The following is a 140,326-nucleotide window of genomic DNA, read 5'->3' as shown; positions in this document are numbered from 1 at the left end:
AAGTATGTGTGCCATGCATGTAGTACCCATAGATGCCATGGGAGAGGTCATCAGATCCCCTGGGACTGGAGTAACTGGTGGTTGTGAGCCACCATGTGGGAACCAAATCTATGTCCTTTGGAAGAGCATTAAGTACTCCTGACTGCTGAGCCAGCTCTCCAGGCCCCAGGTGGAATTTTGAAGAGCTGTCCTGAGACAGGTGGCTCAGGCCTGTGATCTGAGCACTTGGGAGGCAGAGAGAAGAGCTAGTTAGAGGCCCCTGGGCTGCACAGCAAGACCCTGTCACAAAAGTAGGTGAGCAGAGGGAGAGGTAAACGGGGCCTGAGGACTCAGCACATCTCCTCAGCCATCACGTAGCAGATGGACGACCTCACAGAGGAACTGTTTTCCTTAGGTTTCTGTTGCCGAGTTAAAGGCTGCAAGCAAATGCAGGAAGGCCTGGCTCCAGCTTACACTCAGGTCATACTCTGTCACCAAGGGGAGTCAGAGCAGGAACACAAGGCAGGAAGCTGCAGGCAGGAACGGAAGCAGAGGCCACACAGGAAAGCTGCTCATTGGCTTACTCCCCACGGCTCTCTCAGCCTGCTTCCTTATAGAAGGAGGACCACCTGCTCAGGCTCCCATCACCCACAGGGGGCTGCGAGTTCCCACATCAACCACCGGGACTCTGGAGGCAGACGCAGGCCCAGTCTACAGATGGAGTTCCAGGACAACCAGAAGATCCTGTCTCGAAAAAAGAAAGAAACAAAAAGGAGTGTGAGAGAGAGAACACCATGGGCCAATTTGATGGAGGCATTTTGCCAAATGAGGTTCCTTCTCAAATAACTCTGGCTTGTCTCACGTTGATTTTGATTTTAGATAGACAGACAGACAGACGACCAGTATAGTAGCTTAGACTAGATCTGTCTTAGGTCTTAGATGTCTCTAGACACCACATTTTGCCTGGCTCCCTCTTGGGTCTCTGCAGCAACCCTTCCAGCAAGATACGGTCCTCAACCTTGGATACAGTCCTCAGACCTTGAATCCTTGAACCTCAATCCCAGCACTTGGAAAGTGGATAGGTGGACCTCAAAAAAAAAAAAAAATCCAATGTGAACCTCCACCCTCTGGACCAGGGACGTAGCAAGCTTCCATTTTATGTGGATGTCCCATCTGTGGGGCCAAAAGGCATGAGTCATACATAGTAGGATAGGGCTTGAGGCCACGAGACCCTGTGAAACTCCTAGTGGTGTACACCCAGCATGAAGAGGCTGAGGCAGGAGGGTCACCTCCAGTTCAGGGTCTATTTGGTCTATATAGTGAGTCCTAGGTCAGCCCTAGCTCTGTGTATCTAGACTGTCTCAAAATAGAATAATAGGCTAGAATAAACCACCCTAGATGTTTTCAGGAAGGGCCCCAGGGACACTGGCACTTGAGCCTCCCCTGTGCCCTCCTCCACTGGTCCAAGCCAAAGCACATAGAGTTGAGAAGAGATTCCCCCCCGGTGTCCCATTAGGCCACACAGAGGCCTGTTCACCATACGGAGGGTCTGGCACAAGCCAAGTGGGTTTGGAATAGGGGTGGCAAGGCACAGGCCTTAGGGCAGAGGGAAACTGGCTAAGATCTGCAAGAATAGGGGGTCAGGAAATGGAGGTGGTGGTGGGGAGGTAGAAGGAAAGAAAGAAGGAAAGACAGAAAAATTGGGGTCTGTGGCTACAGGCCAGTAATCTCAGCTACTCCAGAGGCTGAGACAGAGTCTCACATTCAAGGCCAGCCTGAGCAATTTAGTGAGATCCTATCTCAGAATAAACCGGGGAAGGAAGCTGAGGATAAGGTCTAGTAGAAGAGCGTGTGCCCAGCATGAGGACCTAGGTTCAAACTCCTGAACAGCAGGACAGGCGGTAACCCACACCTTTAATCCCAGCACTTGGAAGGCAGAGGCAAGTGGATCTGTGAGAGTTCAGGGCCAGCCTGGTCTACAGCCCGAGGTCTAGGACAGCCAAGGGTATACAGAAAAAACTGTCTTGGAAAAAAAAACGAATGAACGAACGAATGAACGAAAGAAAGAAAGAAAGAAAGGAAGGAAGGAAGGAAGGAAGGAAAGAAAGAAAGGGGAAAGGAAGAAAGAAAAATAATAAATAAATAAATAAATAAATAAATAAATAAATAAATAAATAAATAAATAAATAGTGGAAGAAAGACAGAAAAGGCTGTCGAATGTGATGGCTCATACCTGCAATCCCAGCACTACCCAGGCTGAAGCAGGAGGACCACCATGAGTTCAATGCCATCCCGAGCTACAGAGTGAAAACCTGTCTCAAAAATAAAAATTACAAACTACAAACTACAAAATAAAAGAGGGGGAGAGAGAGACGGGACGACAGAGACGGAGAGAGAAGAAGACTAAGAAAAGAACTCTTCTCTGTCACAGGCTCAGGGCTGTGTTGGAGCCAGACCACAGGGTTCTCATTTTCTGCAGATTTTTCCGCCAGAGGCAGGAAACGCTGTCCCCCGGGAACCTCCGAAATAGCTGAGTTCCAGTGCAGGGAGGCTGGGGGCGGAGGCCGCGGCCAGGAGGGATTTACACCCCGCTCTGCAGCGCCTGGAGCTGGAGAGGGCTGCGGCTGGCGCCAGTCGGCCTGGGTGTGAGCCCCTCCGCCGCCGCCGCCGCCGCCGCCGCTGCCTGCCTCTGCGCCCCTCACTCAACAGGGATAGGTTACAGCAGGGCCATGTCTACAGCAGGGGCATGTCGGCATGGAGGCGGTCTCAACTCATCGCCAGGCTTCTCCAGCTCCTCCTCGCCCAGGCAGTGTGAACACTATAAACCCTATATCTGAGCAAGGGGAAGCTCACATCTAGGCTCGCCCCTTCCTGGGGTTGCTGACCCTAGTTAAAAAAAAAAAAAAAAGTAGTCCTCACAGGGCCAGCTAAAAGTCTTGCACTCTGTTATTGGCAGAGAGGATAGAGTTCTCTGATTGGTTAGTCTAGTCCCTCCTAAGTCTGGGGGATGGGGGCAACCCAAAACCTTTGGACTGAGACCAGAAAAGGGAAAAATGGGGGATGGGGGTGGTAGAAATCAGTATTAGATACCCACAAGGGACCACAGGGACAGAACCAGAGTGGGCAACTTGGCATTTATTGAGCACCTAGCATGCTCCAGTTTAAGCCTCCCCAGAAGGTCCTTCCCAAGAAGTTAGGCTCAGAGGACTAGGTTGACTAGGCCAAGGACACCAGAGCCACCGTATCCCTGCACCCTGGTACCTATGCATTGTCTCTGCACCCTGACCCCTGCACCCTGGCCTCTGTGCAGCCTGCACCCGGCCCCCTTCTGACCTTAGCCTTTAGACAACAAAAAACAGAGATGGACTGAGGAGGCTTGTTTGAACGTTGGCCTCCAGTTCCTTACCACTGACCAAGCCCCTAACACTGCGGGAGGATAGGGACTCCACTGAGGGGCTTGTGCAGGTCTCACGGCAGGGAAAGAGGAGCCAGAGGCTGGCTCTGGAGGGGTCTGGACTCACCAGGGGAGACAGGGAAAAACCAGACTCAGGCCCCAGACCACAACACCTTGAGGAGTCCAGGCCACCACAGCTGCCCTAGCTGTGCCAACCTCATCGGCCGTGACATCATCTGGGTGAGCCAGGCCTCTCTGGTCTCCAGATCTCCTTTCTTGGCTTTCAAGAACCCTGATGTGAGTGAGATAGACATTTCTGCCCCCAGATGCCAACTTCGCCACCACCCAGAAATAGGGATGCCCAAGATTATCAGTCTACTTTCCAGAGGAGAAACTGAGGCACAGAAAGAGGTGGCATGGCAGGTTTCCCAGGCTGGAGATGTTGCCCTTACTGCTAACAAATAAATAGTAAGGCGAGGATGGGTAAAACTCGGGGTTGCTCATGCTGGGAGCAGGGCTCTAGCACTGAGCCACACCCCAGCCCTAGAGCATAGCCTAGGTCCTTGACCCAGGGCCCTACAGACAACCAAGGTCAACTGACTATTATCACTGCCCTTGTGGCTGGTACTATCTGCCCTGTGTGGACCAAAGTCAATTCTAAACAGCCGTCCTGTTTAGTACACTACTGGGGAAACCGAGGGACAGGGTAAGTCTGTGTGGTACACAATCTTGAGGCCAGTTATAGTTTCTCAGGACAAAATCATCTCATCCGGCCTGCACTCCCCAACCCCGACCACCCATGCCCCAGCACCCCTGCATGCGCATGCGCGGGTTGGGGTGCGCGATGCATGCAGGAACAGTGAGTCCCCTGTGAGGCTGAAGCTGTCTCATGTCAGCTCCACGGCTCCGGCTCCACGCTGGCTGCAGGACATTTGCTATAGTGTCAGCTCCAGGCCCCACCCCGACGGGGGGCCGCAGGCAGGGGGGTTTCCTGGTGTTGGGAGGGAGGAGTGCACCCCACCCCCACCCCCAGCCCCATATGGCCAACATCCTGGCCCATCTGCTTTCTATTGCCCAGCACCCGCCAAGGGGCTGCCGCAGCCCGCCTGCAGGGGTGTGAAGTTTATGTGGCCGGGTTTGGAGCCGGCGGTGACAGGGCCACACACACACATGCAGACATACACTGGACATCCCCTACCTTGCTATATGTGGACACATCAATCTACCCTCACGTGCCCTGAAGTGCCCAAATACTCTCCAGATACCAGAGGCTACCTCCAACCCAACAGACTCCCCCTAGACACACCAGCTCACACACTCACACATGCACACACACTCAGCCTAGTTCAGTCCCAGAATACACCTCTGCACCTACTGACACGAGAGTGTGCCCCCTCACTCACACCTGCCACACACACCTCTCTGCACCAACATAGGCAGGCTCAGTCAAGCCAGCTCAGTTCAACACAGTGACTCACAGCACAGGCCCAACTCAAAGGAACCCAAATTCCTGAGCCTACAGGGCCCCCTTCTCCCACCATTGTTTTTACTTCTGTATCTTTTGATCTTTTGATCACCCCAAACCTGAAGTGCTAGGGGAACCCAGAGCCCCACACCTTCATGACACATGTTACACCCCCTTTGGCCTCCCCAATCCTTCCCAGCCTCTGGAGCCTCTCCTCCTTCAGGAGAGACATGAAGGATGCTGGACTGGCCCCAGGGAGTGTGTGCAGGGCCAGGTTCTAACTCAGGCCCAATGGTGTCTGCACCAGGCACTTTCTAACTATCCTCAAGAAGTCCCCATTGACACCCCCACCCCAACACACACACACACACACACACACACACACACACACACACACACACACCACACCACCCTAGCTCGAAGTCTCTTTTCTCTTTCTTTCCTTTTTTTTCTTTTAAAGACAGAGTTTCAAACAGTAATCCAGGCTGGCCCAGAACTATGTAGACCTGGTTGGTTTTAACCTCATGGCAATCCTCCTATCATAGCTTCCCTAGTGCTGGGATTATAGGTATTAGCCACCAAGTCCAGATGAAAGGTACAGCCCGGAATCCCCTCTGCTCTTAGCAGATATGGAGAGAAACTTCAGTCGGAGGCACACTGTGGCGGGTCACTCCAGACCCCTCTTCTGTATCTCTGCATGTCTAAGGAGTGTCCTCCCAACGCCATGGGAGCTGCTCAAGGGACAGTGTGTAGTGTCTCAGTGAACCAAGGAGCAAACTTGGCCTAGATCTCAGCTCAGAGCCCTGTCCCCAAGAAGAGAATTCCAGGGCCTGGCCCAGGAGGCTCTGCCACAAACGCCATCTAAGCTGGGAATCTCTGGGTTAGCCCAGACAGTCCAGCCAGCTGCCTCGCCAGAAGAGAGCTGGAGCCTCCTTTACAACGTGTGAGAATTCTCACTGGCGGCAGGCAGGGCGGCTCTGGCCTCCAGGCCCCCACCCTGCCAGGGTGCTGGTCCTGCAGCTGAAAATGAGCCTTCCTTTGCTGGCAGAGCCTAGCCCTCAATCCCTGTCCCTCCCTTTACCTGGCTCTCTGCCTGCCTGTAGCTCAGGAAACCTGCCCCTTACTAACCAGAAAGAAAAAAAGAAAAAGAAAGAAAAAGTTTTGGCGTCCACCTCTGCTTTTGTCCATTCACCAATTTCTTTTTTGCATTTATGAACACCTACTGTGTGCTGGGGTGGGTACAGAGGCTGTGAGTAAGTACAAAGCCCTGCTTTCTTGACCCCCAGGGCAGGGAGAGGAGGCAGGCAGGAAGCTAGGGTATACCAAAAGGGGGTATAATATGACCAGGTGAGATGGCACATGCCTGTACCCCCAGCCACTGGGAGGTAGAGTCAGGACAGCAAGCAGGGTGCCAGTCAAGACCAGTGAGTTCAAGGTCAGCCTATGCTACACATTGATACCTTGTTCCAAAACAGTCTGTTTGGGGCCATACGCCAGCATTTGGAAGATGGAGACAGGAGCATCAGGAGTTCAAGGCTAGCCTGGACTACATGAGACTCTGTCCCCAATACACTAGGGTGTCAAGATAGCTCAGAGGGTATACTGCTTACTGAGTAAGCCTTAGTAAAGTGAGTAACCCTTAGTTCATTCCCCACTGTCCCTTCAAAGGTAGAAAACATCACATACCTCCCCAACGTCATACAGACACAATAAAAATAAGTAAAATGGGACTGGGGAAATGGCTTAATGTAGAAATGGCTGGTTGTGCCATTCCAAGGTCTGAGTTCAAATCCCAGATCCCACAAAATGCTACTCAATCTCACACACACACACAGACACAGACACAGACACAGACACAGACACAGACACACACACACACGTGTCTCCCACTACTCCCACTGCAGATGGGAAAAGGAGGGAAGGGGTTGGGGATTTAGCTCAGTGGTAGAGCGCTTGCCTAGGAAGCACAAGGCCCTGGGTTCGGTCCCCAGCTCCGAAAAAAAAAAAAAAAAAAAAAAAAAAAAGGAGGGAAGAGTCCCCAGAAGCTAACGGCATCCGAAGTCCATGAGCAATGAGGATGCCCTGTCCCAGAGGAGGGGGAAAGACAAGGACCAAAGCCTAATGCTGTTCTCTTATACACCTGCCCATACACAGGTACGTACATCACACACCCATACACACACAGAATCAAACAGAGCTGGAGAGATTGCTCAGCAGTTAACAGTGCCTGCTGTTCTCCTTAGGACGAGAGTTCGATCCCAGCACCCACATCAGAAGGCTCACAACCACCGGAACTTCAGCTGGGGGGGGGGGACTCAAAGTACAAACCCAAAATCTAAAAAACAGGGCAGACAAGATGGCTCAGCAGGGAAGAGCACTGGCCACCAAGCCCTGAGTTCTGAGTTCAAGTCCCCAGAGCCTGTTTGGTGGAAGGAAGGACTGGATGCCAAGAAGTTCTGACCTCCACACAAAGGCCACAGCCCTAGCCAATCCCCCACCGTTAACTAATTGACTTTTCAATTAATTGAAATCTTAAGCATATCATGTAATGAAGACTGTGACAAAGGGAATGGCTAGGGCGGCAGGGAAATGCACAAGTGTTTTGAGAAGATCCCTCAAGGCTGTGGAGGAAGGGATGGAGGAATTCAAGCTAGCCTGTGGAGCCAGCAGGGTACCCGGTCCCAGGCAGAAAGAAAGATCCACTCAAAGAAAAGAAAAGACTGACTGCCCTCTCCCCTACTCCTGTGCTCCACCTTGCTGGGACTTTTTTTTTTTTTTTTTTTTTTTTTTTTTTTTTTTTTTGTTCTTTTTTTCGGAGCTGGGGACCGAACCCAGGGCCTTGTGCTTCCTAGGCAAGCGCTCTACCACTGAGCTTAATCCCCAACCCCTTGCTGGGACTTTTTAAATTTGATTTTATTTGTTGGACAGGGTCTTACACTGTAGCCCAGGTTAACCCAGAACATTCTGTGTGGTTCTGACTGACCTCTCTGAGCATGGGAACTCTCCTACCTCACTCTGTACCTTCTTCCTATGACTCTGAGACAGGGCTTTGTTGGGGCAGGGGAATTGCCTTGTATCACTCCTGGAGGTCGTCACCTGCCTTCCCTTTCTCCTCTTTGCTCTCACCACTGCTGCTAACGGTACAGGAAGGCACACGTGCCAACTTGGGAAGAGTGTTGGGTAGGGGACCCTAAGGGGGTTTAGGTGATGAGGATTCTGTCCCATGAATGGATTCCTGTCACTGTCGGTGGGGGGGGGGAGGCTTCACCTCCTCTTTGTTCTTCCACAGTGGTGACCCAGCACAAGGACCTCATGTGGAGGCCACCAGCACCATGAACTGAGCAAGTGTCTTTGATTTATACAGAACGCTGCCTCAGGCATTCCTTCCCAGCCGCGCAAACAGATGAAGAGGCAGGGGACTAACTGGTCTAAGCACAGCCCCCCAACCCCCACCCTGTCCCCACACACACACCCTGCAGAGGGGCCCCAGTGTTCAGAGCTGGTAAGCCCTTCTTTCTCTTAGCTTGGCCTGGCCCAGCGCGCGACGGTAGGGAGCTCAGAGAAGCCCCAGGTACCGAGGCACTGAACTCCATCCAGACCTTAGTCCTCCTACACTGGGCAGGCGGTGGCCTCCTTCACCCACCACCCTGATTTCAAGTTTGGCTTAGCTTCCTAAGGCTGCGGGCGTCACCCTGAAATCTAGCGGTACACGTAAGTAGGAGGTGGAGACTGGAGGATCGGAATTTCAAGGTTATTCTCCGCTACACAGCCAGTTAGAGGCCAGCCCGGGCTGTCTCCAATAGCCAAAAAGGGAGGAAAGAAATCTGGATCCGCTGCTGTGACACTCCGAGAGCCTGCCGAGCTTGGGCTGGCCACCCTGTCGACTGCAGCCCTCTCCTCTCCCGCCTCCACCTGCCGGGCGACACCCCCCGCCTCCCGCCTGCGAATTTTCCACGCAGGGTTAGGCTGGCGGCGCGCTGTCTGCGGCCCATAAAGGCGGCCGTGTGCTGCATTCGTCTCGCTGCGCCGCGGGCGGCCGGGGCTGGAGGGGGCCGCGCTCTGGGACCCCACCGCTGCCTCCCCTCCCCTTCCCTCCCCTGGCCTAGGCAAGCCTGTGTTTGAAAGAAGTGGCCCCAAAGTAGGTAGTGATGGCCGTTGCCAGCTCTAGAGATGTGGAGACTGGAGTCTCAAAGGGACTAGACCTGCCTTGGATACATTGCAAGTTTGAGGCCAGCCTGGGCTTACTGAAGACATTGTCTCAAAACAGAGAAAAAGAAGAGGAAGGGAGGGAGGGGAGAGAGAGAGAAGCAGACACAGAAGATGGCTCAGGTCAGGGTGCCTGCCCCCAAATCTGATGACGCACATGCTGGAAGGAGAAAACTGATTCCAGAAAATTATCCTCTGACCTCCACATTGGTATCCTGACCTACGCATGCCTGTGAACATTCACACATACACATAGATAGTTAAACGAACGAATGAATGTAAAAGAAAGCAGAGGTCCAAGGTCACCCAGGAGGGAATTTGGCAATCCTGTTTGATCGTTTGATCTTAGCTCAGCTTCACCCTCAGGTACCATCAAAGACGGATATCACAGGAACAGAGCACCCAGCCTCCTGTGGTGACACCTTCCACAGGAGAGCCAGACACCAACAAATCTACACCTAAGCACAGTGGCAGATGGTAGCCAGTGCTGTGGGAGGAGGTGGGGTGTGAGTGCTGGGAGGGGGCCACGGGGCCGGGGAGACACGGAAAAGCTCCAGGATGCTCAGGGGGCAACTGTGGGAAGGTTGGAAGTCGGAGGGCATCAAAAGGAAGAGTGTCCTGGAAAGTAAAAACCGCCTGACAAAGCCCTGTGGCAGAAACCTTATCATTAACCACAGGTGTCATCCCCCTAGGCTCCTTCTCTTGGGCTAATGCTGGCATCTGCAGGACAAGCTGCCCAGAGGAGGGAAGAAGCCTAGTCAAGGTCCCATGCCAGGCAGGGAGCTGCTGGGGCCTGAACCATCGACCATCGACCATCGTCTCTGGTTCTCTCTCCCTCTCCCTCTCCCTCTCCCTCTCCCTCTCCCTCTTCTCCTCCTTCTCCCTCTTCCTTTCTTTCTCCCTCTCTCCCTCTCTCTTTTTTTTTTTTTCAGGCAGTGTCTCGTGTACCTCAGGATGACCTCCAACTCACCTTGAACTTCTGGTCCTCCAGCCTCCACCTCGCACAAGCTCAGACTGCAGACACTTGCTACCACACGGAGTTTGTACCGTGTCACATACACGTGACCAGTCTCCCTACCAACTGAATCATCCCCAGGCACGAGAAAGGGTGTTACTCTGTGGTCCAGGCTACCTGAGATCCTGTCTCAAACCAAGCTAACAAAGCCCTCAAAATTCACTAAGGTCAACTCAAAAGCGAGCATACGGTTTGAATATCATCTGTTTTCAGTAATTAAGATAGGTGGATTGTATTGTAATTTAGTCATAGAAAGACGTTGAACACTATCAAGTGTAGGAAATGCAAGTTAAGAGCATGAGATAGGAGCTGGAGAGGTGGCTCAGTGGTTAGGAGCGCTGGCTGCTCTCCCAGAGGTCCTGATTTGATTCACAGAACCCACATGGTGGCTCAAAAGCACCTGTAACTGCAGTCCCAGAGGACTCTGTTGGTTTCTGTGGGCACTGTACACACACATGGTACAGACATACATTCAGGTAGGACATCCAAACACATAAAAAATTAAAAAATAATATTTCTCAAAAATAAGAATTGAAGTTGGGTGTGGTAGTGTACAACTTTAGTCCCAGGACTCAGGAGGCAGGGCAGGTGGCTTTATCTGTGAGTTTAAGGCCAGCCCAGACTACAGAGTGAGTTCTAGGACAACCAGGGCTACACAGAGAAACCCTGTCTGAGAGAGACAGAGACAGAGAGAGACACTGAGAGACAGAGAGAAATGGGAGAGACAGAGACAAAGACAGACAGAGAGAGATAGAGAGAAACAGAGACAGAGAGACAGAGGGTCAGAGAGAGAGACAGAAACAAAGAGACAGAGACAGAGAGACACACACACAGAGACAGAAAGAGACACAGAGAGACAGAGACAGATAGAGAAACAGAAAGACAGAGGGTCAGAGAGAGACAGAGACACAGAGAGACAGAGAGACACATACAGAGAGAGAGAGAGAGAGAGAGAGAGAGAGAGAGAGAGAGAGAGCTATAATGAAACCTGGCTGTGCACAGTGAGACTCACCGGTAATCCTAGCATTTAGGACTGGGAGGCAGGAGGATCAGGAATTCAGGTGTAGTCTTAAACCACAAAAAGAATTCAAAGCCTGCTTGATCTCAAAAGAAAACAAAAAAAGGGGGCCTGAGGAATGGCTCAGTGGGGTCAAACTGATGACCTGAGTTTGGATCCCAGATCTTATGGTGGATGTCGAGAACCAGTTCTCAACGTTCTCCTGAGTCCGCACACATGAGTGCCCACACACAAACGTACACACCAATGAAAGCAGCATACTAGAGAGTTGAAAACTCAGAAAAAGGTGAAAGAAAGAGAAAGGAATGTGGTGATGCTTCTTCTCCCCTCCCGGGCGGCCTAAGTCCACGCCACCCTCAGCTACCCGGCCCACAGGTGCCTCTGTCAGCTTCCACTTCCTTTCTGTGGCTCAGTGGCCTCTGCCTGGTTCCCACGTGAAGCCTAAGGCACTGTGTCACCCCTTCAAGTAAAATCCCCTGGTGGCTTCCTGCGGCTTAGAAAAAAAAATGGCAGTGCTAGATCTGGACCATGAGTCTCTTCAGGGCTGCAGGTCCAGCCCTGCCCATTCGCACTCACTGCCTGACATTTCTTTTGTATTCTCTTTAGTTTTGTTTGTTTGTTGAGGCAGAGCCCTGGCTGGCTGGAAGTCCGTGTCGACCAGGTAACTAACTCACAGAGATCCACCTGCCTCTGCCTGTTGAGTGCTGGGAATGAAAGTGTGTGCTACCACACCTGGCTTTATTATTTTTATTTGTTTCAAACTTTATTATGGGTATGTATGTGGGCACAAGTGGCTCGGCGTCCTATGGAGGTCAAAGGACAACTCGCAGGAGAGCAGTTCCCTTCCACCGTGTGGGTCCCTGGAATCAGACTCAGGTCATCAGGCTTGGTGGCAGGCACTTTATATTCTGAGCCATCTCACCAGCCTTTTTATTTTATATTTGAGACCGTAGCCCACACTGGCCTTGAACTCTATATAGCAATTGCAAGCCTTAACCTCCAGATGTTCCTGCCTCTGCCTTCCCAGCACTGGGATTCCAGGCACACAGCCATGCCTGCCTTGTGAGGCGGCTGGGGATGGGAGCCAGGACTTCATGCTGCTAAGCAAGCGCCCTCCTGGCCGAGCCACACCCCCAGCACCCTCCTGCTGTCTCTGGCCACCCTGGGCCTTTGTGCTCAAGGTCTTCTTCAAGTCCCCCTGCTTGCTTGGTGTCTTTCCTGTGTTTCCAGGGGTGCTTGGGTGCTACAAGACTCCCCATGATGTCACGACAGCCACCATAGGTTCCAGAACCAGGCTGGCTTGTGGCACCTAGCTCAGTGACATCATTTGTGTCGGACCAGCTGGGAGTCCAGGTGGTTCACATCTGACTCCTTACACCCTCTACCAACCAGTGCCCAGTTCTGAGCAGAGCCCCAGATGGGACCCAAGTGCTGCCTCTCTCCCACCTTCCCAGGCATAGAGTCGGTCCTCCACCCCCACCCCCAAAGCTGCCAGGCCGTGGTGGAGATCCCAGATCAGATTCTGCCTGGATGATGATGGCCACAGTCTTGCAGCTTTCTTTCTCGAAGAGAAAGAGAAGCTCACTGACCAGATTTCACACACGACACAGGACGGTCAATCCTGCCTCCCTCAGTTCTTGAGGAAAGGGCTACACAGCCACAAACTCATCCCCCCAGTGGAACAAAGAGGTTGAGATGGGGCTCTGAGGTAGAGAGTTTGTGTAGCCTGCAGGAGCCCCAGGTTCGGTCCTCACACTGCAAATAATAAACGAATGTTAGAATGAAAACTAGCCAGGCATGGTGGGACACACAATTAGGCTGAGGCAGGAGGATGGCAAGTTCCAGGCTAGGCTGGGCTCCATGAGAACTGTCTCAAAATCATAAAAGCAAACTCAGTGGTAGAGCGCTTGCCTAGCAAGCACAAGGCCCTGGGTTCGGTCCCCAGCTCCGAAAAAAAAAATAAATAAAAAATAAAAGCAAACTGGATGGTGGTGGTGGCAGTGATGCTTGCCTTTCATTCCAGCACACAAGAGGCAGAGGCAGGTGGATCTGGCTGCCCTGGAGCTCGCTATGTAGACCAGGCTGGCCTCCAACTCACAGAGATCTGCCTCTGCCTCCTGAGCCCTGGGATTAAAGGTATGTGCCAACATCTCCAGCCAACCGGAGGGTACCACTCTGTCTTAAAGATAAAAAGATGCTGGAAAGATGGTTCGCAGGACGGCTCCTGCAACCCAGCCTGACAGCCTGAGTTAGGTCCTCCGGAACCCATGTAGTGGGAGGGGAAACCAGTTCCCATAAGCTGTCCTCTGACCTCTCCACATGAGCACACACACATGTACGCACAAATTAAGAGAAATGAGATATAACTAGAGATTTGCTAGTGTGGGGTACGGTGAATCACACCTGTAATAATGCCCACATATGGGAGGCAAAGGCTGAGAGATCAAGGGTTCAAGGCTGCCATCAACTACACAAAGTCTGAGACTAACCTGAGCTATGTGAGAGCTCTCCTGTTTCATTTATTTTTTTTTTAAATCAGTTAAAAAATAAACCGTAAAAAAGGTCAGGGCAGTGGTGGTACATGCCTTTAAGCCTTTGGGAGGCAGAAGCAGGCAGATCTCTGAGTTCAAGGCCAAACTACAGTAAGGCCCAGGACATCCAGGGCTATCCTGAGAAACACTGTCTCAAAATATCAAAAGAAGAAGGAAAAAAAAAAAAAGGGTGAAAAGGGACAGCCTCGACTGTCACTCGGTAACATGACATTCTCCTAGCGTTATCCTGAGGACCCTGCTTTCAGTCCTTAGTACGATGAATAATAAACAGTAAGTAGTAATACGTCAGTAGAGACCGAGATGACTCCAAGACAGTTAAGTGTCCCCTTCCAGTCCACACAAACACACACAGGAATGTCCCAGCAGGGTTTTCCCCAAGAGCTGAGGAGAGAACAACCCTAATGAGTGGATGGTATATATGCATATCCGGAAATATTATTCAGCCTTTAAAAAAAAACAAAAAACAAAACCAAACACGAGCCTCGGCAGCAAACGAAGGCACCTGGCTGAACCTTGAAAGCAACAGTGGTGACACAGGCCAGACGCAAAGCAGAGCGTGCGATGTGTGTGACCTACTTTATGACTCCATGCCTAAGAAATGTCCTGAACAGGCAAAGCCACAGACACAGAGCCGATGCGGCTCAGCAGAGGCGGGGGCAGGAGAGGGGGAGGGACCGTCCCTGGGTCTGGGATTTTGTTTTCTGGTGCTGTATTGTTCTGGGGTGGAGAGTCAGCCTGGTGACACAACCTGGGGGACACGGAAGAGCCTGCCTCGTCGTGCCCTAGAAAGTCATTAAAAACTCCGGCTTGTCACCACTTCCCCACCAGCTGCGTCCTTGGACAAGTCCTTTGTCCCTTCAGACCTTAGTCTCTGACTTCTCAAAGGGGCTGTCACCGCCCGCCCGGCCTGCCTCAGTCCCAGCAAAGAGTGACTCACCGGCCAGGGCTGCCCTGCTCTTTGCGTGCCTGTGGGAGGGGATCCCAGTCTCAAAGCTGCAGAGACTCAGAGACTAAGGACCACAGTCCAAGAAACCTTATCTCAAAAGTCAGACTGGGATGGGAGAGGGTCCAGTCAGTACGGCGCTTGCCTCAAAATGATAACCGGAGTTGCTTCCCCCAAATCTGCTCATATTAAAAAAAAAGCCGGGTTGGGGATTTAGCTCAGTGGTAGAGCGCTTGCCTAGGAAGTGCAAGGCCCTGGGTTCGGTCCCCAGCTCTGAAAAAAGAGAACCAAAAAAAAAAAAAAAAAAAAGCCAGATGCGGTGTGACACCTGTAATCCCAGCCCTGGGAAGGCTCTCCGGTCAGCTAGTTTAGCTGAATCAGGGGGCTCCAGGTTCACTGACGGACCCCGCCTCAAAAAGTACAGTGGGTAGCAACTGAGAGAGACACCTCTGGCCTCCGGGTGCATGTGCACCCGCAGGCACACAGACACACATCACACAGACCGAACAAATGCACACACAGAATGGACCACCTCCCTCTCTGTCGCCTCCACTTAGCTTCAGGATCACCATGGCAACGGTCGGTCCCACCTTCCTTTCCCTCTTTTCTTCCTGCCAGAATGGGTTCACCCGGCACTGAATTACTAGGGAACTGGGGGGAGGTCAGTTGAGTGCTTGCCCTAGGTCACAGCTTTTCTTCCTCTGTTCTTGTTCATATACAATATATTCTAAATTAAATAACATTATTTATATGTTATATTTTACGTCATCTGTCATGCTAATATATTGTATATTATATATAATTTATATATTAAATTATTTAAATTAACTATTATTTTATTATTATTATTACTCTACACCCAGCAAGGCACAGTGGTGCATGTCTATAATCCCAGCACCCAGGAGGCAGCGGTAGACAAATCTATGTGCATTGGAGGCCAGCCTGGTCTATAGAGTGAGTTCCAGGACAGTCAGGGCTACACATATAAACCCTGTCTTGAAACACCAAAACACAAAACAAAAACAAACAAACAAAATCCCCAAATTTTTGTTTTTACATCCCGGGAGTTGAACTCAGGCTTGGAGACAAAGCGGCCTCACCACTGAAGCTTCTCGCAGGCCCTCGTGCACAGCAGTATCTTATCTTCGAGTTTGCCCCATCTAAGTTCTGAGAGGCTGTAAACAGAGGATCTGGATGAGGGCACCCAAGCCCTTCTGCCGAGCATCCAGGCTTAGGCCAGCCCTCCGCTCAGCTCTGAAGCTGCAGGATGCAGTGGGAGCGAGGCTCATGGGCCTTTCATCGTGATACTGGCCCCAGACTGGGCTCATCCCCAGTCACATGTAGAGGGAGGCTGCTGAAGGCAGGGTCACAGAGGGAATGGTAACACTACTGAAACCTTCAGGGCAGGGTTGAGGGCCTCAGGAAAGCCCCCTGCCCAGCCTGGGCTATTTCCTGGGGTGACGGTGGGTTTCCTTGGGGGATCCCCTCCCGAGCAGTCCCCGAAGTAACATGGGTTTCATTTCTCCTTGTGACTGCCGTTTCTGTCCACGCTGATGCTTTTCATTGGGCCAGAGGTGGGTTGTGGAGCCCTGGGGGTCTCCATGCCAGTACAGGCCTTGGAGAGGGAGCTGGCAGGCTCAGGCTCCAGCCAGTACAAAACAACTAAAATGTGAGACACAGTCTGCCCTTTGGGCAGCAGTGGGAAGGTTTGGCATTGTCAGAAGCTCTCCCGGGGTCCATCCAACAGGCACGGTAGTAGCCCTGCCTGAGGCAGGCCCACACCTGCAATTCACTAGAGCCATCTGGGAAGGAGGAAGCTCACACTTGAGAGAGGTTATGCCACTCGCTGTGGCTCACACAGCAAACAGGTCAGCCATGATGTGGAATGTGAATGCAGCCAGTCTGGCATCATGGCCTTTTTGCTCAGGGCTCCACTGGCAATCTCTTGAAAACAGGTGATCACGATACTATTTGATTTGTTTTAGTGTTGTTGCCTTGTGGAGTTTGTTTTTCTTGTATTTATTTATTTATTTATGTATTTATTTATTTAATGTCTATGTGAGGGTGCCAGATCCCCTGGAACAGGAGTTACAGAGTTGCGAGGTGCCGTGTGGGTGCTGGGCATTGAACCCAGGTCCTCTGGAAGAGCAGTCAGTGCCCTTAACCACTGAGCCATCTCTCCAGCCCCAAGGCAGGTCTTGAAGTAGAGTCTCTTGCTTCAGTCTCCCAGATGCTGGGATTACAGAAACAGACCACCCAGGATACTGGGTGCTTGCTTTCCTCTTTGACTGAGATGCAGATCAGGCCTCACTCACCCTTCTGCCTTTCGTCACTCGGGTCTAAACATCCTGGTGCCAAGATGCAGGCTGGGGCCTCCTCCTCTAGAGCTGGCTTGATATCCAGGCTTGCACCCCACGGCCTACGCATAGGATCCCCCCAAGAGTGTAAACTCTCACCCCTCCCTCAGTGGTACCCTCCGGTGGCTCCCCGTGCACCCCAGGATGAGGCCATACTTCCACCTGCGCGCGAGGCCCTGATCCTAGTCCAAGCAAACCTTGCTCGCCCACACCCTGATGCCTGCTTAGCCTGTGACCCCAGAGGCCAGGGTCAGTTGAGTTTTGCTTAAGGCTACTCTCTCGTAGGAGTCACACAGCAAGATCTGACTCACTGTCTTTGCCCCAGCCTCCTTCCTTCTCCAGGCTAGCTTCCTGACCTCTCACAGCGTTTGGTGTATGGATAGTAAAAATCGCAAGGTGGGGCTGGAAAGGTGGCTCAGTAGTTAAGAGCACTGGTTGCTCTTTCAGAGGACCGGGTCCAGTTCCCAGCACGCACCTGGTGGCTCACAACCACCCCGAACTTCAGTTTCTGACCTCCACGGGCACCGGCATATATATGGTACATAGACATACATGCAGGCAGAACACCTATACACGTAAAATAAATCTTAAATAAAAAAAACGTACAAAAGGTCGCAGGTATTTTATAAAGACCCATCCAACTCTTGGCAACTGGTTGAATTTTAAGGCAGAGGCAGTGATCCAGGCCATAACCCCAGCATTCATGAGGCTGAACCAGAAGGATCCAAGTTCAAGGCCATCCTCACCTACTCAGTTCAAGGTTGACTGAGGAGACCTTGCCTCAAAAACAAACCGGGAAGGGCGGGGTCAGGGAAGCAGCAAGATTGCTCAATGGATAAAAGTGTTAGCTGCATGAGTTGGCTTGCCTAAGCTTTGTAAAGGTGAAAGAAGAGAGATGACTCTGTGACGTTGCCCTGTGACCTCTGACCTCTACTTGGGAGCCGTGACTCATGTGCCCCCTCCCACACTAATACAAGCAAAATTTTTTAAAAAATTAAAGCAAAACAGAAAGATATCCTGAGAAGCTGAAGATGGTAATACTCACCTGTGATCCTAGCGTTTGGAAGGCAGAGCCAGGAGGTTGTAAGTTTGAGGCCAACCTGGTCTTACCTAGTAAGTTCTGTATAGAGAGCCTTTTTTTTTTTTAAGATTTATTTATTTATTATATATGAGTTCACTGTAGCTATCTTCAGATACACCAAAGAGGGTATCAGATCTCATTACAGATGGTTGTGAGCCACCATGTGGTTACTGGGATTTGAACTCAGGACCTCCGGAAGAGCAGTCAGTGCTCTTAACCACTGAGCCATCTCTCCAGCCCAAGAGCTTGGATTCTAATTTCGCACTCTGTTGCTGTCATAAAACACTCTGACTTGTAGCAACTTTGGGAAGGAGAGGGTTTATTTCAGCTCTCAGTCAAAGTCCACCACTGAAGAAGGTCAAGGTAAAAACTTGAGGCAGAAAGCATGGAGGAACAATGTTTGCTGGCATGACCACATGCTCATGCCCAGCCACCTTCCTTTCTTCCTCTCTTTCTTTCTTTCTTTCTTTCTTTCTTTCTTTCTTTCTTTCTTTCTTTTTTCCGGAGCTGGGGACCGAACCCAGGGCCTTGCGCTCGCTAGGCAAGCGCTCTACCGCTGAGCTAAATCCCCAACCCCCCAGCCACCTTTCTTATATAGCCAACGACTACCTGCCTAGGGAATGGTGCCGCCCACAGTGGACCCTCCTACAATTCTACAATTAACAGTCAAGACAACCCTCCATAGACACACACACACACACACACACACACACACACACACAAACACACACACACACGCACACACACACTGGATGGAGCTGGGTGTAGTTCAGTGGTAGAACACTTACCCAGCATGCAAGGTCCTGGGTTCCATTCCCAGTATCCTCCACATTCACCCCATAAAGACAAGTTCAAGTCCTAAGCACAGAACTCACAAACACAATTTCATGTATGACAGGCCCTTTGCAGATGTAATGGAGTCAAACATACCTATGGCAGAACAGATCTGAGTTTAACAGGACCCAAAAGGAGGAGCATCCCGGAACAAAGACTCCAGGCAGGCCTCTCCCCTGGGCCTCAGAGCCTTCACCCTGAGGACGCACTTCCTTTGGGTTTCTGGTCAATGATGAAATCTTACTGCTTCAAGCTGCCCAGGTCACAGTGTTTTCAGAGAAACCGTGGAAAGGCTTGAGGTACACAAAACCCATGTGAGCAAGCTGAGGAAGAGTTCGGATTGGGGGGTTGTCAGCCCTGTCTTGGTCTGGAAGCTTCTGATCCCTTCAACCCACAGGTTTGTGATGTCCTTACTCACTATCTAGCCACCCATGACTCTGGTTACCTACTGCAGACAGCTAGGTCTACAGCAGGGATTCTAGGAGATCAGCTCAAGTGTGTAAAAGATGCAGGTTGAATTTGCTGTCGTTTAAGACACTCAAAAGTAAAAAAAGAAGCAAAGGGCAAACAGTAGCACAAGAACGGAGGGTTCAAATCTCAGGGCTGCTACTTCACTGCTGTGTGACTCTGGGTAAGCCACTCACCCTCTCTGTGACTAGGCTACTTTTAGGTCAGTTGTGAATGTCTGCTTCATTAATCTCAGTGTTGGACAAAGAGCAGCAACAGGCAAAACAGAGAAAAGAGCAGACTGCAGCTCCCCCTGTGTGGAGTTGACACTCTGGCAGGGAGAGGGTCAACAGGGGACCTGTGGAGGGGGACAGGTGAAAATGAAGATATGTGTTTTGTCAGATGTGTATTAGTGGCAAGGGCAAAACAAGGCAGGAAGGACTGTGGGACAAAGAGGAGAGGGACGGCAGGAGGTGACCCTGTGGTTCCCTGGACAGAGCGTTCCTGCTAGAGAGAACAGCCGAGAAAAACAGGGGGGACAGAGAGGGAGGAGGTGATGGGGTTGTGCAGGCCCCATGGGGCAAGAAGAAGGAGACTTTGTTCTAGTTTGGTTTTACTACACTGGGGACAAAACCCCAGTGCCTTGTGCAGGGTGGGCAAGGGTTCCGTCAGTGAGCTGTGGCCCAAGCCTGTTTGTTTCATTTATTCATTGTTTGTTTGTTTGTTAAGGCAAGGTCTCACTGCATAGCCTGGTTGGCAAACAGATCCACCTGCCTATGCCGTGCGTTGGGATTAAAGGTTTATACCACCATGCCCTGACAATTTCTTTATTTTTGAGACAAGGTCAAAGGCAAGCTCTTGCTTGCCTGGAACTCACTACACAGATCAGCTTGGCCTGGAAGTCTCAGAAATCCATCTGCTTCTGTGAAGATCAGAGGCCCTGTTCTACCACTGATGGCTTCTCCTTGCCAGCATCCCTAAAATGGATGCGTTTGTTACATATATTTTATCACCACTGCCACTGAAAGTCTCATGTAACCCAGGTTAGCTCGACACTCCTTAAGTATCCCAGGATAACTTTGAACTTCTGATCCTCCCGCCTCTACCTCTGAAGTACTGGGATTACAGGTGAGTGACCACCATGCGTGGGTGTTTCTGGGATGGTTCAGAGCCCTGTGTGCTCCCTTTTCTTGACCATGGGGTCTGGGGACAGAAAGGCACCAGGAGGGCTGTGATGGCATGGGTCAGCTGAGCCTCATGTTGCCCCCTCCCTGCTCATATTTCTGGGTGTGAATATTTTTGCTGACACATATGTGCATGCATCGTGTGCACGCTTGGTGCTCTATGCTTGGCGCCTGCAGGGTTCAGAAAAGAGCGTTGGATTCCCTGGAACTACAGTGACAGACAGTTGTGAGCTGTCATACAGATGCTGGGAGTCGAACCTGGATCCTCTATGAGAGTAGCCAATGCTCTTAACCACTGAGCCACCCCTAAAGCGTCACACTTTTTATTTTGTTTTGTCTTGTTTTTATTGAGGACATAAATTCTTATCACATTTGTGAAACTGGCCTTTGGAAAGCAAGAGGGGGAAAAAAAAGGTCACCCTAGATCTCTGACAGCTAGGACCCCCACATCCCAATCCAGGGGATACCTCTGAGCTGCCGCCAGGCCACTAATAGGGCCCAGATGTGCCCAGAGGTGGCCCTGGCTCCAGACCCGCCTGCTGGGACACTCACCCGGGGGTGGCTTTACAGCCTGTTTATTTCCTGGAATGATTTTAAAGAAGATCCCAAGGGAAGAGCTAATGGCCCGTCCAGATCCTGCAGCCCTGGCCCACATCTCCTCAGGCCCAGCGCTGAGCCGGGCGGAGACAAGGCTTGTTCTTAGGCAGGAAGCCAACTGACCAGTGCAGTCAGAACGGCTGTGCTGGAAGGGCTCCATTTTCGGACCATTGTAGTAAGTGGGTTCTTTGTATTGTTTTTAGAGATTGGAGCCCAGGTTGGCCTCCAATTTAGGAAGCTGTCACGGATGACCTTGAACTTCTGTGCTTCCTTCCTTCCACTCAGAGTACTCACCTGCAAGCACCACCCACCATGCGGCCGGGTATCTGCAGTGCTGGGACCAAGCCCAGAGCTTCATGCATGCTGCACCAGCACTGGACCAACTGAGGCACGTCCCAGCCCTCCCATGTCTACCTCGGAAGGAAGTCAGGGCAGTAACTCAAAGCAGGAACCTGGAGGCAGGAGCTGATGCAGAGGGCATGGAGGGATGCTGCCCACTGGCTTGCTCCCCATGGCTTGCTCAGCCTGCTTCCTTATAGAACCCAGGCCCACCTGACCATGGATGACATCATTTATAGTGGGCTGGGCCCTTTCACGTCAATCATCAATCAAGAAAGTGCACCACAGGCTAGCCCACCGGCAAACCTTACGGGGCCCCTTTCTCCATTGAGGCTCCCCTCTTCCCAAATGATTCCAGCTTGTGTCAAGTTGACATAAAACTAGCTGACAAAGACTGACTTTATAGATCAGGTTTGTCTTGAACTCACAGAGATCCGGCTGACTCAAGAGCTGGCATTAAGGTTGCGTGCCACCACACCTGGGTTTTGTTGCTGAGTTCAAGGCTCAGGCAGGCCTTGAACTCCCAGCAATCTTTTTGCCTTAGCCTCCAAAGTGCTGGTGTAAGCTATCAGGCCTAGGAGGCCTGTACTTAAAAAAAGGGGGGGGGGGCAGGTTTGGGGATTTAGCTCAGTGGTAGAGCGCTTACCTAGCAAGCACAAGGCCCTGGGTTTGGTCCCCAGCTCCGAAAAAAAAAAATGCCAACGTCATGGGCTGGGGTTATAGCTCAGCAGTCCATGTAGAGAACTTGCCCAGCGTATATCTCCCCAGTACCACAAAAGCCCTTAGTGCTTGTCAGCCCTTCACACAAAGGGATAAGATTTTTTTTTTGGGGGGGTTAACCTAGTCTACATGGTGAAACCTCTTCAAAGCATGGGGTAAGGGTGGGGTTGGCTTAGAATGAAACTTCATTAGTAGAATGTTTGCTTGGAATACACAAGGTTTTGGGGGAGAGGATCTATCCTCAGAAAAGCCCAACTAGACATAGTTATACATATCTGTTATCCCAGCACTGGGGAGGTGGAGGCAGGAGGATCACTCAACATAATCCACTACTACGTGAAGACTTGGTGGCTAGCCTGAGCTACATGAAAGCCTGTCTCAAAAATAGTGCTCAAATAAATAAATTAATTAGATTAAATAAATGCTGGTGGTGTTGATGGCACACGCCTTTGATCCCGGTACTTGGGAGGCAGAGGCAGGTGGATCTCAGTGAGTTCCAGGACAGCCTGGTCTACAGTTTGTTCCAGGAACTATGCAATTAGAACTGCATAGGAAGACCCTGTCTCAAAAACAAAACAAACGAATCTAAAAAGAAAAAAAGAATGCACGCATACCCATCCTCTCATTTCTCCTTGGCTAGTTTCACTGCCTGCATTCTCCTAGACACAGCCTTTTCTCCTCACGTTGTCAAAAACTGCACATTTCTGTGAATAATCCTTTGCGGTTCCCACCCCTGCTCTTCCCACAGACGGCTGTCTGTCTGCTCAGCCCCAGGCTGAGGGAGGCTCCTTCTGGGACAGCTCTTTCCCATTTAGTGGGGTCTGTTACCAGTCCCGGGGAAGCGGGCAAGGTCCCAGGCTGGGTGGGCATTAAGCTTCCCAGCTCCCATAGCCCTGGTCCAGGCCCTCTGTCACCTGCTAGCTCTCATCTCCACCCCGTTCCTTCTCCTAGCTTCTTTCCTCCCAAGCTCTAATCTCTGCCCTCCCAGGCAGCCTGTGGGACCTTGGTCTCAGCTGCAGTCTCAAAGTCTCTTGGCTGCATTCTGCGCGGAGGTTCCACAGAGGCCCTGGTCTTCCCTCCTCCTGGCTTTCTAGTGCCTCCAGCCACATGGTCTTTCTCAGGACAGCTTCTCCCAGCCCCACAGCCCACTCCCCCACCCCGGTCTCCCAGGACTCGCCCATCCTTCTTCCTCCACCTCCGTCTTTCTCATCTTCTCCCTCCCTCTCAGTGGAATGTCAACTCTCCTGAGGGCTCTGGAGGCCTTAGTGGGAACCCTGCCTGCTGCTCTCTAGCCTTCCCAGCCGGCTGGCCGGCCTCTCATTCCATCCTGGCACCGCTGCAGGAGAGCAGCGTGTTTAATTGCTTGTTTGTTTTCTGTCTCCCCCACTAGAACAGAAGTTCCTGAGCATGGCGACTGTTCACAGGGCCTGGCACTCCCGGATCACAGTACCCACTGAATGACTGAAGGAATGTTTCCCCACAGCCTCTCCAGAGACAGGCACTGTTGCTTCAGACTTCCAGAGGCAGAAACTGGGGCCGAGAGCAGAGGGACTCTTGCTTGTTTCTGGCAGCGAGAGGTGAGAGGCAGGGCCAGGAGCCAGGCCTACCTGACTCCAAGCACGCTCAGAACCAGGCTGACCAAGGCACTAGACCCGGGGCCAGGCCCTCAGCGCTGAGTCTGGTCCTGGAGGCCCATCCCACCCCTCCAGGCCCGGGGTGAAGTCACTCACTGTTCAACCTATGTGGAGAAACCAACTGGGGACACAGTAGGCCTTCAGCCAGTTGGTGCCCAGCCCCCAGTACCACCTCACTAACCTTCCCTTCAGGGAGGCCTGCCACAATTTGGCGATTGTTAGAGACTTTTTTTTTCCTTTTGGGAGGAAAGCTGTAAGTCATTAGTCTGCTCCCGCCTGCGGGTCACCATTTCCTGTTTAGAAGACTCATCTCTCCTTTGGAGCTGGAAGCTCCCCACCCCCAGCCCGGTTGGAGCTGGGCTGGCTGAAGCTTCTCCAGCGGACGGACGCTCAGCTCCCCACAGGAAACTGGCACCTTCAGCACCTTTTGTGCTCAGAAAGGACACTCATTTTCTCTCGAGCCCCGGGAGGCCCTCAGAGTTGAGGTCACCAGCACCAACTAGCCCGAGGTAAATTGCTCCGGCCCTGGTCCTCCAAGCAGGAAGCTGAATGACCCCTACCCTTTGGCCTGGCTTCTCACCCTCCTGGCTCCAGCTAGTCCATTTCCTTGCATCAAAGGCCATTTGGTACCCAGCAGCCAGACAGAGGTGTGGGCCTGCCTGACAGGGAGGCGCTTGGGAACAGGAAAGACATCCTCCTTCAGCTGGGAGGGGCCGCTAGTTCTGCCCAAAAGACCTGCTATGGTGGAGCCAGGCGGTAGATAAAGACCATGGAGCAGCTTCCCAAGAGAGCCCGGATAACTAAGAGCTCAGGAAGCTTAAACACAGTCCGGGATTGGGATAGACACCAGACCGGACAGCCCAGTGCCCAAAGTTCATGACCCTCTGGTTAGAACTCCAAAGCACAAGACTTAAGGTCCTGCCCCTCCCTCCTGTAAGTCCCTTCATGGTGTCCCCCTCCACAACGCTGAGCAGTTTTTAGTATATAAATTAACCACTTTATTGAATATCAATAAACTGTACATATCAACTATACAAAATGCTGCTTACAATATAAATACCTTTAAAATGTAAACATCTTTCTCCCCGGGGACACCTGTTGGGCCCCAAAATAGTTCTGGGAGACACGTTGGCCAGGCTGAAGCACCCCACTTGGCCCCTAACAAGTGACGGCCATTATTCATGGTCCCTTCTGAGACAGTTAAACTGCTGTGAGACAGGTGTCCCCAGGACAAATGGGGCGGGGGCTGAAACAGCTGCTCAGGCCCAGGGGCACCTGGACATGTGTCCAGTAACCACCCTGCCGAGGCATGGACGCAGGAGGGATGGGACTATTGCATAGTCTGTTGTACCTCGAGGAAGGTGGCCTGAAAGGGTCCTTGGGGGAGGTAGGGAAGTGGGGTCCCCTGAGTGGGGTTCAAGCTTCCCAGCCAGTGGGTTGGCTTTAGTTCTATGGCTCGAAGCAGCTGTGTCCAGAGGCTACACCTCATGAATACTGAGGGGCAGGAGGCTCTGGGAGGGTACAAAGGCACTCTGCCTTCCATCAGCCATCTGCAGCAAAGGCCACCAAGAGAGCCAAGCAGGAACCAGGGCCAGACATGGACTCCACAGGTCCCTGGACTTAAGCTGGAAGGAATCCTGGCAGTGAGGAGCTCCAGGGCACCAGGGAGATGCCAGTGAGGATGGGGAGGTAGCAGGGTCAGCGAGGGCCTCCGGAGCAGCCAGACTCTTGGTGTTTGTGGAGCAAGGACATTCGGGAGAAGGTTCGGGCGCAGGCCTGACACTGGTATCTCTTCACATCCGAGTGGGTCTGGAGGTGGGCACGTAGGTTGGAGCGGTCGGCAAAGGCACGGTTGCAGTGGGAGCAGGAGAAAGGCTTCTCACCTGGGGAGAGATACCAGAGGGGTTAGGAAGTCCCGGACAGGGCCCCATCAGCCCAAGCACAACCAGGCCTGCACTGGGTGATGGATAGTCTCTGGGCTTCCTGCTGTGCAGCCCTGAACACCACCAGACTTCTGTGTCTCCAGACTTCTCCCAGGCGGGGCTAACTGAAACAGAGTCCTTCCCAACTGGCAGGCACTCAACACTTCTGATTAGCCTGTCACCTGTCCCTTCTGCAGTCCTATTAGAGATGGGGAAACTGAGGCATAGAAGGTGAGTAGCAGGTTCCAGGTCACTCACCAGGCCTCCCAAGCCCCTGGTTGTAGTCACTGCCTTAGGCAGGGGAGCTGCTGTTCGTTGGTCTTCCTACCACCAGCCTTGAGTTTACTTTGATTTACTTTGTCTGGGACAGAGTCTGAGAGGCAGCCTGGAGAGGCCTCCCCACCCCCACCGAGAGCCAGCGAGGCCATTCCTTTGCACCCTGCCAGCAGCCCACCGCACTGCAATGCCAAAATCTTGGCTCCCCCTACCCCCATCAAACTAGTAGGGAACCTCTCCTTAACTTACTTACTGCAAGCCCCAACCCAGGGGCTTACAGACAGGAATCCTGACACCCCCCTGCCTACACATGGGCTGTGTGGCCAGCAAGGGCTTAATAAACGCTGTGGGTTTACACCCCCTAGGATGGCTGAAAGCGGCTCCATTCAGTGAATACCTGAATCGATAAAAATGTGCTTTTTAAAAGCGGGGACCTGAGCTTGGGGGTCCTCACTTGGAATCCCAGCACTGTAGAGAGAGGGGGAGGAGGGTGTCTCGTTTAAATCCAGCCTGGCTTGAGCTGTACAAACAGCAACAAAACGAAACATCTGCTGCACCCCTACTATGTGCCAAGCATGAGGCTATAATGCCAAACGGATTTTCAAAACAAGGCAAGGCAGCCCTCCGCTCCCTCCCAGCCTGCTAGCCCACAGGCGGTGCCCTTTGGTTAGATTCTTGTGATGGAATTCAGGGCTGATGAATGACTCCTGGGCGTGCTGAGCCTCTGGACAGAGGGATTCTCAGCAGGGTTCCTGTGGGACCCACCCACTCAGCAGGTATTCACTGAACCAGTTGCTTTCAACCAACCTAGGGGGGCACAAACCCACAGAATTCTTCAACCAGGCAGGTGGGGCTCCATGGGGCTGGGAAAAGAAGCCCAGGGTGATGGTGTACCAGCAATCTGCAGGTCCCTACAAGCTAGGGGTTTTGACCTCTCCCAAGATGGGCTGAAGCACTACCTGTCAGTTTAGCAGGGAGGGGTGAACTGAAGTAAATCTTAACAAAAGGGAGGTGCAAGATAACACGTGGTGAGATGGAGCCGGGAGTCTCTGGGCTTGCACAGGAAGTGCAACCCCCCCCCCCCCACTCTTCACAGATCCCCGACCCCCAGACGCCTCAGTGTTCCTGGCAAGTGTGAAATCGGCACCAGGCCGGCTGGGACAAAGGCCACTGAGGGGGGCACTGTACATGTGATACCCCTTGGATTAAAGGGGCCTGCCACGCAATGAGCCAGCAGCTGCGGCCAGAACAGGTGCTGGGCACCGCTGCCCCATGCACCTGCTCTAACCCTGCAGGCCCCCACCCCCTGGGCCACCATTAAGACACACAATGGAAACCCATGAGAAGAGGGTGGTGCATTTCAAGGAGGGTTTTGTCTGAGCCGTGCCTTTACATCAAAACACAGTCCCTGGGGGGGATAGGAGGCAGCCTAGGACCCCTGAGGGCTTCTGCTCTCCCAAAGTAGAGCCCCACAGCTTAGCAACCCTGCAGGAAAGGCCAGCCCAGCCTGTTACACTTTTATAGGTTAAATCTGAGGCAATCTATGCCCGGAGGAGCAATGGGTAAGTAGTCTTATTCATGTAATAAAGGTGTCAATGAGACCTGCAAATACCACCCCCTGGCCCGAGGCCTCACTGCTCCAATGCTGGCCACAGGAAGCACAGCTCCAACGGGCCAGCTCACACCCCAAAGCTGCCCCAACAGGAATCTCCACCAAGACTGGCTGAAGCCTTTTCCTCACACTTCTAGAAGCTTAGTGTTCCAAGGCTGAGAGGAGAGCAAAGTCATTTCATTTTTTTAAAATGATGCATTTATTCTATTCTCTTATTCTATGTGGATTGCTGTTTTGCCTGTATGTGTATCTGTATGAGGGTGTCATATCCCCTCTAACTGGACTTACAGACAGTTGTGAGCTACCGTGTGGTGCTGGGAATTAAACCAGGGTTCTTAACCACTGAGCCACCCTCCCAGTCCCTGGGAAGTCATTTCTTAGCGGCACCTGTACCCAGCACTTCACTCTGTACAAAAGCCCCACAAAGTGTTCTTAGGTTGATTTTAGAAATGGGGAGACCGAGGAAGTTCTCAACCGAGGATTCAAGGCCAGGTGGAGAATATCCTGTCTACCAACATCCTGTCTGGCTTCTACAATGCCCTCCCGAACAGCAAGGAACTGGACAGAGAACAACCAACCAACGTCTACTTTGTCCACTGCTTGGCAGCGACGGGAGTTAAGTGTTGAGTCCCCCAGGGTCTGAGTGAGGCCAAACAAGACTCAGCACTCAGCTATGTACACTCACCAGTGTGGGTGCGGACGTGGCCCTGGAGCAGCCAGGGCCTGGAGAAGGCCTTTCCGCAGGTCGTGCAGACGCAAGGCAGCGTGTGGCTTCGGATGTGCATCTTCAGAGCGCCCAGGCTGAGGTACTCCTTATTACAATATTTGCAGTTGAAGGCCTTCCGGGACTGGGGGTCCTTGGCCACCGAGAGCCTGGCCAGCTGCTTGGGAAGTTGGCCCAAGCCCGGGAAGGCAATGAAGGCCTCGGCTTCCAGGGATGAGGCCGAGGTGGAAGAGAAGGACGACGGCGCCGGCGAGGGCGGGCTGGGCGGCTGGGAGCTTTTGCCACTGTCCTCATCGGACAGAGAAGTCAGCTCTGCGGCCCTGGGGCTCTCCCGCAGCGGGAGGGTGGCCCAGGCCACCGGCTGTACTTGGGGCACCAGGAGAGAGTCCCAGATGAGGGTGGGCAGCGAAGCGGCGGGGTTGAGGACCTCGGGCGGAGGGATGGCCGCCAGCAGGTGGGCCTGGTCGTAGGGCTGCTGGAAGGTGAACTCTGCGGGAAGAGACAGCAGGGAGTCAGCTGAGCCGATTCTCGGGGCGCCAAATAGGGGGGCTCCCCGCCCGCCCCTCCCCCACCCGGGCTCCGCAGGGCTGCCCGCCTTCGGGTCTTCACTCGCAGAGCCTCCCCGTCCCGGGTCACAGACGCCCTGGGTGGACCCCAACTGCCAAGACCTGGAGCTCCAGATCCACCTGTCGCGCCCGCAGAGCCCGATTCTCTCCGCCGCACCCTTGAGATCCCCGAACCGCCCGCGTCCCGCACCCCGCCACGCACCCACACACGCGTCCTGCAGCTCGCTATAGTTGGGCTTCCGGCGGGGGTCGGACGGCTTCCTGACCAGGAAGGAGCGCGGCATGGTGGCCGGAGCGACCTAGGTAGTCGGGGTCACCGGGTCGCGCAAGGTCGGTAGACAACTCTGCTCGCGAGGCCCGGCCGCGGCACTGCGATCCCCTCGGACCAGCAAATTCCTTTAAGTACCAGAGCTGGGGGCGTGGCCTCGGCTACGATCACGCCCCTTTGTCAAGATTGCGCCAATAGCTGACGGCGGCGGGGCCGGAGACCGGGATCAGAGCAGGTGCGCCTGGGCTGCAGGGGCTCCCGCCGCGTGGCGCTGAGATTGGGCTTGGGCTCCTCTCGGGCCGGACCGTGCGGTGTCCCAGCGCCTCGGGCGACCCCTGGTGGCCGCACTTGCCCCCCGCCGAGCGCGGGGGCCCCCCAAGATACCTGAGTTGTTCACCTTTGGGCACGGGGGAGCAAGAAAAGTGCGGCTCTGCACGTGCTTAGGAGTTCCTAGAGCTGTCAGTACAGCCCAGGACAAAACAAGCAATGCCCTACCCTATCTAAGGATGGCTTCCAAGGATGGAGGAGACAGTCGGAGTAAACAGAGGATTTTAATGCTAAAGGGAGGGGTGATTTGATGAAGGGAGGTAGGGAGAGACAGCTGTGACCGTCAATGGACGGTCACCTGACAGGGGAGGGTGTCCATGACTTCCCAGAGGAAGTGAAGAAGCACGGAGGGGAAAGGCCCGAGGTTAGAGTCAGTAATTTCAGCCTGCCCAACCTTTGAGAGCAGTTCCCAGGATGAGGTTGGTGTGGGCAGGCCTCGAGGGGTCCTCGAGGTTTCTGGCCTCGGGTCTTTGGAGGAGTTTGGACTTTGCCTTAAGGGCACTGGGGAGTCACGGAAGGACTTTCAGCTGAGGATGGATGCGTTTAGAGTTGCGTTGTGAAATACCACTGAGGACAGGTGCGAGGCAGAGGTAGCGAAGACCAGGGCTGAGACTCTTGACTTCCTGAAAATCGTGTTGGAAGGGTCCCTGGGAGGAAGTGTGGCCCGGGAAAACAAGTCCACATCCCATATTATGGAGCTATAAACACCTGTAAAGTGGAGGGGCTATGGAAACCTCTAGGGCCCCGCGCTAGAAGAACCACTGAGTCTCGAGGCACTGGAGGTAACGACAGTGAATAGAATCAGACGCCCAGCACTGGTAGGAGGATGGTCAGACAATAGGCAAATAGGGTGCAGAACACTGCCCTCTGCGCAGATTTAGTTCATCCATGAATCTCCCCTTGAGTCCAGAGGGAGAGCACTCAGCGTCCCACCACCACCCTCGTCCCAACTGACAGGTCAGGTGACTTTTCTCCACCCCCTACGCTCAATGAACAGTCTTTCCTACCACAGGACCTTGGTACCTGCCTGACTCCTGACCTGTTTTCTCTCCCAGATCTACACCTGGCTAGACTTCCTTTCATCCTTTGTTTCTGCAGCGAGCAACCCGCCCCCGCGGCCCCCCAAACCTCCTCGGAGCCTCCTTAGTAAGGAGGGAAAGAGAAAGGTAAATGGAGCCCAAGGGGAGGCCCGTTCACGCCCTCACACCTGTCAGAGCCTTCAAAGTAAAACTTGGTCAAGTGATGGATGCTGGCATACCGCCGCTTAGAAAAGGTGTGACTTAGCCCCTAACAGGTGACAGGCGACTCTCCACACCCAGGAAGCTGCCTTCCTAGGCCGGACTGCCACCCAGAGTTTTTCAGCCAAGCTTTCCTCGAGAGAGTGTCTGAAAACACCTAAGCCCGCCCTGCCCTCACAGGCAGACACATCCTGATTTGATTATCTAAGGGCGGGGCTGTTGGCATTCGCATTTTAACTGTCAAAAGGACTGGATGCCTCTAAAAAGTAACCAAAGCTAAGAACCCATAGCCAGCCTCAAACCCAGACCAAACAACACGACAGCCCTGACACCTGTACCCCACCTCCAGCCCCACCCCCCACAGGGTTTTTCCGTGGACCAGGCTGCCCTTGAACTCAGAGATCCACCTGGCTCTACCTCCCAAGTGCTGGGATTAAAGGTGTGTGCCACCATTGCCTAGCTGGCACCTGGGTTCTTAATATCAAAAGGAAAATGGAAGAGAGAGTGTGAAAAAAGACCAGAAACCCCCAACAAAACCAAACCCTCAGATATCGCTCAACTGTAGACATGAACTAACCAGACTACATACCCACAGTGGAAGACCATACAGCAACAAAAAAATAACTACGGCCAGATTGGGTGGGGTGGGGGAGACACATCTGTGTTCCTTCTACTTTGGAGGCAGAGACAGGAAGCTTGGAGTTTCGAGGCTAGTCTTGGCTGAAGAGTGAGAGTCTGTCAGGAAAAGGAAGGCAGGAAGGCTGCATGTACAGTTCTATGCAACCACGGAATGACTCCCAGCCCATAGTGACGAGCAAAAGCCAGAAACAGGTGTGCGGTTACCTGTAGCTGGTCAGAGGCAGGCAGAGTGAGTGGAATAGAATTCAGGGATGCTCCCTGCACTTCCGGAATGAAAGTGGAAGGGTGCTTAATGCAGAATCTTTCTCTCTCTCTCTCTCTCTCCCTCCCTCCCTCTCTCTCTCTCTCTCTCTCTCTCTCTCTCTCTCTCTCTCTCTCTCTTTCTGTTTTGGTTCTTTTTTCGGAGCTGGGGACCAAACCCAGGGCCTTGTGCTTGCTAGGCAAGCGCTCTACCACTGAGCTAAATCCCCAACCCCTCTTTTTTTTTTTTTTTTCTAAGACTGTATTTCCTTATTTATTGTTGTTTTTGAGACATAGTATCACTTTGTAGCCCTGGCTGTCCTGGGACTCACTCTGTAAACAAGGCTGGTCTCACACTCACAGACAATTGCCTCTGCCTCCCCAGAGCCGGGATTAAAGGTGTGTGCAGGCACTGCCCAGCCCTGTTTCTTATGATTCTATTAATGTGTATGCACCTGTGGGAGTGCACACCACATGAGCAGATGCCCTCAGAGACCAGACTCCCCTGGCATTTGAGGTTGTGGGCCACATTGTGGCTGCTGGGAAACAAACTCGGATCCTCTGTAAGGGCTACTGTTCTTAGCTGCTGATATTCATATTCATTCTCTCTCTCTCTCTCTCTCTCTCTCTCTTTCTCTCTCTCTCTCTCTCTCTCTCTCTCTCTCTCTCTCTCTCTCTCTCTCTCTCTCTCTCCAGGGCTTTCTTGAATTCCAGGTCCTCCTGCTTCCATCTCCCTAGTGCTGAGGTCAGGAACCACCTCAGAATGCTAGGGTTCAAAGCAAGGGGCCTGTGTGAGCTACACTAAAGCCCCCTCCGCCCCCAATTCTTTTGCAGTTATTTTGAATCTTTTTTTTTTTTTTTAAAGACAGGGTCTGTCTCGAAGTCACTATGTAACCAAGGATGTCCCTAAACATCTGACCTTCCCTTCCCAGGAGCAGGCATCACAGGTCTCCAGAGACCACCTGAAGGAAAGGTATTTGGCCTGCACAGGAAACAAAGTCTTTTTTTTTCCAAGATAAGGGGAGGTCTTTCCGAGCAGTCTTCCAACTTCAAAGAGACAATTCAAAGTCTTTTGGTTTGACTGATTGATAAAAGACAGGTACCATGTAGCCCAGGCTGTCCTCTGCCTTGCCCTGTAGCCTCCAATAGCCTTGAACTCCTGGTCCTCCTGCCTCTGACTCTTAGGCTCTAGGATCACAGATGTGTACCATTACATCCAGTTTTATGCTTTATTGGGAATCAAAGCCATGGTTTCCTATACCAGCAAGCACTCTTCTTTTCTTTCTTTCTTTCTTTCTTTTTTTTTTTTTCGGAGCTGGGGACCGAATCCAGGGTCTTGCACTTTCTAGGCAAGTGCTCTACCACTGAGCTAAATCCCCAACCCCACCAGCAAGCACTCTTGTCAGATGAGCCAGCGGTACGATCAGCCTTAGAGTAACATATTTAACCCAAAAAAATATAATATTCAGAGATAACACCGTTGTTCAGAGTCCTAGTGCTCTTGCAGAGGACCTGGGTTCAGTTCCCGGCACCCACATGACAGCTCACAACCATCTGGTTCTGGGGGATCTACTGCCTTCTCCCGGCCTCTCTCCAGGCAGTGTACAAACATAACACAGGTAAAAACATCAAGATACATAAGTATATGTATTAATACACACACACACGCACACACGCACACACACACACACACACACACACACAGAGAGAGAGAGAGAGAGAGAGAGAGAGAGAGAGAGAGAGACTCTATGTAGTCATGGCTATCCTAGAACTTGCTCTGTAGACCAGACTAATCTTGAGCTCAGACACCCCCCTGCCTCTGCCTCCATGTGCATATGTCACCATGTTACAAGCCTTTAGCCTAAATAAGTAAATCTTTAAGAAACTGTAAAAGTCACCTCAGGAGAACTTGTGGTCATGGCTGGGTGCAGGGACCTGGGCTAGCACTGGCTGAGTGACCCGCAACTCCAGGTGAGCTTCTCCAGGTGGAACCTACCTAGCCTCTAACAACCTCAAGTGTAAAACTAGGTGGCTAGCCTGGTGTAGCTGTGCATGCCTATAAGCCCAGCACTGGGGAGGAGGAAGCAGAACTTTTAGATCATCCTTACTTAGACATAGCCCCATCCAAGGCCAACCTGGGCTACCTTGGTGGCTGCTGTCTCCTGAAGATGTCATAACAGGTGCAGGAGCACCTGCTGTCTGAATCTGGTTGTCCATGTTCCTCCAGAGGCGGTGCACAGCAAGGAGAAGCAGGCCTTCTCTGCCAGGCTTAAGGCTGAGTGGATCCTCCTGGGTGTCCCCACAGCAGGTCTCACAGTGCTTGCTGGACACCCCAGGATAAGAGACCACCCACCACCCGCTAGAGGCCAGGCCCAGGTAACAGGAACTGACTTTGGGGTGCAGGCAAGAGCTAGACTGGATCTTCTTGCAAAGCAAGAAGGGTTTTGAGACTGGGTTTCTATGTGTAGACCAGGTTGTCCTGGAATTCCCTTTGTAGAGCAGGCTGCCCTTGGACTCAGAGATCCATCCACCTGCCTCTGAGTAACGGGATTAAAGGCCTATAACACCACACCTAGCAATCCATTTGGGATTCTTTTTTTGGTTTTTTTGTTTTCGAGACAGAGTTTCTCTGTGTAGCTTTTGGCTCTGTAGACCAGGCTGGCCTTGGATCTACCTATTTCTGCCTCCAGAGTTGGGGATTAAAAGGGCGTGGCACTGTGGCCCGACAACTTCATTTGTTTTTAAGACAAGGTCTCGTAAGCAGGCTAGTCTCAAGCGTGTTATCCTCCTGCCTCAGTCTCCTGAGGACAGGGACTGCAAAACACCCTTTTGATGCGTAATATTCTCCCCAAAAGCTCCCCGTTGGCCACCCTGCCCCTCGAGGGAGGCGCAGTCTTCCTTCTCCCTCTGCTGGCCAAAGTGCCTCCCTGCATCTTTCCATCCTAGGACAGCAACCAGGGACTGTTTAACTGGACAAAGAAAGGCATTCCGGAGGAGGATATATTTGAATACAAGCTGCATTTCTATAAGTGTCCCTCCACTAAAACCGTGATTTACAACCATCCAAAGCCTCCTTCCAACCTAGACCTCCAGAGGTGACTTTGTAATAGACAAAGGGATGGTTACATACACACAAGCACTTATTAACATAGTTTCTTTTTGTCACCAAGAATGCCCACCTCCGGGGGTTGGGGATTTAGCTCAGTGGTAGAGCGCTTGCCTAGCAAGCACAAGGCCCTGGGTTCGGTCCCCAGCTCTGAAAAAAAAAAAAGAATGCCCACCTCCGGGGCTGGAGAGATGGCTTAAGAGCACTGACTGCTCTTCCAGAGGTCCTGAGTTCAAATCCCAGCAACCACATGGTGGCTCACAACCATCTGTAATGAGATCTGATGACCTCTTCTGATGTATCTGAAGACAGCTACAGTGTACTTATAAATAATAAATAAATAAATCTTAAAAAAAAAAAAAGAATGCCCACCTCCATGCCAGACTGGGCGGTACTGTGATTTGCCCATGTTTGTCTGTTTGAAATAGGGGCTAATATAGACCAGGCTGGCTTCGAACACCTGTCCCTCTTGAGCACTGGGATTACAGGTCTGAGCCACCACAGTGGGCTTGCTCTGTCCACTTATTTGTTTTTATATTGAAGACTGAATTCAAGGCTCCCCTGAGAATGGCCATACCACTAAACCACATTGCTTACTGCTTAGGCAGTCGATGGTGCCTGTTTGTGCATGAGTGTGTATGCACATAAGCGTGCATGTGCAGGGTTGGGGATTTAGCTCAGTGGTAGAGTGCTTGCCTAGCAAGCGCAAGGCCCTGGGTTCGGTCCCCAGCTCCGAAAAAAAAGAAAAAAAAAGTGTGCATGTGCACGTGTTCATGTGAGTGCACGGGTGCTGCTGCATGCAAGTGGAGGTCATAGGACATTTTGTGGACTCGATTCTTTTCTTTCTTTCCTACATGGGTTCTGAGAATTGAACTCAGGTCACCAGGCCTGCTTGGTAAATGCTTCTGAGACATCTCACATTTTTTACTTTGAAACCAGATCTGAGTTCACCAGACCTGTGATCTTCCTGCCTCAACTTACCAAGGATCTGGGATTACATCTTGTACTGTGAGGCCACAATCCAAACATTTTATTCTGTGGATTTTGCTGAGTTCACAGTTTAACCAGAGGACTGGGGTAGAATCACTTTTTGTTTGTCTCGTTTTCAAGACAGAGCTCTCTGTGTAGCCCTGGCTGCCCTGGAACACGCTCTGTAGACCAGGCTGGCCTCGAATCACAGACATGGGCCTGACTCTGCCTCCTGAGTGCTGGGATTAAAGGCACACACCACTGCCACCACCCAGCACCTTTTTTTTCCTGCCACAAATAAACAAGCAATTTCAGGGAATGGCTGGGCTCATCCACCTAGCGCTACACTGCAGACACAGCCAGTGTGTTCCATAAAACCCTGACATCTCTCTAAATGTCCTCCAAAAAAAGGTTAAATCGAGGTCCCTTCAGCAGGGAGTGGAAGATTCCTTTGCAAAGCTTGGTCCACACCGGCTATTGTCTTCTTCCCTTCTATCTTTAGTACCTGAGATTAGGGCCTTTGGGCTGGCCTCTGGGCTGGCATTTGCAAAGTGCACAGTCCGTTTTTTACTTCTTTTAGAGATTTGTCTGACTCAACCCGGACATTTATATCCAGAGCTGTTTTGTGTTCTTTATATGCTAAAATACTTGTCAAGTCTTCTTGGTCACCACACTGCTGACTTCTTTTTCTTCTTATTTATGTATAGAAAAGGTTTCAGTAAGTAACCCCGGGCTGGCTTAGAACTTGGAATGTAGATCAGGCTGGCTTAGAACTCAGAAAGATCAGACTCTGAATTTTTAATTTTTTTTTCCTCCAGAAGAACTAGGAATTAAAGCTAGGGTGACTTACATTCCCCAACCCTTTCCCTTTATTCTGGTGTACATGCCGTGGTGTGTGTGTGTGTGTGTGTGTGTGTGTGTGTGTGTGTGTGTGATCAAGTGTGCCTACCATGTGCTGTGTGTCCTTCCTACTGGAGATGGAACCCAGGCGTCCCGGCAGCAACCATCACCTGTTGGTCTGGTTCCCAGGATCCCCTGTTCTTACTTTTCATTATGGGAAAGCTCTTATCTCTAAGTTGCTGGGGGGGGGCAACCTTGACCTTTGACCTTATTTAGCCTTTAGGGGGTCCTTCTAGTCCCTGGGGTCTTATCCCACCACCAGGCCTGACTGGGAACTTATAGTTTCCACTGAGGGATTCACTGGCCTATTGATTAGATGAGGAGATAGAGGGCAGAGCTGACCTTGACTGGAAGAACAATGGGACAGTGAGAGGTCAGAGTTCAGCCTCAGCTTCCACCTCCATCTTTAGAAAACAGACCCTCTGGAGGCGGGGTGTGGTGGAGCACACCTCTGACCCAGCACTGGGTGTGGAGGTAGGGTGGAGGGTGCAGAGGCAGGTGGATCTCTCAGTTTGAGGCCAGCCTGGTCTACAGAACAAGTTCCAGGACAGCCAGGGCAACACAGAGAAACCCTGTCTCAAACAAAACAACAATAGAAAGGAAGGAAGGAAGGAAGGAAGGAAGGAAGGAAGGAAGGAAGGAAGGAAGGAAGGAAGGAAGCAAGCAAGCAAGCTGGAGAGGTGGCTCAGCGGTTAAGAGCACTGACTGCTCTTCCAGAGGTCCTGAGTTCAATTCCCAGTAACCACATGGTGGCTCAAAACCATCTGCAATGGGATGTTCTCTTCTGAAGTGTCTGAAGACACCTACAGTGTACTCACATATAAATAAAATAAATAAACAAAAAGAAAACAGATCCTTCTCATCTGCCCGAAAGCAAACTAGTGGGTTATAGTGGGTCATGGATCCAAATTGCTTTTAGGTCAGGGTCCAAGACCTTTGAGCCAGGCCCAGAGCAAGGGGCCTGTTCCAGCCTTCTCATCCCAGCAGGAGAGCCTCCGCTAGAAACCTAGGGACCAGGCACTCCAGATGGGCCCACACAGGACCAGTGGCATCCTGCCCATAGCTAGGCAGAACTCTAGAAGAAAGGGAGATGCAGGACATTAGCATAGGTGATCCCAGCACAATGGACTAATTTGCATACGAGAAGGAAAAATTGTGAGGCAGTTAGAGACCCAAAAGGCTATCCAGCAGAGCAAGACTAGAACCTGGTGAGGACGGCTCTAGGGAGGGGAAGGGAAGCAGGGTGGCGGGCAGTCCTCTTTTGCACCACATGCCTTTCCTGTAAGTTGTACACTTTTGCAGTGGTGGAGGGTGAACCTGGAGCCTCAGCCCCTGGCTTGACTTTTCTGTTTTTCTGTTGTCGTGGTTATTGGTTGCAAATATTCATGATGTTATTTATTTACTCTCATTTCCAAAGGCTTACTTACTTAGATCATTTTTTATTTATTTCATGTATACGAGTGTTTTACCTGCACAGTGCACGTGCGCCGCATACATACATACATGCATGCATGCATACATACATACATACATACCTGCCGCTATTGGAGTTCAGAAGGCAGATGCCCTGGAACTGGAGCTCTGGATGGTTCTCAGCCACCGTGTGGGTGCTGGGAAGTAAACCATGGCCTCTACAAGAGCAGCCAATGCTTTTAACCACCGAGCCAGATCTCCAGCCTCAAAAGATTTCATTATGTATGTGGGTACATGAATGTGTGTGTGTGTGTGTGTGTGTGTGTGTGTGTGAGTGAGAGAGAGAGAGAGAGAGAGAGAGAGAGAGAGAGAGAGAGAGAGAGAGAGATATCAGGCATCAGCACCCCCTGAGCTGGAGTCACAGGTACTAGTAAGTCACCCAGTATGGCTGCCGGGAACCAAACTTGGATCCTCTGTAAAAGCAGCGCATGTGCCCATCACCTGAGACATCTTCTAGCCCTTCCAGGTTTGTCACAGAAGTGACAGTGTAGCCAGGAAATGTATTAGCAGGTGAGGGCACTTGCTGCCTGATGACCTGAGCTCCATCCCAGGATCCTATGGAAAGGAGGAAGGAGAGGAGGACTCCATGGTCCAGTGTCCAGTGATCCCTACAAGTGCCAGGACCCGTGCACACCCGCGCACACACACACCACACACCCACGCACACATCACCCACAAATGCAAGCATGATAAATACATTTTCAATTTTAAAATAAGCAAGAAGCAGTGGATAGACTCTCTCTCGGTTATTTAACTTTGATTCCTTTCCTGGGAGCGGAAACTGACCCACTTCCATCTCAGAAAAGCCACCAGAGTTCAGAAGGCCTTACAGAATTCACCCCACCCCTCCCAGCTCAGTGAGGTCACTGCTGCTGAGTACCTCCAGTCTCAGAGACACCAGGGATCCCTAGGACATCCTCATTGGATCTCCGACTCGGTGGCTCACCAGCTCCCTCTGCAGTCTGGCCTGGCACCGACACTCCCCCCTCCCCTCCCCCCCTTCTTAATACCTGACCTTAGGATCCTTCCTAGGCCTGACACTTTGTTATCCCGGTTTAGACCAGCAGTTGATAGACTCCAGCCTCGTTTGCCCCAAGGATGGCTTTTGTGAGGCCCTGCAGCTAAGAATGCCTCTTACAGACAATCCCTGCAGTGGGTTTAAGGATTATCTAAATTCGAAGCCCTAATTACTAGGTAATCCAATAAGTGTTAACTTCTAAGAAAGAGGGGTTGGGGATTTAGCTCAGTGGTAGAGCCTGGGTCCTCAGCTGGGGCGGGGGGGGGGGGGACGGACAAAATAACTTCTAAGAAAGAATTCTATGATTTGACCCACCAGCCAGGCACAGCACACATTTGTAACCCGAGCATCTTAGGCAGCACAGATCATAAGGTCCAGGACAACCTGGGTTACATGTTGCAAAAAATTAAAACAAACAAGAAACTGGCATTGTATGTACACGGTACGCAGACATACATGCAGGGAAAATACTCATACACATAAAAATGTCAAACTATTAGAATTAAATAAATCAACAAAATCCACAGCTGACCATCCACCCATCTCCACAAGGACAGAGGATGTTTATCACAGAAGTAACAGAGCATGGGAGCCTGGGAGGACCCAAGAAGTCACCTGCAGACAGGAGGGTAGAGGGAGAGGGAGAACAGTCCACCTTACAGACTTTTTCTTTTGTGTGTCTTTGGGGGCACCCAGAGATTGAACCCCGCTTTCTCCTGGGCACTGGCTCCGGTATGTCTCTCAGATACCCAGGGGCCCTCGGGGCCTCAGCCTGGGCTGTAGAGCCTTCCCAAGCTCTCCTGACAGCCGACTCAATCTCTCTGGGATTTCTTTCCTCCCCACAGGCCCTAGGCTTCCTTTTTTTCTAGATCTCTGAACTACAGAGGGCAAGGGAATGGCCCAGAAAGGGGTGCAGGATGGATGTACAAGGGTTTAAGCATCCCTTACTTAAGTCCCTGAGATTAATTCCTGAACTCTTCCTCCCTGATAAGGCAATGGTGGGGAAAGAAAAATTATGAATATATTGGGCCTAGGAGTTTGGGGCCAGCCTGGGCAATAAATCTAGAACCCCACCTGTCTCAAGGGGTGGGGGTGTGTGAGAAAAGAACGAACAGTCTTTTCCCCAGCAATTATGTCTGGCAGCATGTAACCTGTAACTCAAGCTCCAGAAGGTCTGGGGTGGGTTCTGTGGGCACTTACATTCATGTGCATATACCACACACAGGCACATAATTAAAATTTTTAAAATAGCCAGGCATCGTAGTTCATGCCTTTAATCCCAGCACTTGTGAGGCAGAGGTAGGAGGATCTCTGTGAGTTCAAAGCCAGCCTGGTCTACAAAGTGAGTTCTAGGACAGCCAGGGATACACAGAGAAACCCTGTCTCGAAAAACAACAAATTTTTTTTTTTTTAATGAAGTTGAACATAGTTAGTGCTACAATCCCAGCACACAGGAAGGCTGAGGCAGGATTGACCAAGTTCTAGGCTAACCTGGGCTACATAGCAAAACCCCTTCCTTAAAGAAAAAAATCTAGAAATGAGGGAGGGAGGAAAGGAGATGGGAAAAATAATAGCCAGTGGTTTTCTTATGAAAAATGTATTACTTCCCAATCATATGTATGAAATGCTTATATAATTGTGACATAAATAAATGGTCTTTGGTCTGTTATCTTCTCCCACCTTCTCCCGCTGGTGATTTCCCAAGGTCACAGCTAGCTTTTCCTTTTGGACTCCATCCTGCTCAAGCCACCAGACCTGTCGTGTCGGTGCTGACTGTAATCCTGTTCACAGGCCTTTGCCTCTGCTGAACCACAGATCTTTCTAGTGGACATTCAGCTCAGAGATGCTAATGTCACCTCCAAGCCACAAACCTGGCTGAGGGCTGGGTTACTGTGATAAACCAGGCAAGCCCCGCCAAGGTATGGGCATCCTTTAGAAGCCTAGGGCTGGGCCAGGTGGCTGTTCCTGAGATTTGTTCTGGAAGTCAAGGCTGCCAGCAGAGGCTCTGGAGCCCTGAGTTCTGAGACTGCCCTCAACGGAGGATGGGAGGATACGTATGATACCACCCCCGGTTTATGCAGTGGTGGGGATAGAACCAGCTCTGACATATGGACATAAAATGAATATGAGGGCTGTGCCACTGTGGGGTCAGCTGGGGGTACCTCTGGGGGGTGCTGCTGGGGATGCCGCTGTCCCTTACCAGGAGGAACTCTGTGCTAATTTCATCCTTCCACTGCTTAATTTATAGATTTGCCAGATATGGCCGCGATGCACAGGGTGATTTAGAATTTCGTACAGATAATGAGTACATTTTTAGCATGAGACTACAGAGAACACCTTAGCTGAAATTCAGATTTAACTGGGGCTGCCCATGATTTCATCTGTTAAATCCTGAGATTTGTTTAGAAACTGGCTTCAATGGGGTGTTGTGGCTTACACCTGTAATCACAGCTCTTGGGAAGTAGAGGCAGGTGCACAGCCTGGGCTACATAGTGAGTGTGCTAGGCTAGAGTGAGAGCTTGTTTTGAGACAGAGACAGAGAGACAGAGACAGAGGAGAGAGTGGGAAAAGTAATTTTTACAACTGTCTGGTACTTGTAATCTCGGAACCTGGAAGGTGGAGGTAGGAAGTCAGGGCCAACTTGGGCTGCAGGAGATCCTCAAAGCAGCCAAACTAGCAGAAGAAAAGCATTAATTCCTATATGCCTGACTCCTGGTTTTCATTTCTGGAACTGGAGAAGAAAGAATTAAATGGGTGGCAAGTTGTCCTATGACATCCATATTGGTACTACAAAAATGACATTTTCTCCACGCACTCCAAACGAAAGCCAAAAGAGCAATAATAAACCTAAGGGATTTCCTATTACTGCAGGGCTCAAGTCCCACACCTCTACTTACCTGGCCTTTAGGGGCCAACCATGGAGTCATTCCCTGCCTCTTCTCTCCTTACTGAATCTTCCACCTGACCCAGTGAGACCACTCCAGGAGCCAGCCAACATAATGGCTACTTCAGTCTCCTGGTCGGCTTCTCTATATGTTCAAAGAGCCTCACCTCCATCTAAGCCAGGCCATGTCCATCAGAAACCCCAAGGCTCTGGTCTCAGCCAATGGAGCCTCCACCCTGCTTTCTTTTTTTTTGGTTCTTCCCCCCCCCCCCCCCCCCCCCGGAGCTGGGGACCGAATCCAGGCCTTGCGCTTCCTAGGTAAGCGCTCTACCACTGAGCTAAATCCCCAGCTCCCCCGCCCCCCGTGTAAAGATTTTAATCTGTTTTGAAGAATATGTTTTTGTGGTGGTTGTTTTTGGAGACCACGATGTAACTTGTGGGTATGAGATAATCTCTTCTTTTTTTTTTTTTTTTTTTTTTTTGGTTCTTTTTTTTTCCGGAGCTGGGGACCGAACCCAGGGCCTTGTGCTTCCTAGGCGAGCGCTCTACCACTGAGCTAAATCCCCAACCCCTCCACCCTGCTTTCTATCCATGCTCAGTCCCTTCCACTGACCCTGCATAGTCCCACAGTGCCTCATGGGTAAGTAAAATGCTGTCATCTTGGGCCTCTGAACTCAGCTCTGAGTTCGGGTGTCAGCTCAAATCTTGGAGACAGTCTTACTATGTAGCCCTGGCTGGCCTCAAACTCAGTCCATCTGCCTGCCTCTGCCTCTGGGATTAAGGGTGTATGCCACTCTGCCTAGGCACATTACTTTTGGACTTGTTCTTGTATTACAAGGGATTTACTTCTAGTGTCAGACCTGTAACTGGAGTCCAGGACTCAACTGAGATGCAAATGTAGCCTCTCAAAGATGTTGGAATGAAGAAGCCATTCTCAGACATCTGGATTAGGTATTTCTTCTCATCCTCTCCAGAACGGAATAAACAGAACAGCTCATTCTGACATGTCCACAGTCAGGTTTGAGACAGGAATTGCTGAGATCTCTGGGCCTTATTCGAGTCCCTACGGGACCAAGATGGAAATGAAGCCCAGGAGGTTAGCTCCAGAGAATCCCAGGCAGCATGGAGTGCAGGGTTCTGTACACCCTTTAGATGGTTCACTGGATACCATGGCCTCAGTTCACAAGGGATCAGCAACTGGCATAGTGCACACATACACAAAGGCCCGAAGTCTGTACGGTTATACCAGCCATTGCAGCTGCGGTCTAGAGCCCGGCCTGCTATTGTGAATTCCCCTATTTTAAGGGGGGATGGGGACATAGGGACATGGACAGATTTCTGCTCGGTTTTTAGAGAACACAGATGCTTGAGGCTCAGCTGCTTAAGTCTCAAAGTTAAGTAGAAGGCAGGTTGACTCAGGGACAGACAAGAATGCTCCTTTGAAGTAACAACAACCTTCTAGAGGCTGCTGGGCCCATAGTTCAGAAAAAGCTGAAATGAAAACATTGCAGCTTGCTGGTTGCATAAATTATGAAATTTATTTATATTTCACCTCCTAAAAGCCAGAACATAGCCATCCTTCTGGAAAGTCATTTCATTAGAAACAGTGAGTGTGATGCAGGACAAGAGGCTCCTGCTGCACTGTGGCACAGCTGTGCTTTTCTCAGTTCCTCAGGGCAAGGTCTCACCAAACCTCCCTCCATACATCTCCTGAGCAAACCTTTCCAGAGTACAGTGAAGAAGCAGGGACGTTGGGAGAATAATCCTGGACTGACTCTGCTGGCATCTGAGCTGGCTTCGCCCTGGCAGGCAGAGATGCCACTGTGGAGGTGTGCAGTCAGAAGCACAATGCTGCATGCAGTCTCGGACAAACCAGAGCCACATGGCTGGAAAGAACTCACCCCAAAGCTCTAGTCTGTCCGAGGGTCTGCTCTGTGGTTAGACCAGTGGTGTCCTAATGTGCTGCATCCCCAGCTACTGCTCAGGAAAGCCTGCAGCAGACCCCTCCCTCCCTCCTGTGCAGAGGTCTAACTTTCTTAACTTCCCAGGGACATGACCCAGCTTTACCACGCTTTCCAAACTGAAAGGCAGGGTTAAAACGCAGGCTTGCTCAGGGAGGCAGCGATACTGCTCAGGTCCATTAAGTTACTAAGCAGCACACAGCAGTCAGAGCCTCCCTCCAATACACTCTCAGAGCAAGAAATGTCAGCAGACACTCAACAGAGGGCACCTGACCCAGCCACCTGAGAACACTCATCGGCATCAAAGAAAAGCAAAAGGCCACCTCTCCACCTTCTCTCTACTCAGAGATGAACACACCCATCTTCGCTACCCAGCATCTTCACTACAACTCTATGGTGACACTTTGTCCTAAAAAGGCACAGTCAGGCATTTAGGACAGAAGCCATCAGGTATACGGATGGAGGTGCGGGTGTAGGAAAACAGCAGTAACCAAAACTTCCTCCATCAGCAGACTGCTATGTCACCCCGGAGAAGAGGAGCAGAGCCCTGGCCCAGTAAACCGCAGAACCAAGGCACCTCAGGGCCAAGGGAAGGAGGAGTCCCTGCTTTATTGTGCTAGTCACTGCCCAGGGAAGGTCCTGACTGGCTAGGAGGACCTGAGAGAGAACACTGGACAACAGGATGAATGTGAAGGAAGATTGTGTGGGAGAAGCAGTTGAACTCTTCTTAAAGGAGGCAGTAGCTGAGGTGCAGTAAAAGCAGACCATGGGACAAACAAGGTTATCAGTGGGGAAGACAATGCTGACAAGAGCCCAGAGGAAACAGGGCTCTCTCTGCCCTAGGGCCCCGTCACCCTTGAAGTGACCCTGTCTGGTGCCATGGCTCAATTCCACATCTGCATTACATGTGAGGTACAAGAGTCAAGGGCTCACACCTAATGCATAATGGAAGCTCTAGAGTGAAGTGGACAGCCAGGACCCTGTTCATTGGTCGATGATGGAGCGTTGTAACACCTGGTTTATCATGTCATCTTCGTCAACATCATAATCCTGAGGACAGAAAAGACAGCAGCTGTTCACACCCAGAAGAGTCACCTTCATAGGAGCCTCCAGCCCAAGAGGGTCTGGAGAGGGCTGCTAAGGACCCCGGCTATGTCTAGTTGCTATGGAACTGGGAAAATGACTTCATCTCTCAGTGTCTTTGCTGTCTCCATCATTAAGTAACAGTAACAGTTTGGGGCTAAAGAGACAGCTCAGCAGTTAAGAGAACTGAGATCACAGGTGTGCACCTCCATGCCATCTTCTTACATGGGTAGCAGAGACCCGAACTCAGGTTCTTGTGCTTAACAGGATGTCAGCTTAGCAAGCAGAATGTCAGCTGCCTGCAGAATCCTGATGAGGGTGTTAGAGCTCTGGAGATCTAGAGTTACAGGTGTGCTGGGAATTGAACTTGGGTCCTCTGCACGTATACTACGTGCCTGCCCTTCACTCTTGCCATTCTGCAGGCTGACCCTGGTTGGTGTTACTGTCTTTACACTGCTGGGGATAGAGCCCAGGATGTCTTGCACGGAGCAAAGGCTCTCCCACTAAGCCACACTCGTACTGTCTAACAGCAGCCTTCAGTCGTATCTGGCACCCACACCTGCAGAGAGACATTGTGCAGCTTCCCTCTGGGGCTGAGAGTTCCTCAATACAGAACAGGGCCCCAAGAACCCCCTCCCAGAAACCTGAGCAGTAGGGCTGTCCCCCGTGGTGATGCAGACTCACCACAAAAGTGTCGTAGGAAAAGCGGTGGCGGCGCTGGATATGCTCCATGAAGTTGGCACTGCGGTAGCTGGGGTCTCCCCAGGGCATCGAGGCACATATGGGACAAACCTGTCAGGAGGAAGCAAGGTGCTGCAACCTGCTGCCTGAGCCAACCCTCTGTGACCTCTGCTCAGCCCATTTCTGTCAGGACAGCTTTACTGACAAGCCTAAGTACAAGGTCCATAAACATGAAGCAACCCAAAGGACATGTGGGAATGGGCACAGGCTTGTAAATGAAGGCAAAATGCAGCTGGGCACAATGATAACAAAGTAAGGGACCAGATGACAGGGATGAGGACAAAAGTGTGTACACCAAAAGCCAATCAGAACAGCATGGGGCAGAGCACATGTCTGTAAACCTCAGCACCAAGGAGGTAGAGGAAGGAGGCAGAGTTCAAGGCCAGTCTGGCTACAGGAGTGATTTGAGGGCAATGACGGAGCAGTCATCAGCACAGGCTGCCCTGACTCACGAGAGTGAGAGTGAAGCAGCACTTGGACAGCGCAGGTGGCACAGCCCCTGATTTTCCCCATTTTGATTCCCTGCTCTGTTCAGTTTGCTGGACCTAATGGGGCAGCAGCCTTCCTCAACTGCAGACAGACCCAGCCTCCTCCTTCGTCCAGGAGAACACAGCTTCCTCAAGTCTGCCTCTTTGTCTATTTTTTTTTTTTTGGTTCTTTTTTTTTCGGAGCTGGGGACCGAACCCAGGGCCTTGCGCTTCCTAGGCAAGCGCTAAGTCTGCCTCTTTGACTCCAGTCACCAACTCTGTTTCAGCTCTCCAAGCTCACACACTCCCTGCTTCAAACTCAGGCTGTGGCCACATGAGTTCCAAGCCTTTTAGAAGTCACCTTACACTGTGAACCCTGAAGACACTGCTGAGCTGGTGCTGGACTCCTCTGGACTGTGAGCCTAGCTAGACAAGGACGCAGCAGCATCTGCTCCCCTTCTGACTGGTCTATGAACGAGAGCACCCAGTCTTGAACATAGCTGGAGTTTGAACCACCTTTGCCAGTTCTGACAGCACCCACTTATCTCTATAGCTGCTAGGCTGGTGCATGGCTTGATGCTGGAGCACTTGCCTAAAACAGGTAAGACCCCAGGTTCAACGCCCGTGCAACAAGCACGTGAAAAGAGAACGTCTGCAATCTGCGTGGCGGCTCCGGCCTGTGGGCCTGTGGTGGTCATCCTCACTTGGAAGGTAAAACACGAGGATAAGATTCAAAGCCACCCCTGCTAATGGTGAGTGCAAGGCTAGCACAGCCTACATGAGACTCTGAGTCTGTTGTTTTTGTCTAAGTGATTTTTAAAGAAAAATTTAAGATAGACACTGAAATATTCAAATGGCAAAAGGTACCTATAAGCTCTTCCTAAATGGCTCATCAAAAAAAAAATCACATATATAGAACACAGTTAAGCAATCCGGGCAAAATGTTAAGTTGGGTGAAGGGTTAAGGCTTCACTGTACAGCCTGGTTATTTTCTATTAAGTCAAAGAAGAAAAGCCAATTCTTACCACAGACTTGGTATCCGTGCTGTGAGTGAGTTTGCAGTGCTCCACAAGTCCTTCCTGATCAAAGTTCTTCTCGGGACAATAAGGACAAGGAAAGGTGTATCGGTTTGGGACATTTCTGGGAGGTGAGAGAAGAAGACCCTGAGAGCTGTTCCAAGAACTGAGTGCTTGCACATTAGGAGCACAGCCTGATATGAACACATTCCCACCCCAGAACCGGTCAACCTAGCCAGCTCCAGTGACACCTCCAATTCTCCAAATTCACACCCTGAACCTTCCAACAACACATGCATCCCACGTCTTCCTGGGGAGTAGGTCTGTACCTCTGCTGAAGGGATGCATCCTTGGTAGTGGCCTTTACACCTTCCATGATGTAACTCTGGTATTTGGAACATGAAGCCACGTGGGCCCGGATCTTAGATAGGACAAACTTGAATAGAAAGAGCAGGACCAATAGTTAGTGAGGCGTCCATAAGAGGTAATCCCCAACCAAGGACAAGAAAATTAGACCCGCACACTGGGCTGTACAACTGAACCCCTCCTGACTGTACCAGTGGGCAGGAGCCAGGCTGCTGTTTTATTCACCTACATCTGCTTCCACTGTGAGGTCGCTCTCCCCCCAACCATCTGCTCTCTGCTTACTGACATTTTCCAAGTGCTATTTTTAAGTACTCTACATGCTTATCTATTTTGTGCATGTATATGTGACTTGCGTGTGTGAAAGCCAAGGACACCCCGAGCTGCTGTCCTTACCTTTCTACCTTGTCTGAGACAAGACCTTCCCCTAGTAGGGAAGCCAGGCTGGGTGGCCTACAAGCTTCTGCTACAGCATCCATCTATTCACAGGTTCTGAGCTCAGGCCTCATTCAGGTCCTTAGGATTAGGCAGCAAGCACTACCGCCTGCAAAGTCAGCTTGCGAGCCCAACACACACATCTAAATTGACTCTTACTTGGGCAGGGTGGCACACATCTGTGAGCTCAAGGACTCTGGGAGGGTAAGGCAGGAAGACCACCAAGAGTTTCAAGCTGGCCTAACCTACACAGAAACTGAGTATTATTTTGGTCTGCCTCCAGCTGCATTCCCCATTCTCCTCCCCTCTTCTCTCCACGTGCTCATGGCCAGCCTCTACTCTATTCCTCTCCTTTTCTACTCTACTTTCTTTTTCTGCCCTACTGCCCTCTTAACTCCTCTCCCCATGCCCCTGAATAAACTCTATTCTATACCAAAAAAAAAAATTATATAAGGGGAGCGGGCTGTGGGAAGGGGGCCTTTGACCAGGATAAAAAGTGAATAAATTAATAGAAAAAAAAATACACGGGGCTGGGGATTTAGCTCAGTGGTAGAGCGCTTACCTAGGAAGCGCAAGGCCCTGGGTTCGGTCCCCAGCTCCGAAAAAAAGAACCCCCCCCCAAAAAAAACAAAAAAACAAACAAACAAACAAAACAAAAAAAACACAAAATGAGGAAGGGAGATTATATGGGGGCATGTGTACCACACAATCACCAATTTTTATTGTTTTGTGACAAGGTCTCATATAGACCAGGCTGGCTTTGAACCTTTGTCCCCCTGCTTCCACCTTCCCAGTGCTGGTATTACTGGCATGTGCCAGTAACACACAGCTTTACTAACCTTGGAAATGGAGAAAATTTTGAGCACACAAAGGAGAAAAGCGACCATGGAAAAAGACAAAGATGGAGGACAGTTTGTTGAGATTTAAAATGAAAAAAAAAAAAAAAAAAAGTGAGAGAGAAAAAGATTCCAATCCCAGAGTATAGGCACCAGCCAGAGTGCACTGACTCAGCCACTACCTAGGAGCTGGCCCAGGGCCTGGGCTCGGCTATCCACTTAGGAGCCTGAATTTAAATGTTGGAACAAACCTGTACGGACTGTCAAAGTCTTACTGTGTACCCCAAATACCAAACCCTCTGCAAGGACTGAGGGAAGAGATACATTCTTTTACAGCCATCTACACGATGATGCTCAGAATTCAGAGTTCAAAGACATTCCCAGACTTCCTGAATCTGAGGCCGGCTGAGGGTGCAGGAGACCCTGAGTAAGAATAAAAAGGGGAGCTGAAGAAATGACTCAGCAATTATGAGCACTGGCTGCTCTTCCAGAGGACCCAGGTTCAATTCCAAAGGACCCAGCACCCACAGGGCAGCTCACAACTGTCTGTAATTAGTTACAAACTGGGGATCTGACACCTTCGCACAGACATACATACAGGCAAACTACTAATACACATAAAAATAAATAAATCTTAACAATATAAAACATAAATAAAAGGGAGGGGAGAGAGAGAAACCTGCCAGGCATGACCTCTCACATTTGTAACCCAGCACTTCCAGGGTGGAGGCAGGAGGACTGCCTTAAAGGCAGCCTTGACCATAAAAGACCCTACTGTTTGTTTCTGGTGTGGCTAAGGCACCAGATCAGGTGTGGTGGCCACACTTTTATCTCTGCACTTGGGCGGTCGAGGCAGGAGGATCTCCATGAGTCCTGGTATCTGGTTCCAGGACAATCAGGACCACACAAGAGAAAATTTGTCCCAAAAAACAAAAACAAAAAACCCCCAAGAAACCCAGCAAGTCAGGCAGGGGATAAGCACCAAGACCTAGCTGTGGTGACTCATGCCTGTAATTGCAGCGCTGGGGAGCAGAGGCAGGTGGAACGGAGTTCAAGGCCAGTCTGGTCTACAGTAAGGCCTTATCTAAACACAAACAAAAGTAAAACAAAATAACAAAGACATACAAGTATAAATTCAAGTATAAAAAAGAGGTAAGAGGTCTGGAGAGATGGCTCAGTGGTTAAGAGCACTGACTGCTCTTCCAGAGGTCCTGAGTTCAATTCCCAGCAACCACATGGTGGCTCACAACCATCTGTAATGGGATCCGATGCCCTCTTCTGGTGTGTCTGAAGATAGCAACAGTGTACTCATGTATATAGAATAAATAAATCTAGCAAGTGCATCTTGTGTGTGTGGAAACATCTGCAGTGATGCTGGCCTAAGGTAGAGAGTGCTGAGCAACTGCCCAAAAGGAAATGTACCACCACCACCACCCCGACCCCAACCCATCAGCCCAAGGGCCAGGATCACCAGTGTGTGTGTACACCACACAACACACTGACTGCCTTTCCATCGAAGTCGGTGGAGGAAAACACAGTGGTGTTTACCCCTTTTTACTGTCTGGAATAAAAGTTGGAATGACTTAAAAACCACAAAGGAAGATGAAGCCCTAGTTATCTGTGCTCCCAGCAGCAGTGAGCAGTGTAGGTAAGCACACAGTGACAGCCTGGTGCAAGTGCTTGAGGGGACACCACAGTGATGGTACAGTGACAGCCCCGTACAAGTGCTCAAGAGCGCATTCCACTGGTAGGGAGACATCTACCGCCCTCCACCTTACACCCCAGACTCTGGAAAGGGCTACAACGCAACAGTAAATTTCATGACTCTAGTGGCAGACTCGAGTTTCCCTTGAGCTCAGTGCAGAGTTGGTTATTTTGGTTTTTTTTTTGAGAGACAGCCTCATGCACACCAGGCTGGCTCTTACATTTAGATTCTCCTGCTACCATACAGAGTGCTGGGATTATAGGTGTGGGCCATCATGTCTAGTTGAAAGGGGGCTGGGGAATGGAACCCAGGGCTTCTTGCATGCTAGGCAAGCACTCTACACCGAGGGATGTTCATTCTATATCTATCTTAAAAATCACGAAATACTCTTATATCCTATTTAGAGTAGAACACACACAAGTGTCATACTTTCTGAAGTAGGTCTCCAGTAGCCTGAAGTAAAATGTATAAAGTAAATTGTATAAATCGTTAAACCAAGTCATGAAAAAATAAAACCCAGCAAGGTGAAAAAACCAAAACCACAAACAAAACAAACAAAAAACTACCAGCATCCCTCCCACCCCGCAGCACAGCCACCACACGCAGCAGCATGCACTTGTGCTGTGAGCCAGTACTCAGGCTCTAACTGCAGACACTTGCTCTAGCTTTTACCGTCTCATCACCAAAGACAAGGGCCCTCCATGTGAAGTGCACATACATCCTTACGGCAGCCATGGCAAGAGGTCTCTATGCTCTCGATCTGCCGCTCCAGCTCCGCAGCCCGGACGCCAGGCGCCAGAGCACTGCGGCACACGCCACAGACAGGCTTCTTCGGCTTCAGACATTCCTGCAGGCATGCAGAGCAAAAGCTACAACAAGACATACAGAGAACCTGTGTCATGCAAAGAGACAAGACACGAAAGTGGATCAACTTTTAAAAGACACAATGAATCATGGATTGGGACAGTGATTCCCTGATCTTATTCAAATAAAATACCATGCCCTTTCCAACTGAAAACAAAACAAAACAAAACAAAACAAAACAAAACAAAACACTGCACCTGGGGTTTGGGACATTATGGAGAAATCACACACACAGCCTGGTATTTGGAGAAAGGCATGATGTTTGAGCCTTCAGAGCTTAGCTCCTGTCATAGGGAGTCTTGATGAGGTTTCCTGAGCCCTTTTCTCTTTTCTTTTTTTTTCTTTCTTTTTCGGAGCTGGGGACCGAACCCAGGGCCTTGCGCTTGCTAGGCAAGCGCTCTACCACTGAGCTAAATCCCCAACCCCCCTGAGCCCTTTTCTTGTGTGCAAGAGGAAGATGTCATACCCATCTGGAGGACCGCTGGAGCCTGACTGTACTGCAAACGCTTGGTATCTGGTTCTCATGAAACAACAGGTGAGACTGTTACTATCAGAGGTGAAAGGGAAGCACTGTGCAAACACACAGACCCAGAGGAGCTGGTTATAACCCAAGAACACTGCTCATCAGACCTCAGAGGCAGCCTCTGGATCAACCTTAAAAGAGTGTGATTGGCAGACAAGGAAAGAATATCCCATGCCCTCAAATTAAAAGTTCAGTCTCTGCTTGGTAGTGCAGAACTTAGGGGGCAGAGGCAGGAGGTTCTCTGACTTCCAGGCCAACCTGGTTTACATAGCAAGTTCCAGGAGAGCTAGACTACATAGAGAGACCTTGTCTCAAAAAACAAAGCAAAAAAACCCCCAAGCCCCAAATTCAAAAGTGTCGAGGGAACTTTACTCACAGGCAGGAAATTAAACAGTACAGATCCTGCAGATCAGAAGCTACTGAGGGAGGGAGGGCACTCAGGCTGAAAATTCTCACGTATTCCAGGACTCACACCATGGCCCAGAGGCAGAGGTGGCACCTGCTGGCTCACAGCACAAGAAGGCTACTAAGGCACAGGACACCAAACAGACTCACTCAGACAGGTCGGTCTTATGGCTATACTAACAGACTGCTGGAAGAGCAGTGTGTGTGTGTGTGTGTGTGTGTGTGTGTGTGTGTGTGTGTGTGTGTGTTTGCGTGTGTGTTTGCGCGTGTGCGTACATACATATCAGAAATGACACACACCCTCCCCCCCCCTTTTTTACTATCTTTTAAGAAATCTTTATCATTTCTATTAGGAAAAAATTCTAGTCCAGGCTGGGAGGTAGCTAGTTAGTTACCTGAGGGCAGAGGAGACAAAAGCCCCATCCTTATCATTCTATACTCCTTTTTTGTAATGTTTGTTGGTTTGTTTGTTTCTCTGTGTAGCCCTGGCTGTCCTAGAACTCACTCTATAGACCAGGCTGGTCTTAACTCAGAGGACCTCCTGCCTCTGCCTCCCAAGTACTGGGATTAAAGGTGTGCACCATACCACTCAGCATGACGCTGAATTTGAAGAATACAGTGACTTCATGCAGTGATGAAGAATAAGGATGGTAACAGAGAGCCTGGCAAGTGGAGCACTGAGCATCTGAGATAACACTGAACAGCAGGCCACAAAGACCTGGCCACAGATTGTGTCAAGTACAGAAAGGAAGGCCTTTGGGGCAATGCTGTGGCAGATCACACAGAGAAAAGGCAAGGCAGGGTGGGCAGGCTCTTCACAATAGCCCATCCCAAGAATAACTCAAGACAACTGAGGAATCCAAGCCAGCACAGATTAAAGCAGTTGATTTAACAGTCCACCAGAGGGGCTGGGGATTTAGCTCAGTGGTAGAGCGCTTACCTAGGAAGCGCTAGGCCCTGGGTTTGGTCCCCAGCTCCGAAAAAAAGAACCAAAAAACAAACAAACAAACAAACAAACAAAAAAAAAAACAAAAAAAACAGTCCACCAGATCCTTACAGTCTGTGTGCCCTACAAGGAGGCAGCATCTAGATGCCTGTGTCTGGAGCTGACTTTCAGTTTCTATTTCCTAGAAATGGACATCAACTAGTTCTGCCTGTCAGTGCTCTTTAGCATCTAGCTATCTGTGCTCCACCAGATCCGAAACCGTGTAGCCACAGGGCTTGACCTGAATTTCATAAAAATCAAATGCCCCAACCACAGCTGTAGGGCTCTCCAACTTCAAAGGCAAACATTCAAAATGAAGTAGTTAGTGCCCAGAGCACTTGGAGAAGGCTCGGAGCATCTGCTACTCTTCGACAAAGGTGTGTGTGTCTGACTTCAAACAGCACCAATATGCTGGACACTGACTGGGGCTGGTAACGTTTGCTATGCCTGGCAGGACTGCTTCTTGCCCTCTGACCTAGGAAAAAAGTCAAGGAAGCCTCAAACTCTGGTGCTTCTCAATCAAGTCACGTTTTTCCATAAATGTCAGCAGCCCCCACATGCTCTCCTACTACACATGCCATAGTTTGCACAGTCATTAGTAGTTCCCTTAAAAAGTATTTATGTGTGCGCACACGAATGTGTGTATCACTGAGGACAGTGGAAATCAGAGGACAGTCTGTGGGAGTCAATTCTTCTACCTCAGGAGCGAACTGAAGTCATCAGGTTTGGTGACAAGAGCTCGAGCCATCTCGCTGGCCACTACTTACAATCAATTTCCTGAACTGTAAACCCCGAGGGCCAAATTGCCTCTAAAGCTCTATCCCAAAGCAGCACACAGAGAGGCATGCAGACACTCCAGTAAACTGTGAGGGGTCTGGGGATGTTCTCTGTGCCCAACACTGGTTTCCGTTAACGGGAGGTGAGGATATGGTACTCTCTTCTTGTGTCCCTACATGCGGCTCTGTGTAATGAAAGAGCTAGCAGAGCCAGGAGACAAGTGAGGGAGGTTGTCTACGTTACGTCGGGACGCGAAGCTTGAAAACCTGTACCTGAACTCAAGCTGGCAGGAGCTCAGTGTTCCTGGAAGTAACAAGCATCCCACGGTGCTGGCAAGGCCCTGGACCAAACCAGACCCGGGCAACGCACCAGGGATGGTCTGACAGGTGAGGCTGCCCCGAGTGAGCGAGTCTTGACACTTGCATGTTGATTCACCCGGAAAAAGACTGGCACTCCCAGGACGATAGTGGGAGTGCATCCAAAAAAGATGCTCGTACTCGAGTTGGGGGAGTCACGAAGACCGACTCCTAGGTGGTCGCCCGTGGGCGGGGTCACAGGGAAAATGAGGAAGGTGGTCGGGCATCCCCAGTCACAGCTGACTGGTGTTTGAAATGTGGAAGAACGGACTTCACATATCGCTACACGGTCACAGCACCTAGGGAAGCCCAGGCCCGTAATACCGGGCTTCATTCACCCCGAGGGAAGGACGCCTCCGAGAGCACCTCACACCCTGTACGCGGGTACGGCCGAGCCTCCCGACACTTCCCTTTTGTTCCAGGCTAGCCCAGCGCCCGCTGTCAAAACTTGCCGCCCGCGGCCTCCGGCGCACTTCGGACGCCCAGGGGGCGGCCTGGTGAGGCGCGACGCCGAGGTTCGAGGGGGCCGGCCGTGCTCCAGGGTCCGACGCCGCCGGTCGCCCACCCGCGCTCCCTCCCCGGCGGGCGCCCGCCACTCACACGTGTCCGCAGGGCACCTGCACGGGCTTCTCGAACACTTCCAGGCACACGGGACACGTAAAGCGGCTGAGAGGGTCAGTTTCGGACGCCGGCTTCGCCGACTGCGCGGCTCCGTCGCGGGACTCCGGCTGCGCCGCCGCCATCTTGCCGCTGAGGAGCGTCGCGCTGAGAGAGAAAGAGCCGCCGAGGGGGGCGGGCCCGCCGTCGTTTGCGCACGCGCGAGGGGCGGAGGTGGGCGGGCCCCACAACCCACCGGGGCTTTTGAAGGCCACCTCCCGCCAGGTGTGTAGATGGCAGCCTAGAGTAGAGGACCCCGCCACGCTGTGCCCACGCCTCTCACCCACAGGAACACAGACTATGAATGTGTATCGTTATTACAGTTGACCTTAGCTAGCTCACCAACTTGCCCAGGCGAGCTTTGACTTTTCCATCCTCCTGCCTCAGCCTACCGAGTATTTGGAGGTACAGATGGCACCACCAGGTGTGGCCAGAGATGATTTCATCTGATTTCTCAAAGGTTTTTTTCTGACTGGAAAGGAGAAGTCAAGGTTTCCTGCCTGCACCTCTAAGGGGGGACGTGTGTATCTCAGTCCCCTGGCCTGTAGGTGGATGCCACCTGTGTTAATCTTCCCCGTTTTCTAGACATGCTTACTGCCCTTTCCCTATGGCTTATTCGTGGCCTGGAAAAGTAAAATAAAGTAGAGGCTTGAGCTGAAGGAAGTATAACAGGAAGACGACCAGCCAATATCTTGTAGGTGCCAAGAGTTCTGGCAGGTGTTGGGGTACTGGCAATGATCGATTCCGAGAGCAGCAAGGAGTTGATTGTCTGGAAAGTACTGTGTCCACATAGGTAGAGTTCTCGCCTAGCATTGCACATGGGTTCCTGGGTTCCATCCCTAAAAGTGTATATGTCACATGTGGTAGTGCACACTCATAATCCCCGGCACTTGAGAAGTGAAGGCAAGAGGATCAGAAGTTCAGGGCTGTCCTGGGCAATATAGTGAGTTTGAGACTAGCTTGGGATACAGGATGGTGTACTTACCTGTAAAATTCAAAGTTTTGAGCTTTTTTTTAAATATTTATTTATTATATTTATATGAGTACAGTGTACACTATCTTCAGACGCACCAGAAGAGGGCATCAGATCCCATTACAGATGGTTGTGAACCACCATGTGGTTGCTGGGAATTGAACTCAGGACCTCTGGAAGAGCAGTCAGTGCTCTTAACCACTGAGCTATCTCTCCAGCCCAAGTTTTGAGCTTTGAGGTCAGCCTGGATTGCATAGAGAGACCCTTTCTCAAAAACCAAAGCAACAAACAAACAAAAAGTGCTTCTAAAAAGTTGCACTTCAGGGTGCTGGAGCAGTGGCTCAGCAGTAAGGAGCACTGTTTGCTCTTCCGGAGGTCCCGAGTTCATAATCCCAGCAGCCACATGGTGGCTCACAACCATCTGTAATGGGATCTGATGCCCTCTTCTGGTGTGTCTGAAAACAAGGTACTTCTTTTTCTTTTCTTTTCTTTTTTTTTTTAAAGATTTATTTATATGATTTATTTATTTATTTATGTATATGAGTACACTCTTGCTCTCTTAACAGGTACCAGAAAGGGGCATCGGATCCCACTACAGATGGCTGTGAGACACCATGCGATTGCTGGGTGCTCTTAACCGCTGAGCCATCTCTCCAGCCCAAGGTACTTCTTTTAAATAAATAAATCTTAAAGAAAAAAAAGTTGCACTTCCAACTCGTATGAGCCTGCAGCTCAGAATGCTCGTGGCCCTGGATGTGACGTGCTGTAGTTCCACGTGCTTGCAGCCCCTTTCCTTCTGGTTTTTTCTTTTACATTTTCTTATTCACGCATGCGTAAGTATGCACCTGTGTTTGCAGGTGCTTTCAGAGCCCAGAAGAGGGTGCTGTATCACTTGGCATTGGAATGATTGGCAGTTTTGAGCCATCCCAAGAGGATACTGGGATCTGGTCCTCAGCCACAAATGTTCCTGACTGCTGAGTCATCTCCCTAGACTCTCCTATGGTTTTTTTTTTTTTTTTTTCCTGCCAAGGGACGCTGGCAAGGGATGCTGGTGTGTTAACTGGTGGGTGGCTTTTCCTTGCTTGCTTCAAAGGGCAAAGATGTTTGCTTTCTGCAAATGACCCTTTGAACATTCACTCTTTTTTTTTTTTTCGGAGCTGGGGACCGAACCCAGGTCCTTGCACTTGCTAGGCAAGCGCTCTACCACTGAGCTAAATCCCCAACCCTGCAAATGACCCTTTGAAGCCCTGTACTTGAAGGGCTGTACGGTCTACACACTAATGGCCATGACCTCTGGGGACTGTATTCAGAGCAATTAAACAGCCCCCAGGTGAGATCAAGATCCAAACCCGTGAGCTATGTCTCCTTGGAGGCGGGTTGGGCAGGGTGGATCCCTGGTAATAACAGCTCTTAGCCAGTAGTTACCTTTGGACTTGTGGGTGCTGTGAGGATTTGAGGCACTGGAGTTGGGTTTATACAGGGAGAAAAGGGGTAGATTGTGGATTGTGGATTGTGAAGGAGTCAGAGAACACATGTGCCTGCTTTGCGGGTGACAACCACCTCCAAGGCAACGAGTGCTCAGGAACGAGATGGCCTCCTTAGCCTCCTGTACTAGGGCAGGAAGCCTCATTAGGTAAAACCTGCTGTCAGGTTTGGATGAACCTCTTTCCTCCTGGTATCTCACCCAGCAGGCAGTGCTTGCCTAGCATGGGTGACCCAGCGTGATGCTAACCAGGCAGTGATGTCCTCTTCTAATTCCTGTTATGGGGAGGTAAAGGCATGAGAGTCAGGAGTTCAAGGCCATTCTTGTTAGCACAGCAAACTCTCGGCTGCAGGACACCGTCTCCAACAATGAAATCAAATCAAACCTAATCAAGATAACCTTGAGCAGGGAACTATGAATGTAGGTCAAGTAACCGAGGTTTGGGGAGATGATTCCACACTCAGTCCGACTTGACGCATACACTCACAATCGTGAGACAAACTACAAAGACACTGTTGGAAGTAGGCTCAACATGCTGGGCGGTGGCAGTGCACGCCTTTAATCCCAGCACCCTGGAGGCAGAGGCAGGTGGGATCTCTGTGAGTCTGAGGCCAACCTGGTCTGCAAAGTGAGTTCCAGGACAGTCAGAGGGCTACACAAAAAGGGCCTGTCCCAAAAACACAACCCAAACCAAACAAACAAATAACAACAATAACAAAACAAACAAAATCGGCTCAACAATCTCCACAGATAGCTCAGTTGGGTTCCTAGCACCCACGTTAGGCAGCTCCTTATCAACTTTAACTCCAGCTTTGAGGGACCTGACCCCCTCTACTGTTCTCTGTGGGTACCAGTTACCAGTGTGGTGTACAGAGTACATGCAGGTAAAACACCCATACACATACAATTAAATCTTTTTTTTTTTTTTTAATTTAGGGGCCGGAAAGATGGCTCAGAAGAGCTATTATTGCTCCTGTAAAGGACCCAGGTTCAATTCCCAACACCTACATGTTAGCTTTCAACTATCCGTAACTCCAGTTCCAATGCTCTCTTCTGACTTCATGGACACCAAGCACACACACAGGGCATATATATACGTGCAGACAAAACACACAGAAAGCAATCAATTGTTTAGAAAAATCTTTTTTTTTTTTTCCAGAGCTGGGGACCGAACCCAGGGCCTTGCGGTTGCTAGGCAAGTGCTCTACCACTGAGCCAAATCCCCAGCAGAAAAATCTTTTAATAAAAGGCTTTTTGTCCAGAGGGAGGGTCCTTGAAAGGTGTGTCAGGGATATTTCATTCAATCAAAAGGAATGGTCGGATTTATCACACCTACAGTCTAAGCAGGCCAATGCAGGAGAACTGCCCTGAGTTCAGGGACAGCCTGGTGCTAAATAGTGAGTACTTGGCCTTGGCCACAGTGTAAAGCTCTGAAGAAAACGTAAAGGAAAAGGGAGTGTAATGAGCAGTGGGCGTGGTGGTGACCGGAGGCCAGTGCTTCTTAACCAAACTAACCCTTAGACCCTTCAATACAGTCTATGCTGTACTGTCCCCAACCATAAAATCATTTCATTGCTCCTTTATAAACCTTGCTACTGTGATGAGTGGTAACATAAATATCTGATATGTAGGCTGGCAGAGTGTCACGATCCATAGGTTGAGAACTGCTGCTCTTTTGAAGGGATGGGAATGAGGTCAGGTGGAGGGCTGGCACGGTGGGTGGCCTAGGTGCTTGACCTCAGTCGTCCCTGGGGCCGTGTTGGTAGGAGGTGATGACTGACTTCATCAAGTTGTTCTCTCACCTCCACACCTGTGCTGTGGTGTGCAATGATACCTCCCCTCATAAACATAATAATTAATGTAAAAACAAACAAAAACGGTAAGCCTTCGCCTCGGAAGGTGGCTGCACACACCTGTAATCCTATCACCTGAGAAGTGGGGGCAGGGTTCTGGGTCAGCCAAGGCTACAAATGGGGATTTTACGTGAGCAGGGGGCTATTAGCAACTGACCTCCAGTATCGATGGCTACTGTTGAGTGCTTGGTCCAGCACTTGGGCAGACATCTCTTGTCACCTGTATCTATCTGTCTGGCAGGTGCAGTTATCTGGAAGCTGACAGGAGAGGAGCCTGAGGCAGAGAGGTTTCAGGCTTTCTAGTGCTCATTAGACACTGTGAGCTAGCACTCAGGAAGATACCATTCTACTATGTCCAGCACGGTGTGTGCCAGGCCCTGTATCTTAGCACCCAGTTGTGTGCTCGACAGCTGCTGAGCTTCCGTCTCCTCGTTTTTTCTGGCCCGACTGCTTTCTTCCCTCCAGCTGAAAGGAAGGCCAGACCTGCCCACATGCTCACAACCCCACTGAAAACTATGGGATTTTATTACTTGAAATACTGAGGATTGAACCTGAGGCCTCATGCAGTGAGGCAAGCACTCTACTGCTCAGCTATATAGCCCTGTTTTTGGGGGGGTCTTGGGAATGGGCACAGGGTCTTACTATGCAGTTGTGGCTGTCTTAGAATTTTGGGCCACTCTCATGCTCTGCCTTCTAAGTACTGGGATTACAAGTATACATCACAGTACCCAGCAAGTTCTTTTTTCTTTAAAGATTTGTTTTTATTGGGTCTGAAGAGATGGCTGCATAGTTAGATGGCTGCAGGGCTAAAGAGATAGCTTAGTGGTTAAGAGAATTGGCTGCTTTCACAGGAATCAGGAGGCATTCCTAGCACTAGAAGACTAATCTGTTAAGTCCAGTTCAAGGGGATCTGATGCTGCCCCCTTCTAGCCTCTACGGGCACTGCAGGCATGAGGTGCACAGACTCACAGAAGGGCATATTGCATACTTGTACACATAAAAATAAATATTGGCTGAGCAGTGGTGGCACATGCCTTGAAACTCTCTGTAATTCCAGTTCTAGTGAGTCTCAACACCCTGCCCTCTTAGTCTCTGTGGGTACCGCATAACATGGTGCACATATGTGAAGGCAGAGCACACATACACGTAACTGAAAACAAGGTCCATTCCTTATGTTCAGCTGGGTATCAGATCCTCTGGAGCTTGAGTCACAGGTGATTGTGGGCTGTGTAATGTGGGTGCTGGGAACTGAACTTCGAAACTCTGGAAGAACAGCAAGGGTTTTTTTTTGTTTTTTGTTTTTTTTTTTTCCGGAGCTGGGGACCGAACCCAGGGCCTTGCGCTTCCTAGGCAAGCGCTCTACCCCTGAGCTAAATCCCCAACCCCCAGACAGCAAGGGTTCTTAACCGTGGAGTGCCTCCCTGTCCCTCCAAACTAGACCACTTCTATGTAGGTCTCAGATTGGTATTGAACTTGCAGCCATTCTCCTGCCTCAGCTTTCCAAGTGCTGGGACTAGAATGACTGGGGAAATAGGCATCTGACCCCATATTCCCATCTCTGGTTGGCTCTGGATACTTATTGATGCTGGCTGTTGTTTTTTTATTCTGTCGTCAAAGTGTCTCTTTCTTGCAGTGTGCTTTGAGGTACCGTGTAGTTCTATTGTCCTCTACAGGTACAGGTTGGCTAGGCAGCCACATCACTCACTGGTTAGAGCTGACCCTTGGTTTGCTGCTGTAATCACACGGCGTCTTGCCCTTGTGTTAAAAGCCCACTGTGGGGTCAACAGGGTAACCACTCTTACTCTTTTGGCTTTTGTTCTGTATGCTACTTTTGTGATTTATGGAGGAAAAAAAAGAGGCAGGTAGTGTTGGTTCCTAAAGAGTAAAGGTCCTGACTTACCACATGGCCGTTATGTAACCTGCGGATGGGTCGTTATGTAATGAAGTCTGGATACCAAGCTCAGAAGTCAGCAGTCTTCATTTGTGTAAAAGATGAGAAATGTTCCTCTCTTGAGACTGTGAGTCTTTCTGACAGGAGATGTCAGGCATCTCCATCCCTAGGGCTTCCCTCTTGGCTGTCACGGAACCACAGAGGCAGAAGGGACTTTTCTGCAGCAGCCCTGTGTGAAATACAAGCTTGCCACATTGGCTCACACTGGCTTAGAGTGCTTTCCTTTTCCCTTTCATTGTGTGGGGGTTTGAGACAGGTCTCATATAGCTCAGGCTGGCCCCAACTTACTCTGTAGGCAAGGATAGCCTTGAACTCCCGACTCTCCTTCCCCATCTACTGAGCACTGAGTTTACAGGCAGGCGCCACCACTGCTGGCTCTTAAAGAGCTTTTTGTTGTTTTCCTTTTGTTTTGTCTTTAGAGACAGGGTTTCTTCATGTAGCCCTGGCTGTCCTGGAACTCACGGAAATGCACCTGCCTCTGCCTCCCAAGTGCTAAGATTAAAGGGGTGCACCACCATTCCCAAGCCTCTTTAAAAGTTAATTTTTACTTTTTAAATGATGTGCATGTCTGCCCTGTGAGTGCAGGAGCTCTCAAATCAAAGGCAAAAGTGTTGGAGCCCCTGGGGTTGGAGTTGCGGTTATGAGAAACCTGATGTGGGAGCTAGGAACAGAATTGGTTCATCTGAAAAAAGCAGTACAGGCTCTACCCCTAAACTTGTATGTGGATTACGGAAGCTTCTGAGAAGCCACTGGCATTCTTTTGTTGGTACAGCCATGGTTCTAAGAGTGAAGTTCATGACCACGGCAATCCAAGAGCTCCAGTTGGATGGCCCCCAATCAGACATGCAGGGGGCTTCTGGGGAATACAGATGAAAAGGATCTCGGGGCCTAGTGTAGACATCAGGTGAACACATATGTGACCTGCTGTCCTGAGAGCTGACATAAAGTTACTAAGAGTGCTGAGGGGAGCCGCAAGAGAAAGGCCGAAGCTCTGGCTGGACACGAGCAAGCAAGACAGGGACAGGTGCTGGGGAGGGCACCCACGACCAGGTATTGGGAAGAGGAGGCCAGAGGCCTGAAAAAGCAAGAGGTAGTGGTCCACACCTTTAATCCCAGCACTCAGGAGGTAGAGGCAGGTGGATCTCTGAGTTCAAGCCCAGCCTTGTCTAGAGTGAGTTCCAGGTAGGACAGCCAGGGCTACAGAGAGATTGTTTTGAAAGAAAGGAAAAACAAACGCAAAAAGTCCAGTCAATGACAAATGATGCTTAATGTCTTAAGTTTTAAAAATTATTTGGTGTGTATGAACTTTTTTGGTCTGAATGTATGTCTGTTCATCACATGTGTGCAATGCCCTCAGAGGCCAGGCAGCAGGGGTCTGATTCCCTGGGACTGGTGTGTGGATCTGGGGAACCCAGGTCCTCTGCGAGTTCATCTCTCAGGGAGTTGCAAGTAAATGTGGCAATCAGGAGTTAGAGACGCCTGTGAAGAGTCAGGTGCAAGGTGTCAGGACTTAAGCCAGCACAGACTGTGCAGGTCCTGCAGGAAAATCGGGGATTGCTCATGCCCCATGGTTTCCATGATTAGGGAACTGAGAATCAGCACTTTCATTCAGGAGACAGAGGCAGGCTGAACCACAAGTTTGAGAGTAGCCTGGGCTACAAATGAGTTCCAGACCAGTAGCTAACACTGAGCTCTAGACTGACCTAGACTCAAACGCCAACTCCTTTAGGTCCTTAGTGTCTGAGCTCACTGTGTGCTAAGCAGTTTCTTTTTAAAAAAGATTTGAGTGATCTGTTTGCATGAACAACTGCAGGCCAGTAGAGGGCATCAGATCCCCATTACAGATGCTTGTGAGCTCCATGTGGACACAGGGAATTGAACTCAGGACCCCAGTGCTCTTCACCACTGAGCCAATTCTCCAGCTCCACTAAGCAGTTTCTATGTAGTTCATTCGGACTACATCTCACTAGGGAGCTGGTATTATTGTTGTTGTTGTTTTTTAACAGATATTATGATGCAGGTCCGAGACATTAAGTGGCAAGTTCAAGGATAAGATGTTAGTTAAGTCTACACTGGGAGTCTCCCCACCCTCTTTTTTCCTTGTTTGGAACTGAACCCAGGGAATACACACAGTCTAGACAAGGGTTCTAGGGCTGGGCTACAGCTCCAACCTTTTATTATTTTGGGGGAGGAGCTCGATAAGTTATTCATCCTAGCCTTAAACTCACACTCCTCCTGACTCAGCTTTCTAAATAGTTAGGGTTACAGAACCGGGCAATGAGGTCGTCTATGAATTAATAGGAATTTATTATTTCCATTATTATTATATCCATTGTTATTACTTGAGAAAGTTTCGCTACGTAGCGATTAACTACGTATATGAGTGTGTTGCCTGAATCTACGTATGTGCACCATGCATGTGCCAGATAATCGTGGAGGTGAGAGAGAGCATCAGATCTCCTGGTACTGGTGTTATAGATGGTGGTAAACTGCCACGTGGGTGCTGGGGACGGAACCCAGGTACTCTGCAAGGAACAAGTACTAAGTGCAGAGCCCTCCCCTGAAGCCTTGTCGACCCCACCACCCTACCCAGATCGGCATCCTCAACCTGGGTCACCAGCAGTAACACCCATAGCCCCCTCTCCAGTCTCGCGTGACCTCTGCCGTCCCTTCTTTGAAATGGGATCGCGGGTCTTCACGTCAGTCCCGGTTCTCCAGCACTATCCTGACCAAGGGAAAGTCGACAAGGTGGGAAAAAGGACCCCCAAAAACCCCAAAACCAATCTCCCCGCTCTGCAACCTGTTTCCATGACAACCCGGCCAGCCACCGTCGGCCGGTGGAGCGCCGCGCGTCACTTCCAGTTCATTTGCTTCCGGGTTCTGCTCATGCCTCCTCGACGGGCCCTAGGAGTGAAGTTCGGTTTCGCGGAGAAGCACTTGTCCCCCGCCTCCTGCCACCTTCTCTCCGTTCCTCGCGTTCACCTACTCGCCACAGATTTCCGCCGCTCTTTCCTAGGCCCAGCGCGCAGCCGCGATCCAACCTCCCTCAGGGCCCGCCTCCGTGCGACACTTCCGGACAGAATACTTCCGGGCTGAGGCTGTCTCCGGTACTATTCTCGGTTCTTGGAGCCGGCGGGAGCGGCGGGGCCGTGAGGGCCCGTGCTTTGGAGGCGCTCGCTTTCCTGGCGGGCAGCGGCGGGTAAGTGCAGGAGGGCGGGTCCCTACGCGCGCTGTCACCAGCCAGGCCCTTGGCTCCGTCCCTGCGGCCGCGGCTGCTCTGGGCGGCTGGTCCTAGCACTCCGGGGTGACGGCACACGCGCCCCCGGCACCCCCGGGGGCAGGCACCGCGCTGTGGCTCTCAGCCGGGAGGGGAGGCTGACCTGGTTTTGGACTCACCGAGTGACCTTGGCTGAGTCGCTCTGCCTCAGAATCCTTGGTCTCCAGGTCTGTGAGGAGGGACGAGGCGGCCTTCCGGGGCCGCGGTGGGCGTGGAAAGAGGACACGGTTGTTGCACGGTGTCGGGGTGCAGCAGGTATCTAACGACAGGTCCCGGTATTTCATTGGCAGACCGAGGGGCGTTTGCAAGAGCTTGCCCAGTGTGTGCGATGCCCTGGGGCGTTTTCCCCGCTGCTATGGCGGTCAGTGGCTGGCGGCTTACAAAGCTGGGAGTAGCCGCCACAGGTTTACATTCCCTGCCGAGAGGGGACTTGGCTCCCTTCGGAAGCGAGAGAGGCTCTGCGGAAAGGGAATCCAGGCTTCAGCACAGCCCAGGTTGTTTTCAGAGCGTTGGAAGACCCCGTTGGCCGTGTTTCTGGAGGCTAGTAGGGGTGTGGGGCCTCTGTATTGTTTTACAGCCAGTAGGAGATGCCAGGGGTGGATCTGTGAGCCTCTTGCTTTGAATGCATAGAGGGTTGGGCGGAAGGAACGGTGGTAGAGCCACATCCCTGATCCTGTTTGGAGACTAAAACTGGATCAGGGGTGTGTAAACGTGTAAAGATTGGAGAACTGGGACCCAGATAACATCTGCCAGTATAGAGAGGGAGTGCATTTCAGTGTCCTCACGGGGCAACACTTCTTCAGTGGGCCATGCCAGCAGAGGTAAAGCCGAACCATTCATTGCTCTACTTCCCCAACTATTTTGGTTATATTTAGCTGAACTTTAAACGCGTTCGACTTTCCACACTGGATGTTGTTCCTGTGCACCAGCCTTGTCTTCACTGACTTGCTTTACAAAGGGGCCCAGATTGTGGGTGCAGGAGGTGCCACCCAGAGCCGATGGCACTAAGCATCCTTCTGCTTATGTGTTCCGGATATTTACGGAGCTTTATTTTGTTTTCCCCCTGCCAACCTGGTATGGCTTGGCATTCCAGTCATTGGGTTGCTTGGAGAAATTAACAGCTTCTGTCGCTGGGCCGTCTTGCTCTCCTGTAACCAGGCTGTGTTTAGTAGAGAACGTGTTTTTTGTTGTGTTTTCGAGAGTGCCGGGAATAAATTGCTGGCTCTGTGCTCAGAAAAAGACACCAGTTAGGGCCAACCACAAGGCAGCCTGTATTCTTAGGAAATGTATTCAGCAGGGATGATGTAACTGCCTCACTGCTGGCTGGTCTCTGGCCAGCCTTTCTCCTAGGCTCTTGAGCTTACATCATAAAGAGGTTGGTGGCTCTCCCAGCCCATTTGGTGTGGGAAGGTGGCAGTTTTGCTACTACCAGACTTCGCTTCCTGGCCATAGGGCATTTTGACTGACCAAGCCTTTCAAGGAGCCCAGCTCAGAGAAGCAGCAAGATGGCTTTTGCCTACGGTTAGATTCAAATTCAGGTATCAGATCCCCTTCTTCTTGGCCTTGTGACTTAGGACAAGTGAGTTGGCTCTCCGTGTTCAATTTCTTATTTAATATCGAATTTGTCCTATCGACCTCACTGACTTTTGAACTGGCACAGGACCCGGATATGTTGACCCCTTTGTAATTAGCACCAGTTGTAGCCAGAAGTGAGGGAGCTGAATGGGAGAAAGCCAGTCCTTGGGGCCTGTTGGTCCTTTTGGCTTTGCCAGAGACATTGATTGCAGCTGAGCCTCTGTTTCCCCAGCTGCTTCAAGGATACAATGGGAGATGTGATTAAACTGGGGAGCCTGCCATGCCACTTGGAAGATAGTAGGCTCTTCTTCACTGTTTCTTTCTCTTACCCTGAGGAAGCCAGAGGTTGCATGACGTTCTCTTAATCTCTCCACCTTATTTTTTTTTTTTCCTGTGGTTGGGTGTTTTGTTTCCATGCATGTCTGGACCATATGCATGCCTTTGAGTCTGGAAGAAGAGTGTCAGATCCCCCGGGACTAGAGTTACAGAGTGTTGTAAGCCCCAATGTGGATTCTGGAAATTAAATCCAGGTCCTCTGTAAAAGCAGCCAGTGTTTTTAACCACTGAGCAATCTCTCCAGACCTTTTTTGAATGTGTATTTTTCTTGAATGTATGTCTGTGCACTCTGGGCATGCCAGGTATGCACAGAAGTCAGAAGAGGGTGTTGGATCCTCTGGGACTGGAGCTATAGACAGTTGTGAGCCATTATGTGGGTGCTGGAAATGAAATGCAAGTTCCCTGTAAGAACAGGTGTTTTTAACCACTCAGCCATTTCTCCAGCCACCACCGCCTCCTTTTTTCCTGTCATCCTTTTTTTTCCTTCCTTCCTTCCTTCTTTCTTCCTTTCTTTCTCTTTTTTTGTGAGATAGGATATGTAACTCTGGTTTTCCTAGAACTTGTTCTGTAGACCAGGCTGCCCTCAAAGTCACAGAGATTAGACTGCCTCTGCCTCCCAGTGCTGGAGTTAGTGGTGTGGGTCACCAGTACCTGGCCTTTCATTTTATACTTTGGAACCAGGTCTCACCAAGTCTGGAGTTCATCTGCTCATCAAGTCCTCGGGATCCTCCTGCCTCTGCTTCCCAGTGCTGGCTACAGCATGCGCTGTGCTGCCACGCGGGTGCTGGGAATCACACTGGGTCCTCTGTAAGCATTCCCAGGGCACTGAACTGCTGAGCCGTATCTCCAGCCCCTACCCCTCCTCTTCCTCTTGTTTTGTCCCCCGCCCCAACCCCCAATCCCCCAGATAAGGTCTCTCTGTGTAGCCCTGGCTGTCCTGTAGTTCACTATGTAGACCAGGCTGGCCTCAAACTCAAGAGAACTGCCTGCCTCTGCCTCCTGAGTGCTGTGATTAAAAGTGTGCACTGCCTAGCCCCTAGCCCTTCTTATTAATATTTTATCTCAGCACTTGGAAATCTGACACCGGGGGCTGGGGATTTGGCTCAGTGGTAGAGCGCTTGCCTAGTAAGTGCAAGGCCCTGGAAAAAAAAAAAGAAAAAAAAAAAAAAAAAAGAAAAGAAAATCTGACACCGAGGATCAGAAGTTCGAGGTCATCCTCAGCTGTGTAGCAAATCTGTGGTTAGCTTGGGCTTCCCTCGTCCCTGTGTAGCTCTTATGATGGAGTCCAGGGGCTCCTGTGTTCTAGGCGGTTACTTCACCACTGAAGCAGGAGGGAAGCTTCTCTTAGGTCGACAGCAGCTGCGTGTGTCTTCTTTGGCGGGCAGTGAGTTTGCATTGAGAGGAAGTGCATGCTTGGGTGACTGCTGAGCCCATCCAGACTGTCTTCATCACTGATAGATGGCCTCTACTCCTGTCCCTCACCATAAGCAAGCCAGGCACAAAAAATACAAGTGGGACATGAGCCCCAGGGTTGTCAAGGGCACAGGCTCACCTCAGCTGCAGGCTGCATGGCATGCATATTTGCAACTCATCCTCTTGCTGCTCTTGTGGCCCTGCTGAGAGACTGAGGGTCACTGGGTGCTTGCATTCTTTATATCACTGATGGCTCCAGTTGCAGTAGGTGCCCATTTCCAACTGCATCAGTGCTCAGTACTGTGGTGATCTTTGCCTTTGTGGGAGTTTCAGGTCATGGGGAGAGACTGAGGGTCAGCTAGTAAAAGAACATGCAAAGCCAGTAATTGCAAGTTGTGGTTATCCCAGGGAAACCACAGTGAGGGAGTGGGAAGGTGGGGTTTACCCAGCGTGACGTAGCAGGAGATCTTTGTGTTGGAGCTGAAGCCTGTATAACACGGTGAGTGATGGTCCGTCCACTCAAGAGTCAAAGAACAGAAAAAAATCAGTGCGTGTGCAAAGGTCCTGGTGTAGAATCCTGACATGGCTGAGGAGCAGGGGTTTGCGTGGCTGTTGCTTAGAGGGAGAGCTAGACTGCTGTGAAGGTGAATATGACCTTGGCCTCTGGTTTTGGTCAGGACTTAGCACTCATCTTTGGGGCCCTTTTGTGCTCTTCAGTTCTGTTTGTTTCTGTGTGCTGGGTAGGTACCCTCACAGGCAGTGGGTGAAACAAGGGGGTCTGTCTGGTTCTGTCTGTCTGTTCTGACCTTACACTGTAACCAAGGCTGCAATGGATTCCAGGAAGTTTTGTTGAATCTCTTGAGTGTTGGAGCTACACTGAGCCCCACCATGCCCACCACAGTTCCACTCACCTTCACCCTGCTGTTAATGCTGCCCCTCATGTCCCCAAACTGGAGATGCTGAGCTGTGGCTCACGGAGGCAAGGGTGGTTCTATGGACCGTGGGATTGTGGCTAGAGGACCCCACAGGCCACGCCAGCCCCCCAAGGAGCAGCCCAATCCCCTTACCCTCCTTCAGTCTCAGTGACTGATGACCCGAAGCTCCACCTGAGTAAGATGTGAGGCTCAGAGAGGAGTGGTCACTACCCACATGCTGGGGCTCTGGCCAGGAGAGTGCCAGGTGCAGGCCACACCCACTCTCCCGGAGCCTTCATGAGAAAGCCTGCCTGCTGTCTTGAGGGTGGATGCCTTGCCAGGGCAGAAAAGGCTGTCAGAGCCTTCCTTACTTGGCCACATTGTGCAAAGCTGTGTGTGCTGATCTGGATTCCTGAGAAAAGAGAACCAAAGGGATGAGGGTGCTGACGGGCCCTCTTGAGCCACATTTGTCTGCAGTGGGTGGCAGGCACTGTATTTACCTGAGATAAACCTGTGAGCTGCTGGGCTGTGAGCTTCTCTTCTCTCAGCTGGCTGCAGCCCCCTCGGGTGAAGGGTACAGTAGCCTGGTCTCTATAGTCCCTATCCAGACCCTTCAATTAAACTCTTCAGTGGTTTATGTGGCCTTTCACAGAAACCCTGGCTCTGTTCTGCTGGGAGTTAGCCCAGGGTCCCTCACACAGAGTGGTGCATCCTGGCCTCTCCCAGCAGAGGCAGCAGTAGTCAGTGTGTTCTCTGAGCGGTCAGGCCCCCGCACAATCCCTCTGTGTTGCCCTGATCTTTAGCAGCCTCCTTTCTGTTAGTGCCAAGTTCCTTCCTGCTGTAGGAAAACAGGGTGTGGTGGGCTGGGCCTGGACTCTGGAGCCTGCCTGGGCTCTGACCTTAGCTCTACCTTGGAGGCTCTATGACCCTGGGTGGTTCTTTCAATGGCCAGCTGTCTTGAAGGGTCATGGTAACTGCTGTGCCCCTTGCTCAGGAGTAAGAGGTTAGTACTGGGACATGTTCTGTGGTGCCAGCTCAGCATCTCCCCATCACCACCCCTAGCATCACACCCTGGGCCTGGCAGTGCTTCAGGTTTAACTCTGCCTTGGGGCTTTCCCAGACTCCTCCTCCTGTCACATCAAGACCAAGTGTGCACCCGCTCCCTGAACCCTGCCTTCGGGGGCATTAGTCACTGCTGTGAGCTGGTGAGCTGCAGTGCCTGACCCCGTGTGTTTTCTTCACGGTTCACTATGTGCGTGCTCCGTGTCAATGAGGTGGAAGAGCATATGGGGACCATCTGGGCCAAAGAGCCAGCATAGCCCAGGCCAGCGCTTGGCTTTGCTGTCCTCGGCATTCTGAAGCTGGGATAGGGACCAGTCAGATGGGTGATGGCTTCTTGTTCCCCCTTTTCAGAGCATGCGCTGGTCCATGGGCACCATGCCAGTTCTTCATGTGATGTGCCAGCCTCCAGCCCCAGAGCCATGGGGGAGATGAGGTAGCCCTTGGGTTTGATTTGGGGAAGCCCAGTTCAATGGATACGAAGTACAAGGATGACTTATTCCGGAAGTACGTGCAGTTCCATGAGGGCAAAGTGGACACCACCCCCGGCAAACAGTCTGGCAGCGATGAGTACCTGCGCGTGGCAGCTGCCACCCTGCTCAGCCTGCACAAGGTGGACCCTTTATATCGATTTCGGCTGATCCAGTTTTATGAGGTGGTGGAGAGCTCCCTCCGCTCGCTGAGTAGCTCCAGCCTGAGCGCTCTGCACTGCGCCTTCAGCATGCTGGAGACAATGGCCATCAACCTCTTCCTGTTCCCCTGGAAGAAGGAGTTCCGCAGCATCAAGGTGAGGTGGGGTGGCCGCCTCTGCCTGCTGCTCCCTCCTGAGTGCACGTGTCCCTGTTCTCAGCGCATGGGCTCTAAGCAGCTGGGAGCTGGTGTGGACCAAAGCCCCAGTTAAGGGGTGGGTGTGTGTGCGTGTTGGGGGTGGGGGTGAGAGAGTCTCACTTTCCATAGCAGGGGCACGGGTGAGTAGAGACTGCAATAAGCCAGGCTGGAACCCTAGCACGTTCCATTCGTTTACTTGTTTACTGTGGTGCTAGGATTAAATCTGTGGTGCATGCTTTACCCTGAGCCATGTCCCTACCTCGGTGTGTTCTTGAAACTTTGACAGAAGGCTCAAAATGCACATCTTCCATTAGGCTTAGCACACCCCCTCAATCCCATCCCTGTACTTCCTCCTGTGGAACAGAGCCTTCATACCTACACACAAACTCGGTGGTCTCTTTGGCCTCACAGGGGCCACGTGTATTCCTGGCTTGGTGGTGTGCATTTAGTGTGCTCTTGCCTGTGGTCTACAGGCAGAAGCCCCCATCTCTCCCTGCTGGTCCCGCTCTGCATTTGGTTTGAACAGGCCTCGCTATAGCATGCCTCTTTTTTTTCCTGCCCACTTTCTCCCTAGACCTACACGGGCCCTTTTGTTTACTATGTCAAGTCCACGTTGCTGGAGAAGGACATCCGAGCCATTCTAAAGTTCATGGGCTACGAACCTGAGTTGGGGACTGCATACAAACTCAAAGAGCTTGTGGAGTCCCTCCAGGTGAAGATGGTCTCCTTTGAGCTCTTCCTGGCCAAGGTCGAGTGTGAGCAGATGCTGGGAATACACTCACAGGTAAAGGACAAGGGCTATTCAGAGCTGGATGTGGTGACTGAGCGCAAGAGCAGCACAGAGGATGCACGTGGGTGCTCAGATGCCCTGCGGAGGCGGGCTGAGAGTCGAGAGCACCTGACCACTTCCATGGCTCGTGTGGCACTCCAGAAGTCAGCCAGTGAGCGCGCAGCCAAGGACTACTACAAGCCCCGAGTGACCAAACCCTCCAGGTCGGTGGATGCCTACGACAGCTACTGGGAAAGCAGGAAGCCCCCCTCAAAGGCCTCACTGAGTCTGCGCAAGGAGCCCCTGGCTATGGATGTAGGGGAAGACTTGAAGGATGAGATCATCCGCCCATCCCCCTCATTGCTGACCATGTCCAGCTCCCCCCATGGTAGCCCTGATGACCTTCCCTCCATCTCCCCCATCAATGGCCTGGGCCTTCTTCGTAGCACGTACTTCCCCACTCAGGATGACGTGGACCTGTACACGGATTCCGAACCCAGGGCCACCTACCGGAGGCAAGATGCTCTGCGGTCAGATATATGGCTGGTCAAAAATGATGCCCACTCCATCTACCACAAGCGTTCACCCCCCACCAAAGAGTCTGCCCTCTCCAAGTGCCAAAACTGCGGCCTGTCCTGCAGCTCCTCCCTCTGTCAGCGCTGTGACAGTGTCTGTCCTTCGGCCTCCAAGCCCAGCGGTTTTCCCAGCAAGGCCTCTGCACACGACAGCCTGGTCCATGGGGCACCTATGCGGGAGAAATATGTGGGACAGACTCAGGGCCTTGACCGGCTGGCAACTGTCCACTCAAAGCCCAAGCCCTCTACCACAGCCACCTCCCGCTGTGGCTTCTGTAACCGTGCAGGTGCCACCAACACCTGCACCCAGTGTTCAAAAGTTTCCTGTGACCCCTGCCTCGGCGCCTACCACTACGACCCCTGCTGCAGAAAGAGTGAGCTGCACAAATTCATGCCCAACAATCAGCTGAATTACAAATCCACCCAGTTCTCCCATCCCGTGTACAGATAGGCCCCGCCCCCCATCTTCTGCTACAAGGGCTATACACCACTGACCTGGCTTGGCAGCAGAGCTGTGCTGGAAGGGAACAGAGACTTGAGCTTGACCATGGAAGCGCCAGGGCTAACTGCTCTGTCACACAGCTCACTTGGCACACCACATCCCAGCCGGCAGCTGCTGTGTGATCTGAAGGACAGGATGGCACTTCCAGTCACTTTGCTGACCTCTCCACTCCCTGCTCAGCCGGTTTGGGTTTGGGTTCTGGTTCTGGTTCCCTTGAAATAAGGTCTCTGTCTCGGGACTCTTGCTACACCTGCCCCCCACTGCAAAGCCAGCTTGGACTGGGAAGGAGCCTTTGGGGTCACTTTCAAATCCTCATCAGGAGTGGTGAGCTAGAGGCCTGCTGGCTTGTGAAATGAGCCCTCCTGCCACACCCGGCCTCTGATGGCTCGCCTCTCTTTCTGCTCCCTTGATACAAGGATCCCTAGGCAGATGTCCCCACCCTTTGTCTCCCTCCAACTGGTATTAAAGGGGAGCCAAGTCCAGTGTTAGTTGAATCCATCTTGCCAGCTCCACTCAGTCAGCCCACAGTGTTGGCAAGCTCTGCTTGTCAGTTGGAAAGTGGACTCCATGGCAGGACGGCGTCCCTTCTGTTTGCATAACCCCTTTACTGTATTGTATATACAGAATTTGAGGTTTATTTTTAAATGAGTGTTCAACTTGCTGTGTGTTTCAACATGGTGAAAGAAATTAATGACATGATATTTATAAAGGTGCCCCGGGCTCTTTAGTCTTCCAAGGGGGGCTGCGTGCCCTTTCCCGGTGGGAGCTCGGGGTAGGGACTGATAAAGCCCATGTTTCTTCCCATGGTGGTAGAGAGCTACTGTCTTCCCTACAGTAAGTATTATACACCTACCTCCAGTGTGCACATGGGGTTAGCATGGTGCCGGGGTCTGCAAAGACCTCAGGGACAAGGTGGGGACCTCAGCCCTCACATCCATAGCTCTGGTCTTGGTGCCTGCTGAGCATGAATCTTGTACCCTAAACCTCGAATCTCAGAAGGAAGTTCAGGTGGTGGGGTCCTTCCCCTCATCTTGCCTTCCTCACTGATTCCCAGGGCTGTCAGCACGGCTCTCTGTCTTTTTGCACTAGGGTGGGCAGAGGTGGTGTGTGCTCATTAGATAGATGCCTCTCCAGTCTCAGCCAAGTATCCACGCTTTCTGGTATAAATCCCACTTCTGGATTTTCCTTTTTAGGGAGAGGGGCAGGGCAGGGATTTGAGGCTGTCACTTCCTTGTGAAGTGCTAACACACTTTAGCCATAGGCAGTTGTGCTGTCCAGTGTTTGGGATCTATGTATAAGTAGAGTTTTCCCAAAGGCAGGCATTCAGCTCTGGAGCAGGCTTGACTCTGGCCAAACCCTGAGCCACTGTGAATTTGCTGGTGGTCTTCCAACTTACAGGAGCGATTTTAAGGTTTTCCAAATCTTATATGACTCTTTTTTTAATCTCTAACTGATAGACCACATGTAGATAAGTGTATATACAGCTGAATTTGGGCAATTTTATTACTGAGACTGGCCTTCCTGGGCAGCTCTTTGATGTTCCACACCTCAGAACTGGCAATGCCTGGCCCTTTCCTGAGAGCTCTGGTTTTCCATTCCAGTTACTCCAGCAATGCAGGGACTCTCTTAAGATGGGGGACAGGTTGCCTCAGGAAGTCCAGTGTGCTTTCCACCAGGAAATACTGTGTACAGACTGGCAAGGCCTCTTCCCTCCGAGGTGTGTCTCACTATAGGAGAGTGCTGTGATCCAGATAGTTGAGTATATGCTAATTTAAAAATGCACATATTTTGCATTTGATTTCTACAGAGTTGAAATGTTGAGAGACTTTAAAAAAATAATAATAAAGTGTCTTCCATTGTTAAATGAAGTGTTTATGGTGTTACAGCCCCTTCTGTGGCTTCCCTCATTTGCAGTATGCTCGGGCCTGGACACCATGGTTAGCTCAAGTGACAGGACTCAGATATGGCTGCCTGGTCATCTGGGAAAGATGGGAGCCAGGGCCAGGAGTCAGGCTGCCCATTTCCCCAAAGTGAACTTTGTCCTCCAGGAGAAATAACTGTTACAGACACACCTTTTCCCCTGCCTTCTGACGTTTTCTCATTAAAGGCATGTTCTACCACATCTAGCCAAAGATTTTTTTTTAACTTTCAAACAAAACAAAACAAACAAAACTTGGCAGGTGGTAAGATGGTGCAGTGGTTGTTAAGAAACATTGGCTGCGGGTTGGGGATTTAGCTCAGTGGTAGAGCGCTTGCCTAGCAAGTGCAAGGCCCTGGGTTCGGTCCCCAGCTCCGAAAAAAAGAAAAAAAAAAAAAAAAAGATGTAAAGAAACATTGGCTGCTTCCAAAGACCCAGATTCAATTCCTAGCATCCACATCATCGCTCACAACCATTTCTAACTCCAGTTCTAGGGCACCCTCTTCTGGCCTTTGTAGGCACCAGGTATGTACGTGGTGTACATCCATACATGCAGCCCAGACAGCCATACTTTTTTACTTCCTAAAAAAGTATTTCATGTGTATATGTTTTATTGCATCAAGCTCAAGTTCCCCACACTGCAAGATGTTGACCTTTGGGGCATGTAGAGGAATGAATCCAGGGACTTGTGTGTGCTAGACAAATGACGTGCCACCGGACAAGTCTCTCCCAGCCCAGAACATGGATGTTAAATGGCCATTGCCACTAAGGCTGCCCTACAGAACATAGGAGTCCCAGTTCAGTTTCCCATTTTTTCTTGAGGGTTATGTGTGTGAATGTGCGTGCAGGTTTGCACATGCTTGTGCATATATTAAAGACCTTCATTGAGGCAGGATAATGGTTAAACCCAGAGCTCATGGATATATATAGTGACTCATAGAAGCTGGTTTGCAAGTGCCTGAGCTTTGCTTAGTCCAGTCTTGCTGTCACATGGCCTACTCTCCTGGTTCCCTAGGAATCGGTTGCCTCTCCCTAAGTCCTTCCTTCCTGCATGTGCTGTTGCAGGAACCATCATGGGTTAGCTCAGTTCCTGAGAGGAGCTGGCTTGGTTCTGACACACTGGCCTACCTACATGGGAGGTGGTGTGTTATTGCTGCGTCGTCCTAATTTACATGTGTAAGCTCTCTATGTGTATGGGTGTTTTGCCTGTGCACTTGTCTGTGCTCTCGGTGCGTGCTGTGCCCACTGAGGCCAAAAGTGCGTGTGGAATCCCTAGAACTGAAGCTACGACCGATGACTCAGAACCTCTATGTGAGGAATGGAGTGCACTCCTCTCTGTGAGAGCAACTGATCGGCCTCTTAACTGATGGCCTGGCTATTTAGCCCCATTAAGTAGGGTTTTGTTTGCTTTTTTTTTTTTTTTTTTTTGGAGACAAGTTTCTGTGTAGCCTAGATGTTTTGGAACTCCTGTCCAAGAGGCTGGCCTTGAACTCAGAGATCCACTTGCCTCTGCCTCCTGAGTGTACTGGCATCAAAGGTGTACACCACACACACACACACACACACCCAGTCACAGTATATTTCAATCATATCGCCTCTCCCCAGAATCTCTTTATCATGTTCCCTTCCAGCTCCATGTCTTTGTTTCTTTAATGACTGTCTTAGGGTCTTACTGCTGTGAACAGACACCGTGACCATGTAAGTTTTATAAAGGATAACATTTAATTGGGGCTGGCTTACAGGTTCAGAGGTTCAGTCCATTATCATCAAGGCGGGAGCATGGCAGCACCCAGGCAGGCATGGTGCAGGGGGAGCTGAGTTCTACATGTTCACTCGAAGGAAGCCAGGAACAAACTCAGCATCCTAGGAGGAGCTAGGAGGAGGGTCTCCAAACCCACCCCCACAGTGACACACTTCCTCCAACAAGGCCGCACCTAATAGTGCCACTCCCTGGGCCAAGCATATGCAAACCATCACAATGACCCTGAGTCCAGTTAGTGTTGTTCATGTGTGTAAGGGGAGGGGTTTGAGACTGTCACTGAATAGCTCAGGCCAGCCTTAAACTTGTGATCCTCTTGCAGGGATCGTCTCCTGAATTCTGGCCACCATGGAATGCTGCTTACTGCCTTGCTTAAAGTATCTGGAACCACTTCCCAAGGGTGGGACGGCCCACAGTAGGCTGGGCCCTCACGTGGCAATCACGGAAATGTCCCATATGCCAGTGGGGGTGGTGCATACTTTTAATGCCAGCAACTCTGGGAGAGGCAGATCTCCAAGTCCAGCTTGGCCTATACAGGACAGCCAGGGCTAAACAGACAAAAAATGCTTCATAGGCCTGTCCACAGGCCACAGGTGGGGGCACTTTACTAATAAAGGTAATTTACTCATACTCTTCTGAAATGACAACAGCTTGTGTCAAGTTGACAAAAGGCTAGCCAGTACAAGCCCTTTCTATGCTAAGGTGGCCCTGGCTTGCTGCTTTTCTTGGGGAAGCATCTGGAACTTGGTCAGATGTTCCTTCTGTGACAGCTCTAGTTTTGCCTGCCGTCCTGTTATCATGGAGTGGTACGCACTCTGGCTCTTCAGCATTCATCAAACACACGAGAGACAGACTGTACTTCAGCAGGACGCATGTGGGGCCCTGCCCTCTGGAGTCACTCCTGCTTAGCTGTCATTTCACTCACACTGACACGGAGCACCCCGGTTCTGATTAGCAATGGGATCTTTCATTTCTATCATTTCATTTCTATAAAAGGACCTCCCTGGCTGGTCTGAATGTAGACATGTGAAAAACCACACAGAAATGAGTGGATACACATACCACATAAATGTTTTCTCTGGTCATTGTTGGCTGGTATCTGCCATGGAGACCGTGTTGGTCTCAGACTTGAAGCAGTGCATTGGCCCGAGTCTCCCAGATGCTTGGATTCTAAGTATACACCACGATGTCTTAGCTTCATGTGAAACGAAAGCTGGTTTGGGGAGATGGCTCATTTGGTTGAACGTTGCCTCCTAAGAGAACCTGATTTGTTCCCCGGAACCCAAGTTAAAATGCCAGGTGTAGGACTTGAGAGATGGCTTAGTGAAACAAAGTGCTTGCTGCTCTCAGAACACAGGAGTTTGGTTCCTAGCATCCACTTTAGAGAGATGGCTCCTGGCCTCCTGTGCCTTTAATCCCAACACTCCGGAAGCAGAGGCAGGCAGATCACTGGGCCTGAGGGCACACTGGTCTACCCAGTGAATTCTAGGACAGCCAGAACTATGCAGAGACGCCCTGTCTCAAGAAACTAGAAGAGTGCTTTCTGCTCTGCCACCTTCAGGACGCCCCCATCTCCCCAGGCCTTGGAATGGCAGGTAGCCGCAGGCCCAGGTTTTACACCTTGTTTTATGTAAGGGAAAGAAACCGTGGGCAGCTCTCCAAGGTGCTGATCTCTCGGCCATCCTGGGTCAGAGACCTTTCCTCAACAAGGGGCTCACAGGAGTGTGGATCTGGGAGTGTGCCCAGCTCTCTTCCTAGGAAAGCTGCAGACCCAGAGAAGCATGGCGGCACACAGAGAGAACTCAAGGGTGTTAGTAGTGTCTTTGTTCTTGCCTTTTTAAAGGCACTCTTTATAGTTAGTTCAGGTTGGCTCAGAATTGTGGCCTTCTTCCTGTCTCAGCCTCTAGTGCTGGGATTATGAGTGTGCACCACTTAGGCCTGACAGTATGTTTGATTTTGGTCTCACTGTATAGCCCTGGTTGGTCTGGAACTTGCTATGTAAGCCAAGCTGGCTTCTAGCTCAGAGATTCCCCTGCCTCTCTGCCTCCCATATAGCAATGTTTTTAGCATTCACTAAAACATCTCTTCCTCAGACTTGTTGAGCTCTGTGATGGGTTGGGTTGGGGCTCTGGGACCCTTCTCCCCAAAGCTGCTCTGGCCTCTATGGAAGCTATTTCTTCCTGTTTCTCCTCTCTACTTTCTGGCTTTCTCTGAAGTTGATCAGGTGGGATCCTTCAGTGGAACTGAGGCTTTTCTTCCAGGCTGACACTACTCAGAAAAACCTCTAGCCATCTTCAGGACCGCCAGGGCATCCTGGTATCTGACCTGTTCTTCACCAGTGTCTGCCCTGACTTCAAGGCTGGTTGAGTTCCCATCAGTTGTCACACTCAGGCAGCCCTCCCTGATATGGCGAGGCCACACAATGTCAGCAGAGGGGCCTCATACCTGCATCCTGTGGCTGGTGCTAGGGAGATATGGACAGGGACTGTTTCACTCTCTGGGTAGCTGGTGTGGGCGGGGGAGTCTCAGAGCTGGAAAGAACCAGAAAACATGGCTTTTGACCACTGAGCTTTGCTGTCAGGCTCTGCTTGTACCAGTACTTGGTGCTGGCTGCAGCTCCTTCAGGAAGTGTGCTTGCATGAGCTGCAGATCGTGGAGAAGGTCTCCATTTTCTGCTGTCAAAAACCAACATGCAGTCAAGCAGCAGCAGGCCCTGAGCAATGGCTTCCTGATAACCTGGGAGGAAGTCATGGTTAGCGTGAGCACTCTGCCTCAAGTGTTGCTCACTGAGAGCCAGAGCTGTTCTCCTAAACACTGCACTTCTTGGAATGTGCCTGCTGCTGTCGTACAGAGCTCTGGGGACCCAGAGCCATACCTAGGAGTATACAAACACGTGACACAACAGAGGTCAGCTTTGATTGCACAGCAATTTATTTCTAACTATCCAGTGATGTGGCCTGGGACACCCCTCCCCAATTCAGCGGTGGGGTGAGGGGAGCAGACAGGCAAGAGGAAAGCTCCCGAAGAGTGACAAGCTTCCCTCTAGCTCAGACCCCAGGCCCCTCCCAAAGCAGCAAAGGTCCCAGGGACCTTGAACCTGGCCTCCCTAAATCACAGCAGAAAACTAGGGCTTCCAAAACCCTCCACTGATAGAGAAGAAAGCAAGCAGGCTTGTGAGGAGAGCCTTCTGCCTCCCCTTGTGGAAGCAGTGCAGCTCTACCACTCACCGGCCTGTGTTGCATGGCTCTAAAACAGGGCCAGCCACTGCATATGACGGTGCCTGGGTGAGGGAGCATGGCACCTCCTCTGAAACTGGTGGACAGCTGGGAAGGCAGGATGCAGAAGCAGGGTCACCAGAAGGCTTCCTCCCCTGGGCTCTCACTGCCTCATGCTCCTATGTGCTTTCAGTTACCAGTCTGCTCTCGCTGCTTGGACACATGCCAGCAGAGAAAACAAGCTGCTATTTCTGAAGAGAATGGGGTGGACCCCGTCTCCACATGGCATCTTAGAAACCTGGTGGGTGGTAGACAGCTACTGGATCCTCCTGTTTGAGCCAGGAGCAGCCAACCTCTACCACATGTACCTACATAGCTAAGGGAGGAGGGGTCAGGCTAGCATCTGCTGGGTCCCTACCATGGGCACATGGACCTGGTAGCCCTTAGGGTGGGTTTTAAGAAGGCTCTCTGCTCAGTTTCTTGGCATCCACAGAAAGAAATCTGTACACCGAGCCCCTCAGCCTGTCAAGATGCTGGACAGGGCTGTTTGAAGGGACCCTGTGACCACAGCACTGCAGAAAGCGTTGTCACTGATTCCAAGACCTGGCTCATATGCGCTGCAGGGATGGACCACTGGGAGGTACAGCGTGTGGCCTGTACCTCTGTGGCCTGTACCACTGGCTAAAGTGCCAGATACCCAGGGGCATCCATGTCTCTCCCTACTCTGAAGTATTACCTTCTGTGTGCCCAGCTGGCCTGTCCCTTGGCCTAGACCTGAAACTCCAAGCACAACTGGGACGGCATCTTGTACCATTTACGCCTTCAAAACTGCACACAACGGCACTAGCAGGTCTGAGGATGTGATGGCAACAGTTTGTTTCTCAGGTAAAACATCTGAACAATGAAAAACAGCTAGCACTTTGCTCCCTGGCCAATGGCTTTGAAAGGCTGTGCAGTCTCCCAGGGTGCTCAGCCTATATCCTCCAGCAAGAGGCAGAGGTGCCTACTAGTTAGTGCACAGAGCTGGTGCTCTGGGAAGCTGGCTTCAGTCTCAGATAGAAATAGGAGGCCAAGAAATGTCCCAGGGACAGGAGACCTGGAGACAAGGGGCCAGCTGAACAGTGGCCTGACTCCATCTCAAAGACGGAGCCTGAGTTCTGAGAAAGAGAAGAACCCAGCCTGAGCGCAGCCCCTTTATCCCAAAAGTACACAGGGCCAGAGCAGCTCCAGATCCAGTGCTAAGGTGAGAGCCAAGGAAGAGGACTGTATGTACAGAAGCAAACTACATGCTTCCAACCTCACCCTCACCCAGTTCTGCAGCACAGTGAGGTGGCAGGGCCTTAGAGGCCTGGTTGACCTTCCCAACATCAGAACCACAGCACTTGAGGTCAGAACCACCTGTAACAAAGCCCACTGTGTCCCCATTGTGAGTCAGGATCATACACAACTAAGCCACCCAGAGTACAATGGGGGACTAGGGCCACATGGGTAATTGCCAAAGGGCCACGGATGGGCAGAGGACAGCAGTTATAAAAGGGCAGGTGAGGACATCAGGCAACAACCATTGCCTGTGGTATGATCCAGCACCTTATCCTGTGACATGCATGGGTGCGTATTTCTGTGGCCCAAAGTCACCGGAATCCAAGTGGCCAAAGTGGGGAGCACAGCCCTGGTGTCTTGGAGAGCTGGGGCCCCAGCATGGAGGGCAGAGCTCCAGAAATTGGTAAAAGACAAAGCTCGGCTCTGAAGAGCAGGTAGATGGAAAGAGTTTCACATTACAGGGTCTAGAAAGAGGCTACTGGGGAGACAGAGGGCAGAAATGAGAGATGAGATGGTGGGAGAGGAGACATGGAGGTGACTCCCACACTTGGGAAAGGTGCCCCCAAGGATCCTGTGCTTCCATTTTGTCTCTTCAGAGAACACTCCAAGCCCAGGCGATGGGCGAACACCTTTCCTGGAAGCCTACAGGCTGACCCCTGCCAGGCACCAGTGTAAACATCTGCATTGTGCCCACAGGACGGTGGGCCATAGCGGCCTTTCCAAAGGCAGGCTGGAAGTACCAGGCCTTCAGTCTTTCTCTTAGGGAGTGCAAGACACAGAACAGGGACTGTGAGGCTTCAGAGTCTCTTGGCCTTGGTACAGGTCGAAGTTGCTGCTGCCGACACCAAGGCACCTTGACAATTCAGAGACAATGGCAGATGTGCCCGCCAGCAGCTGCTCCAGAGGTGTGAGGAAGGCATGGCCCAGACAGGTGTGAGATGAGCAAGCAGCCTCCCAAAGTTTTCTCTGTGGCCTGGCAGAGAGGCAGGAGGAGGCTGGCGACTGCCATCCTCTACAGGCCCAGGAACAACACTGGCCTGGGTCTGTCTGGTTCCATGAGTCATAGAGGCCTATCACATTTCGGAAGCCAGCATGCTCCAGAGGCCTGAAGCTTCCTAGCTAGGACTAGCCCTTGACCTACCATCTTGTGTTCTGAGGAGGCTCTGGGAGGCACTGTGGGCTCAGAACAGCTCCTGCTCATCATCCTCAGAGCCCGATGGTCCCTGACGGACCTCCTCATACCATTTGTTGGTGAGGCTTTTCATCTGGATACGCCCGTGATGGAGGTCCTGGAGGAAGATATGTAAGAGGCTTGTCAGTGAGTCAGTGACAGACAGGGTCAGGTGACAAGAGGCTGGAGGTAACAGGAGTGTCTACTGACAGGTGAGGGGGCAGAGGGAGAAACGTGTCAGAAGCTGGGCCTCTGGAGTTAGATGTCGGCTCTGTGGCAGCTTTGCAGTTTGTTGCTCTGCATAAGGAGGGAACATGTTTTGCTGCTTGGCTGTTGAAGGACACCATGCTCAGAGGGTTGGAAGGTGCTGTGCTATCAGACACAGGTTGGAAGGAGAGAGAGAGCAGCCAGGAAGCCAAGAACCCCCCACCCCCCCAAGCAGGCAGGAGGATGACTCAGCATCAGAAGCCCATCCATCTCCCACAGTGTGCAGAGCAGGAAGAGCAGCAGGGCAGGGCTGCTTCCTGGCCACCAGCAGCTGCTCCCTTCCCACCCATGGCCACTGCAGGGCTGCAGGGAGGCAAGGGATCCCTCAGGTGCCCACCTCCTGTGTCAGCCGCCGTGTAAAGAAGGGGTTCAGATACTTGGCATCCAACCACATGAAGCCTTTGAGGTCCTGCTGTCTGATGTAGTGAGCTTCGTACTCCTCCTCAGTGAGCTCAGACAGGTGTTCTGACTCGATAGCATTTCCCTATGCAACAGAGCTGTCAGCATCAGCCAACACTTCCCTGGGAGCCCAGTCCGCCTTCCTCCCAGAATGCTACCCTAATACACACTGCTGTAGTACAGGTGATCACAGGCACAGACCTTTTTTTTTTGGTTCTTTTTTTCAGAGCTGGGGACCGAACCCAGGGCCTTGCGCTTCCTAGGTAAGCGCTCTACCACTGAGCTAAATCCCCAGCCCCACAGGCACAGACCTTTTGGGACCCTAAAGCCTACCCTAAGCAGGGTGGTCCAGTGACAACAAGACTGAACTTAAAAGTCTCTAAAGCTGCAAGGTCCTGCTGGCCTGGGCCTGCAATGCAGAGGAAAGTGGAGGAGGTGCCTGTCAGCCTCTGGGTTTGAGAAACCTGAAGATGGCATACGTTTCAGCCAAACCTACAATTTCTGCAACAACAGGTCAGGGGCAGGCTTCCGAATCTGCATATTTAACATGTTCCCAGTGCCACTACTGGTCTGGGAAGACCTGGGGAGACTGGGGGCAGGCTCTGCCTGGAGCCCTTCTTATGCCTCAGTGTTCTTCTCACCTGCAGCTCCCTGCACATTCCAACTGCCTTGGCCAAAACAGTGCATTAATTATCCCACCCACTGGACTGACTATCCCAGAGTGGCTATGGCCTTGGCCGGAATGTCGGTCCGCACAGGGCTCTCCTCTGTTAACTCCCAGCACTTGGGAGTGGGAGGGAACAAGACTGCAAAGGCAGCTGGAGCTACAACAGAGTCAAGTCCTGCTTAGGCTACAGAGTGACAGAGTGAGACCCATCTCAAAAAGCAAAATATGGGCTGGAAAGATGGCCCACTGGTTTGGAATGCTTGCTGCTTTTCCAGGACCTGAGTTCAGTTCCCAGCATCCATGTTAGGTGGCTCACAACTGCTTACAGTTCCAGTTCTGGAGGATCAAATGCTCTCTTCTTTTTGCATTCATGAGCACCCCACCCCATACACACACACCATGGCATGCACATACGCAGACACACGTGTGCTTTAAAAAGGTTGAAAATAAGGAAACAAAAACAAAAAACAGAGCACAACAGCACACCAAGCACAGGGCTCAGCTAGGAGAGCTGGGAAGACAGACCTCTAAACGTGAGGAGCACCTGCAGAACCCTGGACCATGGCCTCCCCAATCTTTTTTTTTTTTTTTTTTTTTTTTTTTTGGTTCTTTTTTTCGGAGCTGGGGACCGAACCCAGGGCCTTGCGCTTCCTAGGTAAGTGCTCTACCACTGAGCTAAATCCCCAGCCCCTGGCCTCCCCAATCTTAGATGGTACTTGGGTGACTGACCCTCAAACAGGAAGGGCAGTGCATCTCAGAAACGTAGGAAGGGTAGGGCGGAAAGGTGGATCAGGAGTCAGGGTTGTTACAGCACAAGAATTTGGTGGTCCCAGCCCAAGAGTAGGCTGGCTGCAGGAGGAGGCTCACAGGAAGTAGGGGTGGGCAGAGGCTACAGAAGGCTAAGCTTCCAATGTAGCCAGACCCTTTGTCCTTGAGGATGCCACCCTACTTACAGTCCTCAGTTACCACCATCCTCTTGGCCCTATCGAGTGTAAATGTACACTGAGGAATGCCATCATCTGAAAGCTCTGGGTCCCTGACCTGGGCTTCTGCCTCAGCTCCTGGCAGCAGAGGCCTCTCCTGGGAGTCTGGCATGGGACCAAGCTAGACTTCACCCTACCCCAAAGAGCCCTGCTTCAGAAACCAAGTCCTGCACCTACTCTCAGGCTGCACTGCTGGCCCTGAGGTAATCAAGTCCCAGCCGCCAGAAGCCTGGCCTGGCCTGGCCTCCAAGGCAGCCAGGCCACAGGGCCCGCAGCTCACTAACCATCTTCTCAGTCTTGCTGAGGTTCACATCTTTCTTGCTCCTTCGGCGAGCCCGGGCGTCCTCGATGTCCACGAGGCGGATGAGGGGCATGGTGCTGCCGCCCAGCAGCAGGATGGTGAAGAGCACAATGATGATGGTGGTGGTGCCTATGAGCTGGCGCTTCTCCATGGGCTCCAGACCCAGATGCAGGCTCAGCGCATAGGGAATGGCCCCTCGAAGACCTGGGAATGGCAAATGGGGATTCAGGGCCACACAAGGAAGGGAGGGAAAGAGAAGGAAGTGGCTCCAGGGTGGCTTCAGCTCAGCATCATTAACAGTGGGACCTGTATCTGATAGGAGTGGCCCAGGATTCCAGAGTAAGAGGCAGGGTGGCCAGGCTTAACTCTCTTGCATGTTCTGAATGGGCTGGTTCCAGACAAGATGACAAAGGCCATCCTGTGTAGCAGGTGTATTTGGGGACCCATCATCTGTCATGTAACAGCTTTGATGGCTGAGTCCTCCCTCAGTGCCCCAGGCCACCAGTTAGAGCTGCCTATCATAGAAACCTGCTTACCAGGTGTGCCACTCTCCTTGGCACACAAGCAGGGGTAGCTATTCTGCTTCTCCAAAGCCACAAGAGCCACAGGATATGGGACCAGGCACCTATAGGCTCAGTGTGCACACATGCCCAGCCAGTGCCAATGAAGGGAGCCAAGTATGCCAACCTACCATGCTGCTTCCCAAGAAGGGAGGGCAAGCCAGGTAGGCTGTAGGCCCCAGCCTAAGGAACCTACTGCAGCCCACAGCACCCAGAGACAGAGGAGTATGAAACTGGGTTCCAGAGAAGGGCTGTTCTGGAGAGCTGGATGGATAAAAAGGGCAGGTACAGAGGGAGGTGAGGTCAGACCCTAGGATGACACTGCAGTCAGTGGAAAGTTCTGGGTGGGAGACTGGGGAGCCCCAGGGGACAGTGTCTTCCATACACTGGTAACAACAGTGGGGAGGGGAAGCAGAAGCCCAGCAGCTACACTAAGCTGAGGGCTAATGCTGCAGAAGCCAGCACAGCAGAAGGGGGCAAAGTAGAGGAAATGAGAGCGGGGGAGGAGCTGGGGCTGGGGGAGGAGACTGTTTAAATGGTGGTAATCCAGCACTTTGGAGGCAGAGGCAAGGAAGATGGCTGCAAGTTCAAACCTAGTCTATACTGCAGGTTTCAGATCAACCGGACTGCTATGTTTGTGTGAGACAGGGTCCGGGTTAGACTCAAACCAGAAACCTTCTGCCATGTTCTCCCAAGTAGCTGGTGTTCTAGTTAAACACTAGTGAACATGGCTCACAGTTTTTTGTTTTTTGTTTTGTTTTTCTTTTTTTTTGGAGCTGGGGACCGAACTCAGGGCCTTGCGCGCTCTACCACTGAGCTAAATCCCCAACCCCTCACAGTTTTTACAAAAAGGTTTTTTGATGAAAAAGTATGAAGCAAGTGGAGTGGACATTATAAAGGTGATGCTAGAGTTCAGCTCACATGGAAATACTTCAAATATATTCATTTATTTTAATTTAATTTTTTTGAGACAGGGTCTCACTATATAGCTCTGGCTGGCCTGGAACTCACTATGAAGAGCAAGTTGGTCTTGAACTCACAGAGCTCTGTCTGTCTCTCCTGGGATCCAAGGCCTGTGCCAGCATACCTGGCTAATGAAACTTAAATAGGAGACATATGGAAAGTTAAAGATCCTAAGGGACAAAGGGCAGTGCTGGCACACACCTTTAATCCCAATACTTAGGAGGCAGATCTCTGAGTTCAAGGCTAGCCTGGTCTACAAAATGAGTTTTAGGGTAGCCAGAACTGTTACATAGAGAAGGAGCCTGCAATGCTCAGCTTCAGCAATGAGGACTCTGTAGCAGAAGGAGAAGTAACCTGCCTTTCATGAGGGATGGTGACAGCTGGGTCAAGGGGCCAAGTACCAAAGTGCCTGCCTAGCATAAGGAGGCCCTGGGGCAAGTCCCCATCCGTAGAACCATACCACATCATGCCTCTCCATACTAACCACACCACACACACTCAGGTCCACCAAGGGTCCTTGCTAAAAGACCACCCACTCCATGGTGCTATGGTGAGGGTGCCGTATGGTACCACTTTTTTTTTTCTTTTCTTTTTTTCGGAGCTGGGGACTGAACCCAGGGCCTTGCTTGCACTTGCTAGGCAAGCACTCTACCACTGAGCTAAATCCCCAACCCCATGGTACCACTTTTTAAGAGCCAGGCCCACCCACCCTGGCTGCCACTCACCACTGAACCACATGATGAACATCATCTTGGGGGTGATTTTGTGATCCCGGAAGAAGTTCAGCAGGTAAGACAGAGGAAAGATGTTGACAGCTCTGCCGAACAGAACCAGCACCTGCCAAGGTCAACATGCCCAATGTAGGTGGTGTCTTCAAGCTAACACCAGTGTCTAAGGCAGCCTTGCCCTCAGTCGTATAGAGGCACAAGAGGCAGAAGTTCATATGTGTGCTGCCCTGGCTCTGCCCGGATGAGGCTTTGGAGAGAAGAGACTAGCAAGCTTTAGTCACACAGCCCCAAAACAAAGGTGAGCATCAACAAAGCTCCCAGCAGTGCCTAGAGGTGAGCTAAGGGACAACCAAGACTCCATACTGGGGTGGCTCATTTTGCACTGTAGAGTCAGAGGTAAGGGCACACAGGCACCTCTGTCTCTGATGTGGGGGCTGGCTCCTCAGAGCAAGTAGGGTGGGCTGTGTGAGGTCTGCCTGGGAGCACACAGGTGGCTCAGGTCCTAGGCCTGCTTCAAGGCAAAGCCTCTGCCAAGGACTTTTAAGCTTTGATCACTACAGCTCCATGAAATGGGGAGGTCCTGGGTGGAGCCCTGAATTACAGCCTACAACTCAAACCAGCGCAACTCTGTATGCAAGGTCTCCCAAGTTCCCCGAACCTGCACTCCCAGGACAGACTGACAGGCGAGCTGCTCTGCAGAAGTGGGGATGGAGATAGGACACAAGAGACAGGGACCTAGGCTATTCTTGAACACAGCATATAGTTAAAACCTTTCACTGTCTTTGGAGACAGGGTCTCACTGTGTAGCCCTGACTGGTCTGAAACTTGTAACATAGACCAGGGTGGCCTTGGACTCACAGAGGCCTGCCTGCCTCTGCCTCCTGAGGGCTGGGGTTAAAGACATGTGCCAACACCACTCAGCTGTTCTTAAATTCTTTGATCCTCCTGCCTCCATCCCCCAAGTGCTGGGATATGGGCATCACTGCCCTGCCCTGGCTAAAACCACTATTTAAAGGAGACCGCCATTCAGGGACACTGAAAATGTAACACGCTGAGAACCTTATGTCTGAGATCTTCAACACAAAAAAAAATTTCAACAGAAGCATGTTTCTGTAGCTGTTGACTCTGAACAGTTACAAAATGATTCTAAACCATGTAGTTACTATGTTAAGCCATTCAATGAGAGAAATAAGAAAAAATACTTACTATGCACCAGATGACAAAGGAAATTTCAAACTTGTGAGGGAAACTAAAAATGGAGAGGCCAAGAAATGCAAACACACATGTTTCTGAAAGAAACCAAAGAACAGATCAGTCATCCCAGTTCTTCTTACAATTCAGTAGGAACACTGTGTCAGACTCTGTACTTAGTCTTTCGGGGTGGGAGTGGGGAGTGGATGTAGAGGTAGGGTCTTGCTGTTTGGCCCAGGCTGGCCTTGAATGCAGTATGAGTGCAGGGATTGCTGGTGTGAGCCACCACAGCTGGCTTCTTTCTTACTACAACACAGGCAATGGTCCTTGCTACTGAGGATTTCACAAAAGAATGAGTTAACTGTCAGATACTATAAGCAGGTAACCAACCAAGCTCCCACCATGTATTTACTGAACACTCATCAGCCAGGATCCTATAGGGCAGCAAAGTGGCAGAAATTGAGAGAATGTGACTGTGGGGCCACATGACAGATGAGAAAGGGGCATGTTAGGTAACATCCTCCCAGTAGGTTCGAGAGGAAGCTAACTCACAGAACTTGCAGGGAGGCCCACTCTGAGGCTCGGCTGCACTTGGTGTGCTGAAAACAGCACCTCTCAGGTTCCTAGGCTCCTGCCATGGTGGTACACACCCCTTTAATCCCAACACTTAGAAGGGAGATCTGCATGTTTGTGAGTTCAAGGCCAGCCTGGTCTACAAAAACAAGTCCAGGACAGCCAGGCTACACAGAGAAACCTTGTCTCAATAAACAAACAAAACAAAAACAAAAGAAACCAAAAAGAAAACAAAAGCAACTTTCCAGGCTCCTGATTAAACCATCTCCCCCGACACATACACAAGAGCCCAACACCCAGGAGACAGGGATGGTGAGGCCGTTTACCCTGGCTCAGCAGCGTCTGCAGAGTCTGCTGTGTATCCTTCTGTGTGGCCCACAGCCGGGCAGGGTGCTCACCCATCTTTACCCTGCCTGAGATGCCTTCCTATTCGATACTGACTTCTACATCCATGCACCTAGGCCTATTTCCTTTCCCTGGCAGTAAGAACGTATGGGTGGCTTAACCCAACCTCTCAGGGTGGCCATAGGCTGCTTCTGGCAATGCAGCTTACGTCACAACAGCCTAGTGCACTAGCTAAACTTCTCTTGGTGGAAATGGTCAGGAGAAAGTACATGCCTGATGAATTCCATGGAGGGTCTGACAGAGCTTCAGGACAGGGCATGCGTGTGCCCAGCATGTAAAGCTGGTCTGGGTGCAGAGCAGAAGCTGAGGAGTGTGCTGTTCTCTGCTCCCTGCCCTGTGAGGGTCAGGCCAAGTCAGAACCTTAGGCTGAGGCTTTCAGGTAAGAGCTGTGGGTCAAATGGCTACCAGGCACTAGAAGGCTGTCTTCTAGCTTGCTCCTTGGCCATGGGCTCCCTAATCTCTATTTACCCAGCCTCCCACGGCCAGCCCTACCATCCTGGCTCCAAAGTCAAACAGGGCTCCTCAACACCAGGGGATGCTGAGGCTGCAACCGAGGCCTAGCCCTGAGATAGAGTGAGTGAATGAGGCGGAGAGAGTGTGTGTGAGTGTGTATAGGAATGGCTAAAGGTGGCATGCTTCCCTTCGGGTATGAACAGGAGTGGGGTCAGGGAAAGATGTGGGGGAAGCTCTCCAGCTGCTGCTGTTGAACAGAAAGACCTCATGTTTAGCCTAGGGAAACTTGGCTCGGAGTCCTCTCGGTGCTAGGACATCCTCCCTTACAAACTCACAGTGCCCCTAGCTGGAAAGCCTTGGGCTCACAAAGCTCTTGAAACTCCACCCTAAGAGTCCAGGACTTATGGTGGGGTCATCCACCCTTCCTCAGTATCATTTCCTAGGAACATGTGTGTGCACTGTCACATCATACATCCAGAACGCTCTACAGCATCTCAATTCTGACCATAATCTACAGTCATCAGATGTTCATGTCTTTTATGGAATCACAAAGCCGGAGGAGCCAGCCCTGGAGGTAGGAGCACAGTAATGGCCGGGCTTGGAGGGCTTCTGTGCCCTGCTGCCAGGGAGAAATCCTAGCCTCACCCAGGCAGGCAGGCAGGATCCCAGCTTGTGTGGCTACTCAGAGGTGGGACTCACCACACAGGAAGGCCACAGTCCGGAGGGTCTGCTGCATGAGGATCTGAGTGACTGGGGAGAGGTTATGATGTGTGTAGTGTGACATCACGATGCCAGAAAACAGGATCGCCATGATGCCTGGAGAGAGGCAGAGGGCAGACATGACACAGAGCACGGGCAGATGTGCAAACCAAACAACACTCAGCCCAGATTCCCCATATCCCAAATACATTAGGGGCTTAAGAAAATGGGAGGGTCCGCAAAGATGATTCAGAGGGAAAGAACACTGGCTGCTCTTCCAGAGGAACCATGTTTGGTTCCCAGCACCTACAAGGCAGCTTTCTACTATATATAATAAATTCCAGGGGATTCGATATCCTCTTCTGGCATCCATGAGTGCCAGGTATGCAGTATACAAGATTATAGATAATATAGACATATATACATGTGTGTGTGTGTGTGTGTGTATGTATGTATGTATGTATGCATGTATGTTACATATTCAGGCAAAACACCCTACACACACACACACACACACACACACACACGTAAAAAGGAAAAAGCACAGAAGGAGGTGGGTGCAGCTCGAAGTTGGTAGTTGACCATTTGTTTGCCTAACAAGCAAGGAGCCCCGCACCCCCCTCTGAAGAGCAGGAGCCGATGCAATGCACATGCACTCGTAATCCCAAGTGTCAGAAGATGAAAGTTTGAGGACAACCAGCGCTCTGAAACTCTGCCTCAAACATACGGAGACAAAGAAAGTGAGGAAGAAGGGTGGAGAAGGAAGAGATGGGGGCAGGGGAGGGAGGGAGAGAGGTGACTGGGAGTGGAGGCAAATACACAGTCCTGAGGACTTCTAGAAGCTACAGAATAGCCAGGTGTCTTCCCTCAGCTGTAGCTGGTACAATCCTGACCCCCACAACAGCCAGAGGAATGGAAGATGAGCCGTGTGAACTAACAGCTCCATAGCTGTAAGCATCACTGGATACTTAGCCTTAGCTTAAAGGTTAGATGAGAAGCTGGCACTGTATCCACAGGGGAAAAGTCCCCAAACCCGGGTGTGATGAGTAGGGGGGGCCATCTGACGGACCTTTAAAATACTCTCATTTTAATTTCCCCATAGTCACCAGTTACTGTTCTCAGATACAGAGTGACCTATTATCCAGGACTGCTTCTCCCATGGCTCAGCCATCTGTGTGCTCTCAGAGGACTGCTCCTCTAGCTGTGCCCGCCTGGCATGCTCCCCTTTGCTACTTGGAGGCTCTACATAGGTTCTTTTATCAGAGCCGCATCTAGGCAGAAGCAGCTGAGGTTTTTTTAAAAGCCACTGCACAAGATGCAACACACATAAACTGAAAATCAAACTTTGTGAGTCAAGTTCCAACATTACAATTCACTTCCATCACTGTGGGGAGAGACGGTTTAATTGGCAGACTACACCTGTGCAAAGGGAGTGTCACACACTAGCTTCTGAGATGACGCAAATCAGGCCACCTGCTCTGTGAAATCCCCACCAGGCTCTGCCGTGCACATGACAGAAGGACTGGAGTGTTCTACCCCCAATACCCCAGGAAGGAGCACTTTCCTTTACTCTTCATCTTGCCTACAAAAGGGGACAGACAAGAAGATACTCCAGAAAAGATGGCCAGGGGAAGAGGCAGGGTGGGCCCCAGACCCTCAGATCCCTGTGGATGGCAGACAAGAGACTCCTGTGGGAGTCCCAGCACTCATGCCTCCACCTGTTCTTAACATCTTGGTAAGGCCCTACAGCCATCAAAGGGCGACCCCAGGAGGCTGGGAAGATGGCTCCATGGTTAAGAGGACTTGTTGCTCTTGTAAAGGACCTAGGATTGTGTTAAGGGACAGATGACTCCATTGTAATCTTGTCAATTACACACTGTAGACTGTTTCCATTTTATAGCCATAACTAACCATAAAATGTTTCATGGTATGTTAACTGTCTGACCATAAACCCATAACATGTACCTTTTTTATGATGGTAAGATAACTGAAAAATTCTGCTTTTTAGCTCCTGGATCTTGACACCATGACATTTGAGTCCTAGCACCAACACGGTGGCTAACAACCGTATACAGCTCACAGGCACTCATGTGGTACACGATCATTCACAGAAAATACGTCTAACCAGGCATGGTGGCAAGTACCTTTCGTCCCAGCACTTGGGAGACAGAGGCAGATGGATCTGTGTTGAGTTTCAGGACAGTCAGAGCTACACCATACAAACCCTGTTCTCAAAACATAAAACAACAAAAAATCTTAAAAAAAAAATTTACAAAAAAGTGTCAGCAGACAAAGTAGCTCTGGTGATACATGTTGAACACACTCAAGGCCCTGGCCTGAGCCCTGGGCCCCTTCCCCAGTTCTGTACAGCAGCCCCCAGCAAGAAGCACCCATGGACTAGGAGGGAGGGAGGGTGTAGTAGGGAGTGGTCTTGGGCTTCAACAAGAACCATCAACGCTTGTCATCTTGATACAGGGTTAACCAGAGAGTCCCAAGCTACAATGCAATCATCAGGCAGACCACCACTGAGCCACCCTACAAAGACAGAGGTATTGGCAGGAGGGCCTGTAAATACTTGCTCTGGAGACCAGAGGCTCAGGAGGCACCTGAGCCTGACACTGCAGTGTGGACATTCTTGCAGTCTGTCCCAGGCAATGCTGCTCAAATCCAGCAGGGGGCAGTGTGGCCAAAGGGGTCTAGATGGCCAAGGTGCACTGGCCAGGGGGTAAGAAACTGGAGAACACTGGATGTAGCAGTGACCCTCAGGGCCAATGCACTGCTCTTCCTTAGGTTGCTGCAGCCCTGTAGGGCTGGCCCAACTCCACTTCTGAGATGATGGGAATCTGTTTCTTACCAAAAATTTTCTAAACTTCTGAGAGCGAGTGATGCGAAGGGTTCCATTCTGCATGGAACCCAGAGGCTTTGCCATGGGCCAAGGAAAGTATGGGCGCTTGGCCAGTTCTGGGGCCACAGGAGAGCCCAGATGAGCACTCCACGAGACTCCATGGTGCCTCTCCACACAGGCTACCACCCTATCTTGACACAAAGAATACCTCACCTACTGTAACACCACCTGTATACAAAGACATCAAAGGGAGGAAATGGTGCAACTGGGGCTCACTTTTGGGAGGATACATGGATTAGCTAAACACAAAAAAAATACCTGAAATTTTTTTAAAAGTTCTTTTTAATGTATATGCCCATGATCTGCTAAAACCAGACGAACTGGCCGTTTTTGTTTTTGTTTTTCTTTCTGATTTCAAGACAGGATTTCTGGGCTGGAGAGATGGCTCAGCGGTTAAGAGCACCCGACTACTCTTCCAGAGGTCCTGAGTTCAATTCCCAGCAACCACATGGTGGCTCACAACCATCTGTAAAGAGATCCGATGCCCTCTTCTGGTGTGTCTGAAGACAGCTACAGTGCACTTATATATAATAAATGAATAAAAAAAAAAAAAAAAAAAAGACAGGATTTCTCTGTGTAGCCCTGGCTGTCCTGGAACTCACAGAGATTCTCCTGCCTCTGCCTCCCAAATGCTGGGATTAAAGGCGTGATCCCTGCTCACCCCTCAACCCCAGCAGAATTGGTCACTGTCAAGCACTCAGCAGTTACTAACATAGTAAAACTGGTCTGTCACCTCAATCCTAAGTACTCACCCACACAAAGGAAAACATTTGTGAACGTTTACAAGCCAAAGGTAGAAAACCCTCCTCAGCCCTGGACGGTGAGATGGTAGTGCTTCCTGCCACCACTGTCAGACAGAATCAGGCACCAATCACTAATCACTGTATGTCACATGACTTCATCTAGTGACATCTGGAAAGAACCGTTAATAATGTAGCTCCCGTTGAACAAAGATGACACATTATGGGGGCAAGGCCCCCTCTCCAGCCTGCCAGGAGCATATGACTGCACACACCTGTCACAACTCAGCAGAATTCCACACATAGATGACTGCAGGGATGTGGGCCCACTGCAGTTTAAAGGAGAAGCCTCCCCATAGCAGAGCCCAGTCTGTGTGGTGCTTCTCCTCAATGGGTCCTACATGGATAACCCTTACCTAAGGCTGAGGAGCTGCTGTCAAAAAGAGCCCTCCCTGGGGCTGGGGATTTAGCTCAGTGGTAGAGCGCTTGCCTAGGAAGCGCAAGGCCCTGGGTTCGGTCTCCAGCTCCGAAAAAAAGAACCAAAAAAAAAAAAAAAAAAAAAGAAGAGCCCTCCCTGCTCAGCTCTACCTGTACATGGGGACAAGGCACGAGGCTTCCTCCCGACCTGCAGAGCCTCCCCATCCAGACTGGTGCCCTTATAACTTGACACACAGCAGCCACAGGATCCACACCACTTGGGACAAAAAGCTCACAGAAAGGGGCTGCTGACTGAGTTCGAAGCATAGACGGTGCTAGGAGCCAGGCTTGGTGGACAGCCCCTCCTCCTCCAGCTGGGGCAAGGATGGCTGTAGCTGGGAGTCCAGAAAGCCAGGGTCTGAATCTCACCACCTCTCTAGCTGCCTGACAACTTTGAATAAGGAGTCAGCTGGGTGCCACTCCAGGGGATGTCAAGGTTAAGCCTGTGGGACTGACAGATAAGGGACTGCATGTCTGACATCTCAGCTAAGGAGGCAGAGGCAGGAGATTTCAAGCTCAAGGCTAGCCTGGGCCATGTAGTAAAACTCCCATCTTGAAAATCAAAACAAACAACACATTTTACTGTGTCTAAGAAGCCCCACTATATTAAGGAGCAGCCACATTTTGCAGTGTATGGTTTCATGGGAAGCTGCTGGAGGGAGTTGCGTCAAGCAGGTTCTGAACGTTGGTTCAAGAGTCAATACATAACGGTTCCAATTCCAGCTAGGGAGCAGCACATGTGTCTTTGTTTGGCTTCTGTGCTGTGTACACTGTGCACATCCATGAGGGTGCATGCACATGTATACTGTGTGTGCATGTGGAGGCTGACATCAGGTGTCTCCTCTATTGATCTCATTTTTAAGGCAAGGTCTCTCTCACTGGCCTGCACTCCTCCTGTCTTAGCGTCTGGTACTGGGGTTATCGTCACAGGTATGACACCACACCTAGCTTTTACTTGAGCAGTGTGGGCCCAAAGTCACATCTTCCTGCTATCACAGCTTTTACTTTACCAATTGGACCATCTTTCTAGCCTCTGCCTTTAAAAAATATTACATTTATCTATTACTTTATCTGTCGTGTCCCCCTCACCCCCTCACACACATGACAGCTTTTGGAGTTGCTTTTCCCCTTTCACTATGGAAAATCAGGAGATCAAAGCAAGGTCATCAGTCTTGGTGGCAAATGCCTTCACTTGTTAAACCACCTCAGGAATGTGATTTTGTTTCCAAGGCAGAAACTCATAGCCCAGGCTAACCTTGAATGGGTTATGTGGTGAAGGATGAGCTTGAACTCCTGACCTTTCTGCCACCACCTCAATTCCTTACCCCTGTTGGGCACTGTACCTACTCTTTGTCAGCCTCAGGTTTTTTGTGGTAAAACAGGGGCACTAAGCACCTGTGTCTCTGCCGAGTGAAAGCAACTCCCATGCCAAGCCTCTACCGAACAGGCAGGTCCCAGCCTCCTGGTACTCACTGCCTCTTACCTGAGAGTGAGATACCCTCCGCCAGGCCATATGGCAGGTAAGCAAAAATGATCATCATGCCAAACTCCAGGGAAGGCGTCTTCCTCAGGTCAATGTGCTTCAACACATGGCACAGGTGTCAAGGAAAAAGGAGAAAGGGCACTGGACAGGCAGGTGCAAGGCGATGGGAGGGGCGCACCACAAAAGATGCCAATTGGGGCTTGGTTACAGTGGGAAATTTCTCAGTGAAAGTTCTCTTTGTAGAAACTAGAATCTGACAAGACATTCCGAAATGCTGACCTAAGAGACTGGGGCTGCAGACACAGGTCACTCTACTGCCTGCTCTCAGGGACTCACCATCCTGCTGAATGGCCCTTCACAACACCATACTCATGCCCCTGTTAACAGAGCCCGTGTTCCCACGTCTGCCTCATTACAATAACAATATATGCTCCTTGAAGACAGCCAACTCCACCGAAGGACTGTAGGTAGCACATGCCCGTCCCCACTCTTCTGCTACCTCTCCTTTGCAAACCACCGACCATGTCCCACACATTTTGCCTCTCTCGCAGACAGAATCTTGCTCTGTGGCCCTGCTGACCACAGGAATCCTGCCTTGGTCTCCCAAATGCTGGGGTTACAGGCATGCACCTCTATCTCTGACATGCTTTTTATGGTGTGAGCGGTTTCCCTCTATTGCCTGTGCACCACACATGCACAGTGCCCACAGAGGTCAGAAGGGTCCAGTCCCCTAGACCTGGAGTTTCATGAGGATGTGAGCTGTCATGTAGGTACTGGGAACTGAACCTGGGTCCTCTCTAATGCAGGCAGTGCTCTTAACTGCTGACCTGAAGTCTGGGGAATGTTGCACTGAGTGTCTTCCTCATTCTGATGCTGGGGCAGCTGCTGTCAACGGATTCCACTGCCTTCAGCCTCCAGCCAGAGGAGCAGCCAGAAATCTCAACAGGGTGGTAGGACACAAACCTGAAGCCAGGCAAGAATGTCCCAGCTGAATCAGAGACAAACTGCTCCAGAAGGGCCATGTAGCCATTTTGGGGACATGGGCCAGATGGCTGCAGAGCCACTGTGCAGCCTGTGCTACTTCTATGCCCCGCTGCTCTAAGGAGTCTTTCTTTCTCTGCCTAAGAGCCCTTAGCTAGTAAGCAGCACACACAGTACAAACAGCGTGGGGGGATGACACTTCCCTGAAAGCCCGTTCCTCTCTTCCAGAGAAGCTGTCCCGGGTGGGGTGGGGGGTATGATTTTCAGACCCACCCACTGAGCTCAGTTCCTGGCACCTGATGAGCAACTCCCTGTGTGACCTTGGCTGTCCTGGAACTCGACTCAGAGATGAAAGGGCAAAGCTGTGTGCCACCACACCCAGCTTCCCGATGGCCTCCTCCAACGCTGTACACACATGCACACAGCTCTCCCAAGCTAAATTAACCTAAAACAACTTACGGTCTCTAAGAAAATTCTGTTTTCTGGATGTAAAAACCAAGACAGCGATGGAATGGCGTCATCTGCACATGGTTCCCATCCCCCAGCAGCAGGAATCCAGGTCAAATCTGCCACCTAACAGTGTGGCTTTGAATGGCATCCTGGCCATGTTCCTAGCACTTGGGAGGCAGAGGGAAGTGGATGAATCTGTGAGTTAAGGCCAGCCTAGTCTGCATCGTGAGTTCTAAGACAGTCAGGGTTCTGTAGAGACCCTGTCCCAAAAAATAAAAAGAGGAAGGAGGGAAGGAGGGAGGGAGGAAGGAAGGGAGAGAGAAAGAATGGCATCCTAGGGGTGTGCTGGGCAAACCTGTTGTCTGTAGGATACCAAGCTCAAGGCCAGCTGAGGGGACCCTACTGTCTTGATGAGAAATAAGTATCCCGATACTTCAGAGGTTAAATTTAAGAGTGTGCAGGCTTAGAGCTTTTCTCAAATCACAGCTTAGCACAAAACCTTCTTTTAAATAAAACTTTACATTAAAATTGGGTCCTTGGGCGGCTCATGCCTTTACTCCCAGCACCTGGGATGCAGAGGCAGGCAGATCTCTATGAGTTTGGTGCCAGCCTGATCTACAAAGAGTTTCAGGACAGCCAGGTTATGTGGAGAAGCCCTGTCTCAAAACAAACAAACAGGGGTTGGGGATTTAGCTCAGTGGTAGAGCACTTGCCTAGGAAGCGCAAGGCCCTGGGTTCGGTCCCCAGCTCCGAAAAAAAAGAACCAAAAAACAAACAAACAAACTAAATTGGGTCCTTGAGGAAGCTGAGAAAATGGCAAGACACCACCAAACATGACCCCTGTGCCCTGTGCCCCCGTGCTAAAAGGATATTAATGCTGAAATCAAGCCAGTCAGCGTGCCAAGCGCTGCAGAGCCAAAGAACATTTTGAGGAAGTAGCCGAGGGCTTGTGAGAATGTTTGCCACCCACTGACATCTGACATATGTTTTCTTGTTAGACCTTCAGCCGTGCTAGGAAAAAAGAAAACAGAGAAAATTAAAGTGCTCCTGACCCAGTCCTTAGAATCAGTGGGCATCGTTCAGCGCCTCTCAGAATACCCTTTCCTGCCATTTAACCCACCTGTCCCTCCAGGCTCCTATGGTCCGTCACCTACATGTCCAGGCACTGAGGCAGTTTCTGGGGCTCCGAGGAGAGGGCAAAGACTGTTTCAAGAGCTGGCCTAGGTAATTAGGGGGGAGGTCTAAGAGCTCTGAAAATAGGGTGGGCATCCAACTCAGACTGGGTTAGGGGAATCCAGGAAAGTTCCAGAGCTTCCACTTAGGATACAGGGGGGGTCTCAGCATGGATGTGCAAGAGGTCTATCAGGCTGAACAAACAGTGCCCAGGGATAGGGGTTTGAGTGTGAACATTCAAGTGCACAGAGGATGTGGGGTAGGGAGGACCTGGGAGAGCACCAGCCAGTGCAGGGCCCATGGCATGATGGGAGGGGTCAGTGGTTCACCCTAAAGGCCTTAGCTGCCAACTGCCGAGCAAAGGAATCCTATGGTAAAACTCTAGATGGGTCTCTGGCAGGAAGTCAGGTAGGATGAGGCCAGGGAAGAAATCGGAGCTTTATGCTCAGAGTGGGACTCGGAGCCCCAAGAAGAGGGCCAACACTAGAGAACTACTCTGATAAGTCAGACATGCAAAGGTCACCCTGCCCTCCAACTGGAGCCAGCTCCCACCCTCAAGGATGCCCACGTCTGTCTGCCAGCCAGGTCTGCATCAGCAGCTGAGTGACCCTTAAACCACACAACAGTCAAGGAACCAGCGGCTCCTAAGTATGAGCCCAGGCCCAGGAGGAACATCAACTAGGTTTGGTAGTTCAGAACCAATGAAAAGCCGTCTATCTCCATTCTTCTGCTTCTGTCTGAAAATGCTCACTGGCTGTCGGGAAGGCCTTTCTGGAACCCTCCAGGGCCTTCCTGCCCGTCTCCTGCACTTCACTTCTCTTTGGCGCACTGTGGACAGTTACTGGAACCTGAGTAGTGCAGGCAGGTGTGTAGCCCAGAGAACCTGAAGGTGGTGGAGGCGGCCATGACACGGAAAAGGAAGCTGCCCACTTAGCAGGTATGTGACCCAGAGTCACCTGCAGGAACATCTGGGGAGGCCTCCAAAGCCAGTCTCCCAGTAGATGTGCAATGATGACATCTTTCCCCCTTTGTTTCAAAAGTCGCTCTTCATCTTGGCAACTGTGTGGCAGAGGCCTCGGAAAGCTGACATTTTCCTACTGACAGATTTTCTTCACAGAAATCCGAGGCAGAGAGATTGAGTTCTGCCCCTAACGATAAAAACAGCTCAGGCCGTCACCTCCAAGTAGGCAATTCTGCATCTTCACGTTTAGCCAGCTTACCAGATGAGATGAAGGCAAAATCTGGAGCTAAAGAGCTTCAGAAAAGGACGTATTCTGGTACAAGGTTCCATGTAGCTGAGCCAGGCTGGCCTCAAACTCCTTATGTGGTGGAGGCCAACCTTTGACTTCTGATCCTCCTGCGTCTACCTCCCAAGTGCTGGGACCATGGCAACACTATGAAGGCTTTGGTGGGAGTTTAACGGGAATGGCCCCCATAGACTCAGGTTTGATTGCTCTGCCCTGGGAGTGGCACTGTTGGAGGAAGTGCATCACTGTGGGGGTGTGCATGCTTTGAGGCTCCTGTGCTCAAGCTCAGCTCAGTGTGGCACAGTCACCTCTCCTGCCTGCGGATCAAGATGTACAATTCTCAGCTCCCTCATCTCTCCATCCCCAGTCTGCTTGCACTCTGGGACAGTTCCACTATGACAATAACAGACTGAGCCTCTGAACCTGTGAGCCAGCCCCATTGACTGCTCCCCTTCGTAAGAGTTGCCGTGACCACAGTGCCGCTTCCCAGCAACAGAAAGCCTCACCGAGACAGCCTTAGGGCACGATGCACAACGACTGCCTACCTACAACTACAGGCCTGCTGACCAAGAAAAGCCAGTGTGAGGACAGTGGCAAACATGCTGATAAATCCAAAGTGACACCCAGTTAATGATGTAACCTCGACAATTTCATCAGCTGTGCTCAAAGGGAAAGTTACACCTAATATTGGGGTATAAGCCATCCCAGCAGAGTACTCATGTACTGACAGTAGACTGCTGTCAGTAATCACCCACACAAGTCACTATGTAGCCAAGGATCACCTTGAGTGCCCCCCAACCCCTACCCCCCTTCACAGGGTCTCTCTGTGTAGCCCTGGCTGTCCTAGAACTCACTCTGTAGACTAGGCTGGCCTAGAACTCACAGAGATCCTCCTGCCTCTGACTCCTGAGTGCTGGGATTAAAGGTGTGTACCACCACTGCCTATAATAAAACAGATTTCAGCTTCCAAAGTCCCCTCCTCACAGCAGCACCTCAGGCATACAAGGAATCTGTTTCCTTCAGAGACGTGAGAAAGAAAGTGTCAAGCAACCACTAGAGGACGGCAGGGCCTGTCTGCCCTGTGGAGAGGGACATGGCACCACAGTGGTTTACCAGTGAGCACTAATCCACACTGCATTCACTAATCCAGGGCTGGCACCCAAACACAAATCCCTCATGGCTGATACAGACAGGACAACGATGGGATCCCAGACCCACTGTGGGGTGGGGCCTGGGAATGTCATTTCTGAGAACCCTTCAAAGATGCTAAAAAACACACAAGTCAGAAAACGAAAACTCAACTCCCTGTAGCAGACTGGCTGTGACATACTCCTGTGGCACAGACCGCTTGCCAGAGTAGCAAAATGTAGTAGTGAGCTGATCACATAGGACTAGACTGTGTGCTGGCCTCCGTGTGCCGTAGGGCCCTTCCAGTCTTTCCTACTTACTTGGTGAGGACAATGGAGACTGCATCGTTGAGAATGCTTTCTCCAAACACCAGCATGTTGAGGACAGGGTCCACGTGCAGTGCATTGAAAATTGCAATAGTGGCAACCGGGTCAACTGCAGATATCAGGGAGCCAAACGCGAAACTGCAAGGAGAAGCAAGAGCAGACTGTAAAGTGTGGTGCTGGGTCCACACAGCTGTGCAGGGGATGTGGTGCTGAGACGGCAGCTAAGGGGCCAAAAGAGAGAGGCTGTGCTTTCCCGCTCACCGTCATGCCTAGCGCAGGAGCAGGGAGGCTAGGACAAGTGCTGCTTGCCTGGGTTCCCAGCAGTAGCACTGTGCTCTGTTCTGGATGCTGCTGCTGCTGCTGCTGCTGCACACAAGTCTGTTTACCCCAGCACACAATGCCCAGCTTCCTTGGCCAGAAAGTTCTTTATAAACTATTGGCTTTAACCTCTGCTCTGCCACACCAGGTCAACTGTGTCAACTGTAACCAAACCCAGCCTCCACTGAGATTTGCAACAACCAAGAAATTCCCAAAGGCCAGTGGCTACCAGAGGGTGCAGTCTGTGCTGCTGACTGGAAGCTGGGCCCTCAGGCCTTACAGGCAGCACTTGACCATAAGGTCCACTGCCACGAGCACTGACCACCTGCCGAAGCTCACCAGCAAACATCTCCTTACCACACAGGCACTGCCCCAAGTCCTTCACTACTCTTATCATCCAGCCCGGAGCCAGTGCCCGTCCTGGAGGGCGGTGTAGCCGGAAGCAGAGCCTCAGGCCAACTTAGAAAGTGGCAATGTGAGTTGGGCTAGCATGATTGCTAAGCATGCCTGAGGCCCTCGGTTTGATCCCAAGCAACATAAGCTAGGTGTGGGACACACACTTGTAACCCAGCACTTAGGAGGTGGAGGGGTGAGGAGTACAAGGTCACATTCAGCAACACAGCAAGTTCCAGGTCAGCCTGAGCTATGAAACTGTCTCAGGAAACCACAGAAAATATGGAAACGTGACCGCTGGAGGAGGGGGGTTAGATTCATCTGACTGGGGTCACTGAGTAGTCTACACAAAGAAGCAGTAAGGGGAGGAAGCTGTGAGGCAGGCCAGTCACCTCCTCCCCCTCAATTATCAATCCACAAGGTGGCAGCTCCTGAGGTGAGGATGCAAGAGTGAGGTGGCCAGGAGAGAAGCAGAGCCCTCTGGACGCTCACCTCCCGTTTCCACACCCTCCTGCCCTCATCAAAGGTGATGCATGCATGTGCACTACCTGTCGCCCTCCCTCTCTCTGGCCTGTTCTGAGGATCTGTGCCGAGCACAGGCCAGAGCCTCAGATAAAGGCAGGTGGTGGGGTAGGGAAGAGGACTGAGGAGAGGCTCCCTGCAGCAGTCAGGTAGCCAAGGCCCACAGCCTATGGGAGCCGTCTTCCCACCCTCTAGGTATGCAGCAAGGGGCTCCAGGGGTGGGCCTAGTACACAAGGTTGGACTAGCTTTACCAGGCCTAGGGAGAAGACTGACCCCCGGGGAGGTGCTTAGAGCTGTCTGTGTTCCACAGGAATGAACAAGATCGTGTTCTCTGAAGTGCAGAGGCAGTCTATGGGTTTGTGATAAAAAGGGTGTTGTCAACACTCAAAAACGGGAGCAATGGGCTGGGTGCAGCCCACCATTAATGCTAGCAGTTGAGAGGCAGAGATAGAGCTGGAAGTAAGCAGATCTCCACGAGTTCAAGGCCAGCCCGCCGTATAGAGATTTCTACGTCAGCCAGGACTACATAGTGAGACCCTGTCTCAAAAAACCAAAGAACAAAACGGAAGCAAGGTATGGTAGTAAACACGTATAGCCTCGATTGGGAGGTAGAGGGAGGAGGATCAGAAATCCAAGGTCATTCTTAGCTATACAGCAGGTTCAAGGCTAGCCTGGTCTACATGAGATACCATGTCAACAAAAACCACCTTAAAAATAAATTAACTGGGGCTGGAGGGATGGCTCAGTGGTTAAGAGCACTGGCTGCTCTTCCAGAGGTCCTGAGTTCAATTCCCAGCAACCACATGGTGGCTCACAACCATCTGTAATGGGATCTGATGCCCTCTTCTGGTGTGTCTGAAGATAGTTACAGTGTACTCATATACATAAAATAAATCTTTAAAAAAAAAATAAATTAACTGAAACAAAATTAGAAACCTCACCATAAACACAAACTTGGCTTTTAAAAGTGCACACTTGTGGGTTAGAGAGACCGCTCAGCAGCTAAGAGCACTGACTGCTCTTCCAGAGGTCCTGAGTTCAATTCCCAGCAACCACATGGCGGCTCACAACCATCTGTAATGGGATCTGATTCCCTCTTCTGGTGTGTCTGAAGAGAGTGACAGTGTACTCACATACATAAAATAAATAAATAAATCTTAAAAAGAAATGCACACTTGTGTGTGTGTGTCAGGGTGGAGGTAGGATTCCTAGACTCTTAGCTGAGAACAAGTATAGAAGGATTTTAAAAGCAGAGCAGCCTCATACACATATAGCATCCACCTAGCACATCAAGTCCTGGGTTCCACCCCCCAGCCTAAGCAAAGTTTAAACAGCTGGTAATTGCTGGCCACATGTCCACATGGCAGGCAGGAGGAGCTAAAGAGCATTGTCCCCTGCAGACAGTGACCTGTAGCCACTGTCAAACTGCATTACCCTGCAGCGTCCCTGTTAAGGCTCTGCTGTTCTATAAAGCAGTCCCCACTGCTGGACAGAACTCCAACAGAAAAGGGGCATCTGCACAGGGTGAGGCTGTCTGGGCTCTCCTGCTAAGCATGGCACTGCTTTTGTCTCTCACCCAGCCATGCGGCTACTGGCTTTAACTTAGTTCCAGACACTGATCAACACTCTGCTTCTCACGAGTATCCCCCAAAGCAGGCAGAAAGCAACACCTTCCCTGCCGTCTGAGCGCACGGGCCTTCCTCGTTCCCTTGCAGCACACTCAGACAACTCCGGGTGCTGGTTCTGGTGCACTTCTGGCTCCTAGGAAGGAAGGTGACTCGGGCTGCTTGTCTATGTATTAAAATTTTCTGAGCTTGGAAGGCTGAGGCAGGAGGATTGCCTCAAGTTTGGGGCCAGCCTCGGCTATAGACTAAGTTCCAGAGTCACCTAGGCTACAAAGTGAGACCCTGTCACAAAGAAGGGGAAACTTTTTTAAAAAACAGAAAACCATCCAATATCCCTCCTGGGGGGGGTGAGGGATGGGTATGTGGCTCAAGCTTGTTGTCAGTGGCTCATTTCCCACTGACAGTTCTGAGGCTCTGGAACGAGGTGCTACCTTGCAGCTAAAGCCCGACATTCTCAGTCATGGGAATGATCGGGATGGACGAGTCGCCCTTGGCCCTCTTCCACAGCTTCCCACCAGACATGAGACAGGTGCTGAGCTCAGACACAGGACACAGCAAACTCAGCACGGCACACATCTCCGGCTGAGCTAGGCCTGGGCCCTCTTGTAACTCGTGACTGGGACCTTCTGAGACACAGCTGCCCTAGCTGCTTCTCCCTTGTGGACTAAGGAGACTCTAAGAGCACAGTGTCTGCTGGAATGGCATCAGATTCAGAACTATCCAGCCCAGGGCCAGCTTCCCCTAATCTTGGTGAGAATTCCAGAGTCAAGGTCTCACCTCACGCTCTCCTGTTCCACTCTTATTGGGAAGGCGACCCTCTGGCTTAAAGAAAACTGAAGTTTTTGCTTATTTGCTTTTCCAGTGTTGGGGATTGAGCCTTATAAACAGCAGGCAAGGGCTCTGCCCAAGATATATATATATATATATATATATATATATATATATATATATATATATATATATATATATATATATCTCCATCCAGACAATGGTAAGGAGAGAACACAGAGTACAGGATGTGGCTTGGAGATGTCCCACGATAGCTAACTGACCAGTTATTCCTCCAGAGTTTAAGTGAGATCACTCATTTCAATCAGCAATGTTATGATCAGGGGTCTTCAAAAGCATCAATATAATTCTGAGTCATTTCAGAGACAAATTGGTTCAGAAGAGATTCTATACTGCAAACATTGGTGAGCCAGGCGGGGAAGAGGGAAAGGACCACACCCAGGAAGCCACGTGCAGAAACATCCCGGGCCTGAACAGCAGTCGCACAGGGGAATTACAGCGTGAAAGATTTACCTGTCTGTCATGTTGAGTTTAGAGATTACATCAGCCTGTAAAATAAAACACACAGACACACAGACACACACAAAGATTCCCTGGAGAACAGCCGGGAAGATTAAAATGTCTATCAGTGCTTTCTTATCAACTAATAAGGACATTGTCTTCAGTCCCCACTGAAGACAGGAGAGTCCCAAGGGCTGCTGTGAGCGTGTGGGCACGCGCACTGTGCTCTCCTAGTCTGGCAGCTGTGGTTCTCTGCTCTAAAACTGACTCCCTTAGCCCTGAAGAGACACAGTGAGTCAAGCATCTAGGAAAGCTTCAGGGCAGACTTGATCTTGGCTGTGGAGTCAGCTGTGAAGGGAGTGGGCTGTGGTTACCAGGAGAAAGAGCAGCTGTGGCGTCAATAGCAACCTGTTAGTTCTCTGCCCTGAGGCGGTTACGCTTTCTACTGACAGCACAGGAAATGGGTGGTGCATGACATACACCAAGGAGGTCTGAGTGACACCTTCCAAGAATTCATTCCAGTTGAAGTAAGCTCATGTGAAGCCCAGAGCCAAGAGCATTGGCTACTGCCTCAGAGAAGGGCTGACAATGGCCGGGGCACCAAGGAACTGAGTGACAGATTCATGGCCAGCCCTGGTTTAAACACAAATCTTCATTCAAGAACAACTTTCAGGCCTGCTACAGTCTCCCTGTGAACACAGCTGCCACTCGCACCACTTTAAAGTGTGGAACCACATGCCACTCTGCTTTGAGCCACTCCAACTAAGGAGACCAGTTAGTAAGTAACATCAAGTATCTGGGGTGATTACAGTCACCTCAATTCCAGATACTACAGTCATATACATGAATGGGGACCTCCTCCTAAGAGGGCATACACCAACCAGCAGGCATCTCTGGCCTGGAGGGCCCTGTCCCACCCTGCACTACTACTAAGTCTTCACGGTCACCAGGGATGCTTTGCTTACCTGACCCAGGAAGTAAATTCCTCCACCTACTACAAAGGCTGAGATTGCTGTTCCAAAGACAGCGAAGAGAGTGATGGAGCCAATGTTTTGAAAGAAGTTCCCCTAAGGGGGGGGGGGGGAGACAAGAGGCCAACTGGTAAGGCAGGGAGGATGCACCAACTGTGGTCTCTCCAAGGCTGGACTCTCACGTGAGGGTCAGGGCTGTTGCCTGCCCTCCACTGCTGGCTGGAACCCCTGCCACCATCTCTCTGCTTTCCTGTCTCACAGGTCCCTCATCCTGGCCTAAGGCAAGAGCTAACCAGTCTCAACTGTCCCCAGCCCCTTTATCTCTATCTACTGTTCCCAGAATGATCTCTGCAGAAGCTTGGCCTGATATTGCTGCCTCTGCCTTGATTCTCACTTGCATTTGAGACATGGGTGAGCCCCAATCCCTGGCTGAACTTGGGAAGGCCTGTGCCTTCATCTGACCCTGTTGCCTGGGCCCTAGCCACCAAGGTGCATCCTGATCCTTTGTGTGCCTTATGCTAAAGCTCCTACAGAGGGGTCTTCCTTGGTCTAGCTCTTAGGAGGGATCTGCCTTTGCTCGCTCAATGGCAGCTGCACTCAGCACTTGCTTGTGAACAGCTGACACCTGCCTTTCCCACAAGGCTCAAGGCTCAGTAGGAACAGTGGCATCTGTCATATGGATAATAATCAAAACACAGGTGTGGAAAGAAACAACCATGTTTTGTCTTGGGCTAAAATAATATCTACACTATCACAGTTTTCACTCAATTAAAAGGTGCATTTTGAAAGGCTCTTACATTAAAAAATCAGGACAATGGACAGTGTTAGGATGCAAAGAAACCTGGGACAAATGGCTGAGGGCCTATTAACACATCAAAGCAGATACTGGCTACCAGCCTCTCAGAATCACAGGTAGCCTGGCTCCTCTCAGCACTTCTCACTCCAGCCCCTTACCCTAAACCTCTTCAGCCTCCAGCTTCCCTTCCCTGTCCTCAGTTTCTCTTCCCTAAATAACTTAGACATTTGGTCACAGATTCTCTTGGCTCTGCTCCTGGATCTCTCAGTCCACTTACGCCTCTTGTCTTTCTCTATCCTCTCATGTCTAGGTCTATTCTACTAGCCATGTTCAGTCTGGACCCTTCTAGAGGCCTCTGGCTGTTCTGTCCCTCACATCACTCAAAACCCTTTCCTTAACCATATCTAGGAATGGCTATCCCTCTGTTACTTTCATGAGAAAGTCCCTTATGCTGTATTGGCATCAGACAGGCAGAGGCTCAGCTGGGGCCCATGGCTAAGTTCCTTCACTGCTTGCCTGGCATGCATGAAGCCTTGGGTTCAAGTCCAGCACCGTACACACAGGTGGAGAGGTGAAAGCAGGAGGATTACAAGTTCAAGATCATTCTCAGCCACACAGAAAGTCCCAAGCCAGCCTGGACTACATGAGAATCTATCTCAAATGAACCCAAACCATAAAAACAAACAAACAAACAAACAAACAAAAACAAAAAACAAAAAAAAAAACAAAACAAGAAAATATTTGAGTCCAGGCAACATGGGAACAGTCCCTGTAGTTCCACACAGGAAGGAACTGAAGTGATTAGACCTCGAAGATTCCACTCAGGCGGCACTTCGAAAGCGCTCAATGTGGAGAACTCTGTCCTTGTTTCTAGGTCAAGAGTGTCCTCTGGGGTGGAGGGAAGGGGCAGATGACAGTTGAGAGGATGTACTGGGGCTCGGTATGATGAGTTCATCCTTTTGTTTGGTTGTTTTTTGATACCAGCACTCAGGAAGCAGACACACAGAGAGGGCCAGGCCAGCCAGGGCCACACAGTGAGATTTTGTCTCAAAAAAACAAAACAAAAACAAAAACAAGGGCTGGAGAGATGGCTCAGCGGTTAAGAGCACTGACTGAGGGGCTGGGGATTTAGCTCAGTGGTAGAGCGCTTACTTAGGAAGCGCAAGGCCCTGGGTTCGGTCCCCAGCTCCGAAAAAAAGCACTGACTGTTCTTCCAGAGGTCCTGAGTTCAAATCCCAGCAACCACATGGTGGCTCACAACCATCTGTAATGAGATCTGATGCCCTCTTCTGGTGTGTCTGAGGACAGCTACAGTGTACCTATATACATAAAATAAATAAATTTTAATAAAAAAAAGAACAAAAAACAAAAACAAAAAAAAAAAAACAAAAAAAACCCAAAGGATTCTGCTCTATAGTTGGCCAAACTACCCACAACCTTCAAAATGCAGCCCCGAGGGGCTGGGGATTTAGCTCAGTGGTAGAGCACTTACCTAGGAAGCGCAAGGCCCTGGGTTTGGTCCCCAGCTCCGAAAAAAAAGAACCCAAAAAAAAAAAAAAAATATGCAGCCCCGAAAGCTCCAACACCTGCACAGGCTCACATGCCGTGTCAGGCCTTACCCAGGAAGCAGGGGCTACGGCTACTAAAGGGTTTCAAACTCTTAGGGAGTAGCCACAGCCCCAATAGCACTGCTCCAGGGGACCCTTACCTTATGCAGTGAGTATCCCGACTCAAAGATGATAGGTGGGAGCAAGAGAAGGAAAAACATGTTGGGGCGAAACATTTCTTCCTCCTGTAAAATCAAAAGAACACTCAGGACGGGACCTGTCAGCCAGTGGAGAGCTCAGGAAACTGGGCTCAGGGACTAGGCTGGCAAGTCTTGGATGTTGAAGCAGACACTTGATAACAATGAGACAATGTCACCTTCTGCATCTGACAAACAGCACAGGGCCGGCAAAGAGCTCAGAGGCGAAGGTTCTGGCTACTGCAGCTGGGGACCTGTTTGATTTCCAGAGCCACAAAGAGAAGAAGAGCGGACTCCTGCAAGTCACGCTGACACTTTGGAGGGGACTCTAGAGCTTCTGGAGAAAGAGAAGCTGTTGTAGGGTTGCAGCATCCTCTCCCCCAGTCAGTCCGGCTGTGACCTAACTTGGAAAGGGGACCTCTGAAGGTCGGGTTAAGGTCAGTGGTGAGGAGAGGACAGAAGCAGATGACAAGGGCACACACACACACAGACAATTAATTTTGCTTTGTTTCACATTTTTCTTGGTACTGGGGATTGAACCCAGGGCCTTGTGCTTACTGAGGTAAGAGAACATCCTGTGAGTCAGAAAAGGACACAGAGATCCAGAGACGGCCCCAGGAGAAGGTCTCATGAGCAATATGGATCCAACACCACTACCCGACACATCGAGGAACTTGAGTGTTTTATTGTCTTTCCCCTTCAAAATTTTGCTTTCTTGGCAGGTATGGTGGTGCACACCTTTGATCTAAGCACTTGGTAGGCAGAGGGAGGAGGATCTCTGTGAGTTCAAGGCCAGCCTGATAATCAGCTAGCTCTAAGAAGAGCCAAGACTATAGAGACCACTATGTCACGCAACAAAACACAACGAAACAAACAAACCCCCCCCAAATTTTTTTTTATTTATTTTTTTAAAGATATGTTCCTGGGGCTAGCGCCATGTCTCGGTGGTTAAGAACCAGTCACTGGTTGCGGGGGCTGGGGACTTAGCTCAGTGGTAGAGCGCTTACCTAGGAAGCGCAAGGCCCTGGGTTCGGTCCCCAGCTCCGAAAAAAAAAAGAACCAAAAAAAAAAAAAAAAAAAAAAGAACACTGGTTGCAGGGTTGGGGATTTGGCTCAGTGGCAGAGCGCTTGCCTAGGAAGCACAAGGCCCTGGGTTCGGTCCCCAGCTCCGAAAAAAAGAACCAAAAAAAAAAAAAAAAAAAAACACTGGTTGCTCTTGCAGACCCAGGTTTAATTCCCAGCACCCACATAGAGGATAACAACCATTTGTTTACTCCAGTTTCAGAGGATCTGATGCCCTCTTCTGGCTTCTGTAAATACGAAGCACACATGTGATGTACAGACTTACATGCAAACAAAACAAATAAACCTCAAGAAAGTAGGGATGGGTGTGTGTACCAGGAGTCAGGTCCCTGGAGCAGTAACTAAATGTCTGTGAACTGCCTGCAGTCCCCACAATGCAACATTGGTTTGTTTGTTTGCTTGCTTGTTTATTTGTTTGTTTTTCCAGGCGGGTTTCTTTGTGTGACTACCTTGGCCATCTTGGAGCTCACTCTGTAGACCAGGCAGGCCTCCCAAGTGCTGGGATTAAAGGTGTGTGCCACCATCACCCTAGCCCAAGAGATAAATCTTGACCACAGCCATCTCCACTTGCACTCCAACTTGGTCTTTTCAAATGGCCAAGTATTTATTCACAGCACCTCAGACTGAGTCAAGGTACAGCACTCCGACGTGCCTCCCTCCCGAGCAGCCTGACCTCCTCTGCATCTAACCTAACAACTGTAGGCTGAGGTACAGCTCAGTGGTAAAGCCCAGGCATACACAGCATAGCATGCTCAAGGCCCTAAGCTCATCCTAGGCACCAAATTACAAAAAGGACTGCCAGCAGGGTCTACGGCATTCACCTGCAGTTCTGGTTACTTTGGAGGCAGAGGCAGGAGGATTGACAATTTCAGGCCAGCCTGTTTCAAGGCAAACCAGGTGGAGTATGACGGCAACTCCTTTAATTTCAGTCTTCAGGAGTCAGAGGAATTTACAAACATAAAGACAGGATGCACACTTGGAATCCCCCAGCAGAGAGGGAGAGACAGGAGGTTCCTGGGCTCCACGGACCACCGTACTTAAGTCTGAGCTGGCGAGATACCTGTCTCAAAGCATAAGGTAAATAGCACTGAGGAACACTGACACCCGGACTGCTCGCCTCGTCCCCTTACATGTGCTCACATCCACACGCACAAGGGAAAGAAAGCAAAAGCAGTGACTGTGACCAACCTACCTTCCAATTTGCCAGCTTCTTAAACTCTATAACTTTTATAACTGCTCCCATGAGAATGCCTGGAAAGAAAAAGCAAACAGCAGAAACTTAGCACAAGGCTGCTTGGCTGGATTGGGCAGTGACCACCCCCGCAGCTTGCCCTAGAGTCCTGCAGGCCTGTATCTGGAAACTAAGACCAGGAATGACCCCAGCGTAGTAAATCATGGTGAGTTTCCCATTTACATCGCAGGTGAACACACCATGATAAAGCCTGAATATGCGGGGAGAAGAAAACCTTACTTGGCACTGCTCTACCCTGCATGGAAACAACACCTTCCACAGCTGGACACCCTTTACTACCACCTGGTTTCAATGAAAAGGAACAGGAGCTTAGAAGCTGGACGGACATGTCCTATGATACTCATCCTTCTTTTTTTGTTTCTTGTTTTCCTAAAACAGTTTCTCTGTGTAGCCCTGACTGTTCTGGAACTGGCCGGTCTCAAACTCAAGCCTCCCAAGTGCTAGGATTAAAGGTGTATACCACCTTATTTCTACTACTCAAAACCATGGGTGGTGTGTGTGTCTGTGTCTGTGTCTGTGTCTGTGTGTGTGTAGGCATGAGGTAGCTAAGTTGGTAATGGCACTTGTCACCAAACCTGATAACCTGAATTCTAACCCATGGCCCACATGCTAAAGAGACTCCCAAATGTTGTCCTTTGGGTGGGACATGGTGGTTCACACCTTAATCCCAGCACTCAGGAGGCAGAGGCAGGTGAGTTTTTGTGAGTTCAAGGACAGCAAGGATACAGAGACAAACCCTGTCTTGAACACCACCCCCTACCCCCACCCCCAACAAAAGTTGTCCTTTGACCTCTACATATGCACAACTCAAGGGTACACATATACAACTGTTGCATGTGGTTTTATAATGAAAGCCAGGTTGGGGCAAACAAAAGCCAGTGTGGAGATTCATATAACCCAGACTGACCCCCAACTATGTAGCTAAGGGATAGCCTTGAACTCCTCTCACTTGTTTTATTTTTCCTTTATTTTCTGCAGTGTTCTCTCTTTTTATGTATTTATTTTTTTAAAAAAATCCAGCAGGTCACTGGGCAGTGGTGGCTCACACCTTTAATCCCAGCACTTGGGAGGAAGAGGCAGGTAGATCTCTGAGTTTGAGGCCAGCCTGGTCTGCAGAATGAATTCCAGAGCAGCCAGGGTAGCACAGAGAAACCCTGTCTTGCAAAACAAAAACCAAAAGCCACAGTGATGAACACTTCTAATCCCAGCACCCAGGAGGTAGAGGCAGGTGGATCTGCATGAGCTTTAGGGCCAGCCTGGTCCACACAATGAGTTCCAGGACAGCCAGAGCTGCTACATAGTGAGACCATGTCTGGAAAATACAAAACAAAGAAACAAAAACCCCAACAAAACAAAACCAAACCAAACCAAGTCATTAAGTCCATATGTCCTGCCCATACACACTCTTGGATATGTGGCCTTCCTCCAGGATGCCATCAGCTATCTGGAAGAAGCAAAGATCGGCTGAGCGCCTGCAGGCTGAGTGCACTCCAGGGTTCCCTCTTCGACCTATCACTATGCAGGGAGAGGGCTTTGGGTAATGTAGCTGTCTTTGAGTCAGTTCTGTTCCTGTAATCCCCCCAAATACAGAGATATCCAGAAATCTGGGAACAATGACCTCTCAAGAAGTACACCTGAAACCATTTTCATAGTAAGGGAAACAGGTAGGCTCTTATTCAAAGCACTGAAGTGGAAAAGGAAATGTTTTAAATGTGGGTGCCAGTCCTACTCTTAGAACACTCGGGCTCACCACGAGAGAACCATGTACCCAAGTCACTGCAGGGCCCATGAACTTAGCACTGGGAGAGAATCCAAGGACACACCTGGTCTGCTTCCTTTTAGCTTCCTGTGGCCTTGTTCTCCACACAAGTCAGACATTCTTGAAGTGACCACCTCAGTACTATGACACCATGCTCCAGCCGGAGAGGGTGTTCTTTCAAGTCATTTGAAAATTTATTCTTGGGGCTGGGGATTTAGCTCAGTGGTAGAGCGCTTGCCTAGCAAGCACAAGGCCCTGGGTTCGGTCCCCAGCTCCGGAAAAAAAAGAAAAGAGAAAAAATTATTCTTTCATTTTATATGGGGGGAAGGTGTGGTTTGAATATGCTTGGACCAGGGAGTGGCACTATTTGAGGTGTGGCCTTGTTGGAGGAAGTGCGCCACTTCGGGGATGGGCTTTGAAAGCTTCCTCTTCCTCCTAGCTGCCTGAAGATGCCAGTTTTCTGTCAGCCTTCAGAACAAGAAGTAGATCTCTCAGCTCCTCCTGCACCATGCTTTCCTGGATGCTGCCATGTTCCTGCCTTAATGATAATGGACTGAACCTCTGAACCTGTAAGCCAGCCCCAATTAAATGTTGTCCTTAAAAGAGTTGCCTTGGTCATGGTGTCTGTTCACAGCAGTAAAACCCTGACTAAGACAGGAGGCATCCACGTTAGTGTATGGAGCTCAGAGGACAACCCCATATGGAAGCAGGGGATCAAACTCAGGCTGAAGGCTTGTCAGCAAGCATCTTTACCCACCGAACCATCTTGCCAGCCCTGGGCTTTAAGAAATACAGACTGTTTTGTCTGTTCCATCACTGTTTCAAGTTCTGACCACTCTTCACATAAGAAACACTCTTATGTGCTCTCTCGGATGTGCTTTCTACCTATGTGTGCAGACACACCTTTTTTATCACTAGACAGGGACTTGGGCCACATCCGTGAAGAAATGGCCCAGTGGTTCTACCCCATCCTGAACCTGACGCCTGTGGTCTGGTACCAGAGGGGCCAGGCATCCTTACCGAGGCAACTGCAGCTGCAGGGCTGCTAAGCAGCCTGCCTGAGAGAAGCCAAAAAGGAAGCAACAGTGATGTGATGACCAGCGACTTGGGCTCAGAAGCCTCCATTATTTGTGGGTTTTTGGTTATGTGAGTCCAGAGGTTTGCAAGGCATTCCCCTATGGCCTGAGTCTGTTTAAAAGTGACTGACCTTTTAATGGAAAAAGTTTGGTATTGGTCTATATACTTTTAGCAGCGACCTGGAGGACCTGGTATTTAAAGTTATGGGATGATGTCACAGATGAGGCAGGCACAAGACAGAATGAGGCCTGTCATTGGATGAGAAAGAAAGATGGGCAGAAGAAAAGTTTGAAGGAAGAGAAGACAGAAATGGGAAGAGAAGAGAAGGCAGAGAAGCCGAGAGACAACATGGAGGCTGACGTTAAGATTCCCCGCTGTACCTGTACAGGTTGTTATGAATGCTCTTAAGGGATGGATGTGTACAGGGCTTTGTGTGTTTAGGTGGGCAATTATATCTTATCAACGGGATCAGAGGTCATTGTGTTGTGTGGTCTTTCTTGTAGTGATTTAAGTGTAAGAGAGTGTGCGGCTGCTAGGGACATAATTGGGATGTGTGCTTCTGGCAAGATATCTACCAGATATCTTGGGACACTGCGGTGCCGGATCTAGTGGGGGATAAAAGACAGCATTTTTATTTTTATATTTTTACAACATCATAAAGTCTATGGGAACAACTGTTTATTATTCCTGCAACAGATAGTGCTGCAGATTACTGTGGGCTGTCAGGTCAAGAAAACAGTAAAACCAAGACTCTGGCTTCCCATCTGCCCCCTTGGCCATGCTCAGTATTCTAGCTTCTGTCTCTGAGCCACGTAATTGCAAGATGGCTGCCCATGTTCCAGGCATCACATTCCCAATGGCAGCATCAAAAGAAGGAAAGGCTGACTTCTCTTGGTTCTATCAGGAAGGAAGGTTTTTGGAACCCCACAACCCCGGCATACTTCCTGTCAGTCCCACTGTCAATCACAGCACAGTGCATCTTTATGACAGCCAAGACCAAACACTATCTACCTGAGTACCCCTTCCTCACAGAAAGCAGCTTGATCAAAAGGAGCGTCCCAGAGGCCAGTGGGAATATAGCTTACTGGGGAGCGCACTGCCTGCCTAGTGCCTGGGAGGCCTTGGTCTCAGTCCTCAGCACCAGAAACCAAGTACAAGTTAGGGTTCTATTTCTGAGAAAAAAGGAAGAAAGGGCAGCTCATGTCTGCTGAGAGCCTGAGGGCCAGTGCTATCAGGGAGCCATACCCACCTACATTTAACAGTCTGTCTGTCTGTCTGTCCATCTGTCTAGATAACTATCTGCACATGCCCACAAGTAGGTACTGGACCCTCTGAAGTCACAGGCAGTACTGAGACCTGATATGAATTTGGGGACTAAACTACTGAGCCACGCTTCTTGTCCCTAATTTTCATATTTTTGAGATTCATTAAAAAAAAAAAATTTGTGGGGTTGGGGATTTAGCTCAGTGGTAGAGCGCTTGCCTAGGAAGCGCAAGGCCCTGGGTTCAGTCCCCAGCTCCGAAAAAAAGAACCAAAAAAAAAAAAAAAATGTGTGTGTGATATTATGCCTGCATGTATGTCTGCACACCACACGCACACGCACACGCACACGCATGCCTATCAGCTGAGGACATCTCCTAGAACAGAGTTACAGATGGTTGAAAGCTGCTATGTGTTTGCTGGAGTCCAGGCAGGCTGGGCAGGAGAGCAGCCAATGCTTTAACAGCTGGGCCTATTATTATTATTATTATTATTATTATTATTATTATTATTATTATTCCTCTTCTTCCTCTTACTCATTTTTCCTCCTCTTCTTCCTCTTCCTCCTCCTCTTCTTGACAGGGTAACCTTATATAGCCCTGTCCTGGAACTTACAACACTAATAAGACCTGAAGTTAACCTGCTCACCTGTCCAAGGCCCAGGTGACTTTCTGTAATGCTGGGAGTTGTAGTTCGTGGAAATTAACACCACCACAAGGGAAAGTGTGGTGGCCTTGTGAACTTGTCCTGAAGTCGCCCTACAAAATGGGTCTCATTGCCATTCAGATGGGAATTTCAGGGAATGGTCCTGACCAAAGCCCATCCTGGTCAGTATTTGATGGAAGTTTGCTTCAAATTTGGCTCAAAATTGCTGAACTGCTTTTTCTCTGGTGAATCTCAGGATTAACAGTACCAGGATAGCCTTGAACTTACATAGATCTGTCTGCCTCTGTCTCCTGAGTTCTTCTGGCCCAATATTTATTGTTCTTTTTTTTTTTACTTTATTTTTTAAAAGATTTATTTGATTGATTGATTTAATGTATGTAAGTACATCAGACATACCAGAAGAGGGCATCAGATCCCATTATAGATGTTTGTGAGCCACCATGTGGTTGCTGGGATTTGAATTCAAGACCTCTGGAAGAACAGTCAGTGCTCTTAACCACTGAGCCATCTCCCCAGCCCAACTTAATTTTTTATGTGAATGGGTGTTTTTGTCTTCAAGTGTGTCTGTGAGAGGCCAGAAGAGGACATCAGATCTGTTAGAACTGAGTAACAGAGGAGTAGAGCCACCATGTGGGTACTGGGAATTGAACCTGGATCTGACGAAAGCAGCCTGAACTGAACTGCTGAGATGTCTCTCCAGCCCCCAATATTTATTTTTAATAAATGGTAAAACTATCCACAAAGCTATAAATTCCCTGAAGCAGGTCTATAATTCTTTGAGAAGCCCTCTCTGGCAGATTACTTGTGTTGCAAGGAGGAAGTAGGAAGGAAAGCTTCAGAATGCTCTCCCACCTAGAGTTCAAAAAACTATCCCATTAGCTGAGGCCATTAGCATCTAAAGAACCTGCTAACCAGACAGACTCAGGGTTTCCTCTGTCCACAAGATCAACCAACCATGGCATCTGTTCCTTAAAGCACAGTGTCACCAGAGGATGATCGGGGGACTTAAATGAGATAGTAACAGGAAAGCCCTGAAGCCAGACACTCAGCATGACCATGAGGCCCAGGCAAGATACAGGAGGGTCTGGACAGGGCTGGTGAAGTTTCAATGCTCATTTCCATAGCCAACCTGAAGCACAGCTCTGCTGGGTGAGCACTCCCACAGCAAGGCAAGTTAGCTTACAAAGCCAGATAGAAAGGTAAGCGTTAGCCGCAAGGGGACAGACAGCGAAGGCCAAGCAGAAAGGACCTGAAGAGAGCCTTCAGCATCCCCCAACTGCAGCCTGCATCCACAGCATTCAAAGGGCTGGGTCCGCTGGTGAAAGCCTTTACCCGAGGACCTGGACCTGAAGGCCAGCCTTAACTACAGTGACTGTGAAAAACACCACCACCACCTCAAAACAGAACACTGCTACCTGGAAGGCAGAGGAAGGCTATGAGTTCCAGGCTAACCGACCAGGGGTGGGGGTGGGGGGCAGGGATAAGGATGGGGGAGGGAGGAAGGGAGGAAAAGAGGGAGGGAAGCAGGATCTGGTGCTATAGGAGCCATTTGCCACCTTACCGCTGTAAATCCAGGGCCCTTCTAGCTATGACAATGGCCTTATCAGCTAAATGCCAACCACCAGCCACCACCAAATTCAGAGGGGCTAGACACTGCCATGGCCTGGCAGGTCACTGTGGTCTGAGGGTGGTGAGAAGCAGGAGGCCAAAGAGCCTCTGGGTGATGGATGGACCGCTTTTGGCCTTGTGGTGAGCTACTGAAAGGAATTGGGAAGTTACCACATCTCTTACAGATATGGCACTGAGGTGGCCCCCAGAGAGACAGTTCCATTACGTACAGGTGAGATGTTCTGGAATGAACCCCAGTATCACTTACCTAGAGAAACAACAGCCACGCTCTCAGGCAGGAAGTGCAGTCGGTACCGAATCAGCAGGTGCACCAGGATGATGCAGATGGCTGTGAGAAGCACAGGTAGTTTAAAGAAAGCGAGCTCAGGGCAGTGCTTATCTCAAGGAAGTCAGGCTAATAAACAGTTGGCAAGCAAACACTGAACACTGGTCATATTTTTATTGTCTTTTTCCTTGTAGAGCCTGTGAGATGGTTCAGCAGGTAAAAGCACTTTCTGCTAAAGCTGACAACCAGAGTTCAAGTCTGACAACCAACACGTAGTTGGTAGAGACACTACTTCTGAGGGTTGTCTCTGACCTCTGGGTCTGCACTTGCCATGCACACATAGAAGTAATGAAAAAAGATTTTTATTTCATGTGTAAGTGCCTACATGTGTGTGTGCACCATATGAACGCAGTGGCCAGTGGAGGCCAGAAGAGGACGCTGAATCCCTAAACTGGAATCTGTAGGCCGCTGTGAGCAGCCCTGTGGGTTCTGATTCTTAACCACTGAGCCACCTCTTCAGCCCAACAAATGGGTTTAAGAACTTTTTTTGAGACAGGTTCTCACTATAACCAGGCTGGCTGCAAACTCTGAGATTTGCCTGCCTCTCCCTCCCGAGTGCTGAGACTAAAAGACGGCACCACTTAGAACTGTCACTGGGGCAGGCCACAGAAGGGACAGCTCTGGCGACAGTTCTCTCCATCCCTCTTCTCATGGGTTCTGGAGTCATGTCACCAGGCTCCTAGTGTTTCTCTGCTAAGCTGTGTGTACAGGCCCTCCAAGAGCACAATTAGTAAGCGATGGTGCTGACAGCCATTTCAACTGGCTCACACTTTCCTGATTATGAGAAATACCCTGCTTCCCCCCACCCTTCCCCCTGTCTCTGTCTGTCTGTCTCTCTCTCTTTTAAGCTGTGGTCTTAAGTAGCCCAAGTTGTTATACTTGTTTTGAATGGGAGTATGTATGGAAGGATGACCTTGAATTTCTCATTTTCCTGCCTCTACCTTCTCAGTGTTGAGATTATAGGTGCCCAGTTTATGCTGGACATTGAACCCAGGGCTTCATGTGTTAAGTAAGATCTCATCAACCTACCTTCCCTGTCTGAAAAATAAAACAAGCCTTTAAATAAATAAATAAATAAATAAATAAATAAATAAATCCACATGTACACAGGCACGAATATACGGACACAGTAATATAAACAGTAAAAGTTTCTGGGCCAAAACCCCCACTCTTATGTATTTGCATCATTCCAAATGTAAGCTCACAGTCCAGACACTAGTGTGTACAGCTCTCCAACACTGAGATCGCAATGCAGCTCACTACCACAGAACAGCTGAATGGCACCGGAAAGGTCTGTGTATGTGACTAAGGTTAGCCTGCTCTCACTTGATAGCCCTCAGGAGTCTTGAACTCATAGAAATTCTCCTGCTGCAGATTCTCAGGTATTGTGATTATATGAAGGTACCACCATACTCAGCTCTAAAAATAATCATTGAAAGAAAAACTGTTCAAATGGGGCATGAGAGACGGCTCAGAGGGAGAAGTGCTTGCTACATAAGTATGAGTTGAGCTCAGAGCCCAGCAGCCACATAAAAAGCTGAGCTGGCACATCCCTACAATCTCAGCACAGGGACGAGAAGACAGAGGACTCTGCGTTCCCACCAGCCGGGCTGTGTCACTCAACTCCAGGTTCCCTGAGAAACTCGTCTAAAAAATGAGGAGAGTTTTTAGACCCTGCTGCTAAGGGTGTAGTCTACCATGTCCAGACAGCACTCCTGAGCTTGGCACAAAATGAAGGACTCCCTTTCCTTAGCAGAGTTTCTTCTTCTTTGCCTGATCTGGGGAGCCTGACCCCCACATCTTCTACCCGAGGAATGTCAGAGTCCTTGGAGAAACCGCAGGTTTGCCCTCCCCTCTCCAGGTGAGACCCTGCTCAGCAAGCACCTGGGATACTTGGATGGCTTTTTGGTGCAAATGAGTCATTCCGGGGTTGGGGATTTAGCTCAGTGGTAGAGTGCTTGCCTAGCGAGTGCAAGGCCCTGGGTTTGGTCCCCAGCTCCAAAAAAAAAAAAAAAAAAAAAAAAAAAAAAAAAAAGAATCATTCCAGGTACATGAAGCTCCAGGCAATGACATCCACGTTCCCTGAAAATCCCTTTCCACTCTCCAAGATTCATAGACCTCTTGTCCATCCCAAATAAAGCATGTGTACACAAGCTGTTTCACGGAAGATTGTCTAGGAGAGCTGTAACACTAAAGTCCTTGGAGAAGCCTCCTGCCCCACACCTCACTGCCACACCTGGATCCTTCAGATCCTACCGGCTCAGACTCCTTTCCCATCCTGTATGTGTGTAGCTGTGCCCAGACACCACAAGCGAGGAAGCAGAACTGGGAACCTGGCTCCACCCCACGGTGTGCAGCATGTCTGAACACCCCTGAGGTTTGAGGAAACGGAACTCCTGGGAACCACAGGGAATAGTTGATAAAGGTAATTGTAATGAACCCCCATCCTTCACACGCATGTGCATATACATAGATATGCACATACTACACTCATAACCCATGCACACACACACAGAGAGAGAGAGAGAGAGAGAGAGAGAGAGAGAGAGAGATTGATTGTGAATCTGCAAAGCTGCTAAAAGGCCACCCTCAGAGTTTACACAGACAATTTTGATTTCTCCAATTCCATCAAAAAGCACCAGGTGGCTAAAGGTTAACAGCTGTCAATGCAGAAGTCCTGTCCTCTTTTCCCTCCATATTGTAAGCCTCCAATCTGTGATGGTGTTTCAATGTAAATATTTACTTCATTAGAAGATCCTGCATTCGGGGCTGAGGATTTAGCTCAGTGGTAGAGCGCTTACCTAGGAAGCGCAAGGCCCTGGGTTCGGTCCCCAGCTCCGAAAAAAAGAACCAAAAAAAAAAAAAGAAAAGAAGACCCTGCATTCAACACCAACCACAGATGTGACCACACACTCTTGCTAAGCTGGAAGTCAAGGAAACACAGAAGCTATAGCCCATGAGAGGAGGACGGAGCCTGCTGCTGCTGTGTGTACCAAGCTGGGCTCCTTTTAAGGTGTGTGTGTGTGTGTGTGTGTGTGTGTGTATGTACGTGTATGGTCTTTCTGTATGTGAACATGCATGGGGTGTACATGGAGGCCAGAAAAGGCATCAGATCCCCCTGGAGCTTGAGTCACAGGAGGCTGTGAGTGCCATGTGGATACTGGGAACTAAACTCAGATCTCTAGAAAAGCAGCAAGTGCTCTTAATTGATGAACTTTCTCCCCAAAGTATGTTTTAAAAAAAATTTTTTTTTAATTTTTTATTTATTTTATGAGTTAGGGGCTGGAGAGTTGGTTCAGCAGTTAAAAGCACTGGCTGCTCTCCCGAATGACCCAGGTTCAATTCTCAGAACTCACCTACAGCTCACAACTGTCTTTAATTATGGTTTTAGGGGAACTGACACCCTTACACATACATACATGCAGGCAGAACACCAATGTACATATAATAAAAAAAAATAAAGAAATCATTAAAAAAAAATCAAAGAGCTGGTAAGGTAGCTCAGCAGATAAGGTGTTTGCTGCCTGACGACCTACATCTGATCCCTAGAACCCACGTGGGAGAAGGACTCCTTCCTGCACTGTCCTCTGACTTACACAACTTGACAGTCATACTCTGCACACAAAATTACATAACTTCTTAAAAGATTAAGTTAAAACATTTACTGGGGAACTGAGGAAATGATTCTAGAAATAAGCACTTGCCATGCAAGCCTAAGGACCTAAGTTCAAATCCCCAGATCCCATGTAAGATCAGCAGCAATAGCACACACACCTGTAATTCTAATACTTCCCTGGAAAGATAGCAGCCAGGACAGAACACTTGCGACAGCAGGCCAGTGAGGCTGACACTGGCAGTGAACAACACAGACAGCAACAAAACAAGCTGAAAGGCAATGACTGACAACTAAGGCTGCCTCCTGACCTCCAGATGCACCACAGTGCAGCAGGCATGACCCTGCGATCCCAGACAAGAGCATGTAGGACTCCGGGTGTGACACAGTGAGGAGAACCCAGCCTGGCCAGCTAGCACAAGACCTGGTTCCACCACTGGTGGTTAATATTAGGTCCAAAAGAAACTCCAATCCCCCAAACTCCAAAAAGTCCAGTGAGCTCAACGTGGACTGAGGGGCATTTCCGGTGGTCAAACAGAAGCTAAGGAACTTGTGAACGTGGTTCCCACTGACCAAAAGGAGCCGTTTCCCTCACCTCTGGCAGAAGGGACTCATGGCTACCTGTGGTGCCTATCAACACAGCACAGCTCATGCTGGCCTCCAAGCTCCTCAGTGTGACAAGCGTCTGTTACATATTTTCCAGTACTCTCTCCAGCTCACTGGCTTCCCTGCCCTGAGCTATCTATCCGTCCTCCTTATACCCTGCTAGTCTCACCCATCTGGCCCCTTCCCTGCTACCCTCGCTCACAGACAGCCCCAACCATGTTCACACTTCTCTCTCCTTCCATTCTGGACTTTTCCAGATGCCTCTGGCTGTTCTCTCTCATATCTACAATTGAAACCTCCAAGTCACACCATGGAGCAGTCCTGTTCGTTTATACAGGGAGTTCGGAAGGTAAACACAGGGACTGTTATGGGCAAACAAGCCTTAGCTGGGTTTCTGTTTACTGGAAAAGCAGATCTCCCTAATCTGGCTTCCAGTCCGTCAGGAACGACCTTAATCCTCCAGGAACCTCCCTTAAGACCTTCCCTGAGGCCAACTATCTCAACTATCACCTAGCTCCCAGTCAACTGAAAGCCTCTATCAGTCCAGATCCCCACTTTGCTGTCATGCAAAATCCACTTGGTTTTCCACCATTTTGATCTTCTTTGTCCTCCCCCACCCGCAAAGGCTGTGGCAATAAACCTTTCTTCCGATGCAGCAGTCTAGTTCATTAAAGTTTCTCCCACCAGTTGGTTTATTTGGTGCTGAAGCCCAGGACTGAACCAGAGACTTTTAGATTACACCGCAGCTAACCCTTTCTCTCCTTGCTTCACGCTAGATGCTGCATGCTCTGTCTCTGTTCCTCTCGCTGCCTTTCTGGAGCCTGCTCTATGGAGGTCACCCAAGTACCTCAGGCCCTCTATGCCCTCCCGGGGACCCTCAGCCTCTCCCACCTCCTCAGTCTGTTTCTGAAGAACATCTTCTTCCTGCCCACGCACTGTCCCTTTGCTCCTGTCTGACTTTGTTAGAAAGGCTTGATTCTGGAGCGTGGATTTGCCCTCCCTCTGCAGACCCAAGCACACTTGTTTAAGTTCCCTACAAAGTCTCTGTCCTGGGTCAGGCTGGCCCCTGACTCTGACAGGAAGAAGGGAATCAAGACGGGGCTGCCCAGGAAAAGACACCATATGCTTAAAAACAGCTAAAAAGTAAACCACTCCCACTGAGGACTATTGCTGCCTGCCTCCGTCTTCTTCTTGGTTTTGTCTCCTGTCTCAAAAATGCACAGTATAGTCAATGTTTAGCTCTCTGAAGACCCCCCAAATATCTCTAAAACATATCTATATAATATATAATAGGTATATTTAATATATATTTTACTATATATAAACTTCCTGCATCTCATCAGGATTTATAAACTTATTAGCCATTGTGTTTAAAAGATCTGTAAAATCTTTTTAAATGTTTAAAACTTGTAACAGAAATGGTTGATAATAGTAAAAACATATATATATATATATATATATATGTAATCTTAATTTGCTACAGTAAGCAAATGGAGCTTGCTTCAAGTCTAGTTTAGGAAAGCAGATGTTTTTTAAAAATAAATAAATAGGTGTTGGGGATTTAGCTCAGCGGTAGAGCGCTTGCCTAGTGAGCGCAAGGCCCTGGGTTCAGTCCGCAGCTCCGAAAAAAAGAAAAGAAAAAATAAATAAATAAATAAGTAAGTAAAAGGGTGCAGGGCTGATGGGGTCGCTATGGATTGAACTGCAACCACATGGCTGGCAGCCATCTTCACTTTGGTTAAAGAGAAGTCAGACATGTGACCTCACCACCATCTTGTTTAAGGTGACCATGAGTATAAACCAACCAAGACAGCAACAATTAAACAACTAATCTTACTGGCCCTCTGTTACCACTGCGTCTTTTTCAGACTAATGGGGCAACATGAGGCCTCCAAGGCCGTTAGTTTTATTTTATTTTTTCTACATTAACGAGGCCAGCAGCAGCCTTCAGGATATTTTGGATCAGGGTGGATTTTGTATGATGATTTCTGCCATGAGAGTGAAAGTAGCAGATGAAGACAGAACTGTGAGCAAGGTCCACGGAGAAGAGGACTGAAAATGACCTACGTTTGATGATTAGTTTTTAAATTCCCCAAGTTATAAAAGTCACTCGAGTGCTGGCTAGTCTCAGGTCACCTTGACACACAAACTAGAGGTATCTGGAATGAGGGAGTCTCAGCTGAGAAGAGGCCTCCATCACTTCTGGCTGTATGGTGTTTCCCTCACTGTTACTCATGGAATAGAGCTCAGCCCATGGTGAGTGGTACCATCCCTGGGCTGGCGGTTCTGGCTTTCCTCAGGAGCCTATGAAACAGTTTTCAGTTCCCAGAAGGAGTTATTTCCCTTGCCTCTGGCAGAAGGGACACATGGCGCTCCACTGACGTACACCTAAGGTTTTCTGGTTTTCTATCGCAGTCCAGGCCTTCCTTCTGGCCCTTCCTTCCCTGCAGGTACTCCTCCACTCCCTTTCCTCTCTGGCAGATAGCCTAGCCGTCCAGACCTCTGCTCTGGGCTCCTGCAGATGTCCTAAGGGAGCAGCCACGTCAGCGGTTTCTTTACTAAACCCTCATACACAGGGTCCAAGACCCCATGGTAAGCCAAATTCAAGTTACACACACTGAAGGAAAACTATATCCTCGTGTTTTTATTGGCAAGTTGAATGGCTTTGTTTAATTTTTAAGTGGGGATGGGGAGTATGTGCCATGGCAGGCAAGTGGAGGCCAGAAGACTGGGTCTTTCCTTCCTCTCTGTGGGTCCCGGGGATTGAACTCAGATCGTAAGGCTTGGCGGCAAGTGCCTTTGCCTACTGAGCCTTTCTACTGGCCTCTGGCTCAGGTCTCTGAGAGAAGAGTTGCACTTTGTCGCCAAGGCTGGCTGCCTGCCCTGGTCTCTCTAATGATGGATGGTGTCATAGGCCTGGGGCTTTCCTGCCCACTATAAAACCAGCTTTTCATTTACTCCTGGGAAGAAAAATAAAAGTAGAAAAGCAACAGCCACATTGTTTGAAGGTGTGGAACTCACTAAACAGACAGGGTTTGTGCCTTTGTGCCAGACAGGGTTAACTGTCCTGATTCACTGTTCCCTGTGGAGTGGGAGCTCAGCAAGGGTTAAATGAAAGATTAAGGTGAAGCCTTCCTCCTGAGCCAAGGGACATGCTGAACTGCTGTCAAGATCTCATAGCACCAGGGTACAACTCCATTGTCCTTACTCACAGAATGAAAGCAAGGGGGTGTGTGCTGCATGGGCACGCCTGTCAGCCTCTGGCAGAGCCACCAGACAGCACGCTAACATTTAGTCAACACCCTCAAAGAAAACCTCAAACATTAAAGAAATGTAAACCTGATAAAGACCTAGTGTTCTAGGGCTGTAACAAAAGACAGGTATGGTGGCATCAGCCTACCCTCCTGAGCCAACATGGGAAGGAGAGGCCGACCTGACTACAAAGTGAGACCGTCTCAGAAAAACAAAAGATCAGTCAATTAACCAACCAGTCATCACTATGGTGTTCAACTCTTTGACCATTTACTCTAGCCTGAATATAAATGTGACTAAAACAATTTTTATTGTCTTCAAAAGCTAATTCTGACAGACATCAGAGAGATACTCAAACAGGCCATGATGGTACACTCCTGCCGTCTAAGCAATGGGAAGACAGAGGCAAGAGAATCAAAATTCAACCCTAACCCTAACCCTAACCCTACCAAGACTGAGGCCAGTCTGGGCTACAAGAGACATTGTCTCAAGAAAGGAAATACTCAAAACCCAGTTCTGCCTTCTGCTCTCCTAGAAAGATGACTCTGGTATTACCAAAGAAAAGCAGGTAGTAAATAAGGCCAGGGTGGCAGTACCTGCTCAGAATCCCAGCACACTGGAGGCTAACTGCTACTTAATGAGTTCAGAGCCAGCCTGAGCATCCTAAGACCTTGTCTCAACTGCAGACCAGTAAATGTGGTAGCTTTTACTGTCCGATGAAGCACAGACTTCAGACACATACAAAAAGCTTTTTACCCTTAGATAACCTGAAGTGATTATGTGGCTTCAGCTGCATTTTAAAAACTGTGTGTATAGGTAGATGCTTGTGAAGGCCTGGAGCTCACTGATCCAGAAGACTGACTGGTCACTGGATCCACAGGATCTTCCTGCCGCTGCCAACCCAGCAATGGGATTATGAGACAGCACACCCTCTAAAAGCTCTTTCTTAGCCAGGCGGTAGTGGTACACAGCTTTAATCCCAGGAAATGGGAGGCAGAGGCAGGTGGATCTCTGTGAGTTTAAGACCAGCCTGGTCTACAGAGTGAGTTCCATGCCTATCAGGGCTGAACTTAAGAGAAATGCTGTCTTTAAAAAAAAAAAAATTTCTTCTTTTAAAAGCTAAAAAGAAGGGGTTGGGGATTTAGCTCAGTGGTAGAGCGCTTGCCTAGGAAGCGCAAGGCCCTGGGTTTGGTCCCCAGCTCCGAAAAAAAGAACCAAAAAAAAAAAAAAAAAAAGCTAAAAAGCTAAGACATTGCTTTGTGGAACTGCTAGGCCTGACTTCAGGAAGCAAAGGAAGCTTTAATGTGTTACAGACACCTCTGGCTTATTCACCTAGGACGAGAAGGCTGAAGAAAATGGTCATGCCACTTGACTGCTCCTCCTGCTGGGCCTGCTCTCCTGTCTGCACCGGAAGAATAGGCTTGGCTGGTGTTGGCAGCACCAGCTTCGTGGTGACACCCAAAGTGGTGTGAAGGGTGAAGTTGAAGCTCTCATGGGTCGTGTTGGAGAACCTGTTGGAGATATACAAGTAGCATTCAGATAAAGAGGGTCAAGGAATCAAACACTTGACTGAAAGACAATTCTGCAAAGCTCTCATGGTGTAAACAGCAGACAGGCCTTGAAGAGGTATTCCTCCCTACACAATACACCAGTGACTTCTATCATCTGTGACTGTGGCCATCCATCCAGAGGTCAGGAAGAAAGGGGTCAGGACTATGGAGAAAGAGTTATAAAGGGTAGAGGGATGCAACTCAGCTGGTAGTACCTGTAAGAAGCCCTGGGTTTGATCTTCTATATTGTATAAACCAGTTGTGTGGCTCAGGCCTAGAATCCCAGCACCCAGGAGGAAGAGGAGAAGGATCAAGAGTCCAAGGGCGGGGTTGGGGATTTAGCTCAGTGGTAGAGCGCTTGGCCATGGGTTCGGTCCCCAGCTCCGAAAAATAGAAAAAAAAAAAGAGTCCGAGGGCATTTTCCACTCTGACACCAGCTTGGGCTACATGTTAGCATAAGCTAACAGAACAAAAACATAAAGCCTGAGGTTATGTACAGTTGGTTAGGCAAGAGGATCACAAATTCAAAGCTTGCAGGGCCTAGTGAGTTAAATGCCAGCCTAGGTCTAACTTAGTGGCCCTGACTCAAATATAAAGTAAAAGAGGTGGGCACAGTGGCACATGCCTTAATCCCAACAAGTTTGCAGCCTATCAATGTAGAGCTCCAGAGCTGCACAGAGAAACCTTGTCTCGCATAAAAGAACGAATAGAGCACCTGCCTAGCACTCAGCAGACTCTAGAGGTAATTGCCAATAGGTCCCTTTTCCCCACCAAAAACAACAAAAAGAGAAAGGCAGGGGTAGTAGTGGTGGTGCATCTCTTTAGCCCCAGTACTCAGAAAACAAAGGCAGGCAGATCTCTTTGAGCTGGAGGCCAGCAGAGCAAGTTCCAGGACAGACAGTTCTACACAGAAAAACCTTGCCTGGGTTGAGGGGAGAAGGATGCTGTGTGTCCATACCTGTAATACCTGAATTTGGGAGACAGATGCAGGAAAGCTAAGAGTTCAAGACCAAGGCCCCCCGGGCCTACATAGTGATGCACAGTGAGTTCAAGAGCAGTTTTGTGGGCTACATGAGCCTGTCTGGAAAGAAAACAACAAGGGCTGGAGAGATGACTCAGTGGTTAAGAGCTCTGACTGCTCTTCCAGAGGTTCAATTCCCAGCAACCACATAGTGGCTCACAACCATCTGTAATGGGATCTGATGCCCTCTTCTGGTGTGTCTGAAGACAGCTACAGTGTACTCATACACATAAAATAAATAAATCTTAAAAAAAAAAAACAAAAGAAAGAAAACAAAACAAAAGCAAATTCCTAGGGTAGAACTGGAGTCTCTCCACAATTTTCTTGAATTTTGGATGTAGTGTGAGTGTGTTTGACTAAACTATGGATTGAACTCAGGACCTTAGGCATGGCGGGCAAAGGCGAGAGCAGTCAGATTCCAGCCCTACTGGGATTACGTCCATAAACTGAAGTAGTCAGCTGAATCTACCCAGTTATACCCAGAATGCCCTAACCTACCCTACCAAACCCTTCCTGAGTCTCAAAAGGCCAGGTTGCTGCTCTGGGACACACACACTTCCGTCCTTGTTGTCAAGGTGAGGTCTGTAAACTAGGATAGTAGTGACAGGGTTGTGACCATCGAGCATTGCTTCTCTCCAGACTACAGACCAGACCACCACCTTACGAGCCCATAATCTGACCAAGCTGCAAACCCACACCTCAAACCATTTGGCTCTATATTAACCTTTGTCTTGTACTGCTGAGGCCTACCTTAGTGTCTGTGACAGCACGGGTACATAACAAAGGAGTTAATACTTGGTACCTGAGTGGCCAAGTGCTACCTGAAGTGCTCCCGGTAAAAGTTCAGCATCAGTTATGGGGTTCCTTGTTCATTTTCTGGGACTCATTTCAAAGAGAGAATTTGTATAACAGTAGCACATCTCCAAAAAGACCTGGAGTGAACCTCATTTTGTCAGTTGCTCTGGACACTGTACACCACTTGCCACTCTGAAGTACTCACTCTTTCCCTTCTCTTTCCTGGCAGTACTAGGGACTGAACTGGGGACCCTGCGCTACAGCCCAGCATCAGCCCCTTCTTGGTTCGGATCTTTTTTAACAGGTCACCTTCCCCATCTCTCCTATAAGGTTTCAAGTTTCCGACCAGAAGACGTCTTTTTACCCCCTAGGGTGGACTTCTTGTCCCTCATGCTATTCCATTTCCTTCCAAACATTTGGCAGGGTCTGAAAACGCCCTGTCTACACAGTCTCCTACTAGAGCATCATGGCGGCTCCCTGTGGGCGGCTCCTGATTCCCAAGGCCGAGAGAAACGGTCTACCAGTAGTTAATGAATGAAAGAAACCTGCTAGGGACAGACAAAAACAATTGGAGGTTGCTGATGGTTACGGGGGATGCCAGTGGCTGATTGTGGCAATGGGAGAACTTCCGTGAGAAAGAGCAGGAGGCTGGAAATCCTCAGATAACCGGAAACTGAAAGAGGGAATGACGTTCGTGGCTTCCAGGCTACGTATACTACAGGCCTGTGCGTGGTGATCGATATCAGACCTCCGGGAGGCCGCAGGACCCGAGACCTCATCCCGCCCCGCCCTGCCAACCCCAGCTCCGTGGGCCCGCGCCACTCCACCCGGGCGTCCAAGGCCCGCTGTCGCCCGCCGGCCCGGCCCTGCCGCCTCCGCTACCCGAAGCAGCGAACTCACTCCTCCGCCATCTTCACCCCAGTCCTGCGAGCTTCGGAGACTATAGAGTTCGGCGCCGCAGGGCTAGCTGGGCCTGCGGCTGCTTCCGGTTTCCGCTGCGGGCAGGGGCGGGGCTTGGCCTCCCGGGGTGGCCCTCTGCCCCGTCCTTTTGGTGGCTGGAGAATTGGATGACTTCGGGGACTTTCTGTAGGCTTTTTCCGGCCAGGCCAGGCGACGATCTGCCCTCAGGACAGTACGACTTTTTCCGGTCCCTGGCAAGGATTTGGGGGAAACTTTTGAGATCCTGGTGACTCAGCTGTGATTGGAAAGCGGTCCTTACCGCGTGGAAATCACGGGGGTAAAAATGGGGGGAAGAGGTGTCTGGGCGTCCAGGGAGGCTGTGCGGAGGGAGTCTGGAGGCATTCGAGTCAGCTTCAGTTTTCCCAGCTTTGGGAAGAGTAGGCAGAGGGCAAACGCTAGACAGTGTACTCCTAGTATAAACGTTGAGAACTAGGAATACAGAGGTTTACCAGTTGGTGTGTTATATGTGAAAATGAGATCCAGGACAACTTGAGTTCATTCTCGCCTTACACTGTGTGGATCCTTGGCATTGAACTCTGGTAGTAAAGATTGGCGGCACCGCCTTTAATCATTGAGCTATCTTGGCACCCCAACAGATTCTTTTTAACCTGTATGTGGCGATTACACTAGGAAGTCCGAGGTTATCAGATGTCTTCCTTATTCATGCTCCACTTTAATTTATGAGACACAGAACCTGAAACTGGGGACATGCCATAGTGGCTAGCCAACAACTTCCAGGGATACTCCCTTCTCAGTCTCCCTATCCCTACGGTTACAGATGCCAGCAGCCATCCCTGGCTTTTATGTGGATAATGGGAATACTAACTGAGGTCCTGGGCTTTCAACACTTGAACAGTCTTTACTATTACTTAAAACTGGCCTGAAACTGCTGAGGTCTTCATGGAACTTTCTGGGTGTGCTCCGGGGCCCCTCAACCCTAGGTAGTTCTTTCCCCCTTTAATAAAGCTTAAAAGATAGTAATAAATGATTGCTCTGTCACTTTCCCAGAAAATGATCCTTCTCTCTCAGCATCTTGAGTAGTTGGGACTAGAGGGTGAGAGATACCCCGCTCCATCCCCATTCAGGTATCTGTCTACTTCTGTTCAGGGATGGAACTAAGAGCAACACATGGAAGGCAGGTATCCTTCTGCTGAGCTAACATGCCCAAATTCTCTATAGAGACCTATTGTATGCTGAGATGTACTTTGTGGGGTTGAGGCTATACAAAGGAACAAGGAAAGCCTGCTATTAAGGCAAGATAAAATTAAATGAACCAGGGTTGGGGATTTAGCTCAGTGATAGAGCGCTTGCCTAGCGAGCGCAAGTGTCGCGCCCACCTCGTCCGGCAAGGAAGACGCAACACGGTTGGATTCTTCTCAACAGCCTTTACTGCAGGACACCTTCTTTGTTGATACAGGGAGGCGGCGGCAGCCAGCCCTAAGTGTTACAGCTCCAAGTGTTACAGCTCCAAGTGTTACAGCTTTAAGTGTTACCGCGCCGTGCTAATCTTCTTTCAGGGATTGGTGGGGCACGAGTCACCCCACTGCATCCCAGCTACTTGTCCTCCAGAGATTGGCGAGGCATGAACTCCCATTTAGCATAGTACCGCCCCAGCCAGACTGACGTCAGGTGCAAAACTCCACGCATGCTCAGTACTGTTGTTAGGAGGGCGCCAGATTCACCTCATTATCATACAGCTGTCGCACCGCTCCCTACATCTCCCCCTTTTTTGTTTAATAAAATGACTGGTCTAGATCTGGGTGTCACGTCAATCTTGTCATTGCTCCTGTCTTAGGTCGTTCCTGACGATGACTTGGCCTTACCCATCGTTGGGTCACCCTATCGCCACCGGGCCCCGTGTCTTAGGTTGGTCCGAGCTCGAGGAAAGTTGCCCGTCCCTGGATACAATGACCCCACATGACTGTGACAAAAATGATCTAGGGCGAACTCTTAATCTTTCAAAGAGGCCAGCCATACATTGGGAGAAGCACCATTGTCAATGGCAGTCATAGCCTGGTAAACAACCGCTTTGTGTCTGGCATGTTCTCTTTTTAAACGGCCAATAAGCCAGAGACATACTCCGCATCCCAGGAGGACAATAGCTCCCCAGGCAAACATGCCCGCCCACTCCTTAAAAAAGGAGAAAGCATTGGTAATCCATGAGGTAAAGTCTTCAATTGTGATGGGGTCCAGCCTAGTGCTGTTGAGGACAGCAATCTGCATCAGCAATTGTCTGGATAGTTGCTCTGCTTTCATGGACCAGTTTCCTTTCAGATAATTTGAGATTTCTTTGCTCTGTTGAGAATGTTGAGAAAAGTTGGCTTGCAAAGGAGTAATGCATAAACCTCTTAGGGAGGAAACGCAAGACAGCTGTGTCATATGATACAGTGCTTCAATTTGTTCTTGAACTAAATCTATCCTTTGATTGGCTAATAGAAGGCCAGATGCCAAATGAGTATTAAATTCTTCTTGTATCTCTAGCGCCATTGCAGTTCTTTCTACAATCTGATTGACAGTCTCAGCCGTCTGTATTTGATTGGTCATAGCAATTGCAGCTGTGGTAGCTGCGGCAGCAGACAGCACGATGGCTGAAATTATGACTGCCGTAATTCCAAAATCTCTTTTGGTTCACAGCAAATTAAGAATAGGAAAACTATCTGGGTTTGCCTCTACTGGGATTGGCACAAAGGAGGGAATCTTGACCATTACTGCGGTGTCATTGTTGCCATCTCAGCATTCAGCTAAATAGCAGACTACATCAGAGCTATTACAATTTAAAACACCATTGTTGACATTAGTGCTTATCAGAAAGAAAAAGGTGATCTAACACATACTGAAGTACTAGTGGCAGTATTATGTTCCAAGAGGTTATTATATTGAATATTGGTCAACCTGGTATCATTTTTTCTGGTAGCCGAAACATTATACAGCGTGAAGTTCTCACCCATCAACCTAGCAAAGGGGGTCAGGGATGTATATGCCCCTTGCTCATTGGACAGCACCCATTGAAACCAAGGCCAGAGATTATGCTTGCCAGTCTTATTCTCCCCCCAGTCATACTGTACATGGCCAAGAGGAGGGGAAAATTCAAATCCCGGTAGGAATTGTTTTGTTCTATGGAATGGACTCTGACATGGGGTAAAATTAGGTGGAAACTCTTGATGCAGGGGGCAAGCGGGTAAGACTCTACGACGGGTAGAGCTATTCTGTGCATAGTTACCTTGCCCTGGGCGTGATGGAACACTACAATTATGCATCACAATTAGTGTTGTAATGTTCAGATCAGCAGAACTATCGACTGACATGTCCTCGCTCTGTGAAGAGACTCCCTGGGCAATTTGACTCAAAGCAGCCAGGATGATCCCGGTGTTCATTGTGCTATCACTTATAGGATTCAACCAATTAGCTAACGTGGCTCTACGCAACCAAATACAGGGCAGGGAAGAGTCTTTAATGGTAAAACATAAGGTATGCAACAGAGAAACGTTAGTGGCGGCATACCGTTGGGGCATTTCTCCAGTTGGCACTATACAAGGAACATCACGCAAACAGGAGGTAGAGAAAAAGTTTGGTAAAACAGTAGAATTGCTATGGACTGGCATGGGTACTGGCCAGGATCTGGCAATAGCCCACAGGGTGATCGAATTAACCTGTATTATCATTCCCAGTAGCAATAGTAGGGTTCGTAGTCTCATCTTCAGGAAGAGCAGAAGGCAATTTTCGAGTCAAGCGCTCAGGTACCCAAATTGGATTTTCTTGATTCTGCGGAAAAACACAAATTGCTCCCCTAGATCTCGAAATCACGGGATCTGGGCCACGCCATTCATCAGTTAAGACATCCTTCCACTTTACTTCTACATTAGTTATAGGTGTAGTAGCAGCATGGCGATCCGCAGCAGAGCGGCCATGCGCATCCAAAACTAAGAAATTTAGAGTAAAAAGAGCTAAAGAAAGTTGTTCTTTTGGTGTTCAGCTGCTGGCAATTCCCTCTTTTTGTTTTTTTATCAGCTCTTTTAAGGTACGATGTACTCTTTCCACAATTCTTTGACCTTGGGGATTGTATGGCAATCCTGTAGTATGTTTGACCTGCATTGTCTGGCAAAATGTCTGAAAGGACTTTGCAGTGTAGGCAGGCCCGTTGTCCGTCTTGAGACTATCAGGCTTTCCCCAGGCTGCCCATGCCTCTAAGCAATGGCTAATGGCATTACGAGCCTTTTCACCAGTCATCAGAGTAGCATGTATAATACCAGAACATGTATCAACAGAAACATGAGCATATTTTAAATTTCCAAATTGAGATATGTGTGTGACATCCATCTGCCAAAGTTTTAGCGGGATCAGACCACGAGGGTTAATCCCTACATGAGGAGGGTGGTGAAATTGAACACAATTCTGGCAACTTAACACCACATCACGAGCTGCAGCTCTAGAGATTTTAAATTTTTGTTGAAGAGTAAAGGCAGGTACATGAAACTTTTGATGAAATTCTCTAGCGAGATCAACCGGAGCAGCATGAAAAATAAACTCTCTACGAGTACTAGCATCCACCAGGGCGTTATTACTGGTCATGGGACCAGGCAAATTAGTATGGGCTCGAATATGTTGTATGAAAAATTTATTTTTTCTGGCCCAAATCAAATTTTGTAATTCTAAAAGAATTTGACATACAGTACTAGTCGACCGAATTGGCCCTGCAATTTCAAGTGAGCGCACCGCATTAACCACATAAGCAGAGTCAGAAATTAAATTAAAAGAATCATGAAATCTTTTGAAAACTTCCAATACAATTTTACATTCTGTAATTTGGGGGGTACCTGGACTATATTGAATTAATACTGGTTCTTGAGAATCAACCATATAGGCACCTACACCTGTTTTGGAGCCATCTGTATAAATATCTAACGCTCCAGACAAAGGCTCTGAGGCAGTGATCTTAGGAAAGATCACTGGATGTTCAGTAAAAAATTGTAGCAAAGGATCCTTAGGATAATGATTGTCAAACTCTCCATCAAAACTACAGCGCAATATGGCCCAATCATCTATCAATGCACACAATGTTTCTACCTGAGTGGTTGTATATGGTATAATAATTTTCTTTGGTGAAATACCAAAATGCTGAATGCAAGATTTAACGCCTAATATAGCTAGCTGTGCAACAGCAGAAGGGTAATATTCAAGGGTTTTATTAGGAGAAATATGGGGATAAATCCAAAGAAGTGGACCTTGTTGCCATAATACTCCTGTAGGTTGACAAAAAGTTCTCAGTATACACAAAAGCAGATCTTCCTCTTCCTTGTACCTTTTTAGTATTGCCTTTTCTAGTCTTTCTTCTACTTTCCTCAAGGATAATCGTGCTTCCTTGGTTAAAACACGGGGTGAAGTAAGCTGAAAATCCCCTTTCAGGATCTCATAAAGTGGTTGTAAATCTACATTGGGCATATTAATATAGGGTCGAATCCTAGTAATTTTTGAAAGTCATTTAATGTTTTTAAATGGTAATTCAATTTTTTGAGGAGAAATGCTATGAGAAGTGATTTTAGTTCCTAAATATTCTCCCATTTGGCCCATTTGAACCTTTTCAGGTGCTATGAACAATTGATTGTTTTCAAGCACCTTAACCACTTTTGTATAGGCCGCTTCTAGGGCGGCTAGTATAAACATTTAGCCAGCCCCCTGGGGAGCTTGCCCAGCCAACTTAGGCTTCTAGCTACAGATGTAGGCTCCAAAAGCCAATTGAAACTTTTTATTTATTTGTTCCTTTCTTGAAAGGAGTTAAAGCTACATCAATGGGTGAATCAACCAGCATTTAAAGTTTTAACCATTTTTTTTCTTTTAAACATGAAACACAAAACATTCAAGCAACGAGAAGCAAAACCCAGACATAAATTGACATACATCCACAGCTTGGTGCACCAAGGACAGACAATAGACACAGAGGAAAAGAACTAGATGGTGTTCCACCAAAGGAACCTAGACATCCTACCTAAAGAACCCAGAACCAGAAACAAGCACTTCTCCAATAGGAGCCAGCAAGGAGGCAAGACGTCTCCCACCTCCTTCTGTTCCCAGGAGAGCTTCAAAAAACTTAAGCTCATTTCCTTCTTTTGCCAAAGCATCTGTGGAGAGTTCGGGAGGACTGTTTTTCTCAACCCCATTCTCTCTCTTGCCTAGGGTGTATATTGTCTCTAGTCAGGGTCCAAAGACTAAAAGCATCTATGAGAATCGACTTTGCTTCTCTAGATTTTAACATAACTCTAAAAGAACACATTACCATTATTACCTTGTCCCCTTTTGACCACTACCATTACCCCAAGTCTTTATCTTTGCACATGCTTTAAATTTCTGTGATACTTCTGAATTCTGCTTACTGGGGCCTTTAAAATCTGTATCCACCACCTGAGTTCCCATTCTAGGGGTCAATATGAGTCTGGTGGTGGAACTGAGGTGGAGTCTTGTGCTTCTTTTTGTTGCTCTGCGGGAGGCCCGGGACCCGATGGTTCTACCTTTACTTTCACTTTCTCTAAGCTGTCAGTGATGCTTTCTAGATTGTCTGACATTTCTAAGGTCAAGGCTTTTAAAGAATATATCTTTTTTGTTTCCTGGTCCTGATTATCCTCTTTTTTCATCTCTGCCTTATCTCTGTTCCTTTTATCTCCTTTTCTTTTCTTTTTTTCTTTCAAGACCTTTACTCCCTCTGACATACTTTCTTGTTGCTCTGCAAGGACCCTCTGACCTGTCCTAACTGCTCTAACCGCTTCCCACACAAAGAAAAAAAATAAACAAAATTACAAGCCTTACCCACAAAGGATCCATTGGAAACAACATTGCTGCAGACTGCAGACCTTTTAGCCTCTAAACCAAGGCTTCCATCGTCTCTGCTCACCTCCAGAGAACTTTATCGTCCCTTACCGGGAACTTTTCCGACGTCGCTCGTCCTGAAGCTGAAGAGTTCTGAGATCCACGAGGATGTCCTCGTCCCCGTCCCCGTACGGGCCACCACTTTGTCGCGCCCACCTCGTCCGGCAAGGAAGACGCAACACGGTTGGATTCTTCTCAACAGCCTTTACTGCAGGACACCTTCTTTGTTGATACAGGGAGGCGGCGGCAGCCAGCCCTAAGTGTTACAGCTCCAAGTGTTACAGCTCCAAGTGTTACAGCTTTAAGTGTTACCGCGCCGAGCGGCAAAGCCGCTCGGCTTATATACACAACAGTATGCTAATCTTCTTTCAGGGATTGGTGGGGCACGAGTCACCCCACTGCATCCCAGCTACTTGTCCTCCAGAGATTGGCGAGGCATGAACTCCCATTTAGCATAGTACCGCCCCAGCCAGACTGACGTCAGGTGCAAAACTCCACGCATGCTCAGTACTGTTGTTAGGAGGGCGCCAGATTCACCTCATTATCATACAGCTGTCGCACCGCTCCCTACACGCAAGGCCCTGGGTTCGGTCCCCAGCTCCGAAAAAAAGAACCCAAAATAAATAAACAAACAAACAAACCAGGGAAACCTCATACTAGTTGAGAACAAGAATTAATTAGTTAGTTAATTAACATTTACTATTATTATTATTATTATTATTATTATTATTATTATTATTATTATTCCACACAGGAAAGACCACTTTCCAAACATTAAAAAATTAATGTTTGCCAAGAAGGCTGCCCACATAAAGCAATTTTTATATATGAGTGTTAAAGTAGGATTGCTGAGATTATACTGGGTGCAGCCTAACAGCTCTCGCTTAATTCCTGTGACACACAAGGTAGGAGAGAACTGACTCCTGCAAATTGTCCTTGACCTCCACATGTGGGATATGACATATGCTCTCACACACACTGTGCTAGATCCCTTGTCAAGTTGACAAAGGCTAGAATCATCTTAAAAAAAAAAATCAATGGAGAAAATGTCTCTATAAGATCCTGCTGCAGGGCGTTTTCTTAGTGATTTTTTTGGAGGGTGGCCCCACCCATTGTGGGTGGGGCCATTGTGGGTGGGGCCATCCCTGGGCCTGTGGTCCTGAGTTCCTTAAGAAAGCAGGTTAAGCAAAGCACGGAGAGCAAACCAATGAGCAGCACCCTTCCGTGTGGTCTCTGCTTCGGCTTCTGACTCTAGGTTCCTTCCCTGTTTGAGTTCCTGTCCTAACTTCCTTTGATGAGGAACAGTAATGTGGATGTGTAATAGAAAAAACCCTTTCTTCCTCAACTTGTTTTGGTCATGGTGTTTCCTCGAAACAGTAGAAATCCTAAGACACACTACAAGCAATTTTTAAAAACAAAGAATTTGAAAAGACCTCGAACCAGCTGGGTGGTGGCATGTACCGTTAAAGAGACAGATGGATCTCGAATTTGAGACCAGCCGGGTTTATAAAATGAGTCCCGGAACCAGCCAGGACTACATAAGAGACCTTGTCTCAAGAGGTGGTAACAATAACGAAGAGGGCTGGAGAGATGGCTCAGTGGATAAGAACTCTGCTTTCTCTTCCGGAGGACCTGGGTTCAAATACAAGCACCACCAGGTGGTTCGTAATGAGTTGTAACTCCAGTTCCCGGGGATTTGGCACCACCTTCTGGCCTCTGCAGGCAGTGCGTGTAATACTGCACAGGCATACAGACAGACAGACACAGTACCCATATCATCAATAGAAAACTTTAGGGTTGGGGATTTAGCTCAGTGGTTGAGCGCTTGCCTAGGAAGCACAAGGCCCTGGGTTCGGTCCCCAGCTCCGAAAAAAAGAACCAAAAAAAAAAAAAAAAAAAAAAGAAAACTTTAAAAATAAATATACTGGGGCCTGTGTGTGGTGGTCAGAGGACACTTGTGGAGTCATTTCTCTCCTACCTTTATGTGGGTTCTAGGTCCTGAACTCAAGTCTTCAGGCTTGGCTTACCTTTGGCTTCTGAAGAGCCCATCTCCGCAGCCCCCCCCCCCCCCCCCCCGGCAATAAGACATCCTTAGGGCCTGAGCACAGATCACTGCGAGCATGACCTCACTCTACTCACACATTTTTCTGGGACTCTCCCAAAAGAAATCAGACTTTTGTTAGAGAAAACACCTGAATTTCCCATGCAACCCCGGGGAAAGAGTTTTACCTACTGTGCTACAATTCCATCCTTGGCACGTCGGGAACCAACCACCTATATTGTCATCCACCCAAGAAATTCATTAGCCACAATGTGAGCCCTGCCTTCCGAAGCCACCAGCAGCATGTCTCTCTTAAGCTCACAGCCACCAGCCATGCTATGCTCTCAGGGGTGTTTTACCCTTTCCTGTTCCGTCTCTTAAAGGAAAACTCTAAGGGACTAGTGAGATGGCTCGGGGGGGGGGGGGGTAAAAAAAGGCTGATGCCTCGACCTTCAGAAGTGAACTAAGTCCTGAAAGCTGCCCTCTGACCTCACGTGTGTGTATGCACACGCCAAAATGAAAAAAAAAAAAAAAACCCCACAGGAAAACAACCTCTCCATCTCGAAATTTTTTTCTGTGGCCAGGCCAAAAGTCCTGGGGCTAGGCTGGTAATGTCTGTGAGTTAAATGGGCCTGCCACCAAAGCCGAGGGCCTGAGTTTTGTCTCTGGAACCACATCGTGGGAGGAAAAAAAAAAACAAACCTTAGTTTTTCAGCCACCATATATGTGCCTTGTGGTGGCATGTGTGGCTCCCACACTCAGTAAATAAATGTCCTGTTCCTTTTGAATCTCGGGGCTGAGCATACAGTTCGGTGGATAGAGCGCTTGCTCAAGTGCATGAAGCCCTGGGTTCAAGCCCTAGCCCTGGGGAGACTGGGCCAGAGGGACCAGAGGATCAAAGGTCATCATCCTCTGTTGTTTAGTGAGATTGAGGCCAGCCTGGGCTACATGAGACCTTGTCTCAAAAGCAAAAGTAAAAGAATTCTTCCTGGATTTACCTGAGAGGAAGTCTCTGGAAAGAACCCAGACTTGAGGCTGCAGGGGGCAGTGTAGAGCTGTGACTTCAGCCACGCACCATGGTCCCCGACAGTATGAGAGCCCATACCTCCCGGTACTCCCAACGTTCTTGAGACTGAGGCCAATTTGGCCAGTGTAGCAAGACCTTGTCAAAAGCGGGGCAGGGTGGGGCATGAGTATTGGGCTTCTGTTGTCTGCCATTCGAAAGGAAGGTATCGCAAGGTCAAGGTCATCCTGCTGTAAGGTTGCAGTTCCAGGCTCGCCAGGATTACACATCCAAATCAATTGTCCCCAAAAGTCAGAAGAGGGCTTCAGGTCCTCTGAAAGGGGAGAGGATGTGAGCCACTGTGCCGGTGCTGGGAATGGGACCCAACTCCTCAGCGGGAGCTGCAAGTGCTCCTAGCAGCAGAGCCTTCTTTCCAGCCCCACACAGTGAATGTAAATGAGTTGCCTTGGGCGTGTTAGGAAGTGAAGTAAGGGTTGGAGAGATGGCTCTGCAGCAGGACAGCAGTCTGAGTTTGATCCATCCGAGTCTTAGACGGAAGAAGGAAAGTCCTCTGACTTCCACATGCACACAGCAGCATGAGTCACACACACCCCCAACACACACACACACACACACACACACACACACACACACACACACACACACACACAAATAAACATTTAAAAATAAGTCAGCCTGTCCTAGCTCCAGAGCCTGAAAAGGTGAACCCACTGGGGCTGGCTGGGGGAAAAGAGGAAATTTTGTTCCAGAAGGAACTGTCTGAGGGATCATTTGTATGTGTGGAAAGGGAAGAATTAAACTTTG

The 140,326-nt window shown here is 50.0% G+C and overlaps 4 protein-coding genes, 2 long non-coding RNA genes and 1 other non-coding gene across 23 annotated transcripts; 3 read left to right on the top strand and 4 right to left on the bottom strand.

Moving 5' to 3' along the window:
- Positions 1 to 381: 381 nt before the first annotated feature.
- LOC134486210 (uncharacterized) lies at positions 382 to 2,790 on the bottom strand. The gene is made up of 2 exons (XR_010065054.1): positions 2,213 to 2,790; positions 382 to 723 (listed from the first exon to the last, which is right to left on the bottom strand). It is a non-coding gene; the product is annotated as an uncharacterized LOC134486210 (long non-coding RNA).
- Positions 2,791 to 24,739: 21,949 nt separating this feature from the next.
- On the bottom strand, positions 24,740 to 29,229 carry Snai1 (snail family transcriptional repressor 1). Its single transcript, NM_053805.1, has 3 exons — positions 29,068 to 29,229; positions 28,261 to 28,788; positions 24,740 to 25,648 (listed from the first exon to the last, which is right to left on the bottom strand). The coding sequence occupies exons 1-3, from the start codon at positions 29,147 to 29,149 to the stop codon at positions 25,464 to 25,466; spliced, it is 795 nt and encodes a 264-aa protein (NP_446257.1). The 5' UTR covers positions 29,150 to 29,229; the 3' UTR covers positions 24,740 to 25,463.
- Positions 29,230 to 43,442: 14,213 nt separating this feature from the next.
- On the bottom strand, positions 43,443 to 55,249 carry Rnf114 (ring finger protein 114). Of its 5 annotated transcripts, none has more exons than NM_001001517.2 (6): positions 55,045 to 55,206; positions 51,253 to 51,403; positions 47,525 to 47,631; positions 47,205 to 47,319; positions 45,656 to 45,763; positions 43,443 to 44,938 (listed from the first exon to the last, which is right to left on the bottom strand). In NM_001001517.2, the coding sequence occupies exons 1-6, from the start codon at positions 55,185 to 55,187 to the stop codon at positions 44,873 to 44,875; spliced, it is 690 nt and encodes a 229-aa protein (NP_001001517.1). In that variant the 5' UTR covers positions 55,188 to 55,206; the 3' UTR covers positions 43,443 to 44,872. The 5 variants fall into 5 exon arrangements, with proteins under 5 accessions (NP_001001517.1, XP_008760737.1, XP_063140301.1 ...); XM_008762515.4 differs by lacking the exon at positions 55,045 to 55,206 and adding an exon at positions 54,361 to 55,008 and having other exon boundaries at positions 43,447 to 44,938; XM_063284231.1 differs by lacking the exon at positions 43,443 to 44,938 and having other exon boundaries at positions 45,324 to 45,763; positions 55,045 to 55,249.
- Positions 55,250 to 56,920: 1,671 nt separating this feature from the next.
- Positions 56,921 to 74,731, top strand: Spata2 (spermatogenesis associated 2). 4 transcript variants are annotated; one of them, XM_006235636.5, is made up of 3 exons: positions 56,921 to 64,560; positions 70,290 to 70,722; positions 71,338 to 74,731. In XM_006235636.5, the coding sequence occupies exons 2-3, from the start codon at positions 70,408 to 70,410 to the stop codon at positions 72,556 to 72,558; spliced, it is 1,536 nt and encodes a 511-aa protein (XP_006235698.1). In that variant the 5' UTR covers positions 56,921 to 64,560; positions 70,290 to 70,407; the 3' UTR covers positions 72,559 to 74,731. The 4 variants fall into 4 exon arrangements, with proteins under 4 accessions (XP_006235698.1, NP_446127.3, XP_038960021.1 ...); NM_053675.2 differs by lacking the exon at positions 56,921 to 64,560 and adding an exon at positions 64,692 to 64,893 and having other exon boundaries at positions 71,338 to 73,091; XM_039104093.2 differs by lacking the exon at positions 56,921 to 64,560 and adding an exon at positions 64,931 to 65,132.
- Positions 74,732 to 79,194: 4,463 nt separating this feature from the next.
- Positions 79,195 to 137,047, bottom strand: Slc9a8 (solute carrier family 9 member A8). 10 transcript variants are annotated; one of them, XM_063283885.1, is made up of 17 exons: positions 136,483 to 137,047; positions 129,540 to 133,361; positions 126,606 to 126,784; positions 117,725 to 117,805; positions 111,027 to 111,085; positions 108,716 to 108,799; positions 106,206 to 106,307; positions 105,253 to 105,287; positions 101,086 to 101,229; positions 98,090 to 98,228; positions 95,787 to 95,892; positions 90,182 to 90,298; positions 88,067 to 88,149; positions 86,858 to 86,969; positions 84,593 to 84,813; positions 82,597 to 82,743; positions 79,195 to 82,110 (listed from the first exon to the last, which is right to left on the bottom strand). In XM_063283885.1, exons 2-17 carry the CDS (start codon positions 129,548 to 129,550, stop codon positions 82,003 to 82,005), a joined length of 1,728 nt encoding a protein of 575 aa, XP_063139955.1. In that variant the 5' UTR covers positions 129,551 to 133,361; positions 136,483 to 137,047; the 3' UTR covers positions 79,195 to 82,002. The 10 variants fall into 10 exon arrangements, with proteins under 10 accessions (XP_063139955.1, XP_063139954.1, XP_006235708.1 ...); XM_063283884.1 differs by having other exon boundaries at positions 136,509 to 137,047; XM_006235646.5 differs by lacking the exon at positions 136,483 to 137,047 and having other exon boundaries at positions 129,522 to 129,559.
- LOC134486208 (uncharacterized) lies at positions 82,743 to 94,787 on the top strand. The gene is made up of 2 exons (XR_010065051.1): positions 82,743 to 83,171; positions 93,446 to 94,787. It is a non-coding gene; the product is annotated as an uncharacterized LOC134486208 (long non-coding RNA).
- A 3,120-nt stretch (positions 137,048 to 140,167) lies between the features above and the next one.
- On the top strand, positions 140,168 to 140,290 carry LOC120101999 (small nucleolar RNA SNORD22). Its single transcript, XR_005503044.1, has one exon. It is a non-coding gene; the product is annotated as a small nucleolar RNA SNORD22 (small nucleolar RNA).
- Positions 140,291 to 140,326: the final 36 nt, after the last annotated feature.

The sequence above is a fragment of the Rattus norvegicus genome, chromosome 3, assembly GCF_036323735.1.
Source record: "Rattus norvegicus strain BN/NHsdMcwi chromosome 3, GRCr8, whole genome shotgun sequence".
NCBI classification, from domain to species: domain Eukaryota; kingdom Metazoa; phylum Chordata; class Mammalia; order Rodentia; family Muridae; genus Rattus; species Rattus norvegicus.
Note: the sequence above shows the minus strand (reverse complement) of the source record. Positions and strands in the feature narration are given on the sequence as shown.

Bases quoted from the DNA above. Each gene is read 5' to 3' on its own strand.
- Spata2 (XM_006235636.5), top strand. From the start codon at position 70,408: ATGGATACGAAGTACAAGGATGACTTATTCCGGAAGTACGTGCAGTTC. The intron at 70,723-71,337 runs GTGAGGTGGGGT...CTTTCTCCCTAG, and splicing joins AGGAGTTCCGCAGCATCAAG to ACCTACACGGGCCCTTTTGT.
- Slc9a8 (XM_063283885.1), bottom strand. The intron at 95,893-98,089 runs ATATCCTTTTAG...CACCTGTGCCAT, and splicing joins CTGGCTTGATTTCAGCATTA to GTGTTGAAGCACATTGACCT. The intron at 86,970-88,066 runs GTAAGTATTTTT...TGACCTTGGCAG, and splicing joins CCTTTGTCATCTGGTGCATA to GTGCTGGTTCTGTTCGGCAG.
- Rnf114 (XM_063284230.1), bottom strand. From the start codon at position 54,566: ATGCACTCCCACTATCGTCCTGGGAGTGCCAGTCTTTTTCCGGGTGAA. The intron at 51,404-54,360 runs GTACAGGTTTTC...GTCTTGTTGTAG, and splicing joins TCCTGCCAGCTTGAGTTCAG to CTTTTGCTCTGCATGCCTGC. The intron at 47,320-47,524 runs GTACAGACCTAC...CTCACCTCCCAG, and splicing joins GATGCATCCCTTCAGCAGAG to AAATGTCCCAAACCGATACA.
- Snai1 (NM_053805.1), bottom strand. From the start codon at position 29,149: ATGCCGCGCTCCTTCCTGGTCAGGAAGCCGTCCGACCCCCGCCGGAAG. The intron at 28,789-29,067 runs GTGCGTGGCGGG...CTCTTCCCGCAG, and splicing joins GCTGCAGGACGCGTGTGTGG to AGTTCACCTTCCAGCAGCCC. The intron at 25,649-28,260 runs GTGAGTGTACAT...ATCTCTCCCCAG, and splicing joins CCACGTCCGCACCCACACTG to GTGAGAAGCCTTTCTCCTGC.